We start from the raw sequence: 129,509 nt of genomic DNA, 5'->3' as shown, positions 1-129,509 counted from the left end.
TCCCAATTTAGATCATTTTAAGTGTATTTAATATACTTAAATAAAATGGACAAATACATTAAATGTATGTAAAATGGTTCCAATTTAGATCGTTTTAAATATATATTTCAAATATGTTAGTAAAGTAGGGTTCTAGTTCTTGTTGCACTGTTATTTGAGAGTATTCAGAAAAGGTTGGACACTTTTAAATGTCCATATTTTTTTACCATTTCAGACATCGATTCAACATACTACCCCAACTCATTATATATTTCTGAAATTCTCAAATGTTTCCTAATCACACAAAATGTAATTGAATTGTCAATGGGGTACAGTTAGGCCTGTAATAATGGTGTCCAAGTTCATCTAACCTGCTGTCCCAGTCTACCAAGTGCAAACTGAAAATATGGTTTTGACTCAGTGTACACAAATGGGTATGTCATGCATCCTGTGAATATGATATTAACATTCCTTTTTTTGTGTTTGATTAGGAAACATCTTGAGGATTTCAGAAATGTATCATGTTTGGCTAATATGTAGGATAGATGTTGAAATTGGTTATAGAAGACGGAAATGCAAAAAGTGTCCCAATTATTCCCGAATTCACCCTACCTTTTAATTAGAATGTTGTTGACGGACCAGAATACATCAAGAGAACAGGTTCAGAATATCTATATACACACTGTATATAGATTTTTCTGTTGTGTTATTGACTGTACATTTGTTTATGTGTAACTATGTTGTTGTTTTTGTCGCACTGCTTTGCTTTATCTTGGCCAGGTCGCAGTTGTAAATGGGAACTTGTTCACAACTGGCCTACCTGGTTAAATAAAGGTGAAATAAATAATAAAACACTAAGACAGTTGTGAAGAGGGCACGACAATGCCTTTCCTCTCCCCAGAGAATCAAAAGATTTGTTATGGGTGCCCAGATCCTCAAAAAGTTCTACAGCTGCACCATCGAGAGCATCCTGACCGGTTGCATCACTGGCTGGTATGGCAACTGCACAGAGTGTAGTGCGTACAGCCCAGTACATCATTGGGGCCAAGCTTCCTGCCATCCAGGACCTATATACTAGGCGGTGTCGAAAGGCCCAAAAAATTGTCAGACTCCAGACACCCAAGTCATAGACCGTTCTCTCTGCTACTGCACAGCAAGTGCGTCCCGTGTGGCTCAGTTGGTAGAGCATGGCGCTTGCAACGCCAGGGTTGTGGGTTCAATTCCCACGGGGGGACCAGGGTTCAAATCCCACGGGGGGACCAGGCTGAATATGTATGAACTTTCCAATTTGTAAGTCGCTCTGGATAAGAGCGTCTGCTAAATGACTTAAATGTAAATGTAAATGTAAGCGGTACCAGAGCGCCACGTCTAGGTCCAAAAGGCTCCATAACAGCTTCTAGCCATAAGACTGCTGAACAGTTAAACAAATGGCCACCCAGATTATTTGCATTGTTTTTACACTGCTGCTACTTGCCGTTTATTATCTATGCATAGTCACTTTACCCCTACCTACATGTACATATTACCTCGACTAACCTGTACCCCCGCACATTGACTCTGTACCCGTACCCCCTGTATATAGCCTCGTTATTGTTATTTTATTGTGCTACTTTTGTTTATAAAAAATATATAATAATAATGCCAGGAGAATGATACCTGCCCAAATGCGTAGTGCCAACTGTAAAGTTGGAGGAGGAATAATGGTCTATTTTTCATGGATCGGGCTAGGCCCCTTAGTTCCAGTGAAGGGAAATCTTAACGCTATAGCATACAATGACATTCTAGACAATTCTGTGCTTCCAACTTTGTGGCAACAGTTTGGAGAAAGCCCTTTCCTTTTACAGCATGATAATGCCCCCATGCACAAAGAAAGGTCCATATAGAAATGGTTTGTCGAGATCAGTGTGGAAGAACTTGACTGGCATGCACAGAGCCCTAACCTGAACCCCATCAAACGCCTTTAGGATGAATTGGAACGCCGGCTGCGAACCAGGCCTAATCACCCAACATCAGTGCCCGACCTCACTAATGCTCTTGTGGCTGAATGGAAGCAAGTCCCTGCAGCAATGTTGTGGCTCTTGTGGCTGAATGGAAGCAAGTCCCTGCAGCAATGTTCCAACATCTGGTGGAGGCTGTTATAGCAGCAAAGGGGGGACCAACTCCATATTAATGCCCCTAATTTTGGAATGAGATGTTTGACGAGCAGGTATACACATACTGTTGGTCATGTAGTGTATGTGCCGTGCCGGGTCCATACGTCAAGTTAATCTGACGCTCAAACCACAGAGAAAACAATGTAAACACAAAGCACCATCAATCATAAATGTAACGAGGTAGGCGCTGTCTCCCCTCATAACACTACCCCCCTCAAGCAGGGCAGAGTCCCTTCGGCACCTATACAAATAACTTAGTGACATTTATTTATCAGAATTGGCAGTAGGAATGACACATTTTTTTTTTTTAACTCTGAGTCTTTATGACTTTTTTCTTGAACAGGTAAGTAAATAATAAACAAATGTCCTGTGCTCAACAACAATACAATAGTCCTTGTAAGTTCTCAACAGGCTCTCTCAGACTGGCTGAGCAGGAAAGCAATGGACATGGCCACTTGAATTTTAGAACAAGACAGTGGCTGGTATAGCAGCAAAGGGGGGACTAACTCCATATTAATGCACATGATTTTGGAACGAGATGTTCGACGAGCAGGTGTCTACATACTTTTGATCATGTAGTGTACCTTAAATAAATGGTTGAGACATTGATCAGAAAACCAGTCAGTATCGGGTGTGACCACCATTTGCTTTATGCAGCGCAACATCTTCTTCGCATAAAGTTGATCAGGCTGTTTATTGTGGCCTGTGGAAGGTTTGTCCCACTCCTCTTCAATGGCTTGCTGAATATTGGCGGGAACTGGAACACACTGTCGTACACGTCAATCCAGAGCATCCCAAACATGCACAATGGGTATCAGGTGAGTATGCAGGCCATGGAAGAACTGGGACATTTTTAGCTTCCAGGAATTGCGTACATGTCCTTGTGACATTGGGGCTGTGCGTTATCATGCTGAAACATGAAGTGATGGCTGCGGAATAATGGCACGACAATGGGCCTCAGGATCTCATGGTGGTATCTCTGTGCATTCAAATTTGCCATTGATAAAATGCAATTGTGTTCATTGTCCGTAGCTTATACCTGCCCATACCATAACCCCAGCGCCACCATGGGGTGTTGACATCAGCAAACGTTGACGTCAGCAAACTGCTCGCACACACGACGCCATACACGTGGTGTGCGGTTGTGAGGCCGGTTGGACGTACTGGCAAATTCTCTAAAACGATGTTGGAGGCTGCTTATGGTAGAGAAAGGAACATTCAATTCTCTGGCAGCAGCTCTGGTGGACATTCCTGCAGTCAGCATGCCAATTACACACTCCCTCAAAACTTGAGACATCTGTTGTGTGACAAAACTGCACATTTTAGAGTGGCCTTTTATTGTTCCCAGCACAAGATGCACCTGTGTAAAGATCATGCTGTTCAATCAACTTCTTGATATGCCAAACCTGTCAGGTGGATAGATTATATTGGCAAGGAGAAATGCTCACTAACAGGGATGTAAACAAATTTGTGCACAAGCTTTTTGTGCGTATTTAACATTTTTGGTATTTTTTATTTCAGCTTATGAAACATGGGACCAACACTTCACATGTTGCATTTATATTTTTTGGTTCAGTGCATATCTGATTATTTGCCAGTTGAACAGATTTTTTTTGTAGGCATTGTTGAGCACAGCGCTCAATGAATCCAAGAGTAACTAGAAACCGTGTTTCCAACTACTAATGGTGGATGTAAATGTGGGAAATGTTGGTCTCATCATTGAACGCCAATTTGTCTAAGCACAAAAGGCTGCTTGTTACTAATATAGAATAATACTTACCTATTTTCAAAAATGCATACAACATCGTGTAAAGTAAGAATAAAATCTAACAATGTTGAATTACACACAATCCTCCAAAAACCGAGCCACATGGAAAGATATGAAGTGCAAGGAGAGTAAAACCAAAGTACCAATGAGTTAAATCACTCAAATGTTCTCTATCTTTGGATATCATGAGAAATTAAATAAAAAAAATAATTAACGACTTGCATTCAATTTGTATTAAATATATGTTGGTTGTTTTGAGTCAATTTCAATTCACCCCGGAATATTTTTGTGTGTGTTGACTGTGTAAAATTCTAAAGAAATTCCAATGAAATGTACAACCTTACTGCCCCTGTAACGGCTGTCGTCGGTGGAAGAAGGTGAGGACCAAGGTGCAGCGTGGTAAGTGTTCATGATGTTTAATAATCATCAAAACAGAACACTGAATAACAAAATAACAAAGAAACAACCAAAAACAGTTCTGTCTGGTGCAGACACACAAAGACTGAAAATAACCACCCACAAAACCCAACAGAAAACAGGCTACCTAAATATGGTTCCCAATCAGGGACAACAATTGACAGCTGCCTCTGATTGAGAATCATATCAGGGCAAACACAGAAATATAAAATCATAGAAAAACTAACATAGACAACCCACCCAACTCACACCCTGACCATACTAAAACAAAAGACAAAACAAAGGAACTAAGGTCAGAACATGACAGCCCCAGAAGTCAGGGGTTCAATTCCTATTTCTGCCTGTCCCACTTTCGCTCCTTTTCTGTCTCCTCCCTTTTCTAATCTGTCTAAATAAAGCCTTAAAAAAGGAAGGATGCAATCAATCAATATATAGGCTATAAATGCATTTTGCATTCATTTGATTATATGAGAGATACAGTCTGCAAAAAAATATCTGTAGGTGTTTTAATGCTGCCTTTTACATGCACTGAACCCCCAAAAAGTGTTTTGACAACACTTTCCTAAAAACACTCATACTCAGATTGATTAACCACTTTGGGTGAGTCAGTGTACTTTTATACATTGGGGTTTACATTCAAACACCAGCTCTCAGGTTAGGTGCACTACTTTACATGGTTTATTACACAAATCATTGTGTTTTGAGTCTTTCTATTTTTACTGTGCAGTATTTCTCCCAGGGTGGGACACAGTGCAGTGAGTGCACCCAGTATGCATACATGCCTGTAAATATATACAAAATGATCAACAACTTACATCACTACATTAAACATGTCTAACAAAACCAAACACAGGTAAATAGAACCTGTTGTTGTTTCTGTCCATGACGATGACATCACTCTCAGAGGTGCAGTCACAAAATGTAGAGATTCACACAAGCAAACCATTAAGTAATGTAGCGATTTTGGTGAAAAGGGGGGTTACATGCTTTTCAAAACAAACGTTTTATTCAAATGTGTGTGAACCTGTAAAGCAGAGGTAAAATCCCATGCCTGTCCTATAAAAGTGGACCCTATCCTGTATTTTGTTGTTGGTGGCCTCTTGTCATGGGTACTAAAATGTAATGAAACTCTCTCACAGTCATAAACATAACAGTAACATGGGGTGGGAAATCACAGATGAATTTCGGATATTGACGTCAATTAGCAACGAACTAACAAATGAAAACAGTGGTCTGTCACCAAGTCCTGTTCAAAAGTGTTAAATTCAGCACGCTCCTCCGAAAGCCAGGAAGGAATGGTCGGAGCCTACACACCCCAATGAGAAAGCTGTCAATGCCACTATCAGCAAGCCGGTAATTAATGAATGCCTTAGTCAGACTTCCAACATTGTTGGGAGGAGGACCTCAGTTACAGATGATAAAACTCTCAGTATAACAGCACAAGCTACGTTTTAGAAAAATGCCTTTGACCCGATTTACGGTCAGCTGTGATCCAAACACAATGTGACACAGGAGAGTCAATAAAGTTTGGCACACGAAAAGCTCAGCTTGTAAGGGAACGTATTGGAAGTTAATGGAATATTCTGCATAGCCTCCTTACAGTCAGGCGTTTCTGTCTTGTGTTGTGGTAACCAGCCACTGTTTGTACTGCTGCACAGTTATGCCCACACGTTTCCATGTACGCAAATCACAAGGAAGGAAGAGGATTCACTGACTCCTAATAGGTTCTAAACAATTTCCTCCATCAATCAGAGGTTAGGTTTAGATGATTTGGCTCTCATAACACCATTGTACTACGTATTTGTAAAGCAGGTCCCCACGTAGACGTTATAGAACAGCCAACAGGCATCAATGTTGAAGTGACATATTAGTCAGACCTTCAGAATCGGAAGACAAGGGACAGGTAGGATACCCAGTTACCCAAATGCCCGTCTCAAAAACTGCTAATCTCTATGCCACTACAATTACAAAGCAATTACTAAACAAATTATTATTATGAAACAAAAATGTTGTTACTGAGGTAATGACAGTGTTATTACACAGGCATATGAGCAATTTAATATCAAGTCTTAACTCTGTTCCTGTGCGGTACTTGCTGAACTAGTCACACCACTTGAAACATGTTTAAAGGTGAAAGCGCTGCTTACATTTTGTCATCATAAAGATTAAGCCACAACTTTGCTTTTGATTTTATTTAACCAAGTTAAAGCTCAGACACACCGGTAGGATTGTCAAACGTTTTCCCTCTAAAGAGAGTGTCGGCAGTCAGTCACTTTAGTGTTCACACAGCAAAGACCTTGAAGTCGTCAGCTACTCAGCCTTGTGAAAATGATCCAAACCAGAAGGTGGCAGTAGCGTTGTTTGGCAATGCATGTCCATGTGTGTTGCTTAGTTTATGGTCTAGATTTCAATGTTAGCTAGCTAGCTGCACTACTGTTGCTATTTTGTAGAAAGCCCTTGTTGATACTAGTCAGATGGCCACAACTAGATAAGTATCTAGCAAGATGACAAAGAAACAATTTAAATCACTCTCCATAATCACATACTGCCAGTGCCAGCCCATAGCCAAATGTTTAGCTAGCTAACTAATGCTAGCATATTCGCTAGCTAGTACAATATAGTATCAGTACCAATGGTATCTAAAGATGAGCACGTCCCTGCTTGACTTCCAGCATACCCAACTTCTCATCAACCCAAACTCCCAGATATGTGTATGTTTTGACTTGCTCTATGGAATGCTCTAAGGTAGCAATGACATGGTTTTAGTGTTTAGTTATGGAAAATACCAAGCATTGGCATAGGACCAAAACAGCTCTGAAGTCGACACTTGTGTGCTGCTTGTTTACATTGGCCCACAGCACAGCTACCCGCACGAGGGATGCACTGTGTACTATCCTAGGTCTAACAAGAATTGTTGCTGTTTTCATTTGCTTTTACATAATTAGCATACAGCCATTTAGCTGTGACAAAGGCCCCAGACATTGAGAAGAAGTCAACATTCAGGGACTATTGTTGCATTAACACGTTTATCACAATCCAAACTGCAATTAGGAATACCTCTTGACTTGTTATACTTTCATGCGATATGCTGTCAGAGGGAATTAAATCTCTCTTGACACCAGCCCAAATTCAACTCATGCTCTGTCAAACTCAGTTCCCTATACAATACAGAAATACAGTATACACACCAGTATCTTAAGAGTTAAATATTTCCCTACATACATATAACAAATGATGTGTAATCATTGAAATTGAAGGGGGAAAATCCTGAATAGACCATGGTAGGACCCCAAATACATAGCAGTTTCCTTTGCAGCTGTAATAAATGCATTCAGATCATATTTCTGTGGGACTGAACAAATAACTGTAGAGGTTGTGCGAGTCCTCCGTCTAGGAACACTGTCTGACTTCCTCAAACTGTCCATGGCAGCCTGAAGAAAGTATAACGTTGATGAAGATGTCAGATTAGAGTTTGACGAGTTCTTAGAAAAGGACAATAGAAAATGATAGCATTATACGAGAGATCCTTCTCTTACAAGTCCTGCTCAGATTTTCCCTGAGTGCGTTTTCCCCTCCCTCTCTGTATGTGTTCGTGAGAAGACGGTGCAACAGAAAGTTATCAGGGCAGAGCCGCCACACGAGATATACTCTTCTATAACAATAACACTGTGGCAGCTCCTCTTACCTCTGTTAACCTTGATGTCTGACTGACATAGAAACGTGTAGTAGGCAATCAACAGAGTCAGGAGAGGCACACATTCAAACACAACAATATATCACAGTATTCTATGACATAGTGAAAAGAGCATATAGACGTTATAATTTATGACACATTTACTTTTGCATTTTGCATAATGCTATTTCCCCCAAACACAAAAAAATGCTTCATTTTGAATCACTTGAAATGTTGATACATAAAGAGACGTAACATATTATAAGCCTTATTATGAGACATTATGAAGTCTCATACAGTACATGCTTATAATAAGTTGCAATGCTTTAAAGAAAGTGTTACTTATACTCCTAATAGCCAAGTATTTCTTAAGTGTTCCTGTCTTTAGAAATGAACTGAAGAGTGCGGGTTTGGTTCTGTTGTAAGGGGTGTGTTTTTAAATGTGGACGTGTTCGCGTGCGAGAGTCGGGAGATTACAGAGCCCCCGTGTGTGTTTATCCCGCAGCGACCTTGCCAATCCAGTTTGCCGTGTTCTATTCAGCTTGACACAAAATCCATTTCCTGGTTACATAAACGGATGTAAACTACAAGGAATGTAATGAGCCCTCCTGTAAAAAAAGACACTGTCACATTCAACAGAGCACAAAACTTTTATCAATGGAAACACAAGAGGGTAAAAATGTCATAAATCCACCATATGTACACAACTACTAGGTAATGTATTCCTGAGCAACATAGGCCGTTTCAAAGGCTGAATATAGTGTGATAAAATCACTTAGCTCTCAGTCATAGTGCCAACACGTGCTGCACAATCACTGATGGACTATTGTCAATAAACTTTTCAATAAATGCATATGACCAAAATGTAATCGGAAAAAATGCACATACAAAAACCGCACACACAAACACACTTTTGAAAAGTTATTCTTTTGGGAACCAAAGAATTGATTCCCATCCAAAATCCTATTTTCTCTAACCCCTAACCCTAACCTTAAACCTAAGCCTAACCGTAACCCCAAAGCCATAAAACTATATCTAACCCTAACTCTTAATCCTAACCCTAACCGTAACCCCTAACCTTAATTGTAACCCTAATTGTAACCCTAACCCTAAAATAGCATTTTTCCTTGTTGGTCCGGCAAAATGTCCCCAACAGTGGAGACTCCTCCTCAGAGGAAGAAAATGACCATCCTCCTCAGTGAATTTTTATAAAAATAAAAATAGTGAACCATTTAAAAAGTTATTATTTTTAGTTAAAACTATACTATATAGTTAAATATATATTAACTTCATTAAATAATTGATTAAACCACACTGTTTTGCAATGGAGGTCTACAGTAGTCTCAACAGCACTCTGTAGGGTAGCACCATGGTGTTGACTTCAATACAAAACCTAGGAGGCTCATGGTTCTCATCCCTTTTCATAGACTTACACAGTAATTATGACAACTTCCAGAGGATGTCCTCCAACCTGACAGAGCTCTTGCAGCATGAACTGACATGTTGTCCACCCAATCAAAGGATCAGAGAATTAATCTAGTACTGAAAGCTTAAGCTAGAGCTAGCTAGAATTGCAGTGCATAAAATGTGTTGAGAAGTTGACTCAGATAAAGAAAGACAATAGTTGAACAGTTTTGAACAAATTAATTACTTAAAAAATGAAGGACAAGCAAGAGCTCTCTCTCTCGCTCTCTCGCCATGTGTCACCTCAAAATTATCTTGACCTGTGTGCGCCTACGTTGCAAACCTCCATTCATAGGCCAGGTTGTAGCAACCTCATGGTGGATACAGGGAAAATTTGAGTATCATGTCGTCGACAAGATCTTGTTTATCCAAGATGGCATAGCAGTCGGTCGTGTGTTTGTCTTTGTCTTATCCCATGTCTGATCCCGTGTAAAAAAAAAAAAATTCGTATACATTTTAATCACTTTCTATCTACGAACTAAATATACTTTCCTGCAACCCGCCTCACCCAATGTGGTACGGATCTGCTATTTTTATTCCTTATAACTGGATCCTCCATCAGGAGCTAGCCAGCTAACTAGCTACTAGTCTTTGTTAGCCACGGCTAGCAGTCTTCACCTTTTAGCTCAGACACTGCCAGCTTTAGCTCGGACAATACATGCCAGTCTGCACAGCACAATATCAACCCAGAGCATATCGGACTGCTTCTCCCTACGACATCACCGGATTCCTGCACCTCCTGTACCTCCTGTACTGACCCACTCTGCCCATTCATCACCATTTACCCGTTGTTGTCTTAGCTCTCCCGATCAACAACTGTGACTGCTTTATGCCTCTCTCTAATGTCAATATGTCTCTCTCTAATGTCAATATGTCTTGTCTACTGCTGTCTCGGCTAGTCCTTATTGTTTTATTTCACTGTAGAGCCTTCAGTCTCTCTCAACTTGCCTTAGATAGCTCTTTTGTCCCACCCCCCACACATGCGGAGACCTCACCTGGCTTAACTGGTCCCAACAGAGACGAAACCTCTCTCATCATCACTCAACGCCTAGTTTACCTCCACTCAAATCACATCCTACCATACCCTTGTCTGTACATTATGCCCTGAATCTATTCTACCACACCCAGAAATCTGCTCCTTTTATTCTCTGTCGCCAATGCACTAGACAATTAGCCGTACCCTTATCCTACAACTCCTCTGTTCCTCTGGTGATGTATAACTCAGGCCCTGAAGACCCCAGTACCACATCTATTCCCGAGGTGTTATCATTTGTTGACTTCTGTAACCGTAAAAGCCTTGTTTTTATGCATTTTAACATCAGAAGCCTCCTCCTTAAGTTTGTTTTATTCACTGCTTTAGCACACACAGCCAACCCTGATGTCCTAGCTGTGTCTGAATCCTGGCTTAGGAAGATCCCCAAAAAATCTGAAATTTCCATCCCCAACTACAACATTTTCCGCCAAGATAGAACTGCCAAAGGGGGCGGTGTCGCAATCTACTGCATGAGTTCCGTCATGCTATCCAGGGCTGTGCCCAAACAGTTCGAGCTTCTACTTCTAAAAATCCATCTTTCCAGAAATAAGTCTCTCACTGTTGCCGCTTGCTATAGACCCCCTCAGCCCCCAGTTGTGCCCTGGACTCCATATGCGAATTGATTGCCCCCCATTTATCTTCAGAGTTTGTGCTGTTAGGTGACCTAAACTGGGATATGCTTAACACCCCGGTCATCCTACAATCTAAGCTAGATGTTCTCAATCTCACACAAATTATCAAGGAACATGCCAGGTACAACCCCAAATCTGTAAACACGGGCACCCTCATAGATATCATCCTGACCAACCTGCCCTCTGAGTACACCTCTGCTGTCTTCAACCAGGATCTCAGCGATCACTAACTCATTGCCTGCATCCATAATGGTTCCACGGTCAAACGACCAGCCCTCATCACTGTCACACGCTCCCTTAAACACTTCAGCGAGCAGGCCTTTCTAATCAACCTGGCCTGGGTATCCTGGAAGGATATTGACCTCATCCCATCAGTAGAGGATGCCTGGCTATTCTTTAAAACTGCTTTCATCACCATATTAAATAAGCATGCCCCATTCAAAAAATGTGGAACAAAGAACAGATATAGCCCTTGGTTCACTCCAGACTTCACTGCCCTTGACCAGCACAAAAACATCCTGTGGCGTACTGCATTAGCATCGAATAGCCCCCGCGATATGTTAGGAACCAATATACACAGTCAATTAGGAAAGCAAAGGCTAGCTTTTTCAAACAGAAATTTGCATCCTGTAGCACAAATTCCAAAAGCTGCCCACTGCACTGAGGCTAGGAAACACTGTCACCACCGACAAATCCACGATATTTGAGAATTTCAATTATCATTTTTCTACGGCTGGCCATGCCTTCCACCTGGTTCCCTCTACCCCGGCCAACAGCTCTGCACCCCCACAGCAACTTGCTCCCCGCTTCTCCTTCACCCAAATCCAGATAGCTGATGTTCTGATAGAGCTGCAAAATCTGGACCCCTTCAAATCAGCTGGGATAGACAATCTGGACCCTCTCTTTCTAAAATGATCCTCCGCAATTGTTGCAACCCCTATTACTAGCCTGCTCAACCTCTCTTTCGTATCGTCTGAGATCCCTAAAGATTGGAAAGCTGCCGCGTTCATCCCCCTCTTCAAAGGGGGAGACACTATAGCCCCAAACTGTTACAGACCTATTTCCGTCCTGCTCTGCCTTTCTAAAGTCTTCGAAAGCCAAGTTAACAAACAGATCACCTACCATTTCGAACCCCACCGTACCTTCTCCGCTATGCAATCTGGTTTCCGAGCTGGTCATGGGTGCACCTCAGCCATGCTCAAGGTCCTAAACGATATCAAAACCGCCATCGATAAAAGACAATACTGTGCAGCCGTCTTCATCGACCTGGCCAAGGCTTTTGACTCTGTCAATCACTGCATTCTTATCGGCAGACTCAACAGCCTTGGTTTCTCAAATCACTGCCTCGCCTGGTTCACCAACTACTTCTCAGATAGAGTTCAGTGTGTTAAATTGGAGGGCCTGTTGTCCGGACCTCTGGCAGTCTCTATGGGGATGCCACAGGGTTCAATTCTCGGGCTGACTCTGTATATATCAATGATGTCGCTCTTGCTGCTGGTGATTCTCTGATACACCTCTACGCAGACGACACCGTTCTGTATACATCTGGTCCTTCTTTGGACACTGTTAACTTACCTCCAGACGAGCTTCAATGCCATACAATACTCCTTCCGTGGCCTCCAGCTGCACTTAAATGCAAGTAAAACTATATCCATGCTCTTCAACCGATCTCTGCCCGCACCTGCCCGCCTGACTAGCATCACTACTCTGGATGGTTCTGACTTAGAATATGTGGACAACTACAAATACGTAGGTGTCTGGTTAAACTGTAAACTCTCCTTCCAGACTCACATTAAGCATCTCCAATCCAAAATGAAATCTAGAATTGGCTTCCTATTTCACAACAAAGCCTCCTTCACTCATGCTGCTGAACATACCCTCGTAAAACTGACTATCCTACCGATCCTTGACTTCGGCAATGTCATTTACAAAATAGCCTCCAACACTCTACTCAGCAAATTAGATGTAGTCTATCACAGTGGCATCCATTTTGTCACCAAAGCCCCATATAATACCCACCACTGCGACCTGTATGCTCTCGTTGGCTGGCCCTTGCGTCATATTCATCGCCAAACCCACTGGCTCCAGGTCATCTATAAGTCTTTGCTAGGTAATGCCCCACCTTATCTCAACTCACTGGTCACCATAGCAGCACCCACCTGTAGCACGCGCTCCAGCAGGTATATTTCACTGGTCATCCTCAAAGCCAACTCCTCTTTTGGCCGCCTTTCTTTCCAGTTCTCTGCTGCCAATGACTGGAACAAAATGCAAAAATCACTGAAGCTGGAGACTTATATCTCCCTCACTAACTTTAAGCATCAGCTGTCAGAGCAGCTTACCAATCACTGCACCTGTACACAGCCCATCTGTAAATAGCCCACCCAACTACCTCATCCCCATATTGTTATTTATTTTTGCTCTTTTGCACCCCAGTATCTCTACTTGCACATCATCATCTGCAAATCTATCACTCCAGTGTTAATGCTAAATTGTAATTTTGTCACTATGGTCTATTTACTGCCTTACCTCCCTAATTGTACTACATTTTCACACACTGTATATATATGTTTCCATTGTGTTATTGACCGTATGTTTGTTTATTCCATTTGTAACTCTGTGTTGTTGTTTTTGTCGCACTGCTTTGCTTTTTCTTGGCCAGGCCACAGTTGTAAATGAGAACTTGTTCTCAACTGACCTACCTGGTTAAATAAAGGTTGAATTAAAAAATATATATAAAAAAGTAGCCTAAACCTATTGATGTTAAATTGAACTGGGTGAACGCAATATGAATGACAGTCATCCAATTTGCTGTAATAGAAAGTAAGGCAATACTCGTAAAAAAAATAGTCATCCTCCCTCATCTTAAACGGCACGAACACCACTGGTGACACCTGTCAGAATTGTCATTGTTTTACTACCCATGTGAGGACATCCGGTACCCACAAGTATAGTTAAACAAACACACACAGCTATGTCTTACTATACTTTAGGACTTTTTGTGGACCAACAATTCATTCCCATTCAAAATTCTATTTTCCCTAAACCTAACCGCTAATCCCAATTCTAACACTAATTCCTCACTTCTCTTTATTTTAGTAGGTTTACTACTCTTGTAAGGACTTCTGGTACTCACAAGTATAGTAAAACGTGCATACACACACACAACTGCTCTTCTCTCTCCCTGCTACAGATAGGAGCCAATCTAAACACTCGGGGAGGAAGCCTGGGTTCCACAGCATGTAAATGTTGTCTGGTGCTGTCACCATACATCAAAGCTTGTTTAGACAGAAGTAATCCCGACTAACAGGCCAGCCCTTTCCTTCCACGCTAGAGTACCAAAGCCATGACAGCCTCTTTACTTTAACTATGAGAAACAAAACAATCCCAGCAGCACAATCCTTCCTGGCACAACTCTACACACCTTGTTAACTTCTTAGTAACCGCCCCAGCAATGCTCTAAACACTGAAAAAGAGCATCCATGGTTCTTCGGGATGTGCAAAAAAGGTGTGAAGCTCTAATCTCAATCCTAGAAATGAATAGAAATGAAATTGAACATAAAACCTTCTATGCTCATCTTTTTCCAGTTCGGGCCTGTTTAAAGTAGACGGACATTGAGGGTTTCCAATTTGTCCCTGGAGCTAGAGCAGTGAAGGTGGGTTTTGACGAGGTACATTGGGGGTGTATTGGGGAGTAATGGGTGAGTGTTTGTGGAGGGTCGTGTTAAGGTGTTCCCTCTCCCTTTGATTGTGGCCATGCGAGGGCAGCTGTGTTTTTTCCTTGCACCCTATTCTATCGACCCTTCTGTCATTCCAGGTGAGAGGGAGGGAGAGACCAAACAAAGAAGAAGTTTCATAAGTTTTCATTATATACAGGGAGGAGTGCAGTCCCGAGTCAATGTACGTGGGTACAGGTTAGTCGAGGTCATATACATGTAGGTAGGGGTAAAGTGAATATGCATAGATAATAAACAGTGAGTAGCAGCAGCGTAGAAAACTGTTTAACAGTCCTATGGCTTAGGGGTAAAAGCTGTTAAGGAGCCTTTTCGAACTAGACTTGGTGCTCCGGTACAGCTTGCTGTGCGATAGCAGAAAGAACAGTCTATGACTGGAGTGGCTGGAGTCTTTGACCATTTTTAGGGCCTTCCTCTGACACCGCCTGGTACAGAGGTCCTAGATGGCAGGAAGCGATGTACTGGGCCTGTCATGACTCATAATGTCAAATAGTGCACCCCTCATAATCACAATGGGATTCGATATACTATTAGCATCCGTTACTATATCATTACGGCCTAAATTACGTTATTTTCATCATCGCTGTGCAAACAAGGCTGACAATTTCGCTATTTAAACGAGTTCTGTTTAGCTAATAAAATGAAAACATTAATTCAAACTACTTTTTGGTACTTTGTTAACATTACAACGTGAAATCCATGTCTTAAACATTGCTACGTTTCGGAAATGGCAAAGAAAACGTGTAATATACTTGACACATTAAAGTTACTTACCTTACAGATCAGGAAGTCAGCTAATTTCCACTCCATTCATATGCAAATCCATTTGATTCATACACTGGCTTGTCTGGCAGTCATGTTTTTATTTTAACCTGCCCTTCCCTTATCTACACTGAAATAATATAATTTCAGTAGTCCTCTATTATGATTAAAAAAATGTATATCTTGCATAGCTCATTAGTACACCCTTGGGGTTGAATATATATGTATCTATTGTAGGTCTTAGGATACAACAATTAATAATGTAGAGAAAAGAAATACAATCAAAGGAGAACTTACAATAATGAACACCTTGTGAAACAGCTGTGAAAACCAACCTGGCAATATTTAAGATTATAATACATAAACTTTGATCGTTTTTGGTATTTATTTTGGTATTAATTTATTTTCACAGATCTTTTGTACACTCACATGGCAATCATAGACCAAAATACTGAATTCAGGTGTTTGGAATATAGAGGAGGTGGTTGCGAGGTTCTGCCTGTCACTTGTTCTCAACAGACAGCAGGTCTCAGAAGGGGGACTTGAAGAGGGAGACTGCAAAGTCCAGTCACTGCTGCTCTCTTTGTTCTGAGTGTTTGCAATGCTGGTGTTTTTAGTTAATCTGTGTATCTCACATATTATGTGACTGGTATGACAGAGCAAGAAAAACTTCTTAGCAGATCATGACATCATGACAACAACAGTAGCTGTAGGTGATGTAATGAAAAGTTGGAGGGTGGTTGGTAATGGAGGACATCAGGTGGATCCACGTCTAGGTGTTGGGCAGAACTCCTAGGTCCTGAATAACAGGAGCAGAGTTAAAGGGAACAGGGTTGGAAACAGAGACATAAACAAGCAAACACTTTACTGTGAGAAAATTTGATGGATTAGTGCAGTGTTCTAAATGGGAGACATGTACTTTTCAACACTTTTGGAAGGTATAGCCTACCTCAAGCTGGTCCCCCTCCGACTCAGAGAATCAGACTGATCCAAACTCACTGGTTCTGGAGGACGGGATACATCCTGGGGGGAAGGTGTTGAAGATGTCCAACATCGCCTTGGATTTGGCCTCTCTAGTCTCGTCCTTGATGGGTATCAAAAAAAATTGTTTTTATTCCGAGCACCCTTTTTAATGGGTTTCAGAAGGGAATTGAGAGTTAAGCACAGTACTCTTCCTTTACTGACCTTAATGGGTATTGACTCCACCCACTTGGTAAAGTGATCGGTCGCCGTCAGACACCAGATGTTGCCGTTCCTGGATTCCGTGAAGGGCCCGAGGAGGTCTACCCCTAACATTTAAAGTGTTAGAGAGACGATTACTTTATTCTTACACGTATCTGTGTCATACAGTATGCAGATTTTCATATTTGTAAGGATACTGACACACAAATTATATAATATTGAACTCTGCTGTGGTCAAATGAAGAAACCATAACAAAACAACTTATCAGGGCAAAATTTGAATTGGGACACTTACTGATCAAGTGCCATGGTGAAACAACTTTGACGGGCTTCAACTCCGTCTCCACAGTCTTCGCCATCTCAAACATCTGGCAGGCTAGACAGGTACTGCCAAATTGAAACATTGTGTGCTCTCTGACATGACATTAATTGAAATTATAATAATTTCAGATATAATCAAATGTGATTGATAAACAAAAGGTTATTTCACTTGCCCAGCTGTCCACCGCCTTGACAACTCCCCATCAGATGAAGCATAGGTTGATTAAGGCAATCATGTGCTTCACTCCGAAATGGCCAGCATGCATCTCAGTCAGCACGGCTTCCTTCTCCTCCTTAGTAAAAATCACCCTCCTGTGTAGCTGGCCATCCTTCCCCCGTAGGTAGATATGATTGCCTAACAAGTTGGAATAGAAGAGTTGTTGAAATACTCAAGTCTAAGTATATTTGCACTGCTGTCTTTCTCTCTCTGTTTCTCTCTCTCCAGCTCTCTCTCTGTCTCTCTTCTACTCTCTTCCCACCTCTCTCTCTCTTTCTCTCTCTCTCACTTTCACCCCCCCTCTCTGTGTCTGTCTAGAGAAGACACCTAGTTAAGGGCATTTGGAATGACCATAATTGCTTATACCTATCCATTTGATTGATCAGGTTTAACTTATAGCTAGACACCTCAATATGACAGACATATAACCATATCAGTGGAGGCCGCTGAGGGGAGGACGGCTCATAATAATGTCTGGAATGGAGTCAATTGAATGGTTATCACCCACATGTTTGATACCATTCCATTAACTCCGTGTTATGAGCCATCCTCCCCTCAGCGGCCTCCACTGAACTAGATGTATAGCTAGCAACTAGCTAACGTTAGATGGAAAATGGTTGTTGAAAAATAGTTGTACATAGCTAAATCCGTCCAGTTATCTAATTGACGTTAACTGCTTAACGTTACCCTGAATTGTGAATTTCTCTGAATGTTGCGCCTCTTGTCGAGATCAGTGGTGTCTTCATAGTACTTTGCCTGGTTGGAAAGATCAAAGAAAATTATGCGGTGAAATAGAACTAGAACTGCCCGCATCCTCCTTCCTTCGCGACCGCTATGAGGTAAAATAGAGCCAAGCAACCAGCATAGCAACGGATACTTTGGTTCATTACGTAATCTGGTCAGAATGTTGCAAGTTCTAGCAACAGCCCTAGCAACAGAAGTTAGAACTCATCGAATCCCATTGTGACGTATAGGGGGACACTATTTGGCCGGGGGACACTATTTGACATGACAGGCCATACGCACTACCCTCTGTAGCGCCTTGCGGTAAAATGCAAAGCATTTGCCATATCAAATGGTGATGCAACAAGTCAGGATGCTCTCGAGGGTACAGCTGTAGAACTTTGAGGATCTGAGGACATGTGCTTGGCCCTACTTTCCCTATAGTCCATGATCAGCTCACGTTGAGGGAGAGGTTGTTGTCCTGGCACCACACGGCCAGGTCTCTGACATCCTCCCTATAGGCTCTCATTGTTGTCAGTGATCAGGCCTACCATCGTTGTGTCATCGGCAAACTTAATGATGGTGTTGGAGTCGTGGGTGGCCACGCAGTCGTGGGTGAACAGGGAGTACAGGAGGGGCCTAAGCACACACCCCTGAGGTGCCCCCGTGTTGAGGATCAGCGTGGCAGATGTGTTGTTGCCTACCCTCACCACCTGGGGGCCGCACGTCAGGAAGTCCAGGATCCAGTTGCAGAGGAAGGTGTTGAGTCCCGGGGCCCTTGGCTTAGCAATGAGCTTTGAGGGCACTATGGTGTTGAACGCTGAGCTGTAGTCAATGAACAGCATTCTCACATAGGTGTTCCTTTTGTCCAGGTGGGAAAGGGCAGTTTGGAGTGCAATATAGATTGCATCATCTGTGGATCTGTTGGGTTGGTATGCAAATTCAAATCAAATCAAATTTTATTTGTCACATACACATGGTTAGCAGATGTTAATGCGAGTGTAGCAAAATGCTTGTGCTTCTAGTTCCGACAATGCAGTAATAACCAACGAGTAATCTAACCTAACAATCCCACAACTACTACCTTATACACACAAGTGTAAAGGGATAAAGAATATGTACATAAAGATATATGAATGAGTGATGGTACAGAACGGCATAGGCAAGATGCAGTAGATGGTATAGAGTACAGTATATACATATGAGATGAGTAATGTAGGGTATGTAAACATAAAAGTGCATAGTTTAAAGTGGCTAGTGATACATGTATTACATCAAGATGGCAAGATGCAGTAGATGATATAGAGTACAGTATATACATATACATTATATTAAGTGGCATTTTAGTGGGTCTAGCGTTTCTAGGATGATGGTGTTGAAGTGAGCCATGAGTGAGCCATGATCTGCCTTTCAAAGCACTTCGTTGCTACAGATTTGAGTGCTACGGGCGGAAGTAATTTAGGCAGGTTACCTTGGCATTCTTGGGCACAGGGACTATGGTGGTCGGCTTGAAACATGTAGGTATTACAGACTCGGTCAGGGAGAGGTTGAAAATGTCAGTGAAGACAATTGGTCAGCGCATGCTCTGAGTATGCGTCCTGGTAATCCGTCTGTTCCTGCGGCCTTGTGAATGTTGACCTGTTTAAAAGGTCTTACCCACATCGGCTACGGAGGGCGTGATCACAGTCATACGTATATGACCTGTAAGGATTGCCATGCCAAATTTGACTTGGTATACACCCGTTTTCTTGTCGTGAGAGCATTTAAGATTTCCTTTAACACATACTACTACATCTTAACGAGTCATAACAGCACAACTGGGCTGACCGTTGCACACAACAAATGACATCATGGTTTTGGATGAAAGCTTGCTGTGCCAGGAAAATGTGTTAACAGTCCGTGACCTGCCTGAAAATGTTTAACATATGCACCCTAATTACCTCAAGTCATGAGATGCTCATCAGGAGTCGGCTTGGACAACACACAGGTAACTGACAAAACAATGGAAACGCCAACATAAAGTGTCTTAATTGGGCCACCGCGAACCGCCACAACAGATTCAATGCACCTTGGCATAGATTCGACAAGTGTCTGGAACTCTATTGGAGGGATGTGGCACCATTCTTCCACAAGAAATTCCATAATTTGGTGTTTTGTTGATGGTGGTGGAAAACGCTGTCTCAGGCACCACTCCAGGATCTCCCATAAGTGTTCAATTGGGGTTTCACCATAGGTTGAAGGTGCTCACTCAGAATGGCTGTGTATTTATTGCCATTTACCTTACCCTCTTAGGTTAAGGTAAATCTAAACCATGCCAGGTAAATACACCCCACACCATAACAGAGCCTCTAGAACCCTCAATCCTTCAACTGTTTCCATTATTTCCGCAGTCGGTGTAACGTGTACGCTAAGAATCGGGAGGCAAGTACAGGGAGTGAATTTATTAAATAAAGGAACATGATATGAAACACAGAAACAGAGTCAATAACGCCTGGGGGAAAGAACCAACGGGAGTGGCAGATACCGGAGAGGTAATCAGGAAGGTGATGGAGTCCAAGTGAGTCTCATGAGGCGCAGGTGCACGTAACGACGGTGGCAGGTGTACATAATAATGAATAAACTGGTGACGTCGAGCGCCGGAGAGGGGGAGCGGGAGTAGACGGTTAGAAAATTAGGTTAGGTTAGGTTAGAAAAGTTTAAAAACACAAACTTTGTACACACTGGAAAGGTGAGCAAAACAGCTAATCAATGACATAATCAAAGACATTTAGAAAAACCTTAAAAGTTTTGATCTTCCCGCCACCCCCCAGTGGTGCCCTTTTTCCATGTACCTCATTTTAAGGAGCTGTGAAATTCTACTGATGTTGTGGCAACATGTTCCGTGTATAAGACTGGAAATTGAATGAGTTCCAACATAACACCATAAGAAACTTTACAGATCATTTCTCGCCATTTTCCTCTCCTCTTTGGTTGAACATTAGCCCACTTGCCAAACTGTTAAATGTTCACATGGACACTTACCAGTTTTTTTTGCATTGGCTGTAGCGCAATCCACTGAATCCACCGCTTTAAGTCATTCGCCTATTCGGTGGACAGGTGCTTCCCAAAGTCAGTTTTTGTCAGACATGAGAGGATGTCAAAAAGTACATTTTCACTAAATCATCTTTAAAGTCTGAATAGTTTGAGCTAGAAATGATTTGGACCCCAGTATCGAAAGCTGAGACCCTCACGAGTCTAATAACAGTAATGTCACATTCAATATTTCATAAAATATATATTTTTAAATGGATACCTACAGTGGTCCTAAAACTCCAAATCAAGGCTCAGATTCACAAGGGTTTTAATGAATGGCATTTAAATTTGTTCATTTATAACATTCCTACCCCTCTCCATCTTTCCTCCTCTCATTGGACTAGGCCCACTGGGGCTCTCTATTATTACTGTCGGGAGTGATGAGTCTCCTGGTGAACGGGGACGTGGGTGGAGGGGAAGTGCCTTGTTTTCCACTGTGAGAGCTGGGACCTACAGAGGCGAGGTGGCACAAGGATGGGGTGTGTGGGTGTTTCCATGCACGTGTGCGTGTCTTGATAGCAGTAGAGGTGGGGGTCATCGTCTGGCATTGTTTTTTATGCAGCTCCAAAAGTCACACAGCTTCCTTCCTGTGGGGACCGGGCTTGGCTAGCTGAACCATATTGTTGATATCAACATCCTACTGATCTGGGTCCACATTAAATGAGTGAAAAATCCTTTGCTCCTCCAGTCCATGAATGCAACAAGAGCAGGACAACAACCACAACAACGTACTCTAACTGCAAGTCACCACCGAAGAAGTCGCCCAGGTCTGCTATTGACCCCTTGCCTAACGGAAGTTTGACCTCAACAATAGGTTTAAGACCAGAGACACTCGGTAAACCACTAAATCTGTCCAAATCTGCCACCACCTGATCAACTCTGAATGCCTTATCAGCAGCAACTAACAGCTCAGAGGAAATATCAATCCCGCTGCCTTAGTGGCAAAATAAGCTGAGAACATGCAGTGCCTGAATGGAGACTGGCTGTCAACAGGGAGCTCTCTCTCCAAGGTGGGAATTTCTCTCCCTTGCTACTGGGGTCCATAGTCACACAAGGTGACTTCACATACAGGCACGAAACTCATGTGAGTCATGAATGATTCTGAAAGTCAGGGAACAGACTAGAACCCTTCTGCTTCGAAGGAGGTATTTTGACAATGATGACATCAAGGTTTAATGCAAAAGCAGCACGTTTAGCCTCCCGAGTGGCGCAGCGGTCTACGGCACTGCATCGCAGTGCCCGAGGCGTCACTACAGCCCCTGGTTTGATCCCAGGTTGTGTCACAGTCGGCTGTGGCCGGGAGACCCATGAGGCGGTGCACAATTGGCCCAGCATTTTTAGGGGAGGGTTTGACCGGCCGGGATTTTCTTGTCACTTCGCGCTCTATGAATCCTGATTGTCTAAGGCTCTCAGTCGGTTGATGCATTCTCCTCAACCAATATGACAAGAGGATTAACAATGAATCAGTCAACTCTGATCTTTCATTTAATACAGACCCAATCCCCCCAAAAAGTCAGTAAACAGCTGAGACATCGGAGAACAGATCATGTACTGTTCCAGGGTCGTCATCTGTATTTTTTCGGAGAAGTTGGATAAAGTTCTCTTAATGTTCTGAGAACATGACTTTAAATAGAACCGTGAGGAAACCTGCAGAAAACTATGTTGAAGTACTGATGTTCCCACAGAAGAATGTTATTTAATACCGTTCTCAGAACAATGAGAACATTACTTTAAATGTACTTCTACACCTGCATTCTAGCTGTTTGGGGTTTTAGGCTGGGTCTCTGTACAGCACTTCGAGACATTAGCTGATGTACGAAGGGCTATATAAAATAAACTTGATTGATTGATTGAAATGAACCATGAGGAAACGTTATGCAGAAGTACTGAAATTCCCACCTCAGAAACATAATGGTTCTCAGAACGTTGTGGGTTCTATGCAAAAATAACCATAGGACACTCAAAAGCAACTCCGTGTTTTTCCATTGTTCCCCTCTAATTCAGAGACTGATTTAGACCTGGGACACCGGACAGGTGCAATTAGTTATCAGGTAGAACAGAAAACCAGCAGGCTCTGGACCTCGTTGGGTAAGTTGAATACCACTGCCATAGGACAACCACGCTCTCACTAAGTTCTAAGAAGCATATGATTCTCAGAACGTTATGTGCTAGCTGGGACACGACTCATCTCGAGAACACTGCAGATTGTACAACAGACAAGACGACTCAGTACCTTGCATGACTTCACCTCTGCAGGCTGTGGCCAATCGTGCGTGACTGTCCGTCATCATTACCTGCTTGTAAAAACACCAAAGATGGGCCCAGGGAGGGGTTAGAGGGGAGGCTAAGATTCCCTTTGTAGTGATTATTCATCTCTGACCTCTCACATGGGGGAGACAGATAAACAGAAGAGGGAGACCACTAAGCTACAATGACAGACTCGGTTAGGGTTAGAATAGCATCATCGTCATCATGGAGAGGCTAGATAAGATTAGAGCTCATCAAGCATGGTAACAAGCCTCTCAGTTGCTGCAGAACTATTTTCTATGTGTGCACAAATGTTAACATTTTACTGCAGTGGGCTAAATCAGGGCAACAGTGATTCTTGGTAGTCTTAAATCTACTTTGAAACAAAAGTACAGACAGTTATGAGCTTAAAAAAAGAAGACACCTGTACCATGTCAGATATAGAATTTAAATGTGTTCAATTTTGAGTTTGCATCCCAATATTAAACATCACAGAAGACTGTAATATAACAACCATTTGACAAAGAAATACCAGATTTGTCAGGTTTTTTGTAAATAGTCTAATTATGAAAAATATGAATAACATTCCACATTTGGCCAAAGAGGGCATTCTTGGCCAATAACTACAGGAAAGGGCTACAGAGTAACCTGCTATCACATAGAAAGTCTGAGATTTCACTTCAAATGGAGGCAGGGGATCAGCTTTCCTGAAGGAAGCAACCATTTGAAAAAGAAAAACATTCCTTACTGATTGTTTTGTGCAAATAAAGTAGTGCCAATCCTCCATTCTAATGTCCTTTTTCTGACTTGGCAACTGGTTTACAAGTCAAGCTTCAGTCTAGAGGGATCGCTCAAAACAGAAACAATCTACCTTCACATAACCTGTATGATATGCACAAAATGTGTGTCTGAGACCCGGCAAAAATGATACATCTTGCTAAATTGCCTCAGACTGGTTTATACTTAGCCTGAATATTTATTTTCGTAATCAGTTCACAAAGTACATTTCCAAACAAAGCAGTTCTGGTCTCTTCCATGAATTTCTCTACATTGGCCTTGTCTGTGTTTTCTACTAGGACAATGACCAGTGGCCACAGCGAAAGAAGGACACGCGATGACAGCTTTCTTAGCTGACGTGGTTTCGGTCTGTATGTACTGTATTAAGGGCACAAAGCGAGATCCAAATGCAGGCACAGGAGGCAGATGGTTAAGCTCGGATGTTCATTATAACAAAAGGGGTAGACTAAAGGCAGGTCGGGGACAAGCGAGAGTTCATAAACTAGGTCAGAGTCCAAACATTACCAGGCGATAGGCAGGCTCGAGGTCAAGAGAGGCAGGGGTACAATCTTCTTAACCTTTATTTAACCAGGAAGGGCTCAATGAGATTTAAAATCTTTTTCAAGAGTGTCCTGGCCAAGATAGGCAGCACCAAGTCATTACAAAAATTAGACAAACATGAAAAACTACAAGTAATCTAGTAAAACCCATAGAATGCACAAGAGCATAACAAAATCAAAAACAGCAAATTAAAAACATTGACAGGTCAGGGAATCAGTCTCAAGATCATTCATCAGTGATTTAAAAATAACAATTGTGACAAGTTCTTCCAGTTTAAAAGTATTTTGCAAGGCGTTCCAAGACGATGGCGCAGAGTACATAAAAGCCCTTTTACCAAATTCAGTTCGGACATTTGGAACAGTTAGCAGGATAAAGTCCAGCGAACGAAGAGAGTACCCACCACATTTCTGAACAATAAAAATGCCAGAATAAAAAATAAATCTCAAAGTGCCATGGTAAAGGGTGTCAATTGTTTGAGATCAATTGACACCCTTTACCATGGCACTTTGAGATTTATTTTAATCTGCAAAACCCTTACACACCACACTTTGTATACCAGGGTTGGCTGGCCTTCTCTAGTCACTCGTAGGCTCAGTCACTGGTATACTTTTATTTACAAAGCCAATGATCAGGTCCGAGTCCAAACAGTACAAGGGGATAGGCAGGTTTCGAGGTCAGGACAGGCAGAAAGGCCAGGCAGGCGGATTCGGCATCAGGACAAGTAAGGGTAAAAAAGAAAACAGAAAAACCAGAGACTGGGGAAATAATAGGAGCTACGAAAACCACTGTTTGACATGGTAAAACAAGACAAACTGGCACAGAGATACAGGAAACACAGGGATAAATACACCAGGGACTAATGGGGAAAACAGGTGACACCTGGAGGTGGGTGGAGACAATCACAACGACAGGTGAAACAGATCAGGGCGTGACAATATGGCTGGTCTCCCATTTTTCACAAAGTACAAGGTGTTCAGCCGGCTTCCACAGGCTTGTGATAATGTTTCTGCCAATAAAACCCCCCAAAATATGACATACAGTGGGGCAAAAAAGTATTTAGTCAGCCACCAACTGTGCAAGTTCTCCCACTTAAAAAGATGAGAGAGGCCTGTATTTTTCATCATAGGTACACTTAAACTATGACAGACAAAATGAGAAAAATAAATCCAGAAAATCACATTGTAGGATTTTTAATGAATTTATTTGCAAATGATGGTGGAAAATAAGTATTTGGTCAATAACAAAAGTTTATCTCAATACTTTGTTATATACCCTTTGTTGGCAATGACAGAGGTCAAACGTTTTCTGTAAGTCTTCACAAGGTTTTCACACACTGTTGCTAGTATTTTGGCCCATTATTTTACCAAGCTAATACGTTAAGCTGAGTAGAAAAGTACAAAGTTACCCACATGTAATGATGACTGAAGTAGTAATCTTGGTTACATTGCTTGAGAAAGTACAGAAATACATACAGTCAATGCTCTAAAGATCATACAAGGTCAACAAGGAAATATGATGCCCCTTACCATTTCAAACTGCCATAAGCCACCCCATGCAGTTTTAAACAAGAGCATGGGGAACTCTGCCTTACACACATACAGGTTCTTAGTTTGGGTTGAGTGGCAAAATAAGGAACTTCCAGACATAATTTGTATTATCTCCTTCTCCAAAATCATAGTATCCAAAACTGAATCACATGGCAGTCTGGTCACGAGGTCACAAGACAATTAAACAATCAAACTAAACATACGAGTTCGAGTGCAGGTTCAAGGGAAACACTACCTAACAACTCAATTGAAGTTATATCATATCAACACAAAATCAAAAATCTCAAACTTAGTCAGCATTTACTAGATACATGGCTAAACTCACCCCTCACCCGCACCTGCACCTTCCCCCTGGCAGTAAGGGCCTTGTGGTCGCTTGTAGCTTTCAGTACCTCTTACTGCCATGCCCTCACACGTGACCTCAGCAATTGAGCTGTCTGTCTCAGAGCGCACAAGGGGGAGAGAAATAAAATGGTCAGGTTTCGGGTGCTCCTTTAATGAAATGCTGGCAAACGTCAAAACGAGTCCGTATAGGCATTCCTAGAAGAGATCAGTACATTTAATTGAATTGTTTTGTTTTAAAGAAGCAATCTGCAGTTTAAACAATAACAAAGTGTTTCACTCTCTCTGTTATGGTAAGGAGCTGAGGGATGGGGTTGGAGAAATGTCTCTGACAGAGCTATGGATGCAAGGACTGACCATCCATAAGAAAACAAATATTTAAACTATGTTTTGAGGCTATATAGCATTTGTTTACAATTAAATAATTTTAAAATAATGGAGTAAAACATGCTTATATTTTTACTTCTGATGGGGTGTGACAGTTGAACTAAGCTCATGAGGGATTTCTATATTCTTGATGAATTGATGGGGGTATATAGTATATCATTAATTTAAAGGAAAACAAATTGATGCAGTAATTGCCTCTTGAAGGTAAAACAAATGATCCTATATGAATTTAGTGTGTTTTGGTCTCTTGACACAAAATAAATCATTATGAACTTCTCACCTTCTCCTTTTATCCAAATGTACAGATTCATTGGGCTTTTAAGAATGTGTAGTGAATATGAGCGTTTTTTTCTTTCAATTTTTTTAGTCTTTGTAAAGCTATGTGTAACCTCAGCCTGTCCATCTCTGCAGTGACTGATTAATTCATTCATATTATGTGAACATGTGGAGGAGGGAAATCCTTACATGTCATGTTGATTTACTGATGTTAATGTGAAAAGTTGAACTCCGATTGTGCGTCAAAGCCTTTCAGTAGATCAGCCCAGCACCTGTGTGAAGCAGGCTGCCCATCTATGCACAGTCACAAGGGGAGGGACCGACAGCCAGTCCAGATGTAGGCTAGAAAAGCCACATTGAACCATCTCTAAGCTTTGGATCTGCCCCATCTGGTCCTCACCTCTCCCCTCTCTCTCTCTCACTTCACTAAAGACTTTAAGTTTACCTGGTCAGTGGATGGCCTGCATTTAGCTATTTCACCTATTCAAAACTATTCAGTTCATAGCAGTCCGTTCACCAAATCAATTACATAAAGATGATGACATGAGTTTGTTGAGTTTATTGAGTTTAAGTCATTGAGTTTATTCAGTTAAAGGTCAATAAGATCAGGATTCTGGGTTGTTGTATTGTGCCTTGTGAATAGATTCCACTTATTCTCATGCAACCCTCTCATAAGATCCAGTTTGGTACCCCTCTCAGCGATTACACAGGGAAAAAAACAAATATACCAAGCCTGTTAGAACACATACACTGTTTGTCATGACCAGGGAAGATCAGGATCACCAGTTTGACCATTGACTGGGATTTGCTGGTCCCCAGCGGTCACCCCCCCCCCCCCCCTCTGGGCCAGCCACACCCACACCAGCCTCTGTCATGGTTCAGCTCACTTCCTGAATATAGATTTTTTTTTCTGATGAAATGTCTCCCTTGAGCCTAGCTTTAATGTTAGTCATATGAATCATAATCTGAAGTACCACTGTCAGATATAGACCTCCACTAATTACTTGAATGAGGATCCTATGACCAACAGAAATGGTTTAATTCCTATTGCATCTCTCATGCACAAAAAAACGAGTATTTCTTCTACTGCTCATACTGACAAAATAATGCATATCTGGGGGGGTGTTGCCATGGGAGAAGGAGGAGGAAAAGGTGATGCTGATGTCATTGGAGCGGTGAATATCTGAGGAGCATTTGGACTAGCGAATAAAGTTGAGTGTATGGCCTTGACAATGACAAGGGGTGGGGTCAGACTTCATCCCCCTCGCCCCGCCCTACTGCAGCAAAGCAGGCTCGAACAGAACTACCTTGCTAGGAGGAGTTCGACAAGAAGAGGAGAACCGGAAGTGCCCAATTCAGTACGGGTTGTGAATTCTTGTGCACTCAGGGTTCACTAAATCAAAAAAGCTCTCATGTATTTAATCATATATCCTTTCAGTACTGGCGTGTGTCATGGTAGTTACTATTTATATGAACTAAATTAGTTCATATAAATTGTTTGCAAATTGACTGACCACTGAAAGTAAATTTAATCGGGAAAATTATGTTTCGTATTTTTTTAAATCATCATTTAATAACGAATGTTGGCATTCTGGTAGGGAGCCAATTTTGAGAGTAAATCAACGTAGGCATGTTAAATAGAAGAATATTGTCTAGACGGATATCGAAATATTTAATAGTGAATTTAGGGGGTGTTGTTGAAAACACAGGCTGGTTCACAATTATGAGAATTACATGAAATGACCCATTTCAGTTTTTGATCTCAAACTTCAAAGCATTGTATAATTGAAACATTAGCTTTATGATACATTGTGGATTTTGTTATTCTAAGTCAGAGTAAAAAAATGTGTATAGTTATAGACCTCAGTTGTTACCCATCGGGTTGCGTAAACATTCAACAATTTGAATCCAGGTCACTGACAGATATATTGGTCTTCTGCAGGATAGATGAGAAATATATGTAAAATGCAAACAAAAATCAAGCTTAGGCTGCAAATAACCTATAGCAAAGGGATAAGATTCACGTAATAATGTTTACATATCTTGCATTACTCATCTCATATGTATATACTGGTTTATATACTATTCTACTGTATCTTAGTCCGTTCTGCTCTGACATCGCTCGTCCATATGTATATAGTCTTAATTAATTCCTACTTAGATTCGTGTGTATTGGGTATATGTTGTGTAATCTGTTAGATATTACTTGTTAGATATGACTGCACTGTCGGAGCTAGAAGCACAAGCATTTCGCTACACCCGCAATAACATCTGCTAATCGTGTGTATGTGACCAATACTTTTTGATACGTTGCAAATGAACACGAGGTTATCTTGTATATGCGCTGTCCGTGGTACTGAAGTCTTAAAACTAGCCATATAAAGGGACCGCAGGTCCTGCATCGATTCATTAACAGCATGAAGCAACAGACAAGGCCTGCAACTTCATGTCAACAACATGTTTTGCTCCAACACAAACAAATGAAACTAACACATAAATCAACAAACACATAGGTCAATGAGTGACAAATCTCCTCGCTCAGACTAACACCCTTCCCACAATATTGTGTTTTGTGAGTGGTGTTGTGAGATGCTCAACAGTGATTAAAACGGACATAGATGCAAGGATCGGTCTCATGCACCTAAGGTGATAAAAAAAGCCATAGCCTCTGTAGCTTTAGCTCAATCATGCTTATTTCGATTTTTGTGCAGACCAACTTGGTCTTAGTCGAAGTTAGTCATTCGATGTTAGCCATATTTGTTCGGTAACATTGAAAATGTTGGCACTGAAGATTACAGTCATTGCGGTTGTATTGATTCATGTGTGGGCAGTAGCAGCAATTTCATTGCAGTGAAAATCTGCTCTACTCAATAAAGGGCAAATAGTTATTCCAAATTATTCCAATGGCTTGTAATTCCAAGATATTCGTTAAAGGTACAAGGCAGACTCTTTTATCGCAATATCAAATCATTTCTGGATAACAATTAAGTACCTTACTGTGATTGTTTTCAATTCAAATCGTAAAAAAATAAACAAATAGCTTCTTAGCTAAGTGCCATTTCTCAAGCACGAATTGTGCTGGTGATGTCACCAGGCATGCTAAAACTCCATCCCACCAAAGCGGTCTTTTCAAACAGCTATTACACTATATTATCATAATTTTCACAATTTCATAGTATTATTCCAACCTCATAGTGTGGAAATACACTGAGTGTACAAAACGGTAATGTGGATGCTACCATGATTTCACGTTGACATGAAGGATCCGGAGACAGGCGCAGGAAAGCGTCATATTTTTTTAAAATTAAGTCCCAAATTACGGCGTGCGGTGTAAAGTCACAAGGACGAAGACCAAACAAACACAGGGTTGAAACCTCCCAAAAAAGAGCGAGGAGTACCTCGAATAAATAACAAGCGCCAGATGATTATCACACCGGACGAGACCCGTAATCGTCTGCGCAATCCACAAGGGCACGAAAGCACAACACACTCAGCACATGGTGAACAAAGGGCACACATATACAAATACAATCAGTGGGAATAGTGGCCTGGTGTGCGCAACGAAAGTTCCAGAGGGATCCGTGACAGTGCTGTAATTTCTAAACGGTTTACCCGATACGGATGAAAATACCCTCAAATTAAAGCTGATAGTCTGCACTTTTGTGTATAATTTCAAATCCATTTCAAATCCGAAGTTCTGGAGTACAGAGCAGAAACAACAAAACTAAATGTAGTAATGAATAAATTGGCTAAAGTTTAAATGGACAATTTTTTGGTATTTGACAAAAATAACGTTTTACACAATAACTGTTATCTAGCTAGCTAGCTCATGGTTAGCTAGTTAGCAACATTAGCCTGGCTATATGGCTACACTATTTGTCTATCCATTTAAATACATGAGAAATGCATAAAACATGATTTTATAAACCAACCGTCTAGCTTACTAGTTAACTATCTATTAGTGCTGAGCGATTAGTGGTTTTTTGAGGTCGGTTCGGTTTCTGTTAGATTATTAAAAAATAATCCTGTTTGTCTATTTCTGTTTAAAAAATATATTAAATACACAATACATTATGTAGGATGAATGCTGTAACAACACAGAATAAAACAATTCATAATAAATCCATGATGGTAGTGACTGCCCATTGCTGCTTATCACTTACTAACTGTCCATAATTTACTCACATGACTTTACTTTAATAAAATAGTTCAGTTGTTGTGTATTTCCGCATTTGTTTTATTTGATTACTTTAATATTTCATTCCAAGTCATCAATCTCTGTAGAGCTGCTGCCTATCCTGTCTGACAAAATCACTATTTGAGTAGTTCTAGTAGTCAATAAGACATAATTGTATGACTGCTGAAAATCAACTATCATTTAGAGCATGCATTTGCAGGTAGAGATACCTCGCGATGCAACTGCTTTTAATTCCTCTCGATCGCGCGTTCTCGTCTCTCACAGATCCGACAAGAAGCCTGCGCGCAATAGATTATGGTCATTGTAGTTAATTACCACGTTTTCTGCATTAAACTATGTAGAATGTGGCCTGTTAGAAACTACAACTCCATACTACATCGCACAATTGAGAAACTGCGTGAGCGCACATAATTTATTTTTACGAAATGGAATTAAAATAATTGAACTGACATCTTTCAATGAGTTGTTTAAAAAAACTAAAAATAACCGACATTTCAGTTATTTACAAAGCACTACTAGCTATGTAACTTAGATGGTGAAATATAACGCTCCACTCTCAAGTTGAACTTGAACTTGTTGACTGATGTCATGGTGGTGGCTGCTAAGAAGAAGGGAGCAGCTGAGGACCAGAAGACTGCAGCCAAGGCAGCAATGCCCCGTCTGTCAGGTAGTATTGGTTGGTACTCTATGTATTGGTAATATTGGTTGGTACTGTATGTGCCTTTAGGTTCCTGTCCGTGTGTAGGCTATTGTACTGGCCTGTGTGGTACAGTATTTCATATGTGTAGCAGTTTGTTGCATCGTATTGCTTAGTTTATAATTTGTGTCAACTTTGAATTCAATCTAAACTACAGATTGTTAGTTCCTCCATTTTGTACTTGACCTTTATAGATTCAGACCCGAAGACATTCAAGCAGCAGTTTGAGCACAAGCATCCCAAGTCTCCAAAGATCCCAGTGCTGGTTTATGTGCAGGCCTAAGTGACCACACACACTCAAATGGATCTACAGCAAGGGTAGGATTCTTCCATCATTCACACACATTTGATATAGTTTAAACCACCATGTTGTTAACAAAATGCGACATGTCTTCAATGCTTAAGCTGTATTGTGTATGGCTCAATTTGTGGAAATCCGTCTGTCCCATCAGCGCCGTATGTGGGGACGCTGTACGAGCTGTCCATCCCAGGACGCCTGTCTGCCCCGTGTGAGAGGCTTGACAAGGAGGAGGCCATAGCTGTATTTTTCTCCCGCTTCAATCATGTGGGTGACTGAAGCTAAGCCTGCTTGATTGAAGCAAGGTGCATGGGTCCCCCTCCGCTCCCACTCCCACTCCCTCCACATCAATCTCTGTAGTTGGTTGCATTTCCTAAAGCCTAAGTAATATACTGATATGATATCACATTTCGATACTTTGTATTTTTTTTTTCAAGCATTCGGACGGGAAATTAGTGTTACAAATTGAGCGAATCAAATCACATTTTATTCGCCACATGCTTCGTAAACAACAGGTGTAGACTAACAGTGAAATGCTTACTTACGGGCCCTTCCCTACAATGCAGAGAGAAAGAAAATAGAGAAATAATAGAAAAGTAATAACACATAATAATACAAGTAATAATAAATACACAATGAGTCACTATAACTTGGCTATATACATGGGGGTATCAGTACTGAGTCAATGTACAGGGCTACGAGGTAATTGAGGTAGATATGTACATATAACTAGGAATAATGTGACTAGGCAACAGGATAGATAAAACAGTAGTAGCAGCGTATGTGATGTGTCAAAAAAAGTTAGTGCAAAAAGGGTCAATGCAGATATTTTGGGTAGCTATTGGTTAACTATTTAACTAACTATTTAGCAGCATTATGGCTTGGGGGTAGAAGCAGTGTCCTGCTGCTGTTGGTTCCAGTATCGGTACTGCTTTCCGTGCGGTAGCAGAGAGAACAATCTATGACTTTAGTGGCTGGAGTCTGGCATTTGTTTGGGCCTTCCTCTGATATCGCCAGGTATAGAGGTCCTGGGTGGCAGGGAGCTCGACCCCGATGATGTACTGGGCCGTACGCACTACCCTCCTATGTAGCGCCTTGCGGTCAGATGCCAAGCAGTTGCAATACCAGGCGATGATGTAGTCAGTCAAGATGCTCTCAATTGTGCCGCTGAGAGAATTTTGCAGAGCTATTGGTGGGGCATACTTTTAGGCTCTGAATGACATGTGGCCCATTGCTTACCTTGTTACCTGGCAACGACCACAGGGGTGTTTCAAAGAGCTGTCAGTCAAGGCGAGCTCATGAATACCCACTCAGCCCATTCTTTCAGGCTTCCTGATAGTTAGAGATGTGAGAAAAAGGTACAATTTCCTTAAATTCTGAGCATTTTAATAGCGTAGAAATATTGAATGATGTTTTGGTCATTCAAAGGCTATTTTTTACACGGGAAATTAGATGACTGTGCGGGATCAACAGTTAAAAAGTTATTGCATGGATGCTTGAAATCCGGTTCTGTTGAAACCCGGTCTCTGTCATGTATTGTAGGCCAATATCATCAGGCCTCAATAAGGGAATAAAACAATGGACTATCAGCTTATAATTATAATGAATAATAATGTATGGTTATTATTCATAATTATTACCATGATCATTTTTGTATAGCCTAAAATATTCATAATTCATAATATAATATAATTATAAATTAATACTGACATATTTTACTTGTTGATAATTGTAGGCTATATTCCTGTATAATAAGAAATAAAACTACAAGAAAAACCCAGTCCTGTCTACAAAAATGTTTTTTTTCTATTCATGAGTATGATCCTCTGTAGCCTATATGTAGGCTAAACACATTAGGACCCTTTTTTTGTTCATAGCATATGAAAAATACATCTTCTTAGATGCATTTGAAACTCGTCCCCTGCATTTAGCTCAACTGCAAATGACACAAATTCGTTTGAAATCCTTAATAAATGACAATATCAGATCATTTGAAAGAATGGATGAGTAGGTCCCTACACCCAAGCTTTATTTGCGTAAATTCAACACAGTTCAAATGAAATATTTCCTCTCTCATTTGCTGCTTGTTAAGATATTGAATGCTATTGAATTTGAATAAACAAAATATTTCATCAGACACTAACTATCATATGATATTTCATTATGGTTGTGGATCATCAATTACATTCAGCAGTGGGACGATTTTTTCTTGAGCGGATTATCGGGGGGCCGGGACATAATTACAAATCATTTGTAGACTGAAATTTGACAGCAAGAATCCCAAAGAGATATCATATTTGACTAAACCATAATCATGTCAAACCTTGCATACATTTGTAAATGTTCACATGTTTCTCTCTCTAGTATGTGTGGGAATCCTTGAGAACAGATTTCCAAAATTAAAATTACTTGAGCTGATTTCCTGGTGTTTATACAGTCTTTTATGTTTAACAATTATTATTATTCTATGTTTTTAATAAAAAATATGTATTTGTTTTAGCTCAGAAAACTTGGGGGGGGGGACAAAGAAAAACCTCCCGCGGGCCAAATTCGCCCCGCCGGCTGCCAGTTGGGGAACACTGGAATTGGTGTGTCGGAGAGACAGACAGAGAGGGAGAGAGTAAGGGTGGGAGGGGAGCTGACAGCTCTACAACAAACCACGAGTCAGACGCTGACGAGCTATGATGCTATTTGACACTTCTGTTTCAGGCTGTTATTTTCTTAGAAGAAGCAACAAATGAACTGCAAGGTGGTGCTTATTCATTCCCGGTATTTGACTCATTACATTTTGTGCCATATTTTGCGCTGTGATAATATGTCCGCTATCCTATATTTGTGTCTCAAAATAATGATTATTGAATTTACATGTATTTTGCCCTATAATCAATTCATTATTTTTATAGAACTAACTTATTGCTTTCTCTAGCCTCCATAATGGACTTGCAAGTTATATTCGAGGAGATGACCCGGCCAATGCCAAGGAGTATAGGCCTACTATTGGCGTCTTTGATTTTTCTCTTTGCCATGCTCATGTGGCGCAGGATCAGGCGGAACTGGGAAGTACACAGCCCGCCTGGACCGTTCGCTTGGCCGGTCATTGGGAACGCAGCAGAGCTTGGCAACACTCCTCACCTCTATTTCTCTCGCATGTCACGGAAATACGGGGATGTCTTTCAAATCAAACTCGGCTGCCGGGACGTTGTGGTACTGAATTGCGACGCAATCAGGCAGGCGCTCATCAAAAAGGGATTTGATTTCGCAGGCAGACCTGACTTTGCCTCGTTTCAATATGTTTCCAATGGCGATGGCATTGCTTTTGGTACATTTAGCGAAGGGTGGAAAGTGCATCGAAAAGTGGCCCAATCTACTGTTCGGATGTTTTCTACCGGCAACATGCACACCAAAAAGGCCTTCGAAAACCATGTTGTCTGCCAAGTAAGGGAGCTGCTCCATATTTTCCTGGTAAAAACTAAAGAGCACCAATATTTCCAGCCGATGACATACTTGGTGGTATCAACCGCTAACGTAATGACCGCCGTGTGCTTTGGAAAGAGGTATTCATACGACGACGCAGAGTTTGCGCAAGTGGTGGGACGAAACTATCAATTCACCCAAACAGTGGGAGCTGGAAGCATCGTGGATGTTATGCCTTGGCTCCAGTATTTTCCCAACCCAATAAAAAACATGTTTGAAAACTTTAAAGAGCTCAACCAGGAGTTCAGTAAATTTATCCTTAATAAAGTTGTCGAGCATCGAAAGACCATTCAGCCAAGCACCATCCGGGACATGACAGATGCTTTCATCATGGCATTGGACCATTCTCAGGACAGCTCACCAAGGGTCTCACCAGGCAAAGATTATGTGGCACCCACTATCGGTGATATTTTTGGAGCAAGCCAAGACACACTATCTACTGCACTCCAGTGGATCATTCTGATACTTGTGAGGTAATACATATTCATTTTGAATCAGCTAAAGTGAAATTAAAGTACTATTTTTCCCATATGACATGTTCTGTTAACAATCGCCTATGTGTAAAATTGAGAAAGCCCTACATGTAAAGTGAATAAATTAAATGCGTAAAGTGGAGAAAGCTATTTTTTACTGGGAAAATTACTTAACCTCCTAGTATGCCACCATCTCACAATCAACACCAACAGCACTTATGCTCTGCTCTTTCATTGTTGGTAGGGTATTGTACTTGCTCTTGAATTCGGCACTTCAGTAGCAGAACTATGATGTTACGTAATAGTATTAAATATCAGAAGCGCCCAGGCAGGTATTGGCAGCCTAAAATGAGGACTCGGCTGTTTTTTCCTAAACTATCGTTTCAGGAAATAACGTATTCTGAACAGTAGAACATGCTGTGTTGCCAGTAGGATTAACAGTAGGCATACTGTAGTTTGTATGCGCAGGAAAAATAAAAGCGTTTACATACCTAGTAATTAATGCAATTGTTCTGAAGCTGATTGAGAACCTTATTAGTGATGAATGTGTTTTGTTTTATTTATATTTTGATGTCTGCATTTTCTGTAATTTAGGGCTCATCTGTAAAAGACACCTTGGTCTCAGTATGACTCCCTGATAAAGTAAAGGTTAAATAAAAAGTAAATAAAAGTGATAATGGCCTCGAAGCCAGTGTTTGTAGGATATATTGGCACGATTTGACTTAGTCTCGGGACTAACAATCGGGCATTATCACTTAATTATACAGGTGGTGGGTCTAATCCTGAATGCTAGTTAAAAGCGCATTCCAGCCGGTGTGTATTCCACAAGTTACCACCACCTAAATATATGACATTAAAATGCATATTTACTCTGTTCCATCTGACTGCGCAATCCACTGTCTCATCAACCCAGCCAAGAAATGAATAAACTTGATCTCAACTATAAAAAGCATCTATATATTATCTCACATTTCTTTTACACTAACATTTAGCTTTCAACAGCGGAGATTTGTATTGATTTGTATTGAAGAGGGAGCACATTTTCTATGCCAGACGAAATCATGCCTCATTAGCTCATTGTTATGGATGTATCCAAATAAATGTCTCTAGAAAACAGTTAAACAAATAAAAATGCAGCTACTTTGCTGTTATTCTGGCTGCACTTTTTGACGTGACTGTAAATTAGCCGTAGTTGGCTAGCTACCCAGCTAGCACAGTGGATCTGGGCCGTTTCGTCCTGAGAGTCGGGGCACTCCGCTGAGAGTCAGACACGGCTGACGTCTGGTGGCCCAAGTCTGGGCCACCTTTGGCAGTATTACCACAGATAGACGAGTAGAACATCTTTGGTATTACTTATGGATAGGATTCCGGGCCGATTCAATCAGTTCCGGCCCCCCGGAAGAGGGCCACAACTGGGCCGATTCCTCATTGCTAGCTGGGTAGAAAGTAAGGGATAAGAACGTTGCCAGCTAGTATGGAAATGGAACATTCAGAACTAACGACTGGGTCGCTTCTATAAATACAGAGCAAATAGACTGAACAACTGGGTCTCTTCTCTGGCAACCGAACCAATAGAACCAGCCGGCTTGGGTAGCAACCCCAGATTAGTGTTGGGACCACATTTCATGGAATGATGAAATGGTATTGTAACGACCCTGGGTTTATAAGCGCGGAAATCGACTCTGCCGCTTGAGCATGCTTTTGCGGCACAGTCGATAGCGCGCCGGACCTCGGGCTAGAAGGTCGAGGGTTCGAGACCTGCTCCCTGCCTGTTTCATTACATTGGTGTCAAACCCGGGGCCTCATACAGTATTTAATGAAAATATGTCAATCATTATCTGAATATGTTGGTACCCCATGTTTAAAAGTGATAATGGCCTAGAAGTTGTCATTGGAGGATATATTGGCACAGCTTGCCGGCTCTTGACATCATCTCTGGCCTAACCATAGCCATGCAAATATATCCTCAAAACACCGGCTTCTCTGCAATTACAGTGCATTCGGAAAGTATTCAGACCTCTTGACTTTTTCCACACTTTGTTACGCTACAGCCTTATTCTAAAATTGATTAAATTGTTTTTTTTTATACACATCAATCTACACACAATACCCCATAATGTCAAAGCAAAACATTGAAAAAAAAAAAACTGAAGTAAGACATTTACAGAAGTATTTAGACCCTTTACCAGGAGTTTGTTGAAACACCTTTGGCAGCGATTACAGTCTCGAGTATTTTGGGGTAGAAATCTACAAGCTTGGCAAATCTGTATTTGTGGAGTTTCTCCCGTTGTGCTGTACAGATCCTCTCAAGTTCTGTCAGTTTGGATGGGGAGCGTCGCTGCACAGCTATTTTCAGGTTTCTCCAGAGATGTTTGATCAGGTTCAAGTCCGGGCTCTGGCTGGGCAATTCAAGGACATTCAGAGACTTGCCCCGAAGCCACTCCTGCGTTGTATTGGCTGTATGCTTAGGGTCATTGTCCTGATGGAAGGTGAACCTTTGCCCCAGTCTGAGGTTCTGAGCGCTCTGGAGCATGTTTTCATCAAGGATCTCTCTGTACTTTGCTCTGTTCATCTTTCCCTCGATCCTGACTAGTCTCCCAGTCCCTGCCGCTGAAAACCATCCCCACAGCATGATGCTGCCACCACCATGCTTCACCGTAGGGATGGTGCCAGGTTTCCTACAGAAGTGACATGGCATTCAGGCCAAAGAGTTAAACCTAGGTTTCATCAGACCAGAGAATGTTGGTTGTTCAAAACTTATTAAATTTAAGTATGATGGATGCCACTGTGTTCTTGGGAGCTTTCAATGCAGCATCATTATTTTGGTAACCTTCCCCAGATCTGTGCCTCGACACAATCCTGTCTTGGAGCTCTACACACGTCTTTCGACCTCGTGACTTGGTTTTTGCTCTGACATGCACTGTCAACTGTGGGACCTTATGTAGACAAGTGTGTGTCTTTCCAAATCATGTCCAATCAATTGAATTTATCACAGGTTGACTCCAATGAAGTTGTAGAAACATCTCAAGGATGATCAATGGAAACGGGATGCACCTGAGCTCAATTTCGAGTCTAATAGCAAAGGGTCTGAATATTTATGTAAATAATGTATTTTTTAAAATTTTGTTTATTGTTTTTGTTAAAAAAAAAAAGGGGGTAGATCAGCTTTAATATTGTGGATAGATTGTAGATTCCATCAATGTAATTGTCTGCTTCATTTCGAATCCCCCATAATAATAAAAAAAAAAAATATATACATATCTTTTTTAAATAGATTTTCCTTTATTTTTTCTCCTAACCCTACCATCCCTCAGCTAATTGGAGTAAACTAATAAACAACAACACTTACGCTTCTACTTCCAGCTTATACATACTAGCTACAGTGGGGCAAAAAAAGTATTTAGTCAGCCACCAATTGTGCAAGTTCTCCCACTTAAAAAGATGAGAGAGGCCTGTAATTTTCATCATAGGTACACTTCAACTATGACAGACAAAATGAGAAAAAAAAATCCAGAAAATCATATTGTAGGATTTTTAATGAATTTAATTGCAAATTATGGTGGAAAATAAGTATTTGGTCAATAACAAAAGTTTATCTCAATACTTTGTTATATACCCTTTGTTGGCAATGACAGAGGTCAAACGTTTTCTGTAAGTCTTCACAAGGTTTTCACACACTGTTGCCTGTATTTTGGCCCATTCCTCCATGCAGATCTCCTCTGGAGCAGTGATGTTCATCAAATCAAGTTTATTTTATATAGCCCTTCGTATATCAGCTAATATCTCGAAGTGCTGTACAGAAACCCAGCCTAAAACCCCAAACAGCAAGCAATGCAGGTGTAGAAGCACGGTGGCTAGGAAAAACTCCCTAGAAAAGCCAAAACCTAGGAAGAAACCTAGAGAGGAACCAGGCTATGAGGGGTGGCCAGTCCTCTTCTGGCTGTGCCGGGTGGAGATTATAACAGAACATGGCCAAGATGTTCAAAATGTTCATAAGTGACAAGCATGGTCAAAATAATAATCAGGAATAAATGTCAGTTGGCAATTCATAGCCGATCATTAAGAGTTGAAAAGAGCAGGTCTGGGACAGGTAGGGGTTCCATAACCGCAGGCAGAACAGTTGAAACTGGAATAGCAGCAAGGCCAGGTGGACTGGGGACAGCAAGGAGTCATCATGCCCGGTAGTCCTGACGTATGGTCCTAGGGCTCAGGTCCTCCGAGAGAGAAAGAAAGAGAGAAGGAGAGAATTAGAGAGAGACAAGATTTTCAAAATGTTCATAAATGACAAGCATGGTCAAATAATAATCAGGAATAAATGTCAGTTGGCTGGGGCTGTTGCTGGCCAACACAAACTTTCAACTCCCTCCAAAGATTTTCTATGGGGTTGAGATTTGGAGACTGGCTAGGCCACTCCAGGACCTTGAAATGCTTCTTACGAAGCCACTCCTTCGTTGCCCGGGCGGTGTGTTTGGAATCATTGTCATGCTGAAAGACCCAGCCACGTTTCATCTTCAATGCCCTTGCTGATGGAAGGAGGCTTTCACTCAAAATCTCACGATACATGGCCCCATTCATTCTTTCCTTTACACAGATCAGTCGTCCTGGTCCCTTTGCAGAAAAACAGCCCCAAAGCATGATGTTTCCACCCCCATGCTTCACAGTAGGTATGGTGTTCTTTGGATGCAACTCAGCATTCTTTGTCCTCCAAACACGACGAGTTGAGTTTTTACCAAAAAGTTCTATTTTGGTTTCATCTGACCATATGACATTCTCACAATCTTCTTCTGGATCATCCACATGCTCTCTAGCAAACTTCAGACGGGCCTGGACATTTACTGGCTTAAGCAGGAGCACACGTCTGGCACTGCAGGATTTGAGTCCCTGGCGGCGTAGTGTGTTACTGATGGTAGGCTTTGTTACTTTGGTCCCAGCTCTCTGCAGGTCATTCACTAGGTCCCCCCGTGTGGTTCTGGGATTTTTGCTCACCGTTCTTGTGATCATTTTGACCCCACGGGGTGAGATCTTGCGTGGAGCCCCAGATCGAGGGAGATTATCAGTGATCTTGTATGTTTTCATTTCCTAATAATTGCTCCCACAGTTGATTTCTTCAAACTAAGCTGCTTACCTATTGCAGATTCAATCTACCCAGCCTGGTGCAGGTCTACAATTTCTTTTCTGGTGTCCTTTGACAGCTCTTTGGTCTTGGCCATAGTGGAGTTTGGAGTGTGACTGTTTTAGGTTGTGGACAGGTGTCTTTTATACTGATAACAAGTTCAAACAGGTGCCATTAATAGAGGTAACGAGTGGAGGACAGAGGAGCCTCTTAAAGAAGAAGTTACAGGTCTGTGAGAGCCAGAAATCTTGCTTGTTTGTAGGTGACCAAATACTTATTTCCCACCATAATTTGCAAATAAATTCATAAAAAATCCTACAATGTGATTTTCTGGATTTTTTTGTCTCATTTTGTCTGTCATAGTTGAAGTGTACCTATGATGAAAATTACAGGCCTCTCTCATCTTTTTAAGTGGGAGAACTTGCACAATTGGTGGCTGACTAAATACTTTTTTGCCCCACTGTATATATATATATATAAATAAATAAAACTCCCCATGGGTTACTGCAGCTATTGTTGCCAGCACTGCCACTACCTGGGTGGAGGTACCCCACCGAATCCCCACCGGCTAGGTACAAGGTCGTCAAGTTTCTCATTAGCAGCTTTGAGAAATTCCTTGTATATTATGCTCACCTATCAGGGGGCTTTGGCTTTTAGGACCCACTCTGCCAGGCAGACCCAGAATCTTGAGGGGTTGGTACTGCTTTAGTGGGTCCATAAAACAGGTAAGGCCTTCTCCTTAATGTATGGGTCGCTCAGTTGGGTTTCTAAGGTATAGGGTTGGGGATCGTTCCATCATGATAGAACAATAAATAACTAAACTATATTTATAATTTATTTTAAAAATGATATCCCATATCTGCACAAAATTGAAAGCTCTCTCTCACAACCCCTGCTTGCAGACACACATGGGCTCTGGTATTTGCACCCATTTCCCTTTTCACTCATTTAACTCCACACTTTTCCAAACACAAAAACACACACCCCACCTTCCATCACAATACACCCACACATACCCACATACTGTGCTTTCTATGTCCTCTGTCTGCTCTGTTTTCATCCCTACCATGTTGATCATGAGAACTTTTTTTTTATTTGCAAAAATTTCAAAAAACCTGTTTTCGCTTTATCATTATGGGGTATTGTTTGTAGATTAATGAGGACATTTTTTATTTATTTAATCCATTTTAGAATAAGGCTGTAATGTAAAAAAATGTGGAAATAACCTGTAACCTGCTGCCCATAGTTACCCACCAAAAATGATTTACCACTACTGTATTGAGAATGCCCTCAGTGTTGAAATAGAGGTTAGCTTCTCAATAGGAAATTATTTAATTACCTGTGATCTGAGTGTTCACCTTTGACCTATTCCTATAGGTTTCCTCATATTCAGCTGCGTCTCCAGGAGGAAGTAGACAAAGTGGTCGACCGGAGCCATCTGCCCATCATCGAGGACCAGTCGCAGTTGCCTTACGTGATGGCCTTCATCTACGAAATGATGCGCTTTACCAGCTTCGTGCCGCTCACCATCCCCCACAGCACCATCACCGACACCACCATCATGGGCTACACCATCCCCAAGGACACAGTGATCTTCATCAACCAGTGGTCCAGCAACCACGACCCCACCAAGTGGACTCACCCGGAGACCTTTGACCCCCTGCGCTTCCTGGATCAGGACGGCTCGCTGAACAAAGACCTGGCCAGCAGCGTGCTCATCTTCTCCTTGGGAAAGCGGCGGTGCATCGGAGAGGAACTGTCAAAGATGCAGCTGTTCCTATTTACAGCATTGCTGGTGCACCAGGCCCACTTTAGTCCCGACCCGGACAAGCCGCCCACTATTGACTACACCTACGGACTGACCCTGAAGCCCAATAACTTCTCCATAGCAGTGAGTCTACGGGACAGCATGGAAGTCCTGGAGAAGGCTAGTCAACAAGTCTGAATGAAATGGATGTCACCAAGGACGGTCCTGGACGTTCTGCTGCCCTAAGTGAGACAAAAATCTGCCACCCCCTTGCTATCCCCGCTAAACCATGTACAGCAGTGGTCAGCAATAGGTTATGCCATGGGCAAAAAGAAGTCTCACCTGAAAGTCGGAGGAACAGAACATAATAGCAGCCCAGTTCATAAGCCTACACTACAAATTAAACACAATTTTTAATACATCTAGTTAGTAGGCTATATAATCAGTTCAATGTCAATAACATAGCTTAATTATGATTTCATTGATAAAATCACCAATGTCTCTATTAAATTCGTGTTTTATATTGTTGTGTGCTTTGATTGGGGAAAAACATCTGTCAATCAAAAGAAAATGTTGGGCTGTAAAAGGAGGATAGTGAAAATATAAGTTTCAGGTAACAAAGGGCAGAGAAATAGGCATTCTTACCTTATTCTTAATGTCAAACAGCTGTTTGCAAATAATTAAATCTTCGACGTCCTTATGAATCTAAGCATGGCACTTTCAAAAGTTACCTTTCCACGTAGCTCTACCTACGCAGAAAAACATCCGCTTCAACTGCTGGCTCCTCCTCCATTGCATAACCCAAGAACAGAAGTGCTTCCCTAAAAGCTGTCTGGGTTTAAACAAACATCTTCTCTTTTCAGGGAGTGAAAATGTCAATTAACAGCGACAGACTTTAGGGACAGAATAGCAACGTCAATTTGTTTGTCTCCTTGAATATTATAGGCTGCAGCTCAGCTTCAGAATGTCATAGAGAGGAATCAATATATCCCGATGTGCATCGGAGTCATGTCTTTCGCGGGTATTTTAAAGCTTGTTTCTACCATAAGGCATCACAGAGTTAAGCATTGTTATAGAACTCTTTATATAATCTGGATACTTTTTATGTATTTATTTCAAAATATAAAGCAAACAAATAGATATCCTTTTTGCCCCTTTCTTTAACAAATGGTATGGGATACCCACACTCAATTTGAGCTCAAACACACCAAGCCATTCCCAGACACTGAGTTATTTAAGGAGTGCATGCGACAGTTATTGGAGGATTTGGCTATACCGACATCTATGCGTAGCATAATTGTGTTTGTCAAACAGGTAGGTCTACCACGTTTTTGAATAGGACGAAATAGGCTCCAATTTATATATGTAAGTCTATGATTAGGGCCATAAAAAATGTTGGTGGGCGCGTGCACATGTGAGGTCCCTTACCGGGTAGAAATGAATTTTACTTTAACCCCTGCATCGGAGAGTTACAATGTTGCAATCACTATGCAGCCAACTGCCTATAGAAGGAAACCGAGTTTCTTACTAATAATATGCCACCTGTTATATCACACATGGCACGACCCCACAGTTGTTACAATTAGAATAAAAATAACACTTTTATTTAACATATCATTTAATTCCACATAGCGCAATGTTCTGGGTGGCCAATATGCGTATCAAGGCCTCTGCAGCACCTGCTGCCAATGGAGTCTCACCGTTAACAGCCTGTAGGGCTTGGGCATTAATAGTTAGCTTGGACACCAGGCTGATCTCCAGCTGGTTCCACCTCTGGAAAATATCTAGGCGCTCATGCGACTTCTCATGCGAGCTGAGGTGGCACAGATTCTTCCAGTCCCTGGTTCCATCCCTGACCAGTGTAGATTTGTACACAGAAAGCTGCATTGTTTTTGCTTGGAATAAACGAGCCATGGTCACGCCACTCTCCCCGTTCGCCATCCACCTATTGTATTGGGCCACCGAAAATATTCGTTGCCCCTCATCTCTTTGGAAATTCCACTCCTTATCCTGATGTGGCCCAGCCTGCACTAACATATCCCATAAATATGTATTTTTTTATATCTGGGAGTCGGATTTAGCAGAAGCAGCACCACTATCATCCGGGACATGGCGCGACAAATCTGAGTTTGGTTCCCAGATAGTAGAGTCTCTGCCGACATTGTTTGGAGGTGCGGCTAGACTGGTGCGACAGTCTGTTGTTGTCCACCCAGAGAGCTGTCATCATCGGTGGAAGTGGATGGCTCGGACTTCTCCGATTCGCCGTCTTCTCTGCTAGAACCAGCGAACGGGGGCTCGTCTGTCTCTGTGAATTTATGGCCTGTCCTTGGAGGCTTGTTGTTCTCCGCACAGGCTGATGGACATTGCTGCATACAGCAAATCTCTTTGGCTTAGAGATTGTGCCTCTTTTCTTATTAGTAAAAACAACAACTATATATTCGCTTCCTGGTAGTTTTTGTCTCTTAGACATGGTAGCAAATCTGGTTGCAAATCTCTATATGGTAGCTTCATTTTTAGCTGAAATCGTTTACACTAGTAGCTAGCTAACGTTAACAAGCTAGGTTAGGCTACTGCCTTAATCACTAATCATCTTCATTACACACAAACATTAAAAAACAATACAATCGTTTAATTGGCAGATTCATTTTAATTAATGTTTCACAATTTGATAACCCCATGTAAAAACATACATATCACCATAGCTACCAAGGATAGTGGGAGTGAACTTCGTGAGAAGCATGAATGGTGTGGAGGTGGGAACTGCAGCAATGGCTATGAGCTGGTGGCTGGGACATCGACGGCGGTGTAGTAGCCGAGCAGGCTCCCCAAATTCACGTGCCGCCATAGGCAACCACCAAATCTTGCCTAATAATGGGAGGGCCGGCCCTGGATGTCACGTTGCTTGCTAAGCAAGTACCCCTTCCTTCGGATTTGCCTCAGACCTAGGCATTGAACCCAAGACTTCTGCCTTGCTAGCACATTTTCCATCCCTTGCGAAGCGTCTTACCAGTCGGCGCTACCGAAATGCCATCTATTCGGCAGCGCAAGTGGGAACACATCCCCATCATCCCCATTTCACACATCCCCATGCACTACATGAACACTCTTTTCATACATCTATATTTTCTTTGTTTTACAGGATAACACGCAAATAACTATGGCTCACATTTTTTAATAGTTTTTAAAAATGAAGTATTGCACAAGTATTGGCATATCCTTTACTGGAACCTGACATAACATAGTGTAACGACCCTGGGTTTATAAGCGCGGAAATCGACGCTGCCGCACGAGCATGCTTTTTGGGCCACAGTCGATAGCTCGCTGGACTTCGGGCTAGAAGGTCGACGGTTCGAGGCCTGCTCCCTGCCTCTTTCATTACATAGGTGTCAGAAGTAGCGTGCAGTGCGGGCAATGGTCTGTTCTTTCACACAGCCTGTTGGCCACTTCATTTACTATATTTTCTGACATACTGACCGGAGTTGATTCAGTCTTTTCACTTGCATCCACCATCTCAAGAAGTACCTTGTGTACCTTTTTATGTCACAAATATAATCTCTAAATAAGGTCAATATGATACATTTTAATTGACATATTTGGCACTAGCCAAAAAAGACAGGGAATTCAAATGAGCAGCCCTTTCCTAAATTTGATATGCATTATGCACTAAAGTTCTACAGCAAACAGCGTATTATACCTGCTACTGCTATTGATATGCATATAGTGTAAAACATTTGAAGTTGAATGAACTTTTAAAAAATCAAGGCAACCAGCTGCAACACAATTATATGATATTAAACAAAAAACACATTTTGGTAGTAATAACTTTGTAGCAATATTAACAAAAATATGTGATTTTGTCCAATGAACAAAATTGATAATCATCAACCAAGGATAGTTCAATTTCTTTCCTCAACTGTGCCATAACTACACTGATTGGATGGACCAAGTAAGTGGTCAGACTTTACTTTGCTTAGGCCTTATACCTGAGTAACTAATTACTAATGTAACTATCTTGTACTTACTAGTACTGACTAACCGGTGTCTGTATGTAGCCTCACTACTTTTATAGCCTCACTACTGTATATAGCCTGTCTTTTTACTGTTGTTTTATTTCTTTACTTACCTATTGTTCACCTAATACCTTTTTTGCACTATTGGTTAGAGCCTGTAAGTAAGCATATCACTGTAAGGTCTACTACACCTGTTGTATTCGGCGCACGTGACAAATAAACTTTGATTTGAAGTACTAGTAGTTACATGTAGTTTTGCAGTACTACGTTATCCTGTTTCCTTTTGAAAAACAGAATTAGCAATAGTAAGTAGGCTACTTGCATACCTGTACTTACATACATATTTAAACGTATTTCCATCACAGCTACACTGGAATAAGGCCATAATAGTTATGTGCTTCTGAATGCTGATTAACTTATATTTAGTTCTAGATCCATACTCTGTTCCAATAGGCAAGGCAAGGGTGCACTGTAACAGAAACCTGTAAATTATACGGAAATGTGTTGTATTATCAACAGTACATTTTTTACTGCAGCATACTGTAAATTATGGTGCATTGTGTGAAAATGTTGTGGGTGGGGAAATAATTGCTGTATTTTGAATGGTACAGTAATTCGACCCCCCAAAATACAGTACTGTACCGTATGTTTGGAACGCCAAAAACATTTTCACCACTAGTGGGCTCCCGAGTGGCGCAGCGGTCTAAGGCACTGCATCTCAGTGCTAGAGGCGTCACTACAGACCCTGGTTTGATTCCAGGCTGTATCACAACCAGTGATTGGGAGTCCCATAGGGCGGCGCACAATTGGCCCAGCGTCGTTAGGGTTTGGGCGGGGTAGGCCGTCATTGTAAATAAGAATTTGTTCTTAACTGACTTGCCGAGTAAAATAAAGGATAAATAAATAAAAAGTAGTGGGTGCATGGTATTGTTGTTTCTTGGGTAGTAACATATTTTGAGGTGTGCCTTGTAAGATGCTATATTTGTTGTACCTATGAGTGAAAATGCTGTACCAACGTAACTCCTATGTGGTTATAGTGCCCCATCAATTTAAAATGTAAAGGGGATAGATTGGAGTGGCAGTAATTCTTAAACTTTAAATGGTTTGGTCCGTTTTGCCCTGTAGTCGCTGCCAGTTTGGAAGCCTTTGTTAAGGCCACTAGAAGTGCAAGTGATATAAAGAACCAAAAAAATTATTAATATGCTGTAATGTTTGTAAAAACGTACCTAGCAACCAACCTGCTTGCACCAATTCCTTGTAATTACAGTAAAATACAAAGTCCTCCCCTCAATGAATTTAATTCATTCATCTATTCATTCAAATTACGGTAGCATTTACTTCTTTTTTTTTACAATATAATACAGTACATTTTCTGGTATTACTGTGTGTCATTACATAGTACTTCCTTTTTTGGTTACTACATGATTCCATATGTGTTATTTCATAGTTTTGATGTTTTTATTATTATTCTACAATGTAGAAAATAGTACAATTAAGAAAAACCCTTGATTGAGTAGGTGTGTCCACATTTTTGACAGGTAGGGGAAGTATTCACACCCCTGAGTTTGTATATTTGGTCTTGTGTTTTAGATTTTTGTCCTGCTGAAAGGTACATTAATCTCCCAGCGGCTGGTGAAAACCAGAGTCCACCAAGCTTAGCTCCATAATTTCTTCTCCTGAAAAACTCCCCAGTCCTTAACGATTACGAGCATACCCATAACATGATGCAGCCAGCACTACACGTGAAAATACAGAGAGTGGTACTCAGTAATGTGTTGCATTGGACTTGCCCCAAACATAACACTTTGTATTCAGGGCAAAAAGTTAATTGCTTTGCCAATTTTTTTGCAGTATACTTTAGTTCCTTGTTGCAAACAGGACGCATGTTTTGGAATATTTTTACTCTGTACAGGCTTCCTTCTTTTCCCTGTCATTTAGGTTAGTATTGGGGAATAACTACAATGTTGATCCATCCTCAGTTTTCTCCTATCACAGCCATTAAGCTCTGTAATTGTTTTAACGTCACCATTGGCCTCTGAAATTCCTGAGCGGTTTCCTTCCTCTCACGCAACTGAGTTCGGAAGGATGCCTGTCTCTTTGTAGTGACTGGGTGTATTGATACATCATCCAAAATGTAAATAATAACTTTGCCATGCTCAAAGGAGTATTCAATGTCTGCTTTCTTTTTACCCATTTCCCAATAGATGCCCTTCTTTGCGAGGCATTGGAAAACCTCTCTGGTCTCTGTGGTTGAATCTGTGTTTGAAATTCACTGCTCGACAGTGGGATGTTACGTATAATTCTCTGTGTGGGGCACAGAGATGAGGTAGTCATTCAAGAATCATCTCTATTATTGCACACAGAGTGAATACATGCAACTTATTATGTGACTCAAGCTAATTTTTACTCCAGAACTTATTTAGGCTTGCCATAACAAAGGGGCTGAATACTTATTGACTCAAGACATTTCAGCTTTTCATTTTTAATTGTGTGTGTGACAAACCAGTGACACAAAATCTAACTTTAATCAATTTTAAACTTTAATACAACAAAATGTGGAAAAAGTTAAAGGGGTGTGAATACTTTGAAGGCACTGTATATCTAACCAGCTCTTTAGTGAGTAGGGGTTCATTCTAACTAAAGAAAAAGTATAGTGTCAGAATAAACATAGAATGCTGATACTGCAGTGTTCAGTGACAACACTTCCATCTCTCAAATTGACTATGGCTGAGATTTCATATTTTTAAATAACACGTTGAATCGTTTCAGGAAATAAAGGTTGTTCTATTTTCTGAAATAGCAGAATTATTATAAATACAGTGTCTGATACTTTGCATGACTTTCTAATTTCAGCAAGAGAAGGTATTGTATTATGGGCACATAACCATGTAATGTTGGAACAAAGGGGAAGTGTTTAGGTGAGTCCTTTCTCTGTGTTATGTTTTATATCGCCCAGAAGATCCTGTACTTGATCAATGAGAGGCTTGCAGCCAGACAGCCAGCTTGGAGTGCGTGACAAATTCTGATAAAGCCAGATGATTGCTGATACGCCATTTCTCATGCTCTCCCCTTCACCGAATAGAAAAGGAGGAGAGTCAAAGAAAAATAGTTGCCTCAGATCTCAGCTAGCGGGAAAGAAAAGTGTAGGAAGACAAGACTCAGGAAACTTGGTACTTGTCCAATAATAGGGTGTTCAGTTTTTTTGGTTAAGACCTTTCAAAACAAACAAACAAGCCATATTGCAACATAAAGCAGAACTATGACTTCATGGTTCAATGCTCTTATCAGTCCTCATCCTGTACACGTGACCAAGTTGGAATATGACTATGAATGGTCGTGTACATGTTGAATGCACTGTAAACATCCTGGTGCAGGCAGACAACATTTGGCATTGAATGTTAACCCTGACATTGTCAGCCTCAGGGTTATTACGACAGCACAATACAGCCTCTCCTACTACTGCCCACATTATTACCCACACAAGTCAGGAGAGAGTAATGAGTGTCCGGCCTTGCATCTGCAAAGGAAAGAAGAAGCCTTATAACTCTGAAAATCCAGGCCACTGCCTGAAATGATCACAAACATCTGTGAGGAGGGTGGGAGTCATACAAACCTAGAGAGCAGGCGGGTTGGGTGTGTGGGGGATGGGGCACAGTATAGAGGTTTAGTGGAATAGAAAAGAGTTCTTTAACATGATAAGTCCACTTCCCCACTACCCACCTCCACTGCAGTAGAACAAGACTGACCATATTTACAGTTTCCAGCCACACCTTGATCTTGAATGGGCTAAAAACATAATAAGACTATCTCCTAACCAGTCATATCCTAACCAGTGATATCCTAACCAGCCACCTTCAGTTAAAATGGCATTGTGGTCATGGGTGACAGTGATTCATATTTGGGGCATTTTATGTCTAAAATGCAAAATAAAATACCACAATTAAAATAAAAACTACAGTAGTCCTGATATGACTTATGAGCAGTGGTGTAAAGTACTTAAGTAAAAATACCTGAAAGTACTACTTAATAAGGTGAAAAATCTGTCGGCGTCACTTAACCTTAACTTACTATGGCTGACCTTGTAAAACAACACATTTCACTGCACCTATCCAGTGTACGTGACAATAAAAAATATATTTTATTTTTATAAATTGCGTTCTATGCAGTCCTACTGCAGAACACAGACAGTGAGACCGACCTGCCCAGCAGCGTAGCAGACTTTGTTTACGTAAGACAATAAGTCGCAATATTTTTTACTTGAGAAATACTGCACCAAACAGCTTAGCTATATGTAAAATGTGTTGTATAGCCCTCATATTTGGCGCAGTGGTCTAGGGCACTGCATCGCAGTGCTAGCTGCGCCACCAGAGTCTCTGGGTTCGCGCCCAGGCTCTGTCGCAGCCGGCCGCAACCGGGAGGTCCGTGGGGCAACGCACAACTGTCATAGCGTCGTCCGGGTTAGGGAGGGTTTGGCCGGTAGGGATATCCTTGTCTCAGTATGTAAAAATGTAATAAAATGTATGCACTCTACTGTAAGTCGCTCTGGATAAGAGCATCTGCTAAATGACTAAAATGTAAAAGTAATATTTAAGTGTTTTACCATATTAATGAAAAACAATTTAACATGCAAAGTTGCATTCGTGACTTTTATTGACTAATGTTCATTTAAAAAATGAGGTCCACTAAACAAAATCCTGATATTCATATAAATGCATTTTGTGCTGTTAGTACAGGAAATGTCGGCTCAACTAGTCAGTGACAACTGTGTTGAATGTAGAGTTTGTGACAGCCACTATGAGTTTATTACAGCCACTATGTCCTGGGCAAAAATTAGTGAAATAAACTAATATCCACAAAACAGTCATACCACTTCCAACCCATGTCTGATCTGGCTGTAAGGGACAATCACAATGCAATAATTCTGTATCACCTTCTATGTAGAGTTCTAACAAGACCCCAGATTGGGACAAACATCAGTTTTCTTCCTGAATTCAAATGGAATTCACCCCAACCGTGGTATGCAGTCACTGATGTTTGTCCCAAGGCTCTCAGGGAAAGGGTGGATGCATCAAAGGAAGGTCACTTCCCCCCCAAACAAGTCAGGTTCCAGGCCAATTGGCACCTCATCTGGGCAGTGAGCTGTCATTTCTCCCTGTTCCAGGTGTCACCTGAACATTTCGTAACCCACAACAGTCCCCAGTCTGTTATTCCATCTGCAGTCTCATCTTCAAGACAAGCATGCAGACACCATGGTCAGAGATAGCGTTATAGCCACTTCTCTGACCCACATCTGGTTACAGCCACAGAATGCAACACTGCGATTAAACACATGAAAATCAACTTTTCAGTCCAATATAAAACTTAGGAAGCATTTGGTCAGAAGTTGCAACAGGATTACTTTCACTGACATGGAATACTGCAGTTCCTTGCTGTGTTGAGGCAAATTCCATTAATTTGGTTCAAATCAGGCTAAACCATCTTTCCCAGGATTTATTTTGAGTTGTTATAATACTGAATAGTGTTTCTTCGGGAGGTTGCTATTTAGAGTGAGTCTGTGCCATGGCAATACCCTAAAACATGACCAGACTAGAGGGAAGTAGGCCTGAATACGATCCAGTGACAAATTCCAAATGGCTCTGGCACAAACTGTACAGTCTGCACAAAAAGGGGAAGGGGAGGGGGCCTTACAAAAAAAAACTTTACCTATGATAGTCAGGTCAGAACTTGCTAACATACCTTGCTTTTCCATGGCATTTGTACTGAGAGAAGGGTAAATATTCGGTTGATAATATAATTAAAATATCCCCATTACATATTAATAAAGTACAAATAGTTGTGTGCATGAATTGCAGCAACATGATCTCTCACACAAGCATGAACATAAACAGTAGGCACATACTCAGAACTTGGGGCACATATCAAGATTGCACATATTTATTGACTAATGGCAGACTCAAATACCATTGACCAGTGGTGTCTATATAATGTTTTATGTATTTCATTTACAAGATAATTTACTTCACTGCAATGTGCACCACCCTAGATAAAACTAAAGCATTCATTCATATTGCTGGATTATAGAAAAACGTGTTAAGCAAAAACAAGTTTCATTCTTGTAGTTCACCTGTTGGATAAAGTACGCACCAGTTAATGGTTTCCAGAAGACTAAATTATACTTAAGAGAACATAATAAAGAACCACAGATTCTTATAGCCCATGCTTTCCCCCCAGTAATCCCAAAAAGAAACCATACAAATGAAAAATACTAAAACTATTAAAATCCATCTCACCATTTGCTTTTTTTTAACCCAAAAAAATAATAATAAAACGGCATTCAAAATTCAGGAAAACCTATCGACTACGATATAAAATCTCGGACATGCACATTGCCCATGGACTATTAGGCTACAGGATCTAATCTCAAATCACATTCTACGCTCAAAAATATCCTCTAGCTAGCTGGAATGTGATGAGCAACACCCCGACCTTGTATGAACGTGAAGACCCAAGGAGCCGTCTAGGGGTCCCGTTTCCTTCCCTATCAACTCCATCATCTTAAAACAATGTGACCATGATCTCTGTCCATGCACAGGCAGTGACAGGAACACAAGACCTGGTAACGTACAGTAGCCACTCAATGCAGGTCAAATAATACCAAGCTTGAGTCTGCAATGACACCCCGTTCCTTATTTAGTGCACTACATCTGACCAGAGCTTCTATTCCCTATTTAGTGACCTAGGGCTTTGGTAAAATGTAGTGTACCTTATAAGGAATAGGGTGCCGTATAGTTACATTACAATCAGGGGGTAAAAGGGACAAAATGTCACTCGGTAGTCACAGTGCGACAGAGAGCTGTGTTTGGTTTGCACCTTTGTTTAAAACGGTTTTGTTATTGCCACTTGAATGCACTGCTAGAGACAAAACAAAAACAGAACATGGCGGGAGGGAGGGACCAACAAGTTCTGTGGATCACTTTCACAAAACCATAAAGGTCTTTATTGTTGAGGAATTTGTGTCAGAATCTCCTTAAAACACACTTGTGTGTGTGCAGTTCTTAGGCTAGGCCAGGGTTCCCCCAACTGGCCCACGGGCTGAATTTGGTCCGTGGGTGGTTTTATTTTGACCCCCAAGTTTTCTGAGCAAAAATGAATACATGTTTTTATTTTTGTGAATTTTCATTGTTGGACATAAGACTAAATACACCGGGAAATCAGCTTCAAGTGATCTTAATTTAGAAAATATGTTCCCAAGTATTCCCATGCATAATAGAGATACATGTGATTGTATACAAATATAAGGAAGGTTTGAAATTATTATATTTTTGTTATGGATATATCTGTTTGGGTTGACACAGGTGATCACACATATTGGAACCAACTTAAGTATAATTATTAAAATCTTCATAAAATGTATTTTCTAGCTACAGTATTGCCTGGTCCCCTACACTTAATTGCTGACTGTATTGATGCGAGGTGATAGATCATGTATATCCCATTGGGACCAACACCATTGATTGACTTAGGTCCAACTGTCCCTTTTACCACAATCTCTTCAGCGAACAGATGTCAAAGCACTATGCATTCATAAGACATCATGATATGTCTGTGATAAGTTTGTTCCCCAGAACACTGTTCCCTAGTATGCACAGCCAATCCAGTCATCTCCAATCCCAGAGAGCACTAGCACGAAGAAGATACTGTCCCAACAGTAATCAAGGAAGAAATAGATTGGCTTCCCCCCTTCATAGTGTCTTTTCCAGTGAGGAGGATCCTGGGTTCCTCCCTAGCAAGAGGATGGAGCCATTCCACAATGTCCTCAATTAACACCTAGAGCAGAGAAAAGGGTGTCCAGCTCCTTCTGTGCCTCCTCATCCTTGATGGGGGGGGGGGAAAAAGAGAAATTCATCTATTTTTGTAACCACAACAATTACAAATGTGAGAAAACTAAGACTTTAAAGCACAAGCCAGTGACACTACAGTCAGTACCCACCTCTTTGGAAATGGTTTCCATTTTAGTAGCAGCATCACACATCTTTCTGGCCTGACTTTTTTGCCCCAGGTCTCTGTAGCACTGACCAATCAAAATCACATTCCTCATCATAATCAACAACATCACTGGTGCACATAAATAGCCATTCGATTACGGGATATAGATTATTATAAACTGCTTGGTTCGAGCCCTGAATGCTGATTCGCTGACAGCCGTGGTATATCAGGCCGTATACCCACGGGTATGACAAAATATTTATTTGTACTGCTCTAATTACATTGGTAACCAGTTTATAATAGCAATAAGGCACCTTGGGGGTTTGTTGCATCGTCCCTAAGAACATCCCTTATATTGGCCATATACCACACCCCCTCGTGCCTTATTGCTTAAATATAAGATGCACACATAACAAGATCATTGGCAGCCCAACTTACCTTGGCTAAAAACACATAGTTTAATTTGGAGTACTTGGGACTGATCTCCTCCACCTGTGAAAGAATGAAAATATAAGAAAAACACGAGAACACTGCACATACTTCGAATCAACTCTTTCTCGAGTTAAGCAATTGATATATAGACACAAATGAATATGTCTATGTACTGTATATTTCACTTGACTCAACCTTTTATTCTGACCCTATATAACCTTAGCATTAATCATACAGTGAAAAGAGTACTACGACAACACCTGGGCACTAGGTAGAGGGAAGCCACTGTTTGTGCACTTGGCTGTTGCGGCACATGTTGCATAACTCAGCAGGATGTGTTTATTGAAGCTAGACAGCCTCTACCAGAGTCCTTGCGGGCAGTAGAAACAAGTTACAACAGAGACCACTTCAATCAAATTGATGGGTGAGATACACGAGACAGGAGGAAGAGGCATGCAGCAGGCCAGGAGAAATCTTGGCCAGGAGCGATTTCATTTCTCTTTATATAAACATGTGAAAAGTGTGAACACAGATTACGCCTCTTTAAATACTTGGGGTTTGGTTTTTAAATCTGGGTGCAGAAGCGACCGCTGGGCAAATTCTGATTTAACACAAAACAAATAGGCTGCTGTGTGCTACATGTTTTAACGGTTTGGAGAGAGAGCATGAAAGATATTAGAGCCTATGGCCCCGCAAGATAAGTTAAAGGAAGAACTTAGAAGGACTGCATGTTATAACAGGCTAAAGTACACAATGCAGTACTATAAAAGTAACAAAAACAGGGTACCCGTCCACATTCAGAACCAGTTTTTTGGGTAAATGAGAAATGTACTGGTGAAGTTACATTTGCAAGGCCTGACACGCTTGCGCCATCAAACACACGCATTGTCTTACGTCATATAGCACGACGATTCCGCCTGCACTGATCTGTCTCGTATCTCGCAAAAGGTAATGGGATAGATCAAAAGAAGTCCGGCTAGAATGGGCTGTCATAACATTGGAAAATACTGTGTTGCATAGGTGTCTTTGCCAAATGAACCCAATTTCACCGTCAAAAAGTGAGAATGAATAAACTCAGCAAAAAAATATATGTCCTCTCACTGTCAACTGCATTTATTTTCAGCAAACTTAACATGTGTAAATATTTGTATAAACACAACAAGATTCAACAACTGAGAGATAAACTGAACAAGTTCCACAGACACGTGACTAACATAAATTGAATAATGTGTCCCTGAACAAAGGGGGGGTCAAAATAAGTAACAGTCAGTATCTGGTGTGGCCACCAGCTGCATTAAGTACTGCAGTTCATCTCCTCCTCATGGACTGCACCAGATTTGCCAGTTCTTGCTGTGAGATGTTACCCCACTCTTCCACCAAGGCACCTGCAAGTTCCCAGACATTTCTAGGGGGAATGGCCCTAGCCCTCACCCTCCGATCCAACAGGTCCCAGACATGCTCAATAGGATTGAGATCCGGGCTCTTCGCTGGCCATGGCAGAACACTGACATTCCTGTCTTGCAGGAAATCACGCACAGATCGAGCAGTATGGCTGGTGGCATTGTCATGCTGGAGGGTCATGTCAGGATGAGCTTGCAGGAAGGGTACCACATGAGGGAGGAGGATGTCTCCCCTGTAACGCACAGCGTTGAGATAGCTTGTTGTCATTGCAGGCACAGTCTGATGATGCTGTGACACACCGCCCCAGACCAGGACGGACCCTCTACCTCCAAATCGATCCCGCTCCAGGGTACAGGCCTCGGTGTAATGCTCATTCCTTCGACGATAAACGTGAATCTGACCATCACCCCTAGTGAGACAAAACCGCGACTCGTCAGTGAAGAGCACTTTTTGTCAGTCCTGTCTGGTCCAGCGACGGTGGGTTTGTGCCCATAGACAACGTTGTTGCCGGTGATGTCTGGTGAGGACCTGCCTTACAACAGGCCTACAAGCCCTCAGTCCAGCCTCTCTCAGCCTATTGTGGACAGTCTGAGCACCGTTGGAGGGATTGTGCGTTCCTGGTGTAACTCGGGTTGTTGTTGCCATCCTGTATCTGTCCCGCAGGTGTGATGTTCAGATGTACTGATCCTGTGCAGGTGTTGTTCCACGTGGTCTGCCACTGCGAGGACGATCAGCTGTGTGACCTTAATTGCCTATCGTCTGTAAAGCTGTTAGTGTCTTAACGACCATTCCACAGGTGCATGTTCATGAATAGTTTATGGTTCATTGAACGAGCATGGGAAACAGTGTTTAAACCCTTGAAGATACAACAAAGATTTGTGTAGTTATTTGGATTTTTACGAATTATCTTTGAAAAGACAGGGTCCTGAAAAAGGGACGTTTCTTTTTTTGCTGAGTTGTTAAGCTAAAACAATAAATCAGTAATTGACTTTTTTTCTTAGTCGCTCAATTTTACATCTAGTTAAGAAGTTTGGTGCTTGAAGGAGCAGTATTTCTCGAATTTTATAATGTGCACGACAACAAACTTAATCTAGTGCACACACTCAATGCTGAAAACCAAATGCTTCCTCCATAAGCTAGCTACCTAGCAAGCTACTCTAGCAATATTATTTTATCACAATGAGTGATTTGATTTATTAGGATCCCCATAAGCCGATACTAACGGCGACAGCTAATCTTACTGGGGTCCGACACATAATGAAAAATACATTACAGACAAAAGATTGTACAATTTACATACATTTAAAAACATGAACATGTAGTGTGCGTGCGTGCGTGCATCTATCAGTTACACATACATGTCAGTACATACACACCACAAGTAGGTCACATGGGGGAGAGGCGTAGTGCCGTGAGGTGTTGCTTTATTTGTTTTTTGAAACCAGGTTTGCTGTTCAGTTGCGCTACATAAGAGGGAAGGAAGTTGCATGCACTCATGGCTCTGTATAATACTGTACGTTTCCTTGAATTTGTTCTGGACCTGGGGACTATGAAAAGACCCCTGGTGTCATGTCTGGTGCGGCAAGTGTGTGTGTCAGTGCTGTGTGTAGGTTGACTATGCAAACCATTTGGAATTTCCAAAACATTAACGTTTCTTATAAAAGAAGAAGTTTTTACTCAACTCCTAGTCAAGAGAGACTGGCATGCATAGTATTAATGTTATCCCTCTGATTACAATGAAAAGCAAGACGTGCCACTCTGTTTTGGGCCAGCTGCAGCTTAACTTGGTCTTTCTTTGCAGCTCTTGACCCTATGGCTGGACAATAATCAGGATTAGCTCAAACTAGAGCCTGCAGGACTTGCTTTGTGGAGTGTGGTGTCAAAAAAGCAGATACATGTTTTGACCATGACCGTTTACAATCTAAGGTAACGCCAAGCGATTTAGTCTCCTCAACTTGTTCAACAGCAACACCATTCATTAACAGATTCAGCTGAGGTCTAGAACTTAGGGAATGATTTGTACCAAATAGAAGATATTCTGGACGAGTTTTAAAGAAGCAGCTAGCTGCTGCGAGTCAGTGCAGTAGCCTCCAGTCAGCTGCTACTGCGCTCAGCTGATCCAGACATTAGTAGGATCTACGGACTGATTATTTTTGATAATGGTTTAGGGAAGAGCAATCAATACATACTGTGTCAAACACTTGTGCTCGACACTGCAATCCATGGAGAATAACAATACCTTGAGGAAGTTCTTCAGACCATCTTGGACCGTGGCACTTGGAGGCTCTCCAAACAATGTAGCAGCAACTTTCCTTTCAATCCACGACAGCTGAGCCACCTGAACAGAACCAATGTATAAAACCGTTTCAGAACATGGCAAATCAGATTAGCATTTAAACGTGGTGGGTAAAGTAGCATTTAAACATGGTGGGTAAAGTAGAATTTAAATCTGTGCTAGTAGTATTTACAATGCATTCGATAAGCATTCAGACCCCTTGACTTTTTACACATTTTATTACGTAACAGCCTTATTTTTAAAAGGATTAAATTACTTGTTTCCCTCGTCAATCTACACACAATACCTGATAATGACAAAGCCAAAACAGAAATACCTTATGTACACTACCATTCAAAAGTTTGGGGTCACTTCGAAATGACCTTGTTTTTGAATGAAAAGTACATTTCATGTCCATTAAAATAACAACAAATTGATCAGAAATACAGTGTAGACATTGTCAATGTTGTAAATGACTGTTGTAGGTGGAAACAGTTGATTTTTAATGGTATATCTACGTGCATAGGCGTACAGAGGCCCATTATCAGCAACCATCACTCCTGTGTTCTAACGGCACGTTGTGTTAGCTAATCCAAGTTTATCATTTTAAAAGGCTAATTGATCATTAGAAAACTCTTTTGCAATTATGTTTGCACAGCTGAAAACTGTTGTGCTGATTAAAGAAGTAAAAAAAACAGGGCTTCTTTAGACTAGGTGAGTATCTGGAGCATCAGCATTTGTTGGTTCGATTACAGGCTCAATATGGCCAGAAACAAATAACTTTTTTCTGAAACTCAGTCTATTCTTGTTCTGAGAAATGAAGGCTATTCCATGCGAGAAATTGCCAAGAAACTGAAGATCTCGTACAACGATGTGTACTACTCCCTTCACAGAGCAGCACAAACTGGCTCTAACGAGAATAAAAAGAGGAGTGGGAGGCCCCGGTGCACAACTGAGCAAGAGGACAAGTACATTAGTGTCTAGTTTGAGAAACAGACGCCTCACAAGTCCTCAACTGGCAGCTTCATTAAATAGTACCCGCAAAACACCAGCCTCAACGTCAACAGTGAAGGGGCGACTCCGGGTTGCTGGCCTTCTAGGCAGAGTTCCTCTGTCCAGTGTCTGTGTTTTTTTTGCCCATCTTAATCTTTTATTTTTATTGGCCAGTCTGAGATATGGCTTTTTCTTTGAAACTCTGCCTAGAAGGCCAGCATCCTGGAGTCGCCTCTTCACTGTTGAAGTTGAGACTGGTGTTTTGCGGGGGATATCAGGGGATATGTCAGGGGAGTAAAGGTGCATTTTTCACTATACAAAGAATCTTCCAAAATACTGCTGCCAAGGCCCTGTCACTCATGATTTGGAGACAATATAATCTACCATAAAAGCAGTTTATAATCTTAACACACACCAACCCATCATGACAAACAGTGAGAATTAGGGATGTGCATCTTTCCCTTTCAAGACGATTCGATACATGGGCTCCGATACGATACAGCACATATGTCAGAGTCAAGGCCCGCGGGCCACATCCGGCCCGCGAGAAGGTTTTTTACGGCCCCTGGGATGATCTTGATTTATTATTAGAACCGGCCCGCAGACCGCAGCAAGCCGGCAGCCCGCAGATCTTTTACACGCACCAATACTACATTTCCCACAATGCAACGGTGACGCACCGAGCAGTAGGCTGCTTCATTTCAATATTTATTGGCACAGCAGTCGTCAGCATCACAGTAAAATTAACTTTCAGATACCCATCAAAAATGGCAAAACGGAAGGTGGACACTGAGAACCGGGGGTTTCAAACAAGGTGGGAGTCGGAGTATATGTTCACGGAGGTAGCTGGAAAACCTGTGTGTCTTCTGTGTGGAGAAAGTGTGGCGGTACTGAAAGAGTATAATCTGAGACGACATTATGAAACGAAACACGCGGACAAAAACAAGAATATGGACATGGAACAAAGGCTACAAAAGGCAGAGGAATTAAAACGAGGCCTCAAATCTCGACAGGCTCTGTTCAAAAAAGCCAAATCACAAGGCCAGGCTGCTGTCAAGGCCAGTTTTATTTTGGCAGAAGAGATCGCTAAATCAGCCCGGCCATTTACGGAGGGGGATTTCATCAAAAACTGCATGATTAAAGTTTGTGACGAAGTTTGCCCAGAAAAAAGGCAACTCTTTTTAAATGTGAGTCTGAGCAGAAACACCATTGCCGAGAGAGTAGACCAGTTGTCCATCAATCTAAAAGAGCAGCTTGTGAAAAAGGGAAAAGATTTCATTGCATATTCCTTGGCTGTGGATGAGAGCACCGACATTTCTGACATTGCCCAGTTGTCAATTTTCATCCGCGGAGTGGACTCCAGCCTAAGCGTGACAGAGGAGTTTTTGGCTTTACGTCCTATGCATGGCACAACTACGGGGCATGATTTGTATGAAGAGGTGTCAAGATGTGTAAATGAGATGGAGCTGCCTTGGGAAAAACTCGTGGGTTTGACAACCGACGGAGCACCTGCGATGTGTGGACACAGGAGCGGACTGGTGGCGAAGATACGGGAAAAGATGCAAGAGGAAAACGCGACAGGTGAGCTGACAGCTTATCATTGTATCATACACCAGGAAGCGTTGTGCGGTAAAGCCTTGAAAATGGAGCATGTAATGAGCATCATCACGCGCACAGTTAACTTTATCAGAGCCAAAGGTTTGAATCACCGCCAGTTCAAGGCATTTCTGACGGAGTTAGAAACGGAGCATGGTGATTTGCCTTATCACACAGAGGTGCGATGGCTAAGCCAGGGAAAGGTGCTTCAAAGATGTTTCGAGCTTCGTGAGGAGATTTGTCTGTTCTTGGACAGCAAAGGGAAAGACACAACACAACTCCGAGACGAAATGTTTCTGTGTGAAATGGCTTTTCTGTGTGACATTACGAGTCATCTGAATGCAATGAACTTGCAGCTGCAGGGTCGGGATCATGTCATCTCTGATATGTACAGTACAGTGAAGGCATTTAAAACCAAACTGACTCTGTGGGAGACGCAGATGCGGAAAGAAAATTTGAGCCACTTTCCCAGCTGCCAGACCATGAAAGAGAAGCTCTCTACCAGTGCGTTCCCGAGCGCACAGTTGGCTGATAAAATAGGTATGCTTGCCGCTGACTTTCGACGCCGATTTGCTGACTTTGAAGCACAAAAAAGCAGGTTGGAACTGCTCGGTAACCCATTTGCTGTTGACGTGGAAAGCTCACCACCAAACCTCCAAATGGAGTTGATTGACCTCCAATGCAATGATGCACTGAGGGCAAAATATGCGGCAGTGGGTGCTGCGGAGTTCGCCCGTTTCCTCCCCGACACAATGCCCCAGCTGCGCATCCAGGCTGCTCAAACGTTGTCTATGTTTGGCAGCACATACCTGTGTGAACAACTGTTTTCTTTGATGAACCTGAACAAAACATCACACAGAAGTCGACTTACTGCTGAACACCTCCACTCAATTCTGAGGATTTCCTCAGCTCAGAGCCTTACCCCGAACATTGATGAACTTGTGGAAAAGATGGGACACCACCAAGTATCACCCTCAACCTCAAACAAGTGAACATTACTGTGCAATCACATATTTAGAGTTTTTACTCAGTTCAAGTTTAAAAGTTAAAGTTTAATATTTGTTTTCACTGCATGTTACTTCTCCTTAAACAAAGTGTTGTTTTTGATTAATAGATTTTTGCACTTTATTTTATTATATTTCAATCCAATTATATTTTAAAAATATTTCAGTTGAGTGGATGATAGAAAATTGCTATTATTGTTTTTTTCTTTGAAGTAAATTTAGCCCACTTTTGCTAAAATAGAAAATATAGGCTACTGATGGTGCCTTGAATACCGGTTTCTTTCATTTAATGTTCATGTTATGGGGATTTTTATATAAAGGAAATTTGTCTTTTGTGTCTGTTGAAAATTAAAGATTACTGACAGAGCCATAAGAAAATATTGCTTTATTTATCTGATCATATTGGAATATATTTGTTAGGTTTTCAGTAGGTTCAATTAGGTTCACTAGACTATATGCGTCATTTAAAAAATTTTCAATGAACATTCGAACAGTCCGGCCCTCGGCTTGTAGCTAATTTTTTTATTTGGCCCTCCGTCCATTTGACTTTGACACCCCTGCGATACAGGAACGACACGTTTTACTTTGAAATGACTCAGTGTGATTCAGTTTGTTTAGAGAACAAATCGATGCGATTTAATTTGATGCATTACAATTCGATGCACTAACATTTGCCGCATAAAGACATCCATTTTAAATTCTATATTAAAATCTGCTGCTGATGGAGTTTATGAGAGGGGCCTCTCTGAGCTGACGTCTCTGTGTGTGTGTGTGTGTGTGTGTGTGTGTGTGTGTGTGTGTGTGTGTAAATGATGTGTACAGTGCCTTCAGAAAGTATTCATACCCCTTGACTTATTCCACATTTTGTTGTGTCAGCCTGAATTCAAAATGGACTAAATCAACAAAAGAATTCACACCCATTTACACACAATACCCCATAACAAGAAAGCGAAAAAATGTTTTTAGAAATTTTTGCAAAAGTATTGAAAATAAAATACAGAAATACTATATTTACATAAGTATTCAACACGAGTCAATACTTTGTAGAAGCACTTTTGGCAACATTAACATCTGAGTCTTTCTGGGTCTCTAAGAGTATTGCATGCATGGATTGTGCAACATTTTCCCATTATTATTTTCAAAATTCGTTGCCGCCTGCTATAAACCACCCTCTGCCCCAGCTGTGCTCTGGACACCATATGTGAACTGATTGCCCCCCATCTATCTTCATAGCTCGTGCTGTTAGGTGACCTAAACTGGAACATGTTTAACACCCCAGCCATCCTACAATCTAAGCTTGATGCCCTCAATCTCACACAAATGATCAATGAACCTACCAGGTACCACCCCAAAGCCGTAAACACGGGCACCCTCATAGTTATCATCCTAACCAACTTGCCCTCTAAATACACCTCTGCTGTTTTCAACCAAGACCTCAGCGATCACTGCCTCATTGCCTGCATCCGTAATGGGTCAGCGGTCAAACGACCTCCACTCATCACTGTCAAACGCTCCCTGAAACACTTCAGCGAGCAGGCCTTTCTAATCAACCTGGCCTGGCTATCCTGGAAGAATATTGACCTCATCCTGTCAGTAGAGGATGCCTGTTTTATTTTTTTTTATTTTTTTTTAAATGCCTTCCTCACCATCTTAAATAAGCATGCCCCATTCAAGAAATGTAGAGCCAGGAACAGATATAGATAGCCCTTGGTTCTCTCCAGACCTGACTGCCCTTAACCAACACAAAAACATCCTATGGCGTTCTGCATTAGCACCGAATAGCCCCCGTGATATGCAACTTTTCAGGGAAGCTAGAAACCAATATACACAGGCAGTTAGAAAAGCCAAGGCTAGCTTTTTCAAGCAGAAATTTGCTTCCTGCAACACAAACTCAAAAAAGTTCTGGGACACTGTAAAGTCCATGGAGAATAAGAACACCTCCTCCCAGCTGCCCACTGCACTGAGGATAGGAAACTCTGTCACCACCGATAAATGCACTATAATTGAGAATTTCAAAAAGCATTTTTCTACGGCTGGCCATGCTTTCCACCTGGCTACCCCTACCCCGGTCAACAGCACTGTGCCCCCCACAGCAACTCGCCCAAGCCTTCCCCATTTCTCCTTCACCCAAATCCAGTCAGCTGATGTTCTGAAAGAGCTGCAAAATCTGGACCCTACAAATCAGCCGGGCTAGACAATCTGGAAAGCTTTCTTTCTAAAATGATCTGCCGAAATTGTTGCAACCCCTATTACTAGCCTGTTCAACCTCTCTTTCGTGTCGTCTGAGATTCCCAAAGATTGGAAAGCAGCTGCGGTCATCCCCTTATTCAAAGGGGGGGGACACTCTAGACCCAAACTGCTACAGACCTGTATCTATCCTACCCTGCCTTTATAAGGTCTTCGAAAGCAAAGTCAACAAACAGATTACCGACCATTTTGAATCCCACCGCACCTTCTCCGCTATGCAATCTGGTTTCAGAGCTGGTCATGGGTGCACCTCAGCCACGCTCAAGGTCCTAAACGATATCTTAACCACCATCGATAAGAAACAATACTGTGCAGCCGCATTCATTGACCTGGCCAAGGCTTTCGACTCTGTCAATCAGCACATCCTCATCGGCAGACTCGATAGCCTTGGTTTCTCAAATGATTGCCTCACCTGGTTCATCAACTACTTCTCCGACAGAGTTCAGTGTGTCAAATCGGAGGGCCTGTTGTCCGGGCCTCTGGCAATCTCTATGGGGTGCTACAGGGTTCAATTCTTGGGCCGACTCTTTTCTCTGTATACATCAATTATGTCGCTCTTGCTGCTGGTGAGTCTCTGATCCACCTCTACGCAGACGACACCATTCTGTATACTTCTGTCCCTTCTTTGGACACTGTGTTAACTTCTTTGGGACAGGGGGGCAGTATTGAGTAGCTTGGATAAATTGGTGCCCAGAGTATACTGCCTGCTACTCTGTCCTAAAAGCTAGAATATGCATATAATTAGTAGATTTGGATAGAAAACACTCTGAAGTTTCTAAAACTGTTTGAATGATGTCTGTGAGTAAAACAGAACTCATTTGGCAGGCAAAAACCAGAGAAAAAAATCCAACCAGGAAGTGGGAAATCTGAGGTTTGTAGTGTTTCAGCTCTTTGCCTATCCAAGATACAGTGGAAATGGGGTCATATTGCACTTCCTAAGGCTTCCACTAGATGTCAACAGTCTTTAGAACCTTGTTTGATGCTTCTACTATAAAGGAGGGGGGAATGAGAGGGGATTGAGTCAGAGGTCTGGCAGAGTGCCACGAGCTGGTCATGCGCATTCACATGAGAGGTAGCTTGCGTTCCATTGCATTTCTGAAGACATGAATTCTCCGGTTGGAACATTATTGAAGATTTATGATAAAAACATCCTAAAGATTGATTCTATACTTAGTTTGACATGTTTCTACGAACTGTAATATGACTTTTCGTCTGAACTTTCGCCTGGACCTGCCAGCGCGTCGTCAGTTTGGATTGTGTACTAAACGCGCGAACAAAAGGAGGTGTTTGGACATAAATGATGGACTTTATCGAACAAATCAAACATTTATTTTGGAACTGGGATGCCTGGGAGTGCATTCTGATGAAGATCATCAAAGGTAAGTGAATATTTATAATGCTATTTCTGACTTCGTTGACTCCACAACATGGCGGATATCTCTTTGGCTTGTTTGGGCTCTGAGCGCTGTACTCAGATTATTGCATGGTGTGCTTTTTCGGTAAAGCTTTTTTGAAATCTGACACAGCAGTTGCATTAAGGAGAAGTTTATCTAAAGTTCCATGCATAACACATGTATTTTCATCAACATTTATAATGAGTATTTCTGTAAATTCATGTGGCTCTCTGCAAAATCACCGGATGTTTTGGAAGCAAAACATTACTGAACGTAACGCGCCACTGTAAACTGAGATTTTTGGATATAAATATGAACTTTATCGAACTAAATATACATGTATTGTGTAACATGAAGTCCTATGAGTGTCATCTGTTGACGATCATCAAAGGTTAGTGATTCATTTTATCTATATTTATGCTTTTTGTGACTCCTCTCTTTGGCTGGAAAAATGGCTGTGTTTTTTGTGGCTATGTACTGACCTAACATAATCGTTGGGTGTGCTTTCGTCGTAAAGCCTTTTTGAAATCTGACACGTTGCCTGGATTCACAACAAGTGTAGCTTTAATTTGGTGTATTGCATGTGTGACTTCATGAAAGTTTAATTTTTATGGGAATTTATTTAAATTACGCTAGCGTCCCACATATCCCAGTGGCGAATTTGCCAATCTTGGTGTTCTCTGGCAAATGCCAAACGTCCTGTACGGTGTTGGGCTGTAAGCACAACCCCCACCTGTGGACGTCGGGCCCTCACACCACCCTCATGGAGTCTGTTTCTGACCGTTTGAGCAGACACATGCACATTTATGGCCTGCTGGAGGTCATTTTGCAGGGCTCTGGCAGTGCTCCTCCTTGCACAAAGGCGGAGGTAGCGGTCCTGCTGCTGGGTTGTTGCCCTCCTACGGCCTCCTCCACGTCTCCTGATGTACTGGCCTGTCTCCTGGTAGCGCCTCCATGCTCTGGATACTACGCTGACAGACACAGCAAACCTTCTTGCCACAGCTCGCATTGATGTGCCATCCTGGATGAGCTGCACTACCTGAGCCACTTGTGTGGGTTGTAGACTCTGTCTCATGCTACCACTAGAGTGAAAGCACCGCCTGCATTCAAAAGTGACCAAAACATCAGCCAGGAAGCACCACCTGCAGAACCACTCCTTTATTGGGGGTGTCTTGCTAATTGCCTATAATTTCCACCTTTTGTCTATTCCATTTGCACAACAGCATGTGAAATTTTTGGTCAATCAGTGTTGCTTCCTAAGTGGACAGTTTGATTTCACAGAAGTGTGATTGACTTGGAGTTACATTGTGTTGTTTAAGTGCTCCCTTTATTTTTTTGAGCAGTGTATTTACTTCGCCACCATGGCCTTTTTTTGCCTTTACCTCACCTCATTTGCTCACATTGTATATAGACTTATTTTTCTACTGTATTATTGACTGTATGTTTGTTTTATTCCATGTGTAACTCTGTGTTGTTGTATGTGTCGAACTGCTTTACTTTATCTTGGCCAGGTCGCAATTGTAAATGAGAACTAGTTCTCAACTTGCCTACCTGGTTAAATAAAAATAAATAAATAAAAAAGCTCTGTCACATTGGTTGTTGATCATTTCTAGACAATCATTTTCAGGTCTTGCCATAGATTTTCAAGTAGATTTAAATGAAAACTGTAACTCTGACAATGTTTTTTTCAGAAGAAAGTAATATGAGCAAAACATTTTACTGTACCGGCAATTCATAAGGTTTGTGGGGTTTTGCAAAGCTTAGCGTGCTAAAATAACTATAAACTAGAAGGATTTTGCATTAATTAAAGTTTAAGCTACTGACTCATGTAGGCCTGACATTTGTCTTTGTTCTCAGGAGTAACAGTTCTCATAGCCTAACCATGAGGCCACAGCCTGAAATATGTGTGTGTATGCAACAATGTATAAGGCCTAAGATATGAACAATAATGTGTGTGTGTGTGTGTGTGTGGCAAGAAGGGCTCTGTTCTGTGTGACCGAAACTGTGCTAATCTTAGAGAGGCACAGGAGGGGTGTAGAGGGAGGGGGGTGAATCAGGAGACTGCTGACTGTGGTGTACAATAGACAATAACAGATAAACTATACACACGAAGAACATCTGTGAGGTTCTGAGTTATGCACTATAACCCAATACTATAACACATGTGATTGAATATTAGCAACTGTTGGCCTGGGAGCCTGGGTGTCTGTGTGTGTGTGCTGGAAGTAACAGTTAGCCTCAGATAAGTGTGCTGGGATGCTGTGGTTAGCCTTGAGCGAGAACAGTGGGCTTTGTATACAGGTGCAAAATAGCTCAGACAATGTTGCAGGGCTGTCTGACCTCAGTTTCTGGGGTGAGGGAGCGTAATCTACACAGCAACAGCGACGGGACACCAGAGAGCGCAAAGGGGCTGGGACCAGCTTAAGCGCCAACACCAACGATAGGCTGGGTGAGTCTAAACCACGCCCAGTCTCTACTCTGACAGGCCGGCTCGGAAGCGGGAACTATCTCTGTCATGAGTATAATATAATATCTTTGTCAGGAACAAATCAGTTCTCTGTCTTATCCTGCGTGATGAAACATTGAACCCGTATATACGGAAATTGCATTTGCCATTGATTAACTTTTGAATTAAACAATTATTTTAACCAAGTTCAGGTGTGCTATTGTTCCTATCTCAGTTGAACCTTCCAGCCTTAACAGGTTTAATGGATTTTCTGACCGATGCATGCTACATTTGGATCGGTTTGGAGTCTGCTGACCGATGCAGTCGTATCTTAAACATTTTATTGGGACCGAAGTGAATCGTTACATCCCTATCTCAGGGTTTCTTAAACCTGGTTCTTGGGACCACAAGAGGTGCACATTTTGGTTGTTGCCCTAGCACTACACAGCTGATTCAAATAATCATCAAACTTTGATCATTTGAATCAGCTGTAGAGTGTTAGGACCGAGTTTGGGAAACGCTGCCCTAGTTACACGACACACATCTTGGCACAACACACACACCTCCTTTACCACGAAAACGCGATTACAGCAAACAGATAATGGTCCTAACGGGAGAGACCTTCTGGGTCAAATGCATTCACTGTTCCTTCCTCACCCCATTCATCTTAGAAACGTGTAATTGCAGATGTAGCACTTCCTTGACGTCACAGTGGGGACAGTGGCCTGAATGTAAACAGTGGATTAATGTCTAACATGAACACAGAGCAGAGAGCCCTTTAAATTCAATTTCACAAAACATTAGTCTGACCCCCCCCTTCTTCTGAGAAATAGCCACTCATCTTGACTGCAGCTAGCTACACATGGGAGGGTGTGTGTGTGTGTGTGTGTGTGTCACATACAGCATAGCACCAGCGGCCGAGCAGGTAGTAAGACATAGGATCCTGTGGTTTCAGCTCAATCGCCTTATCCAAATGATCCTGTGAGGAAGGGAGGGAGGAAACAGAAGAGTACAGACAGCATTCATTCATTAGACCAGACATTCTCCTACGACCTGATCGGTCCTTCTCCACGTACCCAACACTTACATGAATGTATAAAAAGCTCCGATTTGTCATGCAACCTTCTCCTTTTCCCTTCCCCCTGTTCCATTTCCACTCTATCGCAAAATCAGTCTCTTTCGCTCTCTCTCCCCTCTCCCTCCAACTCTCCTCCCACTCTCTCTCTCACTCACTCCCCCTCTCCATACATTTCATGTTCTTCATGTCCGCCCCCCTCTCCCACCGTTCAGGACTTTGCAGGTAAACAGAGTTTGTGAAGCAACTGACAGGTAAGATAAATGCTGCGTGCGGTTGTCCCAGTCTCTGCCGTCATGCAACCCTTACATCTGAGTGTTAGTGAGGGGAGTTTCCTGCCAATAAGGCTAAGGACATGTATAGCAGTCAGTGTATAGAGGCGCTGTCCACAACTGTGTGTATAGGAACACTTTTTACGTTCCATTTGAACAACACCTGACCTAAATAACACAGAGGGTGATTCTGGCTGTCAACTTGTGGTGATGGGAGGACCCGTCTAGACGCAGATAGGACTCAACACTGATAGAGACAGACTATAGGGGAGGTTCTGGAAAAGTATAAGCCCTGACCTCAGTTACTCTCTCTTATTATGATTAATTCCACCAATCATTCTGGTGTGCCTGCTATCACCTACTAATGTACAATGCCTTCAGAAAGTATTCATACCCATTGACTTACACCACATCTTGTTGTGTTACAGCCTGAATTCAACATGGATTCAATATTAATATTTGTTCACCCATTTACATACAATACCCCATTATGACAAGGTGAAAACGTGTTTTTAGAAATTTTTGCACATTTCTTGCAAATGAAATACAGAAATATCTCATTTACATACGCATTCACACCCCTGAGTCAATACATATTAGAATCAACTTAGGCAGCGATTACAGCTTTGAGTCTTTCTGGGTAAGTCTCTAAGAGCTTTGCACACCTGGATTGTACAATATTACAATTCTTCAAGCTCTGTCAAGTTATTTTATTTAAATTTGTAATAATTAAAACATACAATATACTTGCAGTGAAGCTGCAAGTACATTACATTAGTCATCTAACAGCCTCCCATCCAAAGCGACACACAGAAGCAACCAGTGTCAACTCCCTGCTCAAGGGCACTACGACAGATCTCCCACCAGCCCTCCAAGACCCCCCCCCCCCCCCACAGTTCCCCAAGAGCTGCCCCTCAACCATCCAAGACCCCCCCCCCCCCAACAGAAAAAAATATAAAATGTTCTGACTGATTCTGTCAAGTTAGTTGTTGATCATTGCTAGACAGCCATTTTCAAGTCTTGCCATAGATTTAAGTCAAAACTGTAACTAGGCCACTCAATGTAGTCTTGGTAAGCAACTTCGGTGTATATTTGGCCTTGAGGTTTAGGTTATTGTCATGCTGAAAGGTGAATTTGTCTCCCAGTGTTTGTTGGAAAGCAGACTGAACCAGGTTTCCTCTAGGATTTTGCCTGTCCTTAGCTCTATTACGTTTCTTTTTATACCCTCCCCCCAAAAACTCCCTAGTCCTTGCCAATGACAAGCATACCCATAACATGATGCAGCCACCACTATGCTTGAAAATATGAAGAGTAGTACTCAGAGATGTGCTGTGTTTGCCCCAAACATAACACTTTGTATTCAGGCCCTAAAGTGATTTTTTTTGCCAATTTTTTGCATTTACTTTAGTACCTTACTGCACACAGGATGCATGTTTTGGAATATGTTTATTTGGTACAGGCTTCCTTCTTTTAGTCTGTTATTTAGGTTAGTATTGTTGAATAACTACAATGTTTCTCCATCTTCAGTTTTTTCCTATCACAGCCATTAGCTCTAAATCTATTAAAGTCACCATTGGGCCTCATGGCGAAATCCCTGAGCGGTTCCTCTCCGGCAAATGACTTTGGAAGGACACCTGTACGTTTGTAGTGACTGGGTGTATTGATACACCATCCAGTGTAATTAATAACTTTACCACGCTCAATGGGATATTCAAATGTCTACTTTAAAAAAAAAATGTATTTATTATCTACCAATAGGTGCCCTTCTTTGCGAGGCACTGGAAAACCACCCTGGTCTTTGTGCTTGAATCTGTGTTTGAAATTCAGTGCTCGACTGAGGGACCTTACAGATAATTGTATGTGTGGGGTACAGAGACGAGGTAGTCATTCAAAAATCATGCAATTTATGTGGCTTGTTAAGCACCTTTTTACCCCTAAAGCTTATTTAGGCTTGCCATAACAAGGGGTTTGAATTCTTATCAACTCAAGACATTTCAGCTTTTAGTTTTTAATGAATTAGTAAAAATGTCAACAAAACATAATTCCACTCTGACATTATGGGGTATCGTGTGTAGGCCAGTGACAAAAAAATCTTAATGTAATCCATTTTAAATTCAGGCTGTAACACAAGAGCATGTGGAAAAAGTCAAGGGTTGTGAATACTTTCTGAAGGCACAGTAGGTAAGGTCTGACATGGTTCAAGTACACAAAACAAACACTTGAATCGGTGCCCACATGAAAATATAGCTTTGTGTGTAGATGGTGTCAGAAAATCACTTACTTTGAAGATGTAGCCATTCTTTATCCTGTTCTGCACAGTCTCATACTCTGTCATGATGCCACACATTATGGCGTACCTAGAGAATAGGGATGTGCACGGTTATTCAAACATCCGAACAGAGGTTAGTATTCAAATACTTGTGTGAGTAGGCTATTCATTTTTGCGAGGCCAAAAAACTATAAGCCTAACACTGAAAAGGCTTTTTCTAAATGTAATTAAAATATCCATGTGACATTGTTACATACTACAAGGATAATGTACAAGAATATTTATAATTATTAATTTAATAAAACAAACTTTTCAATGTAGTTTTTATGAGGTGTGCCCCATAAAAAGACCAGCAGTTGACCAGTAATATTAGCCTTCACGAGTGTAGCTTGTTGTTTATGTTGGCCAATCAAAGTGGAAAAGAGGCTCAATGTGTAGCAAGTGGAGTGAGCGTTCACTAACCCAATGCAAGATGTAATACAATTACAGAATTAAAAGGTTTGCAAAATGAGAAGGAGTAGGCATAGGCTAAAACGAGCAACAAACATGTAGTTGTTTTATCTGAATGGAGTTGGGGAGGCTGCGCTGCATATAGCTTCAATTAGCCTAGCTAGATATAGTTGGCTAGCTAGCTTCTCTAGGCTACTTCAGTCAAGACAGGTACTATTATATGGGATGATAAATAACATTGTGGCTGCTACAAGTTAGCTAGTCTTGGCTGTAGCCGAATTGGATTGACTAACGTTTCTTTGTCTCGTTATCTCCCTCTGTCTACTCGCTCCCATCTCTCACACACAGCCCACTCCTGCAGCTGCAGCAATAAAGCGTCAGCCTAGGTCGCAACAGCGCTCAGGTAAAAAATGTTTTTTTGCTTTGTAATTTTGTCATGCCTTGTGAATCTGAAAGAAACATCATGGAGAGATGGCGATAAAGAGACAGGTGGAGAGAGAGAAATATTGAGGAGGGTTTGAATAGGGGTCCTTCAGTTCAGTCTTATTAATAAAAACGACAATACTATATGTTGAAATGTTAACTACTTCGATAAAGCACGCCCATGCAACATTTCTCCAACAGGAGTCAGGCATGATGCAGTGCAGGGAGGGGAGGGGTTGGGGTGGTTGCCTGACTTACACCACCCATTTCCTGGATCACTAGCCACATCTCAACCCAGAAGGCGCTGGAAGCCAACAACACTCAACCTCCCAGACAAGCTCCTCACTAAACAACTTGAAGGAGAGATAAGATATGCAGCTTTGCCTCTTTTCCCTTGTTCTCGCTCCCAATTAAAGCTACAATCTAAGCTTTAGGAAGCTGTTCGATAGTCATTTAAATTATAGATGTGTACCCAGTGTATAGCGTCAAAATATAGTTAAAGCGATCACTTGGATGTCATGGATTATCAGTCTAAAACAAGATGAGGGGCTGGTGTTCTGTTTTCAGAATCCCAGTGTGCAGCTTTAATATACAGGGAACAAGGAAGAGGCTAAATGAAACAGTTGGGTCCGTACAGTGGAAGACTGTGTTTTTACCCCAGTCTGTAGCCTGTGGGTTTGGAGAGAAGAAGAATGAGGTGATCAAAGCCCTTTCACCACAAGGCCTCTAATCCTGATGGTACTCACAGCGGGACACAAACACTACAAAGGATCAAGGGGGTGAAAAGGTCACCTGACAGTGAAGAGGGTGGTACTGATGATAGATGGGGATGTGTGTGTGTGTGTTAGTGAAGGGTGTCTGGTAGCATGTGAAAGCCTTTTTAGGCAGGCCATGAAATAGAGACTCTCTCTTGCTGGGCTTTAATCCGATGAAATGACGCAGGCATAGTGTACTACTTAACCGGATTGCAGCTCCTAAAGAAAACAGTGGAAAAACTTACCGGGTTATCTAGTGTGTTGTGCCAACTACCAATGTTAAATTATGTTACCTGATTAGCAGGAAACTAGAAGGATTTTGTGTATGATCTGTGTAAGTACCAATATAATATGCTCCATGTGATTTATACATGTACAGTGCATTCGGAAAGTATTCAGACCCCTTGACTTTCCACATTGTTACTTTACAGCCGTATTCTAAAATTGATTATTAGAAATACCCCATAATGAAAGCAAAAACAGGTTTTTAGAAATGTTTGCAAATTCATTACAAATAAAAACAGAAATAACTTATAGTATTCAGACAACAATTCCTCAATCTACACACAATACCATATAATGACAAAGCAAAAAACAGTTTTTAGAAATGTTAACAAAAAAAACCCCACATACCTTATTTACATAAATATTCAGAGCCTTTGCTATGCGAATCGAAATTGAGCTCAGGTGCATCCTGTTTCCATTGATCATCCTTGAGATGTTTCTACAACCTGATTGGAGTTCACCTGTGGTAAATTCAATTGATTGGACATGATTTGGAAAGGTACACACCTGTCCATAAGGTCCCACAGTTGACAGTGCATGTCAGAGCTTGAACCAAGCCATGAGGTGGAAGGAATTGTCAGTAAAGCTCCGAGACAGGTTTGTGTCAAGGCACAGATCTGGCGAAGGGTAGAACACAGCGGCCTCCATCATTCTTAAAACGGGAGAAGTTTGGAACCACCAAGACTCTTCCTAGAGCTGGCCGCCCGGCCAAACTAAGCAATTTGGGGGGGGGGGGGGGGGGGCATTGGTCAGGGAGGTGACCAAGAACCTGATGGTCACGTCAGGATGAAACCTGGCACCATCCCTACGGTGAAGCATGGTGGTGGCAGCATCATGCTGTGGGGATGGTTTTCAGCGGCAGGGACTGGGAGACTAGTCAGTATCGAGGCAAAGATGAATGGAGCAATGTACAGAGAGATCCTTGATGAAAACCTGATCCAGAGCACTCAGGACCTCAGACTGGGACGAAGGTTCACCTTCCAACAGGACAACAACCCTAAGCATACAGCCAAAACAACACAGGAGTGGCTTCGGGACAAGTCTGAATGTCCTTGAGTGGCCCAACCAGAGCCCGGACTTTAGCCCGATCGAACATCTCTGGAGAGACCTGAAAATAGCTGTGCAGCAATGTTCTCTATCCAACCTGACAAGAGCTTGAGAGGATCTGCAGAGAAGAATGGGAGAAACTCCCCAAATACAGGTGGGCCAAGCTTGTAGTGTCATACCCAAGAAGACTCGAGGCTCTAATTGCTGCCAAAGGTGATTCAACAAAGTAATGAGTAAAGGGTCTGAATACTTATGTAAACGTGTTATCCTTTTTTTATTTAATAGATTTGCAACATTTTCTAAAAACACGGTTTTTTCTTTGCCATTATGGGTGTTGTGTGTAGATTGATGAGGGGAAAAAAACAATGGTATTCATTTTAGAATGAGGCTGTAACGTAACAAAATGTGGAAAAAGTCAAGGGGTCTGAATACTTTCTGAATGCACTGTATGTGCTTGGCCTATAAACTACCTATTCAAATAAGACAAAGAGAAATCAAGTGCCACCCACACCACACTCAAGATAACCTTTGTCTATTCTCTGCCAAAGCATTGGTGGGCGAGTTGTATATAACTGTAACAAAAAGGTGGTTGTTTATGTTCTAATGGCAGTGCAAGGTGTGGCCACACCACTGCTGGTTGGCGCTCGATGAGTGGGGAGCTCCACAATACCACAGGAGCAGAGATCCTATCTGCAGCTTTTAGCCGACTGGCTTCCAATGAAAACATTCTGCTGTGTGATTATGAGCTTTAGCAAGTTCTGCACCACCGACCGGCTAGCTACCTCTTATGAAGAAACACGTCGGTGGATGGATGATAACTGGGTTGTTCCGACTTCCAACACGGTGTGAATTATTACATGTAACTGGAGTTGAATCAACAGTGACCACAGCTGGACTAAGTGAGACCATTGATAACAATGGCCTGATGATTCCAGTTGCACTAGCCCTTATATTCTTATTGAAGGTAAACTGGACCTAATCCTCCGACTATTAAGGTTAGGGGATGTAAAGAAGTCTGACAGTTAGTATGACAATATCTAGGGAGCCACCTGGGAAACACCTTTCAGAGCCAACATAACCCATTTATAACACATTCAACAAGCAATACATTTAGCATCTCATAACGGTTTATGTCAATAACTGCAAGTTGATGTAGTGACAGTGAATAAAAAGCCTGCAAGGAGCAGTGTGTAACCGCCTAGAATAAACCATTCAGAGAAAATTATAGCTTTAAGTAGAAATGTACACAAGCGATCGTCAGGAGTGCAAACACCGTAGGGAAAAAAATCTTGTCCAAGTTTATTGGTCACGTATATCCATTTGTAGATGTTATTGCAGGTGCAGCAAAATGCTTGTGTTTCTTGCTCTAACAGTGCAGTAATAACTAGCAGAAAATAATAAAACAATACACTGGTGATGTGTGGGTTGACTCAACCTGCAGTTCCTGTGGTTATATCCGCGGGGCGGATGAATTTCGGGTCATAAAATGTTGTGTGGATGAATTTACCATTGTTGTGCAATTTATAGCTATAGGCTACATTGAGGTTTTTCTTTCATTATTTTAGGCTATCTGGCATTAGTACGTAGGCCAAGCCAAAGCATACGTGCGGCAAATAGACTAGACGGCAATTGCCAAATGCTTTTGGGAATGGGCAGAAAAAGTTAACTGCGATTCAGAGGCAAAAAGGACAATGTGTCTGTGCTATTAAGTTGATTTCAATAAAAGAAAACCTGCAAAATGGAGAGTTACAAATAAAGAGAAAGGAGAAGTATTGTTTGGGAAAGATTTGGTGAAGTTGTAAAAGAGGATGATAGCAGTGTGTGATGATTGTGAAGCACTACACAAATTTTACAGTCACAAGACAGTGACTTCAAATAGACTTATGGCATATCCAGGGAACAGTAGCTTACTGTTCAGATGGTTAAATGGAAACTGAAATCTGAAATCTTAATCTCTATATCCTTCATATTTACTCCTGTTTGAATTAAGCATATCTTTCAGTAAAATGATACACCAAATGTATGCACATATTTCACACACGAACAAGAGTGGGGGAAAAAAACATGATTTCTTTCTTTCAGCGTCTTGAGAGAATGTGAATGCAATTAGATACCATCTGCAAAGGCCCTGTTTTTAAATCAGCATCATAAAGCTGATAGTATTTTTCAACCACATAAAATATGCATCCAAGCCGAACTGAAATCTTAACAGAAACATATATTGGGCCATTTTCACAGCTTTCAATTTCCTTACAACCGGTCAAATTTGGAAATTATGTACAGAAATTATGTACAGAAAATATTTAAACTTTTTTTGTTGTTGTTGCATTTTCTCCCCGGGACCCTAAACATATTTTCTCTGCAAAAGAAGTAGAAATGACAGAACGTTACTTTTGTCAACTAGATTAAAGCATCCATTCAATTGATTTATGACATTCTGGTGAGCAAGAGTTTATTTAGTCTTCTCGCGCAACATACAATGACAGAAGAGAAACGGCATGCATCTAATTACAGCGGAGTTGACTTAGAAACAGCATACCAAAATCGCGGAAATTATAAGCAGAAACCTAAGCTACATCTACATGACTCAACAAAAAAAGAAGAAAAGAAAATCATTCAGCCGTCTTTGACTGTAGCCTACAGCGCATGTTCTATACTAGCAGGTTAGGGTCGGGTGCGGGCCTCAGATTCTCACTATCACATTAAGGCGGAAGGTTGCAAATGGGTTATTAGCAATTGCGGGCTGGTGCAGATGAACAAACAGCACCACAACAATACACACAAAATCCATAAAACGTAAAGATATTAAGAAATATCAAAATGAGCAATGTCAGAGACCGGAACATAAACACATATACATATAATGTAGACAGTGCACAAAATATTTGGAACACCTTCCTAATATTGAGTTGTACACCCCAACCCACGATTGCCCTCAGATGAGCCCATTACTCTTTTCAAAAATTCTTCAAGCTCTGTCAAGATCATGGCTAGACAGCAATTCTTGCCATATATTTTCAAGTATATTTAATATTCACTGTCTTCTTGGTAAGCAACATCCAGCGTAGATTTGGCCTTGTGTTGTTTGGCCTTGTGAATTCCTCTCCCAGTATTGGTGTAAAGCAGACTGAAGCAGGTTTTCCTCTAGTTTTTATCCTGTATTCCTTTGCTGTATTTTTTTCAGTATTACTTTAGTGACTTGTTGCACATTGTGTATTTGTATTCTTCTTTTCACTCTGTCGTCATTTCGTTCATAATTTGTAGAGTCACTACAATGTTGTTGATCCCTTCTCAGTTCTCCCATCACAGCCATTGAACTCTGTAGCTGTTTTAAACTTGAACGTGCTTAAAGAGATTAAATGTCTGATCTGTTACTTCAAAACGCTCCCTAGTCGTTGTACTGTAGTTTAATCTGTGATTGAAATTCAAAAATTGACTGAGAGACTTTACATACACTACATGACCAAAAATATGTGGACACCTGCTTGTCAAACATTTCATTCCAAAATCATGGGCATTAATAGGGAGTTGGTCCCCCCCTTTGCTGCTCTAACAGCCTCCACTCTTCAGGGATGGCTTTCCACTAGATGTTGGAACATTGCTGCGGGGGTTTGCTTCCATTCAGCCAAAAGAGCTTTAGTGAGGTTGGGCACTGATGTTGGGCAATTAGGCATTACAATTCATCCCAATGGTGATTGATGGGGTTGAGGTCAGGGCTCTGTCCTGGCCAGTCACGTTCCACACCGACCTCGACAAACCATCTCGGTATGGACCTCGCTTTGTGCACAGGGGCATTGTCATGCTGCAACAGGAAAGGGCCTTCCCCAAACTGTTGCCACAAAGATGGAAGCAAAGAATCATCTAGAATGGCATTGTATGCTGCAGCGTTAAGATTTTGCTTCACTTGAACTGAGGGGCCTAGCCCAAACTATGAAAAACTTTACAGTTGGCACTGCAGCGTTCTCCTGTCCTCTGTCAAACCCAGATTTGTCCATCAGATGCTGCCAGATGGCGAAGCGTGATTCATCACACCGAGTCCAATGGCGGTGATCTTTACACCACTCCAGCCAACGCTTAACAATGAGCATGGTGATCTTAGGCTTGTGTGCGGCTGCTCGGCCATGGAAACCAATTTCATGAAGTTCCCAACAAACAGTTATTGTGCTGACGTTACTTCCAGAGGCAGTTTGGAACTCTGTAGTTAGTGTTACAACCCGAGGGCTGACGATTTATAACGAGCTACACGTTTCAGCACTCGGCAGTCCCGTTTTGTGAGATTGTGTGTTGTGTGGCCTACCACTTCGCGGCTGAGCCGTTTCCACTTCACAATAACAGCACTTACAGTTGAGCAAGGCAGAAATTGACTTGTTGGAAAGATGGCATCCTATGACGGTGCCACGGTGAAAATCGCTGAGCTCTTCAGTAAGGCCATTTTAGTCTATGGCGATTGCATGGCTGTGTGCTCGATTTTATACACCTGTCAGTCAACGGCGTGGCTGAAATAGAAGAATCCACTAATTTGAAGGGGTGTCCACATACTTTTATTTATACACAGTACATTCGGAAAGTATTCAGACCCCTTCCCTTTTTCCACATTTTGTTAAGTTAAAGCCTTATTATAAATGGATTACATTTTAAACAATTCCTCAATCTACACACAATACCCTATAATGACAAAGCAAAAAAACGTTTTTAGAAATGTTAACAAAAAAAACCCCACATACCTTATTTACATACATTTTCAGAGCCTTTGCTATGAGAATCGAAATTGAGCTCAGGTGCATCCTGTTTCCATTGATCATCCTTGAGATGTTTCTACAACTTTATTAGAGTCCACCTGCCGTAAATTCAATTGATTGGACATGATTTGGAAAGGCACACACCTGTCTATATAAGGTCCCACAGCTGACAGTGTAAGTCAGAGCAAAAACCAAGCCATGAGGTCGAAGGAATTGTCTGTTGATCTCCGAGACAGGATTGTGTCAAGGCTCAGATCTGGGGAAGGGTACCAAAAAACAACATTGAAGGCCCCCAAGAACATAGTGGCCTCCATCATTCTTAAATGGAAGGAGTTTGGAACCACCAAGACTCTTCTTAGCCCCGCCAAACTGAGCAATCGGGGGAGAAGGGCCTTGGTCAGGGAGGTGACCAAGAACCCAATGGTCACTCTGACAGAGCTCCAGAGATCCTCTGTGGAGATGGGAGAACCATCCAGAAGGATCACCATCACTGCAGCATGCCGCAAAACAGGCTTGTATGGTAGAATGGCCAGATTGAAGCCACTCCTCAGTAAAAGGCACGACAGCCCACTTGGGGTTTGGCAAAAGCCACCTAACCGATTCTCAGAGCATGAGAAACAAGATTCTCTGGTCTGATGAAACCAAGATTGAACTCGATGGCCTGACTGCCAAGCATCATGTCTGGAGGAAACCTGGCACTATCCCAATCCTGAAGCATGGTGGTGGCAGAATCATGCTGTGGGGATGTTTTTTTTTGCCACGTTTTGCAGTTTTACTATTGTGCCTGATTGCAAACAGGATGCATGTTTTGGAATATTTGTAATCTGTACAGGCTTTCTTCATTTCACTCTGTCATTTAGGTTAGTATTGTGGAGTAACTACAATGTTGATCCATCCTCAGTTCTCTCCTATCACAGCCATTAAACTAACTGTTTTAAAGTCACCATTGGCCTCATGGTGAAATCTCTGAGCGGTTTCCTTCCTCTGCGGCAACTGAGTTAGGATGGAAGTCTGTATTTTTGTATTGACTGGGTTATTGCTACATCATCTAGTGTAATTAAAGTGTAATTAAATACATTTAAAATTCAGGCTGTAACAACAAAATGTAGAAAAAGTCAAGGGGTGTGAATACTTTCTGAAGGCACTGTTGGTTATCATCAAGATTAGTTCACACAGACAATCTCCTGCCATGGCCTTGTATGCTTTGGCAGCATAACGAGGAAACACACACAATCTTAAATCAAATCAATATGTAGTACCTGAGAATTTTCCTGAGTGGTTCCTTTTGAATCAGTAGAGTGATGATTGACCTTGTCCTATTTTACCTGACAGGGATTGCAAGGCACTCTAAAACTAGATGCTTGTAAGGACAACATTCCAACCACACACTGAAGAAGAAGAAGGAATGAGTCACTGTTCTAGGGACAGCTGCAGGGCTACTCCATCACTCACCCAAAACCAGAGGCTTCTGAACCTCTGTCATGGGCAAGTCCTACTGCAAGTTTCCGGCCTTGTACTAACTAAAGAGATTAATTGGATATAAATTCATCCATGACTGATTCACACATCAGTTGAGTGGGTCGTAAATAGTATTGCTCGAGTCCTAGGTGTGTGCCGTTCAAAGGGTGGCTCTGATCACAGTTCAATTCCTTCGTCCTACTGTACATGACCATCTCTACCCATACCAGGACGTGTTCACTGGGGGGGGGGGGGGGGCGGGGAGTCCAAGTCCCTCTGTGTTTCAGTCCGTTATCTTCCATTTGGTGCCTGACAAACATAACCTTGAATCTGAGATAAAGCGCTGAGGACACACAGCTGTTAAAGGGAGAGGAAAGCCTTCCATAAATCTATAGCTGTGACCGACAAAAAACAATCTTGGTCGCATGAAAGTCGTCAGTTCTTTCAACCACCGATTGGTCAAAATTTTTCCATATATAGACACACCCTATGTGTTTTAATAAAATCAACTACGTATGCATTGAGCTTGTCTAATGACTTATGCACACTCTTTGATTAAATAATAATCCCCAGTTTACAATTGGCTCATTCATCCCCCTCATCTCCCCTGTAACTATTCCCCAGGTCGTTGCTGCAAATGAGAACGTGTTCTCAGTCAACTTACCTGGTAAAATAACGGTTAAATAAAAAAAATTTAAAAAAAATAAGACACACATTACTCAAGAGGGAGCTACAGTGTCTTGCGAAAGTATTCAACCCCTTGGCATTTTCCTATTTTTTTGCCTTACAACCTGGAATTAAAATTTATTTTTGTATCATTTGATTTACACAACATGCCCACCACTTTGACGATGCAAAATATTATTTTTTACTGTGAAACAAGCAAGAAATAAGACAAAAAAACTTGAACGTGTATAACTATTCACCCCCCCCCCCCCCCCCCCCCCCAAAGTTAATACTTTGTAGAGACACCTTTTGCAGCAATTACAACTGCAAGTCTCTTGGGGTATGTCTCTATAAGCTTGGCACATCTAGCCACTGGGATTTTTGCCCATTCTTCAAAGCAAAACTGCTCCAGCTCCTTCAAGATGGATGGGTTTCGCTGGTGTACAGCAATCTTTAAGTCACCCCACAGATTCTCAATTGGATTGAGGTCTGGGCTTTGACTAGGCCATTCCAAGACAATTGTCTTGCTGGAAGGTGAACCTCCGTCCCAGTCTTAAATCTCTGGAAGACTGAAACAGGTTTCCCTCAAGAATTTCCCTGTATTTTGCACCATTCATCATTCCTTAAATTCTGACCAGTTCCTGACAATGAAAAACATCCGCACAGCATGATGCTGCCACCCCCATGCTTCACTGTGGGGATGAGGTTCTTGGGGTGATGAGAGGTGTTGGGTTTCTGCCAGACCTAGCGTTTTCCTTGATGGCCAAAAAGCTACATTTTAGTTTCATTTGACCAGAGTACCTTCTTTCATATGTTTGGGGAGTCTCCCACATGCCTTTTGGCGAACACCAAATGGGTTTGCTTATTTTTTTCTTTAAGCAATGGCTTTTTTCTGGTCACTCTTCTGTAAAGCCCAGCTCTATGGAGTGTACGGCTTAAAGTGATCCAATGAACAGATACTCTAATCTCCGCTGTGGAGCTTTGCAGCTCCTTTGGGGTTATCTTTGGACTCTTTGTTGCCTCTCTGATAAATTCTCTCCTTGCCTGGTCCGTGGGTGGCCCTCACTTGGCAGGTTTGTTGTGGTGCCATATTCTTATATTTTTTAATAACCCAACCCTGATCTGTACTTCTCCAGAATGTTGCCCCTGACCTGTTTGGAGAGCTCCTTGCTCTTCATGGTGCCCCTTGTTTAGTGGTGTTGCAGTATTATACTGAGATCATGTGACACTTAAATAAAATCCACCTGTGTGCAATCTAACTAATTATGTGACTTCTGAAGGTAATTGGTTGCACCAAATCTTATTTAGGGGCTTCATAGCAAAGGGGGTGAATACATATGCAGGCACCACTTTTCCGTGTTTATTATTTATTTATTTTATTGAGAAAAAAATATATTTTCATTTCACTTCACCAATTTGGACTATTTTGTGTATGTCCATTACATGAATTCCAAATAAAAATACATTCAAATTACAGGTTGTAATGCAACAAATTAGGAATAACTCCAAGGGGGGAGAATACATTTGCAAGGCACTATAGAGATCAAGATAACCATAAAAATAAAAATAAAACGTAACCTGACCCAACTAGTCTCCTCCCGGCTTTCGCAGATTTTTCCATTACTCTCCTGAAGTTGCTGGTTATAGGCTACACGAGGAGTCGGCAACCTTTCTCATGTGGAATGCCAATTTATCTTACTATTTCTACCAATCTGAGTGCCAGTTAGGGTTTTCATATGCACATTTTCGTGGAACAGTTTCATTCGTCATGTGGTTAATAAATGTTTTATCCAAATCTAAATGAAAATGACAAACCTAAAAAGTAACTTCTATTGCCAACTATGTAAAAATAGCCTATAAAGCCAACAAATAAAACAATTGCAGCCTGCAGGTAGAATAAAAAATAATTAAAATAACTTACAAATCACATTGGCTATTTTTTATTTTATTTACCTAGTCAAGTCAGTTAAGAACAAATTCCTATTTACAATGACGGCCTACCCCAGCTAAACCCGGATGACGCTGGGCCAATTGTGCGCCGCCCTATGGCTATGCATGGCCTGTCTGCAACTTGAAACATTGTATCAACTATTAACTTGGGTCTGGCCAGAAGCTGTGCGAGCAAACTTGCAGCATTGTATAAAATATTCTGGCCCCCAGCACCAGTGAGCTCTGGGACAGACACAGCTGTAGGCTATTTGAGCAAGGGATAAGAAGTAATCAAGGTCCCCACAAGCATAGTTAAAACACACACCTCAAGTAGGTTTTAACACTAGCCTCTGTTAACCTAGTTCACTTCAATGTGCTTGTACATGTCTGGAAATGTGGGTGTGTGCATAGTGAGAACTACACAGCCAATGTGGTCATAGATGGGTGTTGGAGGAAGTGAGTGACTCACTAACAGGGCTGAGTCAAATGTACTCATGCTAACAACAATGAGGTGAAAATATATGCAATCAATGGAGTGGACATGCAAGGAGAGGTAACAACATTCACTCTTTTGGGATTTGAGTGGATAAATTGACATAGTACCAAGCCATAAGTTACATAACTTTAGGGTTACAAACTAATTGAGTTTCCCATCTAGGATTGGACCATAGGTTTAAGACGATGTATGTGTAGTGTATGGCTAGAGTGAAAAAGACTCACCACTGATGACTTTCGGCACACATAGGGTTCAGCTTTACGGCTTCCTCTCCAACTTTCTTCCCTGAGGGGAGAGGAGGAGGAAATTAATAAAGTTACTGCAGGATAACACAAGCTCAGTATACACAATACCGGAAACACAATGTAACTCCAAATCAATCACACTTCTGTGAAATCGGACTGTCCACTTAGGAAGCAACACTGATTGACAATAAATTTCACATGCTGTTGTGCAAATGGAATAGACAAAAGGTGGAAATTATAGGCAATTAGCAAGACACCCCCAATAAAGGAGTGATTCTGCAGGTGGTGACCACAGACTACTTCTCAGTTCCTATGCTTCCTGGCTGATGTTTTGGTCACTTTTGAATGCTGGCAGTGCTCTCACTCTAGTGGTACCATGAGACGGAGTCTACAACCCACACAAGTGGCTCAGGTAGTGCAGCTCATCCAGGATGGCACATCAATGCGAGCTGTAGCCAGAAGGTTTGCTGTGTCTGTCAGCGTAGTGTCCAGAGCATGGAGGCGCTACCAGGAGACAGGCCAGTACATCAGGAGACGTGGAGGAAGCCGTAGGAGGGCCACAACCCAGCAGCAGGACCGCTACCTCTGCCTTTGAGCAGGAGGAGCACTGCCAGAGCCCTGCAAAATGACCTCCAGCAGGCCACAAATGTGCTGCACAGGTATTTTCAGGTCTCTCCAGAGATGTTCAATCGGGTTCCAGTCCGGGCTCTGGCTGTGCCACTCTAGAATATTCCAAGACTTGTCCCGAAGCCACTCCTGTGTGCTTAGGGTCATTTTCCTGTTGGAAGGTGAATCTTTGCCAAAGTCCGAGGTCCTGAGCGCTCTGGATAAGGTTTTCATCAAGTATCTCTCTGTACTTTGCTCCGTTCATCTTTGCCTCGATCCCGACTTGTCTTCCAGTCCAAGCTGCTGAAAATAATCTCCACGCATGATGCTGCCACCACCACCATGCTTCACCGTAGGGATGGTGCCAGGTTCCTCCAGACGTGACACTTGGCATTCAGGACAAAGAGTTTAATCTAGGTTTCATCAGATGAGAGAATCTTATTTCTCATGGTCAGAGTCCTTTAGGTGCCATTTGGCAAACTCCAAGCAGGCCGTCATGTGCCTTTTACTGAGGAGAGGCTTCCATCTGGCCACTTTACCATAAAGGCCTGATTGGTGGAGTGCTGCAGAGATGGGAGAACATTCCAGAAGGACAACCATCTCCACAGAGGAAATCTGTACCTCTAACAGAGTAACCATCAGGCTCTTGGTCACCTCCCTGACCAAGGCCCTTCTCCTCCGATTGCTCAGTTTGGCCAGGCGGCTAGTTCCAAGAATGGTCTTGGCGGTTCCAAACTTCTTCTATTTAAGAATGATGGAGGCCACTGTATTCTCGGAGACCTTCAATGCCCCAAGCTTTTTTTGTGGGGTGTCCTTCCCCAGATCTGTGCCTCGACACAATCCTGTCTCGGAGCTCTACGGACAATTCCTTCGACCTCGTGGCTTGGTTTTTGCTCTGACATGCAGTCAACTGTGGCACATTATATAGACAGGTGTGTGCCTTTCCAAATCATGTCCAATCAATTTAATTTACCACAGGTGGACTCCAAATCAAGTTGTAGAAACATCATAAGGACGATCAACGGAAACAGGATGTACCGGAGCTCAATTTTGAGTGTCATAGCAAAGGGTCTGAATACTTGTGTTTTTATTTTATTTTTTACATTTCTAAAAACCTATTTTTGCTTTGTCCTTATGGGGTATTGTGTGTAGATTGAGTCGTAAAAATGTGTATTTAATCCATTAACGGCTGTAACGTAACTAAATGTGGAAAAAGTAAAAGGGTCTGAATAATTTCTTGAATGCACTGTATGAGCGCAGGAAAAAAGATCATGCTGCAGGCAGCATAGAGAGGAACTGATAATTGATTGCATGGCGCAAGAACAAATGCAATGAATTTATTATTTAATGTAATCGAGAAATCTTTGTAGAACCAAAACATGCACACAGCCTTTGCTCAACAAACTTGAACACAAATCATTTGGGTTGCTGCAGTTTGCGAATGATATTGTGCTTATCACCCTCACGGCAGTCAAGCAATGCATTCCACCAAGAGTCGTTCACAATGTACTCTCACATCGCCTCTTCCTTTCTGCTCATGGTGAACAACATGAAAAACAGAGGCTTGTAGAATCATGACTCTTTTGAGTTTTCAGTTAAATGGTTCGTTGGTAGGGGGTCCTGCGTGCTCTGGACTCAAATGAACGAAATTAGTCAAAATATTTATTTTGACTGAACGAGTCAAAAAGTCAGTAACAAGAGCCAAACTCCCCATCACTAGAAGCCAGGGGAAGTTCAATGGCAGAAATCAGCTAGAGGGGTGGAAACCCAGTGACGCCTCGCAACACGTCAAACAAATCACATGCTTTGCTTGGGCGGAGCTCCAAGGGTGCTCACCAGACCAGTGCCGTAGCAGCAACAGTGCGTGCAGACTAAAAATGTTAACCAAATAAGCACTGGTGACAAAACCAATGTGCTGCAAACGTTCTAAAATGTTTTTGCAGCCAAGCTGCAGCAAGAAGGGAGAAATGGTATACAATGCTGGAGTGATTATTTGGCTGTGCAGGTTAGCATGAGGGACAAGAAGTAGCTAGCCACGATGAAGTTTGTTTTGAGAAAAGTCAGATATACCAATGTACCATACAAGGTTAACTAAACTCAGCAAAAAAAGAAATGTCCCTTTTTCACGACCCTGTCTTTCAAAGATAATTCATAAAAATCCAAATAACTTCACAGATCTTCATTGTAAAGGGTTTAAACACTGTTTCCCATGCTTGTTCAATAAACCATAAACAGTTAATGAACAGGCACCTGTGGAACGGTCATTAAGACACTAACAGCTTACAGGCAATTAAGGTCACAGTTAAGAAAACCTAGGACACTAAACAGGCCTTTCTACTGACTCTGAAAAACACCAAAAGAAAGATGCCCAGGGATCATGCTCATCTGCGTGAACGTGCCTTAGGCATGCTGCAAGGAGGCATGAGGACTGTAGATGTGGCCAGGGCAATAAATTGCAATGTCTGTAACTGTGAGACACCGAAGAAAGCGCTACAGGGAGACAGGACGGACAGCTGAACGTCCTCGCAGTGGCAGACCACATGCAACAACACCTGCACAGGATTGGTACATCTGAACATCACACCTGCGGGACAGGTACAGGATGGCAACAACAACTGCCCGTGTTACACCAGGAATGCACAATCCCTCCATCAGTGCTCAGACTGTCCGCAATAGGCTGAGAGAGGCTGGACTGCGGGCTTGTAGGCCTGTTGTAAGGCAAGTCCTCACCAGACATCACCGGCAACAACACCGCCTATGGGCACAAACCTACCATCGCTGGACCAGACAGGACTGGCAAAAAGTGCTCTTCACTGATGAGTCGCAGATTTGACTCACCAGGGGTGATGATCGGATTCGCGTTTATCGTCGAAGGAATGAGCATTACACCGAGGCCTGTACTTTGGAGTGAGATTGATTTGGAGGTGGAGGGTCCGTCATGGTCTGAGGCGGTGTGTCACAGCATTATCGGACTGAGCTTGTTGTCATTGCAGGCAATCTCAACGCTGTGCGTTACAGGGAAGACATCCTCCTCCCTCATGTGGTACCCTTCCTGCAAGCTCATCCTGACATGACCTTCCAGCATGACAATGCCACCAGCCATACTGCTCGTTCTATGCCTGATTTCCTGCAAGACAGGAATGTCAGTGTTCTGCCATTGCCAGCGAAGAGCCCGAATCTCAAAATCCTATTGAGCACGTCTGGGACCTGTTGGATCTGAGGGTGAGGGCCAGGGCCATTCCCCCCAGAAATGTCCGGGAACTTGCAGGTCCCTTGGTGGAAGAGTGGGGTAACATCTCACAGCAAGAACTGGCAAATCAGTCCATGAGGAGATGCACTGCAGTACTTAATGCAGCTGATGGCCACACCAGATACTGACTGTTATTTTAGATTTTGACATCCCCCCTTTCTTCAGGTACACACTATTCCATTTCTGTTAGTCACACGTCTGTGGAACTTGTTCAGTTCATGTCTCGGTTGTTGAATCTTATGTTCATACAAATATATACACATTTTTACACAAGTTTGCTGAAAATAAACGCAGTTGACAGTGAGAGGACGTTTCTTTTTGTGCTGAGTTTAACTACATTAACTACCACTAGCTAGTTCCATTTCTCTCACGATTATAAAGCCAACAATATGTTAATAAAAACAGCCCAGTATCTAGCTTGTAACGGAGTTAGTGATACAGAGAGCAACCATGTACTGTCCATCTCAACTCTGGACCTCAAAGCCAGTTATACTGCTGGTAACCAAAAAAGTGTGAAACAACTCAAAATACAGTTGAAGTCGGAAGTTTACACACACCTTAGCCAAATACATTTAAACTCAGTTTTTCGCAATTCCTGCCATTTAATCCTAGTAAAATTCCCTGTCTTAGGTCAGTTAGGATCACAACTTTATTTTAAGAATGTGAAATGTCAGAATAATAGTAGACAGAATTATTTATTTCAGCTTTTATTTCTTTCATCACATTCCCAGTGGGTCAGAAGTTGACATGCACTCAATGAGTATTTGGTAGCATTTCCTTGAAATTGTTTAACTTGGGTCAAACGTTTCGGGTAGCCTTCCACAAGCTTCCCACAATAAGTTGGGTGAATTTTGGCCCATTCCTCCTGACAGAGCTGGTGTAACGGAGTCAGGTTTGTAGGCCTCCTTGCTCGCACACACTTTTTCAGTTCTGCCCACATATTTTCTATAGGATTGAGGTCAGGGCTTTGCGATGGCCACTCCAATAAGCCATTTTGCCACATCTTTGGAAGCGTGCTTGGGGTCATTGTCCATTTGGAAGACCCATGTACGACCAAGCTTTAACTTCCTGACTGATATCTTGAGATGTTGCTTCAATATATCCACATAATTTTCTTTCCTCATGATACCATCTATTTTGTGAAGTGCATCAGTGTTCTTCGGCTTGCAAGCCTCCCCTTTTTTCCTCCAAACAGTTTTAACAGACCAGAGGACATTTCCCCCAAAAAATACGATCTTTGTCCCCATGTGCAATTGCAAACCGTAGTCTGGATTTTTTATGGCGGATTTGGAGCAGTGGCTTCTTCCTTGCTGAGCAGCCTTTCAGGTTATGTCGATATAGGACTCATTTTACTGTGGATATAGATACTTTTGTACCCGCTTCCTCCAGCATCTTCACAAGGTCCTTTGCTGTTGTTCTGGGATTGATTTGCACTTGTCGCACCAAAGTACGTTCTTCTCTAGGAGACAGAACACATCTCCTTCCTGAGCGGTATGACGGCGGCGTGGTCCCAAGGTGTTTATTCTTGCATACTATTGTTTGTACAGATGTACGTGGTACCTTCAGGCGTTTGGAAATTGCTCCCAAGGATGAACCAGACTTGTGGTCTACAATTTTTTTTCTGGAGGTCTTGGCTGATTTCTTTTGATTTTCCCATGATGTCAAGCAAAGAGGCACTGAGTTTGAAGGTAGGCCGTGAAATACATCCACAGGTACACTTCCAATTGACTCAAATGATGTCAATTAGCCTATCAGAAGCTTCTAAAGCCATGACATGATTGTTTGGAATTTTCCAAGCTGTTTAAAGGCACAGTCAACTTAATGTATGTAAACTTTTGAGCCAATGGAATTGTGATACAGTGAATTATAAGTGAAATAATCTACCTGTAAAACAATTGTTGGAAAAATGACTTGTCATGCACAAAGTAAATGTCCTAACCAACTTGTCAAAACTATAGTTTGTTAACAACAAATTTGTGGAGTGGTTGAAAAACGAGTTTTAAATGACTCCAACCTAAGTGTACGTAAACTTCCGACTTCAACTGTATATAGATGATGTCGCCATAGTCTAGGACCGAAAGGAATGTTGACTGAATAATCTGCTTTCTACTATTTAGCGAGAGTCAGGACCTATTTCTATAGAAGAAGTACATTTTTACACTTAGCAGTTTTACTAACTCATCAATACACTTTTTAAAAAAGACAGCTTTTCATCTATTCAGATGCCCAGATATTTGTAAGCTTCTTCCACATTTTGTTGTGTTACAGCCTTATTCAAAAATGTATTAGCTTTTTTTTTTTATCTACAACTATTTTTTTTATTAAATCTACACACATGACAAAGCGAACAGGTTTTTGTCAAATTGCAAATGTATAAAAATAAAAAAAACTGATATACATAAATATTTAGACCCTTTGCTATGTGACATGAAATTGAGCTCAGGTGCATCCTGTTTCCATTGATCATTCTTGAGATGTTTCTACAACTTCATTGGAGTCCACCTGTGGTAAATTCACTTGATTGGACATGATTTGGAAAGGCACACACCTGTCTATATAAGGTCCCACAGTTGACAGTGCATGTCAGAGCAAAAACGAAGCCATGAGGTCGAAGGAATTGTTCGTAGAGCTCCGAGACAGGATTGTGTTGAGACACAGATCTGAGGAAGGGTACCAAAAGATTTCTGCAGCATTGAAGGTCCCCAAGAACACAATGGCCTCCATCATTCTTAAATGGGAGAAGGTTGGAACCACCAAGACTCTTCCTAGAACTGGCCACCCAGCCACACTGAGAAATCGGGGAAGAATTGCCTTGTTCAGGGAGGTGACCAAGAATCAATGGTCACTCTGACCAAGCTCCAGAGTTCCTCTGTGGAAATGGGAGAACCTTCCAGAAGGACAACGATCTCTGCAGCACTCCACCAATCATGCCTTTATGGTAGTGGCCAGATGGAAGCCACTCCTTAGTAAAACGCACATGACAGCCTGCTTGGAGTTTGCCAAAAGGCACCTAAAGGACTCAGAACATGAGAAACAAGATTCTCTGGTTTTGAAACCAAGATTGAACTCTTTGGCCTGAATGCCAAGCATCACGTGTTGAGAAAACAGACACTGCTCATCACCTGGCCAATACCATCCCTATGGTGAAGCATGGTGGTGGCAGCATCATGCTGTGGAGATGTTTTTTAGAGGCAGGGACTGGGAGACTAGGATTGAAGGAAAGTAGAACGGAGCAAAGTATAGAGATCCTTGATGAAAACCTGCTCCAGAGTGGTCAGGAACTCAGACTGGGGTGAAGGTTTACCTTCCAACAGGACAACAACCCTAAGCACACAGCCAAGATAATGCAGGAGTGGCTTTGGGACAAGTCTCTGAATGTCCTTGAGTGGCACAGCCAGAGCCCAAACTTGAACCACTACCTAACATCTCTGGAGACCTGAAAATAGCTGTGCATTGACACTCCCCATCCAACCTGACAGAGCTTGAGGGGATCTGCAGAGAAGAATGGGAGAAACTCCCCAAATGCAGGTGTCAAGCGTCATACACAAGATTAGAGGCTGTAATCGCTGCCAACTGTGCTTCAACAAAGTACTGAGTAAAGGGTCTGAACACTTATGTAAATGGAATTTCAGTTTATTTATTTTTTTACATTTGCAAAAATGTCTAAAACCCTGTTTTTGCTTTGTCATTGTGGGGTATTGTGTGTAGATTTATCCATTTTAGAGTAAGGCTGTAACGTACCAAAATGTGGAAAAAGTGAAGGAGTCTGAATACTTTCTGAACGCACTGTTCATATGCTTAAATCAGTTATTTTTATGGACTCTAGGAGAACATACTTAGTTTTACCTACATTCAATACTAATTTCAGGTCAATAAAGTTTTGTAATACAATGAAGGCAAACTGTTCCTAATTTTGTACACAGTGTTTATGCCATATGATAAGCTGCAAAAATCATTGAGATAGCTGATACACTGAGACAACGACTATCAAATTAAACATATTGGAGATAATATTTTGAAGAAATATTCAACCTGAAATAGGATATTGGCCCAGTTTCATTGGAAAGCATTCTAATTGGTCAACCACAGGCTAGGGCTGGGTTATAAACTACATCCTGTCCCTTTGTTCACTGGCGAGAACGACAGGAGAGAATCACTGAGGACAGGGGAGGAACGTCCATCTACCTCGCAGCGTAACATCTATGATTTAACCTCTTTTCCTCCCCGATTTGCTTTGGGGTCTGTGTTAAAGAATAACGTCAACTAGATCTTACAACTAGACAAAAAGGAAATGTTTATTTGAGAATACAACACAGAAACAAAGACAGCACCACTTCCCCTCTTTATTGCAGGATTGTGATAGGTGATTGAGTAATAGTTTAACTACTAAAACAAGTTTAAACATTTCACTTCAAAAGAACCAACACTTCACTACAAAATGTACAAATAAGCTAACTCGTATGTAAGGATTAGACATCTCAGTCTAAACAATAGATCATTGAGTAGTAATAAGTAGGCAATTATAACTAAAGCGTCATTTCAGGTTAACAAAAGAACTCCATACCAGCGTAGCCAACCTTGCTCCACTGATCCCTGATCTACTTGGTGAGCAGACTTCTGTTCCAGCCCAGGAATAGCACACTTGATTATCAACTCATTATTGATGGGCTGAAATAGAACCCTGCAGACCTCCAACAAGGGTTGGACTGTTTCAATTATAATCGGTTTATACATTGTGTGTGTGATGTTTTAACTGTATTTTTGTATACAACATGTGCAAATATAGGTAGGCCTACACATATAACCCATGTTAGCAAATGTTCTATACAAAAATACTGCTGGTATACACAGTTGCTTTGTGAGACGGTGTTCACAGTTAATGGCTATGTAAATGTAAGATGAAAAGTACCAGTGGCCCGGCTTTGGCCCCAAGTGAGAGCAGGTCTGCCGGAGCCATGACCCAGTGAGACACGGGTGCCGGCAAGTGTAGATGGAAACCGAAAAGTCTGAGCCTTTTGAGTAAAACACGGTATGGATATGCGCCATTACTCTCTTGGGCCATTCATTGGGACTTCTCGCTTCATCTGCAAACACAGGCTTTCAGTGCTCCATATTAGAGGACAGAAAACATAAAAAGAAAACAGGCTTCATTATACGTCACTGAATATTATGTTGGTATTACAGTATCTCTGTCCTCAAAGTTTTCCCTCTAGTACAGTACCTGAATCTGTAAACTTTTCATGTCCTCCCAAAGTTACCTGCCCTATCCAGTTGCCTAAGCTCTCCCTTCACTGACAGCTGGAACTACAATTTCACCCTCTCCCATGGATGTTATCTACAAATACATTGAGACTGTACATTTAAAACAATGATTAGGTAATAGAACATTAGCTAGCTGCTGACATTTAATGAACTTAGCTAAACAGTGTGTAAAGTTCTAGCTAGCAGCTCAGTTACCCTACTTTTCAAAATGTATTTACTTACTTGAATAGGTCCTCCCAGTGCCTGTTTGAGTCCTTACAAAAAAAAAAAAAAAAATGGGCAAGATTTTTTCGGTGGCAGCAAAGCGCAGCCATGTGGATGAATGGAGACAAGGCAAAAAGTGTGTGTCACCAGAACAGTTTAGAACATGTTGTGACGTTTGACTTTACCAGCATAATCCACTTTCAACAAATATAAATTGCAGAGAGTTAGCCACACTTGATAACTTGAACTAGCACACGTAACAAATCTACAAACTGTGTTCTACGGAAAATAGTGACGCACATAACACCTCTTCTACAGGCATGTGGGGGAGGGTTCTTGAAATGTAACATCAATTAAAGTCTTGCTGCTGGGAGCCAGTGGACTATTCAAACCATTTTTTCAATACAAAAAATCTCAAAGGGAGGCATGACACTGATATGATTTTGGTGGTATGGCAACGAGAGACTAGTTACTGTAACACAAGACATGGAAAGAACGTTGAGAGTTGTAACTTTGCTAACAAGCAATGCAGGGATGGAGTATTTGTCAAAGGCAGGGGGGAAAAAAGCATGCAAGCAGTAAAAAAAAATTGGGGGGGAGGGAACACCTCTGTTCACTTGAAGTGGTGCATGCAATCACAGCTGTATAGTACAAAACATTATGGGTTGTGTGTTCAAAGAGAATACATGATTATTTATTGCCTTTTATAGAAGCTACGTGAGAGAGGTTTCTGTTTTGACAACAGCATTACGTCATACTATACTGCACATCTGAAAAGCGTGAAAAGATCACGGTTATATGTGGTGTTGTTTTGGCCAAACTAAGAATGAGATAACATGCTGGATGGATTGCATGGGGGGAAAAATAAGCCCACACACAACTGTGTCTTATTCCATAAGATAATTTAATATGGAGGAAGACCCTGTCAATTGTTCATCGTGCATTATTGGTGATGCACATATAGTTGTGAGTCCTTCATCATAAGCCTTCGGGTGACAGAAGACACGTGCTCAAAAATGTAGCCAAAACTCAGATCCTTCCAATTCGCTCTGTGGCCAGATCTCAAACTGGCTGACTGAGGTCATAGTATGGATACTAGAGGTTCATGCCAACTGGATTAGTTGTCCAGGTGTCATTCAGTTCAGGACTACTTTCAGGCCACTCCGAGAAGTGGACAATACCAACAAGTGGGTGGCCTGCAGAACCAGCAGTGCAAATTACCTTACATGGCTCCAATATCAGGAGCTGCTAGGAGCTCTGTTATGGATGCACATTTCTGGACACAAACCTCAGAATAGGGGGATTTCTGAAAAACTGCTGATTTTTGGGAAATAAAAACCTGGGCATTTTTCAAAAAGCTTCTGGAATTGTATAACCCTAATCTTTGGTAAATGGTGTGAATGCTAAGGATCAAGGGTCAGTATGTGGTTTATTACCAGTTTCTGCATGGGTCTTCTTTTGCTCTAGGTTGGTAGTGATGTCATGAACATCCACGTAGGCCCGAACTAGTCGCCATAAGAACGTAGTGTTCTGTCCAAACTGAAGAAAAGAGGTGTCAGTGTCAAACTTTATATTATTAACTTTTATTTGGAGGCAGGGTTCACGTAGGCGCTCTCTTCTGCGCCAACCTGAATTCAAATAGTATTTGCTTTCTTTCAAATACTGTAAGCACCTTTGGATTAGGCCTGTCTACAGTGCAAGATGGGCAAGATTTGCTCTTTTGGAACTATTCAATTTGTTGCATTGCACCAAGCAAACCCAAGCAAGCTCAATCAAGCGCATGGGAATTTGTTTTGAAAGAAAGCAAATACTATGTGAACCCATGTCTACTACTGCTGTGATTTATAACAAATACAGATATCTACTAGCCCTAGGACATCCAAACTCAAGACTTGGACAGTTGGTTGATGTGGCCCACCTGCTCCCTCTTATCCAGCATGGTGCGCAGGCATTCCCTCTTGTCTCCATCGCTGCCATCGTGTAGAGCGTCCACCCTCTCCAGAAGGGCTGAGAACTGATTCAGAGGCTCGATCACATTCACCTCATACGGACTCTGACCCTCAGCCTCAATCTGCTCTTCTTCCTCGGAGTCGGTTAAAGCTGTTATGTACCTGAAACACAAAAAGCATCCATTAGCACCACAGCCTACACCTTCCTAATATTGAGTTGCACCTCCTTTTGCACTCAGAACAGCCTCAATTTGTCAGGTAATGGACAACAAGGTTTCGAAACTGTTCCAAAGAGATGCGGGCCCATGTTGACTCCAATGCTTCCCATGGTTGTGGCAAGTTAGCTGGATGTCCTTTGTGTGGTGGACCATTCTTGAGACACACAGGAAACTTGTGTGAAACACCCAGCAGCGTTTCAGTTCTTGGCACACTCAAACCAGGTGTGCCTGGCACTTACTACCATACTCTGTTCAAAGGCACTTACATCTTTTGTTCTGCCCATTCATCTTCGGAATGGCACACATACACAATCCATGTCTCAAGGCTTAAAAATCCTTATTTAACCTGTCTCCTCCCCTTCATCTACACTGATTGAAGTGGATGTAACAAGTGACATCGATAAGGGATCATAGACTATCCAGGTGAACGCTATGTCATGGAAAGAGCACTGTTCCTAATGTTGTGTACATTCAGTGTATATTCTCAGTTCCCTTCATGTGTTTTCATAGTAAACATAGGTGGGAGGAAGATGAACTGATGGTGGTTCAAACTAGTGTTGAAGATTTTCATACCATTCCTGTACCATACTGGGGTATACGGTATTACCAGCAGTGCACACAATGTAATTACACACAAAACAAATTTAGGCAGCAGGGATCTTGATCCAGGAGGGGCTTGATCTTGCAAGCTAGTAAGTGAGCAAACCTGAGCCCTGAGCTGGAGCTCATTCTTTAAGATGTGCCAAATAAATTAATTCACAGGCTATTCCTAAAATGTAGACCGGCATTATAAGTAACCATATTGCATTTTATTTTATTTAACTAGGCAAGTCAGTTAAGAACAAAATCTTATTTTCAATGACGGCCTAGGAACAGTGGGTTAACTGCCTTGTTCAGGGGCAGAAAGACAGATGTTTTACCTTGTCAGCTCGGGGATTCGATCTAGCAACCTTTCGATTACTGGCCCAACGCTCTAACCACTAGGCTACCTGCCACCCCAAAATAAAAGGTGAAATAAAATGTAAAGTGAAGGCTGAGAGTATCTCCAGAAAGGGAGCTTCAGTTAATGAGTTATTGTTTTTACCCCCTCTCTGCCAGATGCTGTCAATAACGGATTAACATCCACTGCATATTTACAGCAAACAGTGACATGTTTGTTTACACAAGTGGGTCACTTAATTGTGTGCCTAGCAGTTAAAAAGTCTTAATACAGACACTTGAAGGGTTTCCCGGGCCAAACACAGGGAGACTGGTCTCTGTCATGGCGAGGCACGCAGTGTCGGACACTTGTCTCTATCATTGTGAGGCATACAATGTGCCCGCATTAGCACTGCTTTTACAGCCTTCGAAAAAGGTCCCCTTTCAATTGCTGTAGCTAAGTATGTACTAACACCCACAGCTAACACTTGAGTAGGGGAAGGGAAAAAGCTGACCGTCATGTAGAAATAAAAAGTTCGAAACATGAAAGGCCTCCATTAAGTTCCGGCAACAGCTGCGTGTGCGTCATCTGTGGTTCTGGGAAAGTTTTGGTCTGGGAGCGATGGTTCTGGGTAAGGGGGAGGTGTGTTGGAGTGGACAGGTGCATCTTGGGCCCACAACTGGAGGCCCCATCTTAGATCCCTCTCACCCCACCTCAGATCCCTCTCACCCCACCTCAGGCCCGAATAGCTGATTACTTAGATCAGTGCCTGAGACAAAAGTATGTGTTTGCAGGAAAACTGCAACACTGCTTCTCTGCAGGGCAGGCAGCAAAATCCAATGACGTTGTAAGAACCTGGCAAGCCAATGTTGGAATTCTACTTACCTACAATAACCCTTCCAAATACTTGAGAAAAGTCAGCCAACGTCTAAAATTTCAGGAATAGTGTGTCACTAGTCTTGAAATAGTTGATGTAATCTATGTTAAGTTCTTTAGCAACACAAGCAAAAATGGCTATAGACCTATTAGCCCATTTCTCCAATTTTCTCTCAGTAAAAATGGACACAAATACAGTCATGGAAGTGCTTTAATCTTAGAGATGGGCACAGTTATTCGAAAATCCGAACAGACGTTAGTATCGATTACTTGGGAGCGTATTCATTTTCACCCCCCAAAAATATAGGCCTATTTTGACAATGAAAAGGCTTGGTCTACATGCAAATAAAAGTATCTATGTGACATTGCTATATAGCCTACAACGATAGACCATTACATTCAAAACATACATTTAAAAAAAAACAGACCGGTATGAGTGCGCCCCATAAATAAAATAGACATGGTTCTTATTGTTGCTATCGGCCAATCAAAGTGGCTACAGTCAGAGGCTCCATGTGTAGCAAAGTGGGTGATTTATCAAAGCAAAAGATATAAAAAAAATTAAGGAATTAAGTCGGCTAAATGAGGAGTTGGCTACAATGATCAACCAACCAGTAGGCTGTTTCATATGAATTAAGTTGTTAGGGAGCACAGCAAAATAGCCTCAATTAGCCTTGTGTAACAGTATAACTGTAGTCTGTCCCCTCGCCCCGGGCACGAACCAGGGACCCTCTGCACACATCAACAACAGTCACCCACGAAGCATCGTTACCCATCGCTCCACAAAAGCCGCGGCCCTTGCAGAGCAAGGGGAACCACTACTTCAAGGTCTCAAAGCGAGTGACGTCACCGATTGAAACGCTACTAGCGTGCACCACCGCTAACTAGCTAGCCATTTCACATCGGTTACACTTGCTACTTCAGCTAGCTGGTTAACTTAGCTGGCTACTGTAGCTACAACGATGATGCAATGAAGACAGGCTACCAGATGGAATGATAGAAAAACGTGTTGCTGCCATAAATTCTAACAAGAGCGAGTCAGTTTGGCTACTCTTTCTCCCTCCGTGCCACACACAGACTGTCACACACACCAGCCCCTGCTCCAAACTCACCCCTCCCTCCTGCTGAAACAAAGGTTCCAAAACCCCTCTCTGCACAGTGACCTCGGAGTAAGCTCCAAACCTGTAGGCTAGTGCTGAACCCATTTTTATTATTAAACCTTTTTTTGTTGTTGTTATTTTTAGTTAAATCGGCCAATACAACAGGACTTAAAATTATGAATGGACACGCTCGTGTGAGCTGCGATGGCCCTTCTCCAAATTGTGGTGTATTTATTTTTTGCGCTTGCACACATTATACTTGTACATTGAGTGATTCTCAGTATTTATCCAGATTCCTAGCGGAGACCTCCCCGGTTACATTCTCTCCTTCATGCAGTCATTTACTGATTCATTCACTTGTCCAGTCATTCATCCCTTTGTCCTTTCGTTCATGCAGTCCTCTATTTCCCTCTCTGCACTTGTTTACTCAATGAAAGATGGTGAGAGGCAGCAATGCTGAGCACTGAGTGATCAGCGCATTCCTGTCACGACATTCCACAGCCATTGAATCACTGGAGTTGAGACATAAAAAAAAGCCCAGGATGTAAGGCTGTGGAGGTCATGAAATTGTCCACTGGTGATTGTCAAGGAAATAACTCCCAGCCTCACGGTAATTGACCATTAATTAACATAAACGCATTTAGCATCTCCTGGCTTCCACACAGCGCCTACAAGCCACTGATGCAGACCTTAGGAACAATCTACATTTTAAAAACTCAAATAAATCCATGTAATATAGCCTACACCATTACAATAAATCCATTATTTTAATCCGGTCTAGAGAAAGATGATATGAAGAAAATGTAGTCTATTTCAAAAGAACAGAATAGCATACTCGGAGTTGTCTTTATGTTAAGCCCTGATTTGGCTATGATATAAGGCTGTGGGCTACACTAGTTCACTTAGCAGACAAGATTTGCTTAGAATTCCGTGGTATTGTTTTATAGTCTGAAGAATACAACTGAACATAGCTGAATATAAGAGGATTTTTTCCCCAGAGGAATTCTCCCGACGGAGTGCGCACATGCGACTATTCTGTGTTGAGCGCTTAACAAAATAAAGTGTCCTCCTATTACGCTTAATTTAGTTATTATGCAACTTCAGTTGTGATACAAACGTTAGGCTACATGTTTTGACTTAATACATTCTAAGGCTGCATGATGCAACTAACGATTTGAAAAAAAAGTTGCATGAAAGGCATGCTTTGTTTTTTGCTCAGGCTGCACACATCAGTCTCTCATTTACAATTTTACAAGCCCTGGATAATGCCTTGAATTTCCCGGCAGCACTCCCTTTGTGTGGCCATAATGCCCCCCCCCCAAAAACATGCCTTTTGCAGCCATTATAATTCCTCCCAGCTGCATGCTCCAAAGGACCAATCACAGATGGCTCTCTCAGATATGAATTCTTATTAGCCAATGCAGTCACGTGATCGCGTCTCTCTCACAGTCTACACGTGAAGAACGACACATCGTAGACGCAACTGTGCGCGTCCTTATCCAATTACGAGGCGCATATTCAAGATATCAATATGCGCCTGAGGGGCCCTGGTGTAGAGGATCAGCATGGCAGAGGTGTTGTTGCCTACCCTTACCACCTGGAGGCGACCAGTCAGGAAGTCCAGGGTGCAGTTGCAGAGGGAGGTGTTTAGTCCCAGGGTCCTTAGCTTAGTGATGAGTTTTGTGGGCACTGTGGTGTTGAATGCTGAGCTGAAGTCAATGAACAGCCTTCTCACATAGGTGTTCCTTTTGTCCAAGTGGGAAAGGGCAGTGTGGAGTGCGATTGAGATTGCGTCATCTGTGGATCTGTTGGGGCGGTATGCGAATTGAGTGGGTCTAGGGTTTCCGGGATGATGGTGTTGATGTGAGCCATGATCAAAGCACTTCATGGCTACCGACGTGAGTGCTACGGGGCGGTAGTTATGTAGGCAGATTACCTTCGCCTTCTTGGGCACAGGGACAATGGTGGTCTGCTTGAAACATGTAGGTTTTAAAGACTTGGTCAGGGAGATGTTGAAAATGTCAGTGAAGGCACTTGCCAGTTGGTCCGCGCATGCTCTTACATGTCCTGGTAAACCGTCTGGCCCCGTGGCCAAGTAAACACTGACCTGTTTAAAAAAGTATTGAGATCTAATGCTAGTTCTACACACAGACAACATTTTCTCAGTGAGAGGGATTGGACATTTAATATGCAGACGGAGAATCCAGGTTGGAGTGTTAAGGGAGCTTAGCAGCAGTGGTCACCATGGTAAAGCGTCAAAACCAACATGAAGAGTTTAAACTCCCAACATCCTCTAATCTAGGGAGCATTAAGCTCCCTAGATTAAGCTCCCTACCATAAAAGGCCTGATTGGTGGAGTGCTGCAGAGATGGTTGTCCTGGAAGATTTCTCCCATCTACACAGAGGAACTCTGGAGCTCTGTCAGAGTGACCATTGGGTTCTTGGTCACCTCCCTGACCAAGGCCCTTCTCCCTCATTTGGCCAGGGGGCCAGCTCTAGGAAGAGTTCCAAACTTCTCCATTTAAGAATGGAGGCCACAGTGTTCTTGGGGAACTTCAATGCTGCAGGGCTCCCGAGTCGAGTGGCGCAGCAGTCTGAGGCACTGCATCTTAGTGCTAGAGGCTTCACTACAGACCCTGGTTCGATTCCAGGCTGCATCACAACCGCCGTGATTGGGAGTCCCATAGGGCAATGCACAATTGGCCCAGCTTCGTCCAGGTTAGGGTTTGGCCGGGGTAGGCTGTCATTGTAAAATAATAAATTATTCTTAACCGACTTGCATAACTAAATTTAAAAAAAAGTTTGTTACCCTTCCCCAGATCTGTGCCTCAACACAATCCTGTCTCGGAGCTCTACGGACAATACCTTCATCCTCATGGCTTGCTTTTTGCGCTGGGACTGTGGGACCGTTTATATAGACAGGTGTGCCATTAGAAATCATGTCCAATCAATTGAATTTACGACAGGTGGACTCCAATCAGGTTGTTGAAACATCTCAAGGATGATCAATGGAAACAGGATGCACCTGAGCTCATTTTCAAGTCTCATAGGAAAGGGACTGAATAGTTATGTAAATAAGGTATGTTTTTTATTTGTAATACATTTGCATATTCCTAAAAAAACAGTTTTTGTTGTCATAGGTTGAAACTGGAAAAAAGTTTAATCCATTTTAGAATAAGGCTGAAACGTGACAAAATGTGAAAAAAATTCAAGGGGTCTGAATACTTTCTGAATGGACTGTATAGTGTAAATAAGTGCCTTCCGTGAAGTTCCGAATGCAAGACACGGAGACAAAATGCATCCGACATGATGCTTTAAAAATGAGGCCTTTGACAGCTCGGCATACAGACTGGGAGATTGATGGGCCTGCTCGGTTGAGGTGGTATGTTCAAGGAAGCTGTTTTGACAGATGAGTGATTGGTGCAAACAGTTGGAGCTTTCCTCCTTGCGAGTGTCTAAACTGAGCAAATACACTCCTTAACCTGCTACATAATTAAGCCTCCTTCCTTGTCACGCGTCTGTGCAGCACAGAGTAAGTACAGTCTGTTCCCAGTAATAGGCACTTCGTGTTTTTGCAAGACCAAGCACAATCTGCAATACCTCAACACTGGTCACTATCTGCATATCTTTGCAAACACACCAGAAAAAGCCAATTGTAGGTTACACAACACAAGACTGAAAAAGGGCTATAGAAAAATAAGAGGGCTGACAGCTTCGGAAATTAAAGTATGGGCATCTTCACAGCAATAATGTATTTCTAGTTACTGCAAGTGTGGCTGTATTGTGCTAAAAGAACTTCAAAAATAAGTTCAAAGGAGGTTACACTGCTCTCATGTGCTTTACTTGGGTGAAACTCCAGCATTTCTTTAAGACAAGATCAAGGATGACAACCAAATACATTGTTTTTACCAGGCCCCTTTTACCCTAGCCTTCTGCTACTGTATAATCACAAAAAAGACATGGCCTAAAATAAAAAGATCATCTCTGGGCCACACGTTATGCACCCATGCTGTAGGGCATGCCTCTAAACATCAATCATAAAAAAATGTATCAATTCATTGCACATTTTGCTAGATTTTTTATCTCCAGACAAAGACAATTAAGCCTAAGAAGAAAACAAGCTGTCAATTAGAGGTCGACCGATTAATTAGGGCCGATTTCAAGTGTTCATAACAAATCGGTAATCAGCATTTTTGGACACCGATTGCGGCCGATTACATTGCACTCCACGAGGAGACTGCGTGGCAGGCTGACTACCTGCTATGCGAGTGCAGCAAGGAGCTAAGGTAAGGTGCTAGCTAGCATTAAACCTATCTTAACATAATCACTAGTTAACTACACAAGGTTGATGATATTACAAGTTTATCTAGCTTGTCCTGCGTTGCATATAATCGATGCGGTGCCTGTTAATTTATCATTAAATCACAGCCTACTTCGCCAAACGGGTGATTTAACAAGCGCATTCGCAAAAAAAGCACTGTCGTTGCACCAATGTGTACCTAACCATAAACATCAATACCTTTCTTAAAATCAATACACAGGTATATACACTGCTCAAAAAAATAAAGGGAACACTTAAACAACACAATGTAACTCCAAGTCAATCACACTTCTGTGAAATCAAACTGTCCACTTAGGAAGCAACACTGATTGACAATAAATTTCACATGCTGTTGTGCAAATGGAATAGACAACAGGTGGAAATTATAGGCAATTAGCAAGACACCCCCAATAAAGGAGTGATTCTGCAGGTGGTGACCACAGACCACTTCTCAGTTCCTATGCTTCCTGGCTGATGTTTTGGTCACTTTTGAATGCTGGCGGTGCTTTCACGCTAGTGGTAGCATGAGACGGAGTCTACAACCCACACAAGTGGCTCAGGTAGTGCAGCTCATCCAGGATGGCACATCAATGCGAGCTGTGGCAAGAAGGTTTGCTGTGTCTGTCAGCGTAGTGTCCAGAGCATGGAGGCGCTACCAGGCGACAGGCCAGTACATCAGGAGACGTGGAGGAGGCCGTAGGAGGGCAACAACCCAGCAGCAGGACCGCTACCTCCGCCTTTGTGCAAGGAGGAGCACTGCCAGAGCCCTGCAAAATGACCTCCAGCAGGCCACAAATGTGCATGTGTCTGCTCAAACGGTCAGAAACAGACTCCATGAGGGTGGTATGGGGGCCCGACGTCCACAGGTGGGGGTTGTGCTTACAGCCCAACACCGTGCAGGACGTTTGGCATTTGCCAGAGAACACCAAGATTGGCAAATTCGCCACTGGCGCCCTGTGCTCTTCACAGATGAAAGCAGGTTCACACTGAGCACGTGACAGAGTCTGGAGACGCCGTGGAGAACGTTCTGCTGCCTGCAACATCCTCCAGCATGACCGGTTTGGCAGTGGGTCAGTCATGGTGTGTGGTGGCATTTCTTTGTGGGGCCGCACAGCCCTCCATGTGCTCGCCAGAGGTAGCCTGACTGCCATTAGGTACCGAGATGAGATCCTCAGACCCCCTGTGAGACCATATGCTGACACATGCACATTTGTGGCCTGCTGGAGGTCATTTTGCAGGGCTCTGGCAGTGCACCTCCTTGCACAAAGGCGGAGGTAGCGGTCCTGCTGCTGGGTTGTTGCCCTCCTACGGCCTCCTTCACGTCTCCTGATGTACTGGCCTGTTTCCTGGTAGCGCCTCCATGCTCTGGACACTACGCTGACAGACACAGCAAACCTTTTTGCCACAGCTCGCATTGATGTGCCATCCTGGATGAACTGCACTACCTGAGCCACTTGTGTGGGTTGTAGACTCCGTCTCATGCTACCACTAGAGCACAGGTGTCAAACTTATTCCACGGGGGGCCGAGTGTCTGCGGGTTTTCGCTCCTCCCTTGTACTTGATTGATGAATTAACATCACTAATTAGTTAGGAACTCCCCACACCTGGTTGTCTAGGGCTTTATTCAAAGGAAAAACCAAAAACCTGCAAACACTAGGCCCTCCGTGGAATGAGTTTGACACCCCTGCACTAGAGTGAGAGCACCGCAAGCATTCAAAAGTGACCAAAACATCAGCCAGGAAGCGTAGGAACTGAGAAGTGGTCTGTGGTCACCACAGACCATGGTATCTTGGTATCGTGCCATGGTATCTTAGTCAAAATGCTGGTATCATGATAACACTAGTCTCCCTCTCCAACAGGGACGAGGATACACTCCATTGATTACAAAAGGTAACAGAAATGACCAAATATGACTTGGTCTTCATCATGTGATATAGTATATGATCTATTTTTGTACTACACTTCCATTCTATTAGCTTTTTTACTACAAAAAAATAGGAGAGTAGTATGCTTTAAAGTAGACCATCTGATTATTATTTTGGTTCCTATCACACCAAACTATATCACTCAAGTATGGACCCGTTCCACCAGTCTGAACCATAAACCTTGTAGTAAAATATGGCCTGAGTAGCAGTGCCTAGGCCCTCAAAGTCTAAACGAGGAAGTGTGAGGCACAGCCACAGACAGACTGAACTAAGACACCAAAACAACAATGATTAACTACCCAGAGTACTCTGGCTGGCTGTTGGCCTGCTTGTTATGTTGTTACAGCCAGAATTGCTCCAGGCGACTGCTGCCAGAGCTCTGCCAGGAGATAAATCTGGAGCCAACTTAGCTCCAGATTTACTTCCCCCAGTTAATTTAAGGAGCCATGATCCAGCTCTGATCTGAAGCCCATTATACTCCTCTACCCCGCCCACTTCGCTGGGTTTGGATGCTTCTTTTTCTTGGCATTCTTAGTGAAAGTAAAGTCAATTGAGGTGATCCTCTTCTATTCAGAGCAATGTCCCGCAACGCTATAAGTTACTAATCTACAGCATTTTCTTGTTTCAAGGAAGTCCCAGAACATCACCAAGAAAAGTCTACCCGTTTCCTCTTTATATTCACCAGCAGAAAATATCAAACTCGCTTACGCATTTTTTCCAGAGATCAAGACTATACTGTGAACAGGCGTAACAGAGTAGCCTCATGTCTCACTCCACTTTCTGTTCTCACCTCTTGCATATGAAATGGAACGTAGTTACAGGCTGCAATTATGGTATTAGGAACCATTTGGTGGTGGCTTGTGGTTACAACAATCATGTTGTGTTTTTTTTTAACATTCAAAATGGGAAGCCATAACTTGGATGTCAGTTTGGTCATTTTTGTCACACAGTCAGAGTCATTCGCATACCCGGGCGACCCATAGGGAAGACAACAGTAACAGGAAAAAATTCAATAGGGCCTACTGAGGTTCAATGCAAAGTTCAGATTTACTGCTCAATCAAACTGAAATTTGGATCAAAGTAAACACGCGGAATCTTCCTCTAAGCAAGAGATACATTTTTTTTTTTTATGATTCCAAAAATGTAATAAGCAAGCCTACGTGGATAATATTTCAACTGAAACTTCTCACAAAGCTTTAACACCACAAGTGTCTTTATTTTAATATTCACTACTTACATGTAAATATATTAGTGGTTTTAAGAGGCAGTGAATTTAAAAGAGACATTTGTTATGTTATTCTAGGCTGGCGTGTTATCAAGGTATTTGGCTGCGGACGGAAGAGGATGGGCATGTGGCACTACTGTAAATTCCACTCTGACACCACAGCCACATTCACATCTCATTTAACCAGATATAATGATTGAGCAAGTCAATTTGGCTTTGAAACGCAAAATGAGCATGTAACTTTGGCTCATTAAGATATTGAGTATGTTTACATGCACACTAATAAATTAAGCGGCGCCAGTTCAGAAAGGAAACCTGAGTGCCCCGCCTCGGGCTGACGCACCAGCTGAGATGGCATCAATTAGAGGCTAGTATCAATCACGCCAACCTTATTTGACGGTCTATTTAACTTCTCTGCGCTACGGATCCCTTTTACGGGATCATTTTCCTAAACAACAGCTGAATTGCAGGGCGCAAAATATTACAAAAAATATTTATAATCATGCAATCACAAGTGAAATATACAAAAACACAGCTTAGCTTGTTGTTAATCCACCTATCATATCAGATTTTGAAAAATATACTTTACAGCAAAAGAAATCCAAGATTTTGTGAGTATCAATCAATGCTAGAACAATTAGCCTTATATTAGCTTGGTCACGAGTCAGAAAAGCAATCAAATTAATCGCTTACATTTGATACTCTTCGGATGTTTGCACTCACGAGACTCACAATTACACAACAAATGTTATTTTTGTTCGATAAATATTACTTTTATAACAAAAAAACGCCATTTGGGTTGCGCGTTATGTTCAGAAAACCAAAGCCTCGTTCCGTTCGACGAAAATTCCAAAAAGTATCCGTAATGGTCGTAGAAACATGTCAAATGTTTTTTATAATCAATCCTCAGGTTGTTTTTAACAAACTTAATCGATAATATTTCAACCGGACCGTAACCTATTCAATAAGAGAGAAAAAGAAAATGGAGCGCTACCCTCTCGCGCGCAGGAACTAATCAGAAGACACCTGACTAGTTTTGAAAAATCTCGCTAATTTTTCAAAATAAAAGCCTGAAACGATGTCTAAAGCCTGGTCACAACCTGAGGAAGCCATTGGAAAAGGAATCTGGTTGATACCCCTTTAAATGGAAGAAAGACGGGCCAGGAAACACATATTAAAAATAAAATAAAAATCACTTCCGGGTTAACTTTTCTCAGGTTTTCGCCTGCAGAATCAGTTTTGTTATACTCACAGACAATATTTTGACAGTTTTGGAAACTTGAGTGTTTTCTATCCTAATCTGTAAATTATATGCATATTCTATGATCTGGACCTGAGAAATAGTCTGTTTACCTTGGGAACGTTATTTTAAAAAAATACAAAAAAATAATCTGACCCCTAGCCTCAAGAGGTTTAAGCTGACCGGATCTGCTCACTCACTGCTACTGCTAATATGTGCTGGCTTCTTGCTCCCACCACAACCCCAGCCTCCACCTGTTAGGTTCTGTGTTCCTGTCGGGAGATGGCTGGCTGCAAGTAGGACCTTCAACAGGTACTCGTCTCTATTGTGTAAGTGGAGGTATTTCACCCAAATACAGAGAAATTAATGTTTGTTCTATGTCAAAACCCATTATTTCTCCCCAGTACGATTCAATAGCGGGTCAGGACCAAAAGATAATGTGGGCTGTCAAGGGCAGATCACTCTCTCTAACAAGGGTAAAACACCTGGTTTCCTGAGCAATCTTTTAAATTATTAGGACATGTAACAGCTTATAAAATCGGTGTTCCAGCGGTGGATTTGATCCGCGTATGTGCTGGCTCCAGTAGCGCAAGACTCCCTCTATGCGCGAGTGAAGTGAGTTTCGGAAGAACTTAAAAGTACACATCTTAGAAATAGTACACATACACGGTTTGTATGTCTGAACTCAATCAAATAGTCTTTGCAAAAATAACATGGTCACTGTGGCAGAGCGTTTATTTTGATTGACAACTTCCTGTGTTTATCAAAAGTCCCATGAGTAGCCTTATTTCAGATGTGTCCACGTGAACAGGCTTATTAGAGAAATCGTTCTTGCAAAGCATGAACACGTTTTAAATGAACTTTTAAATTAAATGCATGCAACTGTGCTCACTGATCAAGTACAGGTGGGATAGTTAAGGTGGTGCAGCTGGCAAAGAGGAAACCAGCATTTGAGTATAAAATGTGTGGTGGATGCTTTGATAGAGGAGATGATATTGCCTACTGCAATCATATCATATTAATATCAGTGAATATTAGTGTATTGTTGTAGGAAATGTAAAAGGAGCTTGAGCCATTGAACATAAAATAGTACTGAGCCATTAACCAAAATGTCTGTCTTTCATCTTTTTTAAACAACTAATTAACCGACGTCGGTTCAATTATTTGAAATCCATTTCATTCTGGGGGGTTTTCTGTGAGCTCGGTGTGCAGTTTCTGTTGAGATAAATCAGATCAAGCCTGAACTGTGCGATGTAGTGTAGTAGTGAGTTGTAGTTGCCAACAGGCCAATATTATACATAGTTTAGCGTAGAATACATGGTAATTAATAAAAAATTACCATAATCCATTGCGCACCCTTCTGTGCAGAGCAGACATGGAGACAGAAGAGAGAACCATGATCGAGAGGGATAGAAAGAGTTGCTTTGTGAGCCTGAAAACACATGATCTAAGTGATTGATAGGTGGTATTCAGCAGTCATAAAAGTATGTCTTATTTCCTCAAATTGTGATTTTTGTTAGACAGTATAGGCAGAAGCTCTTTTTTTTTACCCCTTTTTCCCCCCCAATTCTGTGGTATCCAATTGGTAGTAACAGTCTTGTCTCATCGCTGCAACTCCCGTACAGACTCGGGAGAGGCGAAGGTCGGGAGCCGTGCGTCCTCCGAAACACAACCACTGCTTCTTGACACAATGCCCACTTATCCCGGAAGTCAGTCGCACCTAGTGACCGTGTCAGCTTGCACTGCTCCCGGCCTGCCACAGGAGTCGCTAGTGCGCGATGGGACAAGGACAACCCTGCCAGCCAAACCCTCCCCTAACCTGGACGACGCCGGGCCAATGGTGCACCGCCCCATGGGTCTCCCGGTCGTGGCCGGCTGCGATAGAACCTGGACTCGAACCCATAATCTCTAGCAGCAAAGCTAGCACTGCGATGCAGTGCCTTAGACCACTGCGCCACACGGGAGGCCCTAGGTAGCAGCTCACGAGATGAGGAGATGACTTGGCATGAAATAAAATAAAAACTAATATTTTATTAAAGTAATGTGAATAAATGATGATTATTTAATCAAACCCGAAATCCGTGATATAATCGATCCGAAACGTTCTCAAAGCACTAATCGCTCAGCACTAGCATAGAAATAAAAGTGTGTAAAATACTATGAACAGTGCATTGTTTTTTCTATGAAGTCATATAGATGGGTGGATTTCCCCCCTGTATCTGAACCAAACATGTGAATATCCCAGAGAGGGAGAGATGGGACTCACCCTCCTTCGCTCTCAGCCTCCTCCTCAGAGCTTTGGCCTCCAGCTCTGGCCACTCCCCCTGCAACTTTCCTCCTGCGTGTGGGTGTAGTTCGGTTTGGCGGGCCTGCCCTTACGCGAGCCGCAGCCCCCTCAGCCCGGCTGCTGCGTCCTCTCAGCTCATCCCTGACGTGGTCCTGCAGCTTTGGGATGGCACTCTTTAGGGCCCGCACCTCATCCTTCAGCTCTGACACACACTGGATCAGGGCTGCGAGACGATCTAGAACCTCAGCCTGACCCGGCATTTCCCTCACCACCATACTGGCTCCAGCCACCCGCTGGTCATTACTGGTGAGGTACAGCTTACTGTGCACACCATGTCCACTCATTGGCACGGCCCTCCTACTGTTGTACAACACCACAGTGCCCAAGCTGAGGCCAGCCGCTCCAGCCAACACACCCAGGACCAGAGCCTTGTTGTCTGACAGGGCCATCCTGCCGGCCTGGAGAGAAAGGGGAGAAATGAGAAAGACACATGAATAATGAATTTGTTTTGTTGTGCAGGGACAACTTCCGATTTTAAGAATCCTTTAGGCTACTTGAATATCCGGCAGCAGAGAAATTAGGTTAACATACATATCAGCAAAGGTCCAAGATCTGGATATAGCAGAGTTGACTGAGCAAGGAGCTGAGTTAGCCAGCCCTCAGCTCTTGTAATCTTTTACCTGTGATGTATATGCCTAACCCAATCGCACCTCCATTCTAACCTAATTCCATTTCTACTAGTCTGTATCAAAATTGATTTGATAGCTTCTGTCACACGAGCAGGTATAATCTCTGTGCCTCTAAAATAATACAATTTAGGGTATTTGTCTAAGCTCTTAACTGTTTCTACTAACACTGGGATGAGACCTACGGATAAATTGCCCTCAAGCCAATTAAGGTCACTGTTAATCAACAGACAGGTCATTCGGGGCAGTATTGTAATAGGATTGATCAGCTAGCTGTCATGTGTAGAGTGCCTCACTTGAAACGTCAAGTAAGCTAGTTTGGGATATAAAAATGTAGCTACTGTAACTAGTTAGACACGAAACTTCTGCAACCCAGCAACCATACAGTGACAGCAAAGATGAGTTTGAGAAAGTGACCTTCTTAGCTAACGTTAGTTAGTAGCTAGCTGTCAAGCTACAGCTGGCGACCTCCTGGGGAGAAATAAGTCACTCTCCTGCAATGTCCTCGCATTCACCTCAATGTTAGACTAGATAGCTACGTTTGCACAAAGGGTTAACGTTAACAGGATTAGCTCGCTAGCGAATACTCAAGCTAGTTTATCTCGTCAATTCGCGAGCCAGAATAACGTTAAAGAAAAAGGCATGCCATGACATGGACAAAGTCACCTAGCTTGCCAACTAGTGCCAGACATGGGTGTTTACTATGTGGTGTCTACTAGCTATAAGCACACAGATAAAATAGCTAACTAAACATAAAAGCAGTGACTTTCATTAACCTATTAAATCATATAAATCAAACAATTATATAATTTTATCTCCTAAAAGTTTGAAATTGTGTCTGTCAGCGACCTTACTGCGGAGAAGCGTTCAGTCTTTCTTCTATATGTCCCGTTTGAGAAGTTCTTCTTCTTCTTGTGGGTTTTATGGCAGACTTCACCAAAAAGGTGTATTGCCGCCACCAACTGGACGGTTTGAAACCCCCAAAAAAGACAATTAAATAATAAATCCATACGTAATAGTGAAACTTAATCCACCCTAATAAAATTGTACATTGTCAAAACAAACAAAACTCCGACTTCTTCCTTCTTTTAATTCTACATGTGTCCCTTCTCAGGCTCTAAGACCTGAGAAGGTGGTACGGCTTGCGCCAATATTTCATGTAAATCTTTCGCTGAGAAATCTTTCAGCCCCAGGAACAGCTCTGAGGGCATCCACTATGAATTTGATCTTCCTGGACCTTCTCTCCACCTTGGCAGTGCCATTAATTACCATAGCAATAAAGGTAAAAAATTCCAAATCAAATTTATTTATATAGCCCTTCTTACATCAGCTGATATATCAAAGTGCTGTACAGAAACCCAGCCTAAAACCCCAAACAGCAAGCAATGCAGGTGTAGAAGCACAGTGGCTAGGAAAAACTCCCTAGAAAGGCCAAAACCTAGGAATAAACCTAGAGAGGAACCAGGCTATGAGGGGTGGCCAGTCCTCTTCTGGCTGTGCCGGGTGGAGATTATAACAGAACATGGCCAAGATGTTCAAATGTTCATAAATGACCAGCATGGTCAAATAATAATAATCACAGTAGTTGTCGAGGGTGCAACAAGTCAGCACCTCAGGAGTAAATGTCAGTTGGCTTTTCATAGCCGATCATTGAGAGTATCTCTACCGCTCCTGCTGTCTCTAGAGAGTTGAAAACAGTAGGTCTGGGACAGGTAGCATGCCTGGTGAACAGGTCAAGGTTCCATAGCCGCAGGCAGAACAGTTGGACTGGAGCAGCAGCACGGCCAGCAGCACGGCCAAGTGGACTGGGGATCATCATGCCAGCTAGTCCTGAGGCATGGTCCTAGGGCTCAGGTCCTCCGAGAGAGAGAAAGAAAGAGAAAAAGTCTTCTTAACCTTTAAAATGTCAGGATCCTGCTGGTGAAAGGCAACCCCATGCAGCCTGAAGTGTAGGCCTATTCACCACCATGGACCATTCTGGTGCACCATTCAAACCCTCAACTCTTTTCACAGCTGCTGCATATGAAATGCTCTATACAGCCCTGACTTTGGCCACCTCATTCTCTTTCACAATTGTGGGGCATTCAAAAGACGTGGCTTCATGGTTCCCACCACAATTGCAACATGTCCCATATTAATTACTTTTATAACACATAATGATTTTTTCCCACAACTTGGACATCTTGGCTTCTCCCTTCTGCAAACACTTGATACATGACCAAAAGCTTCACAGTGATCACACTGCATTGGTCCTGGGATAAATGCTCTGACTCTGTAGTTATACCCTAACTGCACTTGAGTAGGGAGAGACTCCATTTAAAAAAAATAAAACAGATATACTCCTCACTTTTCACTAATCACCACACGATTCATCCGACGTGCTTCAATCACCCCAGGAATATTTTTCCTCTCTTCAAAATCAACCCACGAAACGCCAGATATAACCCCCTTGAGAGGTGCCCTGTTCCGAAGAGACACACACGACACTTCAAACTTATCAAATCGGTTCAGACTGATCCGCAGAAGCACAAAAAATATAAACATGGCCACCTCTCGTGATCCTCACAGCCTTCACTTTACCCAGCACTCTCTCCACCAGTTTGGATAACTCAAATGGTTTCTTCAAGATTGGTACTCTGCTCAGTTGCTCCTCATTAACAAACTGTACTCCTACTAGATATGAAGGGTCATTCTCATCACTGTACACTACTTTACTCCATTTTCTATTATTTTGCACAATACTCCAATTCTCCTTGATTCTACCGCCATTGTGTTCAGAATCCACTTCATCATCCGCTTCCAACATCACGCTTCCTATCTTTTGACAAGTTCTTCTTCTTCTTCGTATTCGTTGGTATTATGGCGGTCGGAAAACAAATGTTATAGGTGAATGCTCCCACCTACAGTATTGGCTGTGTATTATTAGCCTACAATTCTGTAGTATGAATTCATTACACTTTGTGAAAAACTGCCCTACCAACTAACCCTGTGTAACATGTCTTGCATTTCATGTTGTATAATTACACAAAATCTGAATAGTTCCCATGCCTGATATTACTGTACATTCCTTTTGTTGAGGTAAGTGCCCTTTTTAATGTCACACACTTCCTTCTCCCTGTGTACTGTATCCATGTGGAAGAGGTAGGTTACTGAAAAATGTACCATGAAAATATGTTAAAACACAGATATTGAGTTTATATTGTCACTGATATTGTAAAATTATGGTCTTCTACCAGTATATTGTGATATTTATGCTTTTCATGCATTTCTGAACTTTTCATCTGTTGATTTGTGAATGCTGTACATGCTAGCTGCCAACTGTACTTTCTACTGTAGGCTACAGTACATGTTGTCATTGGGCTAGCATGGCTATTCATATCCCCTGTTGTTAATTTGTACTTTACAGAGGAGTTGGTGCATAAGGGCAGCACAACATTTAATTTATGGATGTTTATTTCTTTATAATTTATGTCATGTGTTCTTGTTTGTTATGATATTTTGACTATATTTTTCTGTTAGTTTGCAAGCGCACATCATGTACTAACGGTACATAACGCCTGGCTGTAATTTATGAAAATTGGCTAGCCCCATAGGCTAAACATACATTACACGTTGTGGGGGTGATTTGCTGCAGGAGGGACTGGTGCACTTCACAAAATAGATGGCATCATGAGGTAGGAAAATTATGTGGATATATTGAAGCAACATCAAGACATCAGTCAGGAAGTTAATGCTTGGTCGCAAATGGGTCTTCCAAATGAAAAATGACCCCAAGCATATTGCCAAAGTTGTGGCAAAATGGCTTAAGGACAACAAGGTCAAAGTATTGGAGTGACCATCACAAAGCCCTGACCTCAATCCTATAGAAAACGTGTGGGCAGAACTGAAAAAGCGTGTGCGAGCACCTGACTCAGTTACACCAGCTTGTGGAAGGCTAGCTGAAATGTTTGACCCAAGTTAAACAACTTAAAGGCAATGCTACCAAATACTAATTGAGTGTATGTAAACTTCTGACCCACTGGGAATGTGATGAAAGAAATAAAATCTGAAGTAAATAATTCTCTCAACTATTTTTCTGACATTTCACATTCTTAAAATAAAGTGGTGATCCTAACTGACCTGAGACAGGGTATTTTTACTAGGATTAAATGTTGGGAATTGTGAAAAACTGAGTTTAAATGTATTTGGCTAAAGTGTATGTAAACTTCTGACTTCAACTATATTGTATGGTTATTTAATGAGATGATTGTTATTCTTATTTGCAACATGTCTACTGTATCCATGTGGAAGAGAGAAGTTTGTGCATAAGGGCAGCACAGCATTTTATCAGAACACAATGCAGAGGCAATCTATACCGGTCACACCAGCACCCATTAAAACTTCACCACTATTCCACTACTTTGGCCCTATCTGATCCTACTCCAGGCCGGCAGCCTGGGAGGATGGGACACTATCGTTCAAAACATCTTGTAACTCTTCTGCAGTAAAATCTCATACACCCAAGTACTTCTCTGCAGCTGCCACCACTACATCTATCCTCAGTGATTTATTTACGTTCCATTCCTGCGGTACATTTGACAACCATGGTCATGAACATAAAAAATGTAAAAACCTTACTGAAGTTATTCCTATCACTCTCTATTGGCCTCTGCCTACTCACAGGAATCATCTTACGATTCCTCACCTTGGAGCCATCTTCCTCTACTACTTCACTGCCTCAGTATACGACACCTTCTGAACTACTCTGATGCTGGCAACCTCAACCTGCCTTTCTCCCACAGGACCATAGGTACCCCTACAGTTTACACAAACAACTTTTTCCACCGATACTACAGATTCTTTGTCTCATGTCCTCCTTCACACTTCTAACATCTAGGAATCTCCCTCCTACACACTGCTGCCACATGACCATAAGCTTGACACCTAAAACACCTTAATGGATTTGGGACAAAAGCTCTCACAGGATACTTGACACATCCTAACATGACTTTATCTGGTAAAGACTGCATCAAAACTCAATAGTACAGACAGTATCTTCTCTGTTTCAACACGCTCTCCACCAGGTCTGCATCGCATCAATAGGCGGGTGTCACAGACACCGGGAATCTTCAACTTTAGTTGATCCTCCTTTTTTTCCTGCCCGCCTTCTTACCGACCTCTATGGGTTCCTCTGACTCCATCTCCAAATCTAACAACCATTCAGGCGTAGGCCTACCTGCCATCTTGTCCTCTAAAATAAGAACCTTAACAAATGCAATGGCAACTTCCTCCATGTTATCTATTCTTCTTCTTTGGTTTTTAAATGGTGGTTGGCAACCAAATGGTGCATTACCGCTACCAACTAGACAGGCGTGTAAATCCATTACAGATTGTTAAACAAAAGTGTAACAGATTTTTTTTAAATAACTACATAAAATTAATAAACACAATGATATATGTATTTCTAATATTCAAAAGTAAACAAAAACAAAACAAAAATGTTACTCCTTCAATCGGATTCATAATGTCTATTCAGATCCCTACACAGACTTAGGAACCTGGGATAGGGGAACCTCTTCTTTCGGTATTCCCTGTAACATTTCAGCTGTAAAGTCCTGGAGATCCAGAAATATTTTCGCCGCCTTCACAATGATGCCTAGCTTCTTTGATTTTTGATTAGTTTGATTAGTGCAATTTATCACTTGCACTATAACTGCAACAAAGTCCACCCTCTTCACTGCTAGTGTTTCTAGATCCTTCTCCTGAACGTCATTCACGCAAGCTTTGGGGCCTCCACTACAAACTAATCTCCATTCGTTCCTTCAGCTATTTTCACTGCCTCCACATATAATGGCCAAAAGTATATGGTCACCTGCTCATGGAGCATCTCATTCCAAAATCATGGCCATTAATTTGGAGTTGGTCCCCCCTTTGCTGCTATAACAGCCTCCCGTTTCCTGGGAAGGCTTTCCACTAGGTGTTGGAACACTGCTGCGGAGACTTGCTTCCATTCAGCCACGAGCATTAGTGAGGTCGGGCACTGATGTTGGGCGATTAGGCCTGGCTCGCGATTAGGCCTGGCCCCTCGATGTTCGACGGGGTTGAGGTCAGGGCTCTGTGCAGGCCAGTCAAGTTCTTCCACACCGATCTCGACAAACCATTTCTATGGACCTTGCTTTGTGCATGGGGGCATTGTCATGCTGAAACAGGAAAGGGCCTTCCCCAAACTGTTGCCACAAAGTTGGACGCACAGAATCATATAGAATGCCATTGTATGCTGCAGCATTAAGATTTCCCTTCACCGGAACTAAGGGGTCCTAGCCCTAACCATGAAAAACAGCCACAGATCATTATTTGTCCTCCACTAAACGTAACAGCTGACACTATGCATTGGGGCAGGTAGCATTCTCCTGGCATCCGCCAAACCCAGATTTATCTGTCGGACTGCCAGATGATGAAGCGTGACTCATCACTCCAGAGAACGTGTTTCCACTGCTCCAGAGTTAAATGACGGCGAGCTTAACACCACTCCAGCCGACTCTTGGCATTGTGCATGGTGATCTTAGTCTTGTGTGCAGCTGCTCGTCCATGGAAACCCATTACATGAAGCTCCCAACGAACAGTGCTTGTGCTGATTTTGCTTCCAGATGCAGTTTGGAACTCAGTAGTGAGTGTTGCATCCAAGGATAGATGATTTTTACCCACTACACGCTTCAGCGGTCCCGTTCTGTGAGCTTGTGTGGCCTATCACTTCATGACTGAGGCGTAGTTGCTCCTAGATGTTTCCACTTCACATTAACAGCACTTACAGTTGACCGGGTCAGCTCTTAACAGGTTTTATTATCTATTTAATCTGATCAGTTGAGCAATTCACATTCTTAACAATGGGCTAAAATATATGGTAATTACTGTGCTGGTCAGCAGGAACACTACTGTTATTCCTCAAATGTATTTTATCATTCCACTTCTTCCCAATTTTTCCAGTGTAATCACATATTTGAAACCTTATATCCCTACTTGTGTCTTTTAAAATGAATGATATGAGGCTATGTATTTTTGCAGCCATTCATGGACAGAATTGAATAAATCATACAAATAAGCATGGGATATTAATCAAATATACATTTTGAGATTTTAGTATTGTGCACATGATAGGCAGAGATAGTAGGGGGAGATAGTAAGGCCATAGCCGCAGGAAGTAGTTTGGGGTTGGGGGTGCAGCTATATCGGTCAGCTAATACAGCACTATTAAAGGCCCAGTGCACTACTTTTGTGAGAATTATTTATTTTATTTTGGTAATTTTATTTTTAAATTTAAAAAAAAATCTGGGGGTGCTACAGCACCCTCAGGAACCCTACTTCCTGTGGCTATGATAAAGGCATCTATTTTGTCTATGTAGAGTAAGATGGTGTCAAGGATCTTCAACTAGCAGGAATAAACCACCTAAATATTGATATTCATTAGATTTTTCTTGAAGGTTGGGTGATTTTGAGAAATTAATTGTTATAACGAGAACATTTTCAAACACCAGCACTTAGGAAACATAGATCAGGGTGGCCAACCTTCCTGGAGAGCAAGCATGATTTTTCCCCAGCCCTATTTTAAAGAAATAGTTCACACAAATTGTTTGTTTGTGTCTTTACCTTGAAAGCAGACTGTGTGGACAAGGAGACTGCAATCTATGATTTGGTTACCCTCTGTTATCAACCATCAATATAAAAAAAATCATGTACAGAGTCTAGAAGTAGTGTTAATACTCCCCAGCAAGTGTTGCATAAAACTCTACCTGAAAACAGGGATCAATACCTGCTTACAACCTTCCCACTGTTTCTAGCTTTTGCCTGTCTCCCTCGCTCATTTCATTACTGTCTGAATGAAGTGTCAAACCACCTAAAAAATATGTTTAAAAAAATATTAGCATCCCAAAAATGTTATCCCCCAAAATCTCAAAGTAGTACAGAAGTCGTCGAATTTTGAGTGTTCATTTAATGTTCAAAGCATCCTGAATACAGCTGACCTGTGGTTTTTATTATGTTTTATTTTCCACCATGGTCATGGCCTAAGCCATGTCAAAATACGTAGAATTGCAGGAAATTTGCTTTAAAACAGTAAACTTTTTCCCAGTCCCCCTTCTAGGGATTGTGCCAGGGGGCAATGAAGTTCACATAGAAAATATCACTCCAAGCTTTCTTCAAAAGTTGGCAGCCCTACACACACACACACACACACACACACACACACACACACACACACACACACACACACACACACACACACACACACACACACACACACACACACACACACAGAGATATCAGTAGCATGAACAGCCACATGATATTTAGCAACATTGATTGGGCTGAATCGTTTTTGGAATCTTTAAGTTTGTTTTCAGTGTATTAAAGCATATATAGCCTTGATGATGTTTAAATGTTTAAGTTGAAATGGTGCTGGAATAGCGGAGGCAGTGCTCCTGTTGTCTTTGTCCTGACTTGCATTAACTCTATGGTTCTAAATCAGTAGTTGTTTAGTAAACTATTGAAAACATTAACTTGCGTGACCATGCTGCAGGTGAACGTATGTGTAGTTTAATTTATTCCGCCACTGTGTGACTTATCTTTTTGTTGTCGCTTTCTTATTGTATCTCACGGTGGCGTATGCACAAATGGGTTATAGAGCAAACAACGGCATTATCACATAGGTTGTAATATGGCTTTTTTACTGGCTTGGCTTCCTGTGATTTTACCCAAGCACCGCCACTGGAAAGAATGCACGCTCTAGAATGCCGTTCAAGCCAATCAGAAACAAGTATTCAACAATGCCATGGTATAATTAAGCAATAATGCACGAGGAAATGTTACGCCCCCTTATTACGCAAGACACAACGCGGAGTGCTTGGATACAGCCCTTAGCTGTGGTATATTGGCCATATACCACAAACCCCTGAGGCGCCTTACATGCTACCCAAACCGGACTCATCGCATGCACAAGAGTTGCAAAATAAATGTACACATACATGTTATTCAATCATTGCACACACACTGCTCGCGCGCACCAATGAGCATCTGCATTGCCAAGCTGTAAAATATAAGTTGCTTCTATTTGTGGCGCCGAACGCGATGCAAGTCCTGCCTCTCCCATCTCCTCATTGGCTTTTAGAAGCATATACCCACGTGCCATCTCCTCATTGGTTATACCCACGTGGGTGATTGAAAGATGACCTGAGGTCGGTCGGTAAAATAACAATTCAACGCTTATATCCCAGCACAAATTAGCTTGCAACCGCAAGGTAGCTAAATAGGACATATTAGCTAGCAACTGCAAGCTAGCTAACTAAATTGCCATAAATGTTTAATGCTTTTTGACCTGTCCCCAAATTAATATAATTGGTTCAGAGTTTGTTTTGATATGTCAACCTGTGAGTCGTGATCGCGTTTGGTGTGGGGGGACAAAATAAATTTGCGCATCAAGCTCTTTCATCTTCACTCAATGCCTAGGTTTACCTCCACTGTATCCACATCCTACCATACCTTTGTCTGTACACTATACCTTGAATCTATTTTATCGCCCCCAGAAACCTGCTCCTTTTACTCTTTGTTCCCGGACGTCCTAGACATCCAATTCTCCTAGCTTTTAGCCGTACCCTTATCCTACTCCTCTTCTGTTCCTCTGGCGATGTAGAGGTGAATCCAGGCCCTTCAGTGCCTAGCTCCACTCCTATTCCCCAGGCGCTCTCTTTTGATGACTTCTGTAACCGTAAAAGCCTTGGTTTTATGCATGTTATCATTCGAAGCCTCCTCCCTAAGTTTGTTTTGATAACTGCTTTAGCACACACAGCCAACCCTGATGTCCTAGCTGTGTCTGAATCCTGGCTTAGGAAGACCACCAATAACTCTGAAATCTCCATCCCCAACTACAACATTTTCAGACAAGATAGAACGGCCAAAGGGGGCAGTGTTGCATTCTACTGCAGAGATAGCCTGCAGAGGTCTGTCCAACTATCCAGGTCTGTAAGCAAACAATTTGAACTTCTACTTTTAAAAATCCACCTCTCTAAAAACAGGTCTCTCACCGTTGCCACCTGCTACAGACCACCCTCTGCCCCCAGCTGTGCTCTGGATACCATATGTGAACTGATTGCCCCCCATATATCTTCAGAGCTCGTGCTGCTAGGTGACCTAAACTGTGACATGCTTAAAACCCCGGCCATCCTACAATCTAAGCTTGATGCCCTCAGTCTCGCACAAATTATCAATGAACCTACCAGTTACAACCCCAAAGCCATAAACACGGGCACCCTCATAGGTATCATCCTAACCAACTTGCCCTCTAAATTCACCTCTGCTGTTTTCAACCAAGATCTCAGTGCCTCATTGCCTGCATCCGTAATGGGTCAGCGGTCAAACAACCTCCACTCATCACTATCAAACGCTCCCTGAAAGACTTCAGCGAGCAGGCCTTTCAAATTGACCTGGCCCTTTTTCAAGCAGAAATTTGCTTCCTGCAACACAAACTCAAAAAGTTCTGGGACATTGGAAAGTCCATGGAGAATAAGAGCACCTCCTCCCAGCTGCTCACTGCACTGAGGATAGAAAACTCTGTCACCATCAATAAATCCACTATAATTGAGAATTTCAATAAGCATTTTTCTACGGCTGGCCATGCTTTCCACCTGGCTACCCCTACCCCGGTCAACAGCACTGCACCCCCCACAGCAACTTGCGCAAGCCTTCCCCATTTCTCCTTCTCCCAAATCCAGTCAGCTGATGTTCTAAAAGAGCTGCAAAATCTGGACCCCCACAAATCAGCCGGGCTAGACAATCCCTTCTTTCTAAAATTATCTGCCGAAATTGTTGCAACCCCTATTACTAGCCTGTTCAGCCTCTCTTTCGTGTCGTCTGAGATGCCCAAAGATTGGAAAGCCGCTGCGGTCATCCCCCTCTTCAAAGGGGGGGACACTCTTGACCCAAACTCTTACAGACCTTTATCTATCCTACCCTGCCTTTCTAAGGTCTTCGAAAGTCAAGTTAACAAACAGATCACCGACCATTTCAAATCCCACCGTACCTTCTCCGCTATGCAATCTGGTTTCAGAGCTAGTCATAGGTGCACCTCAGCCACGCTGAAGGTCCTAAACGATATCTTACTCACCATCGATAAGAAACAATACCGTGCAGCCGTATTCATTGACCTGGCCAAGGCTTTTGACTCTATCAATCACCACATCCTCATCGGCACACTCAACAGCCTTGGTTTCTCAAATTATTGCCTTGCCTGGTTCACCAACTACTTCTCCGACAGAGTTCAGTGTGTCAAATCGGAGGGCCTGTTGTCCCGGGCCTCTGGCAATCTCTATGGGGTGCCACAGGGTTCAATTCTTGGGCCGACTCTTTTCTCTGTATACATCAATTATGTCGCTCTTGCTGCTGGTGAGTCTCTGATCCACCTCTACGCAGACGACACCATTCTGTATACTTCTGGCCCTTCTTTGGACACTGTGTTAACAACCCTCCAGACGAGCTTCAATGCCATACAACTCTCCTTCCGTGGCCTCCAACTGCTTTTAAATACAAGTAAAACTAAATGCATGCTCTTCAACCGATTGCTGCCTGCACCTGCCCGCCCGTCCAGCATCACTACTCTGGACGGTTCTGACTTAGAATATGTGGACAACTACAAATACCTAGGTGTCTGGTTGGACTGTAAACTCTCCATCCAGACTCACATAAAACATATCCAATCCAAAGTTAAATCTAGAATTGGCTTCCTATTTCGCAACAAAGCATCCTTCACCCATGCTGCCAAACATACCCTCGTAAAACTGACCATCTTACCGATCCTCGACTTCGGCAATGTCATTTACAAAATAGCCTTCAACACCCTACTCAACAAATTGGATGCAGTCTATCACAGTGCCATCCGTTTTGTCACCAAGGCCCCATATACTACCCACCACTGTGACCTGTACACTCTCGTTGGCTGGCCCTCGCTTCATACTCGTCACCAAATCACTGGCTCCAGGTCATCTATAAGACCCTGCTTGGTAAAGTCCCGCCTTATCTCTGCTCGCTGGTCACCATAGCAGCACCCACCCGTAGCACGCTTTTGGCCGCCTCTCCTTCCAGTTCTCTGCTGCCATTGACTGGAACGAACTACACAAATCTCTGAAACTGGAAACACTTATCTCCCTCACTAGCTTTAAGCACCAGCTGTCAGAGCAGCTCACAGATCACTGCACCTGTACATAGCTGTCACGCCCTGACCGTAGAGAGCTTTTTATGTCTCTATTTTTGTTTGGTCAGGGTGTGATTTGGGTGGGCATTCTATGTTCTTTTTCTATGATTTGGATTTCTGTGTGTTTGGCTGGGTGTGGTTCTCAATTAGAGGCAGCTGTCTATCGTTGTCTCTGATTAAGAACCATACTTAGGTTGCCTTTTCCCACCTGTCTGGGTGGGTAGTTGTCCATGTTTAGTTGCCTGTGAGCACTACGTTGGCTTCACATTTTCGTTTGGATGTTTATTGTTTTGTTGGCGACATCGTTAATAAAGAAGTATGTACGCTCACCATGCTGCGCTTTGGTCCACTGTTTCCACCTTAGAGGATCGTGACAATAGCCCATCTATAAATAGCCCAAACAACTACCTCTTCCCCTACTGTATTTATTTATTTATTTATCTAGCTCCTTTGCACCCCAGTATTTCTACTTTGCACACTCATCTACTGTCAAATCTACCAATCCAGTGTTTTAATTGCTATATTTTATTTACTTCGCTACCATGGCCTATTTATTGCCTTTACCTCCCTTATCTCACCTCATTTGCTCACATTGTATTTAGACTTATTTTTCTACTGTATTATTGACTGTATGTTTGTTTTACTCCATGTGTAACTCTGTATTGTTATATGTGTCGAACTGCTTTGCTTTATCTTGGCCAGGTCGCAGTTGTAAATGAGAACTTGTTCTCAACTTGCTTACCTGGTTAAATAAAGGTGAAATAAATACATTTTAAAAATAAAATGTTTCTTGAGCTGAAATAAAAGATCCCAGAAATGTGCCATATGCACAAAAAGCTCATTTCTCTCACATTTTGTGCACATGTGTTTACATCCCTGTTAGTAAGCATTTCTCCTTTGCCAAGATAATCCATCCACCTGACACGTGTCCTATATCAAGAAGCTGAATCATTACATAGGTGTACCTTGTGCTGGGGACAATAAAAGGCCATTCTAGAAAATGCATTTTTGTCACACAACACAATTCCATAGATGTCTCAAGTTTTCAGGGAGCGTGCAATTGGCATGCTGACTGCAGGAATGTCCACCAGAGCTGTTGCCAGTAAATGTTATGTTCATTTCTCTACCATATGAATAATGTAAATACAATCATTCAAAATAGGCTACTAATTATGATTTGGCCACAGAGGATCATAAGCATATTTTGTCATTTTTTATTATGGATTGTTTTAAATCGCATTGCCTACCGTTGTAAAGAAAGGCAGCGTATGCAATTTGGGCAGCATAGGAGGCTGTCACGACTTCTGCCGAAGTCGTTGCCTCTCCTTGTTCGGGCGGTGTTCGGCGGTCGACGTCACCGGTCTTCTAGCCATCATCGATCCATTTTTCATTTTCCATTGCTTTTGTCTTGTCTTCCCACACACCTGTTTTCAATCCCATCCATTACCTATTGTGTATTTAACCCTCTGTTTCCCCTCATGTCTTTGTCAGGGATTATTTTATGTCAACTGTTGTTTATCGATGTATAGGTGTGCGACGGGTCCCCGTACCCATGTTGATTTTTACGTATGTACATTGTTCGTGTTTGGAGCATTGTTAAATGGACATTTATTAAAAGTCTCCATTACACTCAGTTTAACTCTCCTGCGCTTGACTTCCCTGCCACCTATACACACGGCTCTGACAGAATCCCTGACCACCCTTGCTATGAAGTCAGCAGGACGAGACACTTCGTTCATGGAGCTAAAGGAACGCGTCATGGATCAAGCGGAGGAGATTGACAGTCTGAGCGCTGCCATGGATCGCATTGTCCAGAATATGGATCGCTTGGAGAGACAGGGAGTTTTTCCAGCGCCTCTACCACCACAACCGGTATTTCCGTCGAACGCTTTTCCTCCTCCTGAAGATAACAAGATCCATTTATCCCTACCCACCGGATACAATGGAGATACTGCCAGCTGCCAGGGCTTTCTCCTAAAACTGAACTTATATCTGGCCACGGTCTCTCCAGTACCATCTGACCGTGAGAAGAGTTACGCCCTCATCTCATGCCTCACCGGGAAAGACCTGGAGTGGGCCAGCGCTGTGCGTAGAGAGGAGTATGCGGCGTTGGACCATTTTGAGGAGTTCATCCGCCATTTCCGGAAGGTATTCGACCACCCATCCGAAGGCAGATCGGCGGGTGAGCTCCTCTATCATCTGAGGCAGGAGAAGAGGAGTGCACAGGAGTTCGCCTTGGAGTTTAGGACCTTGGCTGCCGGCGCTGGATGGAGCGACAGGGCCCTGATCGACCATTACCGTTGTAGTCTACGCGAGGACGTCCGTCGGGAGCTGGCCTGTAGAGACACCACCCTCAACTTCGATCAGCTGGTGGACATGTCCATCAGGCTGGACAACATGCTGGCTACTCGTGGACGTCTAGATCGGGGTCTGGTTGTTCCATCCTCCCGCACCCTCTCTCCCGAACCTATGGAATTGGGAGGGATGGTGCGCAGGGAGACCGGAGGGGGTTCCCGCTCGAGCACCATCTATGGTCGCAGAGATCACACTGCTGATCGGTGCCGGGTTGGTTCCTCTGGGAATAGAGAAGGCAGGCAGGGCACTCTGGCATCACCCCAGGTGAGTAGGCACCATTCTCATCCAGAGCCCTCTGTCGCACTAATGTTTGTCTCTGTCACTTTTCCGGATTTTTCCCTGCATTCCCAGTATAAGGCGCTAGTAGATTCAGGCGCAGCTGGGAATTTCATTAATAAAGATTTAGCTTATAGTTTAGGGATCCCTATTGTTTCTGTGGATATGCCTTTCCCTATTCATGCCTTAGATAGTCGACCATTAGGTTCAGGGTTTATCAGGGAGGTCACCGCACCTTTGTGTATGATAACGCAGGAGGGTCACAAGGAGAAGATTAGTCTTTTCCTTATTGATTCTCCTGCGTATTCTGTGGTGCTAGGCCTACCCTGGTTAACTTGTCATAACCCCACTGTTTCTTGGCCACAGAGGGCTCTCACAGGGTGGTCGCGAGAGTGCTCAGGTAGGTGTTTAGGGGTTTCCGTTGGTGCTACTACGGTGGAAAGTCCAGACCAGGTCTCCACCGTGCGCATTCCCCCTGAATATGCCGATTTGGCTCTCGCCTTCTGTAAAAAGAAGGCGACTCAATTACCACCTCATCGACGGGGGGATTGTGGGATAGATCTCCTGGTAGATGCCGCATATCCCAGGAGTCACGTGTATCCCCTGTCGCAAGCGGAGACGGTAGCTATGGATACATATATCTCTGAATCCCTGCGTCAGGGGTTCATTCAGCGATCCATTTCACCAGCCTCTTCGAGTTTCTTTTTTGTGAAGAAGAAGGATGGCGGTTTACGCCCGTGCATTGATTATCGAGATCTCAATAAAATCACGGTGAAATATAGTTACCCGTTACCTCTGATAAATACAGTTATTGAGTTAATGAACGGGGCACGCTTCTTCACAAAATTGGATCTCAGGAGTGCGTACAATCTGGTGCGTATTCGGAAGGGTGATGAGTGGAAGACAGCATTTAGCACCACCTCAGGTCATTATGAGTACCTTGTCATGCCATATGGGTTGATGAATGCTCCATCGGTCTTCCAATCATTTGTAGATGAGATCTTTAGGGACCTGCAGGGTGTAGTGGTGTATATCGATGATATTCTAATATACTCCACTACACGCGCCGAGCATGTGTCCCTGGTGCGCAGGGTGCTTGGTCGCCTGTTGGAGCATGATTTATATGTCAAGGCTGAGAAATGCTTGTTCTTCCAACAATCCATCTCCTTCCTAGGGCATCGGATTTCCACTTCAGGAGTGGAAATGGAGAGCGACCGCATTACAGCCGTGCGTAATTGGCCGACTCCAACCACGGTAAAGGAGGTGCAGCGTTTTTTAGGGTTTGCCAATTACTACCGGAGATTTATAAGGGGTTTTGGTCAGGTGGCTGCTCCCAATACCTCACTACTAAAGGGGGGCCCGGCGCGCTTGCAGTGGTCGGCTGAGGCGAACAGGGCTTTTGGACACCTGAAGACTCTGTTTACCTCGGTGCCTGTGTTGGCTCATCCGGATCCCTCTTTGCCATTCATAGTGGAGGTGGACGCATCCGAAGCTGGGATAGGAGCAGTGCTCTCTCAGCGTTCGGGTGTGCCACTGAAGCTTCGCCCCTGTGCTTTCTTTTCGAAGAAGCTCAGCTCGGCGGAGCGAAACTATGATGTGGGGGACCGGGAGCTGTTAGCTGTCGTACAGGCCTTGAAGGCGTGGAGGCATTGGCTTGAGGGGGCTAAACACCCTTTTCTCATCTGGACTGACCACCGCAATCTGGAGTACATCCGGCAGGCGAAAAGACTGAATCCTCGTCAGGCAAGGTGGGCCATGTTTTTTACTCGTTTTGTGTTTACCCTTACTTACAGACCAGGCTCCCAGAACGTCAAGGCAGACGCATTGTCTCGGCTGTATGACACAGAGGAGCGGTCCATGGATCCCACTCCCATACTCCCAGCTTCGTGTTTGGTGGCGCCAGTAGTGTGGGAGCTGGACGCGGACATTGAGCGGGCATCACGTGCAGAGCCCTCTCCTCCTGAGTGTCCAACTGGTCGTCTGTACGTTCCGTCTGCTGTCCGCGACCGATTGATCTATTGGGCTCACACGTCACCCTCCTCTGGTCATCCTGGGATAGGTCGGACGATGCGCTGTCTTGATGGGAGGTACTGGTGGCCCACTTTAGCTAAGGACGTGAGAATTTATGTTTCCTCCTGCTCGGTGTGCGCCCAGTGCAAGGCTCCTAGACACCTGCCCAGAGGTAAGCTTCAACCTTTACCTGTTCCTTCAACGGCCATGGTCGCACCTGTCGGTGGATTTTTTGACTGATCTTCCACCTTCACAGGGTTACACCACGATCCTGGTCGTTGTGGATCGGTTTTCGAAGTCCTGTCGTCTCCTCCCGTTGCCCGGTCTCCCAACGGCCTTACAAACTGCAGAGGCCCTGTTTACACACGTTTTCCGGCACTATGGGGTGCCTGAGGATATAGTGTCTGATCGGGGTCCCCAGTTCACATCAAGGGTCTGGAAGGCGTTCATGGAACGTCTGGGGATCTCGGTTAGTCTTACCTCAGGTTTTCACCCCGAGAGTAATGGGCAGGTGGAGAGAGTTAACCAGGATGTGGGCAGGTTTTTGCGGTCCTATTGCCAGGACCGGCCAGGGGAGTGGGCGAAGTTCGTGCCCTGGGCAGAGATGGCCCAGAACTCGCTACGTCACTCTTCCACTAACCTCACTCCTTTCCAATGTGTATTAGGGTATCAGCCGGTTCTGGCTCCTTGGCATCAGAGCCAGACCGAGGCTCCTGCGGTGGACAATTGGTTTCGGCGCGCTGAGGAAACCTGGGAGGCAGCCCACGTCCACCTTCAGCGCGCCATAAGGCGCCAGAAAATTGGCGCAGACCGTCGCCGCAGTGAGGCCCCGGTGTTCGCACCTGGGGACAGGGTCTGGCTCTCGACCCGAAACCTGCCCCTCCGCCTGCTCTGCCGGAAGCTGGGTCCGCGGTTTGTGGGGCCGTTTAAAGTCCTGAGGAGAGTGAACGAGGTATGTTATAGGTTACAACTGCCCACTAATTACCGTATTAACCCCTCGTTCCATGTGTCTTTCCTCAGGCCGGCGGTGGCTGGCCCGCTCCAGGAGGCTAAAGTGCGTGAAGTTCCTCCGCCTCCTCTTGACATCGAGGGGGTCCAGGCGTACTCTGTTCGATCCAGTTTGGATTCGAGACGTCGGGCGAGGGGCCTTCAGTACCTCGTGGACTGGGAGGGGTACGGGTCGGAGGAGAGATGCTGGGTTCCGGTGGAGGACGTTTTAGATCCTTCCATGTTAAAAGAATTCCACCGCCTCCATCCGGATCGCCCTGCACCTCGCCCTCCGGGTCGTCCCCGAGGCCGGTGTCGACGCGCTGCTGGAGCCGCGCGTCAGGGGGGGGGGTACTGTCACGACTTCTGCCGAAGTCGTTGCCTCTCCTTGTTCGGGCGGTGTTCGGCGGTCGACGTCACCGGTCTTCTAGCCATCATCGAT

The 129,509-nt window shown here is 42.5% G+C and overlaps 2 protein-coding genes across 3 annotated transcripts; one reads left to right on the top strand and one right to left on the bottom strand.

Moving 5' to 3' along the window:
• The first annotated feature begins 35,101 nt into the window (after nucleotides 1-35,101).
• Nucleotides 35,102-47,510, top strand: LOC129853313 (cytochrome P450 1B1-like). Its single transcript, XM_055919220.1, has 3 exons — nucleotides 35,102-35,226; nucleotides 35,384-36,404; nucleotides 42,895-47,510. The coding sequence occupies exons 2-3, from the start codon at nucleotides 35,392-35,394 to the stop codon at nucleotides 43,460-43,462; spliced, it is 1,581 nt and encodes a 526-aa protein (XP_055775195.1). The 5' UTR covers nucleotides 35,102-35,226; nucleotides 35,384-35,391; the 3' UTR covers nucleotides 43,463-47,510.
• A 5,682-nt stretch (nucleotides 47,511-53,192) lies between these two features.
• Nucleotides 53,193-112,173, bottom strand: LOC129853303 (regulator of microtubule dynamics protein 2-like). Of its 2 annotated transcripts, none has more exons than XM_055919207.1 (11): nucleotides 112,080-112,173; nucleotides 110,519-110,997; nucleotides 96,398-96,590; nucleotides 95,916-96,018; nucleotides 85,137-85,197; nucleotides 72,677-72,752; nucleotides 69,950-70,027; nucleotides 59,333-59,431; nucleotides 55,699-55,752; nucleotides 55,265-55,345; nucleotides 53,193-55,147 (listed from the first exon to the last, which is right to left on the bottom strand). In XM_055919207.1, the coding sequence occupies exons 2-11, from the start codon at nucleotides 110,986-110,988 to the stop codon at nucleotides 55,091-55,093; spliced, it is 1,272 nt and encodes a 423-aa protein (XP_055775182.1). In that variant the 5' UTR covers nucleotides 110,989-110,997; nucleotides 112,080-112,173; the 3' UTR covers nucleotides 53,193-55,090. The 2 variants fall into 2 exon arrangements, with proteins under 2 accessions (XP_055775182.1, XP_055775173.1); XM_055919198.1 differs by having other exon boundaries at nucleotides 112,075-112,166.
• Between the last annotated feature and the right edge of the window lie 17,336 nt (nucleotides 112,174-129,509).

Source organism: Salvelinus fontinalis, chromosome 1, assembly GCF_029448725.1.
Source record: "Salvelinus fontinalis isolate EN_2023a chromosome 1, ASM2944872v1, whole genome shotgun sequence".
In the NCBI taxonomy this organism is placed as follows: Eukaryota; Metazoa; Chordata; class Actinopteri; order Salmoniformes; family Salmonidae; genus Salvelinus; species Salvelinus fontinalis.
The sequence above is the reverse complement of the archived record's forward strand: the minus strand, read 5'-3'. Positions and strand labels throughout refer to the sequence as shown.

Excerpts from the sequence above, each read along its gene's own strand:
- LOC129853313 (XM_055919220.1), top strand. The coding sequence starts at position 35,392 with ATGGACTTGCAAGTTATATTCGAGGAGATGACCCGGCCAATGCCAAGG. Across the intron at positions 36,405-42,894 it reads ATCATTCTGATACTTGTGAG|GTTTCCTCATATTCAGCTGC; the intron begins GTAATACATATT and ends CTATTCCTATAG.
- LOC129853303 (XM_055919207.1), bottom strand. The coding sequence starts at position 110,988 with ATGGCCCTGTCAGACAACAAGGCTCTGGTCCTGGGTGTGTTGGCTGGA. Across the intron at positions 96,591-110,518 it reads GAGGCTGAGAGCGAAGGAGG|GTACATAACAGCTTTAACCG; the intron begins GTGAGTCCCATC and ends TTTGTGTTTCAG. Across the intron at positions 59,432-69,949 it reads TCGGCCGCTGGTGCTATGCT|GTGGCTCAGCTGTCGTGGAT; the intron begins GTATGTGACACA and ends GGTTCTGTTCAG.